Raw genomic sequence first — 144,179 nt, 5'->3', positions numbered from 1 at the left:
CAATAACAGAAGAATGCTTGTATCAAAGTACCTCAAACTTGGTATGCAGGTGAACTGAATCTGCTTCCTTTTATAGTATTTTTTTAAAACATCGCGACGTCTTGATGCTTCGCTTCAAAATAAGTCTTGTTGTTGGTACTGAATGTAGTAGAACTATTTTATAACGACTCATCCATTCCCTTCTGGCAGCGCCATCGGCGTTTTGATTGATTGTTGTAATTATCAGTGTTTGTACTAGTAACTAGTAACCACTGTCTTTTTTTAAAATAAATCGTCTATATTATGTTCTTGGCATAAAATTCATGCATAATAATACTATGAATTGATAGATGCTGAACCATACAATCATGTTCGGAGATGTTATACTGAACCATTCATGTTCGGAGATGTAATACTGAACCATTCATGTTAGGAGATGTTATACTGAACCATTCATGTTAGGAGATGCAATACTGAACCATTCATGTTCGGAGATGTAATACTGAACCATTCATGTAAGGAGATGTAATACTGAACCATTCATGTTAGGAGATGTGATACTGAACCATTCATGTAAGGAGATGTGATACTGAACCATTCATGTTAGGAGATGTGATACTGAACCATTCTTGTAAGGAGATGTAATACTGAACCATTCATGTTCGGAGATGTAATACTGAACCATTCATGTAAGGAGATGTAATACTGAACCATTCATGTAAGGAGATGCAATACTGAACCATTCATGTAAGGAGATGTAATACTGAACCATTCATGTAAGGAGATGTAATACTGAACCATTCTTGTAAGGAGATGTAATACTGAACCATTCATGTAAGGAGATGTAATACTGAACCTTCATGTAAGGAGATGTAATACTGAACCATTCTTGTAAGGAGATGTAATACTGAACCATTCATGTAAGGAGATGTAATACTGAACCATTCATGTAAGGAGATGTAATACTGAACCATTCATGTAAGGAGATGTAATACTGAACCTTCATGTAAGGAGATGTAATACTGAACCATTCATGTAAGGAGATGTAATACTGAACCATTCTTGTAAGGAGATGTAATACTGAACCATTCATGTTAGGAGATGTAATACTGAACCTTCATGTAAGGAGATGTAATACTGAACCATTCTTGTAAGGAGATGTAATACTGAACCATTCATGTTAGGAGATGTAATACTGAACCATTCATGTAAGGAGATGCAATACTGAACCATTCTTGTAAGGAGATGTAATACTGAACCATTCATGTAAGGAGATGTAATACTGAACCTTCATGTAAGGAGATGTAATACTGAACCATTCATGTTAGGAGATGTAATACTGAACCTTCATGTAAGGAGATGTAATACTGAACCATTCATGTTAGGAGATGTAATACTGAACCATTCATGTTCGGAGATGTAATACTGAACCTTCATGTAAGGAGATGTGATACTGAACCATTCATGTAAGGAGATGTAATACTGAACCATTCTTGTAAGGAGATGTAATACTGAACCATTCATGTTCGGAGATGTAATACTGAACCTTCATGTAAGGAGATGTAATACTGAACCATTCATGTAAGGAGATGTGATACTGAACCATTCATGTAAGGAGATGTAATACTGAACCATTCATGTTCGGAGATGTAATACTGAACCATTCATGTTCGGAGATGTAATACTAAACCATTCATGCTAGGAGATGTAATACTGAACCATTCATGTTAGGAGATGTAATACTGAACCATTCATGTTAGGAGATGTAATACTGAACCATTCATGCTAGGAGATGTAATACTGAACCATTCATGCTAGGAGATGTGATACTGAACCATTCATGTAAGGAGATGTGATACTGAACCATTCATGTTAGGAGATGTGATACTGAACCATTCATGTAAGGAGATGTGATACTGAACCATTCATGTTAGGAGATGTAATACTGAACCATTCATGTAAGGAGATGTGATACTGAACCATTCATGATAGGAGATGTGATACTGAACCATTCATGTAAGGAGATGTGATACTGAACCATTCATGTTAGGAGATGTAATACTGAACCATTCATGTTCGGAGATGTAATACTGAACCATTCATGTTCGGAGATGTAATACTGAACCATTCATGCTAGGAGATGTGATACTGAACCATTCATGCTAGGAGATGTGATACTGAACCATTCATGTTCGGAGATGTGATACTGAACCATTCATGTTCGGAGATGTAATACTGAACCATTCATGTAAGGAGATGTAATACTGAACCATTCATGTTAGGAGATGTGATACTGAACCATTCATGTTAGGAGATGTGATACTGAACCATTCATGTTCGGAGATGTGATACTGAACCATTCATGTTAGGAGATGTGATACTGAACCATTCATGTTAGGAGATGTGATACTGAACCATTCATGTTCGGAGATGTGATACTGAACCATTCATGTTCGGAGATGTAATACTGAACCATTCATGTAAGGAGATGTAATACTGAACCATTCATGCTAGGAGATGTGATAATGAACCATTCATGCTATTTTTCAGAGTGTATTGATTAAGCATTTTCTTTTTATTCCATCTATAGAATATTAAGAATGAACAAGATTTTTAATAGAATTTGAGAACCAGTTTTTGAAGATTTTTGCAGTATGTTCTGGAACAATCCTTTTTGGTATGTAAGGGCTCACTTCTCTAATCTTGGCTCCTTGTGTAAAATTTTAATTTCCATAAAAGTTATACCAGCTAAACATTTCTATAATCTTAAATCAAATTTAATTATTTTATTAGTATTACATTTCAAACTGTTATGCGAAATATTCTGACACTGTTATTGGGCTACTATAGTTGCGATATAGTGTGTTCAATATTTCATGTGGATATAAAGATGTGGACATCAACAAAAAGGATCGTTGAAGATATTTTGGGAACTTTTGGTTTTTAAATTTTAGAATTACTTATTTGATTTTGTTTTCTTGTAAAACTGTTAGTAAATAAATTGTGTTGAGTTTTCTGATTTCTATTTCTCTGTTCCGTTTCCTGGTTGTCACAGATAAAAAAAATACAAGTAGGATTTTACCTGTATTTGATAAGTTAAACCGAATACATACGCCAAAGAGACATGCAAAACGCAGAAATCACATACCAAGCGGGATACATATAATACCAATGGAGTGTCATGTATGTGTAAGAAAACTATACGGGAAATGACATGCCGTTCCATAAGGCTAAGCTATGACACACCTTCAACACGAATGATCTCAGTTGACACTAAGTTCCATATGACTGAACTATGACACACCTGCAACACGAATGATCTCAGTTGACACTAAGTTCCATATGGCTGAACAATGACACACCTGCAACACGAATGATCTAAGTTGACACTAAGTTCCATATGACTGAACTATGACACACCTGCAACACGAATGATCTCAGTTGACACTAAGTTCCATATGGCTGAACTATGACACAGATACAGCACGAATGATATGAGTTGACACTAAGTTCCATATAACACACGAATGATCTGAGTTGTCACAAAGTTCCATATGGCTGAACTACGACACAGATACAACACGAATGATCTGAGTTGTCACAAAGTTCCATATGGCTGAACTATGATACAGATACAGCACGAATGATCAGAGTTGTCACAAAGTTCCATATGGCTGAACTATGACACAGATACAGCACGAATGATCTGAGTTGTCACAAAGTTCCATATGACAAAACTATGACACAGATACAGCACGAATGATCAGAGTTGTCACAAAGTTCCATATGACTAAACTATGACACGGATACAGCACGAATGATCTCAGTTGTCACAAAGTTCCATATGGCTGAACTATGACACAGATATAACACGACAGATATAGCACGGCAGAACTGAGTTGACACAAAGTTCCATATGGCTGAACTATGACACAGATACAACACGAATGATCTGAGTTGACACAAAGTTCCATATGGCTGAACTATGACACAGATACAACACGAATGATCTGAGTTGACACAAAGTTCCATATACAACACGAATGATCTGAGTTGTCACAAAGTTCCATATAGCTGAACTACGACACAGATACAATACGAATGATCTGAGTTGTCACAAAGTTCCATATGGCTGAACTACGACACAGATACAACACGAATGATCTGAGATGTCACAAAGTTCCATATGGCTGAAGTACAACACAGATAAAACACGAATGATCCGAGGTGTCACAAAGTTCCATATGGCTGAACTACAACACAGATACAACTTGAATGATCTGAATTGGCACAAAGTTCCATATGGCTGAACTACGACACAGATACAACACGAATGATCTCAGTTGTCACAAAGTTCCATATGGCTGAACTACAACACAGATACAACACGAATGATCTGAGTTGTCACAAAGTTCCATATGGGTGAACTATGACACAGATACAACACGAATGATCTGAGTTGTCACAAAGTTCCATATGGCTGAACTATGACACAGATACAACACGAATGATCTGAGTTGTCACAAAGTTCCATATCGCTGAAATATGACACAGATACAACACGAATGATCTGAGTTGTCACAAAGTTCCATATGGCTGAACTATGACACAGATACAACACGAATGATCTTAGTTGTCACAAAGTTCCATATGGCTGAACTATGACACAGATACAACACGAATGATCTGAGTTGTCACAAAGTTCCATATGGCTGAACTACGACACAGATACAACACGAATGATCTCAGTTGTCACAAAGTTCCATATGGCTGAACTATGACACAGATACAGCAAGAATGATCTCAGTTGTCACAAAGTTCCATATAGCTGAACTACAACACAGATACAACACGAATGATCTGAGTTGTCACAAAGTTCCATATGGCTGAACTATGACACAGATATAACACGAATGGTCTCAGTTGTCACAAAGTTCCATATGGGTGAACTATGACACAGATACAGCACGAATGATCTGAGTTGACACTAAGTTCCATGTGGCTGAACTATGGCACAGATACTGTTTGGTTTTCTTATCTTAGAACACACTTTGAAAATCTGCTCTCATTTTTTCAAAATAGAATAACTAGATTTGTCCATGGATGTGAAAATCCTTAGCATTATTATTATTTATTATTTACCAAACTTATATAGCGCCCTTTTCATATACACGTTCAAAGGCTCTCTACAACGATATAATCTGATAGCTAACTACAAGCAATATCATTAAAATACTAGACAGCTTTTGAACAATAAATGTACAACATACTAAAAAATATGAAACACAATAAAATGAAATGTGGTATTTAACTGGTCGTCTGAATTAAAAACAATAAATATCAATATCATACGATAAAAAAATAGTCTAGCGAAACTTTGAAAAAATTTAAAAATGATATTAATATAATTTACGCCTGACATCTAAATTGCATTTTTATATTGTATCAATAATCTAAAACAGTTTACATAGGATATGTAACTGTACTAAAAGATCATGGTAGAACAGGTTGTAAAATTATGTTTAAAATCACATAATGGTCACACAGTCTTCGTGAATCACTGTCACAGATCATTTCTGGTAAAATGCTACTCATACGCCTGTTTGAAATAGTGTGTTTTAAGTGCACGTTTGAAAGAACACAATGAACTTGAGTCTCTCACACCGGATGGTAGATCTTTCCACAGTTTCGGAGCTGCATATTCAAAACATCGGTCGCCGTAGGTTACAGTTTAACTTTTTGGTATCACTCAAGTAAGTGCTTTGTTTTGAGATCGCAGATTTCTTCGTGGTTTGTAAACACATAGCATTTCTTCCAAATATTCTGGTGATTTTCCGTTTAAAGCTTTGTAGGTATGCGTTAAAATTTTAAACTGAATTCTGTATTGCACTGGAAGCCAATGTAGTTCTTTAAGAACAGGTGTGATATGATCGTACCGCAAGGTTATGGTGATGATGCGGGCAGCTGTATTTTGAACGATCTGCAGTTTGTTGAGTAATGTTTGAGAAACTCCATACAGTAGTGCATTGCAGTAATCTAGGCGCGAGATAACCAATGAAGTCACAAGTTGTTTAGATGCATCGATTGTCAGATATTTCTGAATTCTGCCTATTTGTCTAAGATGTAAATAACATGATCTGCATACTGAATTAACGTGTTCTTCCATGTTCATGTTTGAATCAAAGATGGCACCTAATTTTTTTACATTAACAGACTGTTTAACTTTCGAGTCACCGACGGTTACCGATAGATCTTTAATGTGTTTGGAGTTATGAGGAGATGAGAACATAATGACTTCTGTTTTATCAGTGTTAAGTTTGAGCATGTTTAGATTCATCCATGATATTATGTCTCGAAGGCACGATTGAATGCGTTGTAATGTTTCTTCCTTAGAAATGCCATCTAATGGTTTGAAAGATAAATACAGCTGTGAGTCATCGGCGTAGAGATGGTATTGCAGCCCATGCTCTTTGCAAATGGCACCAAGGGATTTAGTGTACATTGTATAAAATTTTGGTCCTAATACGGACCCCTGTGGAACACTTAAATTCAGTGTGACCGGGTTTGACACCACCCCATCAATGTATACTGTCTGTTTTCTATCTTGAAGGTATGATGTTATCCATTCAAGTGGTTTTTCAGCGATTCCGAACACATTTTCAAGTCTTTGTAACAATTTGATTGTGTCAAAAGCTGCCGATAGATCTAGCATTACTAGGATGGTTGCATTACCATGGTCAAGGGATTTAAGAACATCATTTTGGACTTTGATAAGTGCAGTTTCTGTCGAATGGAATTTACGATAGGCTGATTGATGTTTTTCTTGAAGCTGATTTTCTGTCAAGTGTTCATCAATGCGAGAACTCACTACTTTTTCTAGTGTCTTTGATACAAATGATAGATTTGAAACAGGTCTATATTTTTTTTAAATGTTTTGATCCAGTGTTTGTTTTTTTCAAAAGAGGTCGAACATAAGATCCTTTAAACTCTGATGGAACGTTTCCTGTGCTGAGCGAAATGTTGATAATGTTCGAAAGAAATGGTAAAAGTTCATCGAGGCATGATTTTAATAGCCATGTTGGTATCGGATCCAGTTCACATGATTTATTGGAAGATTTATTGATTATTTTCTTAACTTCTTCTGCTGATGCTGTTTCAAAGTGAGTCGGACTATTTTCAACACTCAATTGTTCTGTTTCTGATTCGACTAGGTTAAGAACTAATTTTGATTTTATCTCATCTCTGATGGTTTCTATTTTCTTAACAAAAAAGTTACTAAACTCTTGTGGCAATTTATGAGTTTTTATGTTTGTAGGTAAAGATGTCTCAGTTGGATCGTTCAGTAGATCTTTTGTGATTTGAAACAATTGTATTTGATCGCCACCACAAGCTGCTACCTTATCCAAATAATGATTCGCTTTAGCCTCTACCAGCATATTATTTACTTTTGCACATTGATTTCGGTAAATTTCGTGGTCAACAGTCAGTTTAGATGATTGCCACTTTCTTTCGCAATTACGCCGCAGATGTTTTGCGTCATGTAACTCCTGAGTATACCAGGCACAAGAAGGTCGTAACACTATTGTCTTTGTTTGAAGTGGGGCATGTTTTTCGAGTAAGGTTGATAGTACATTTGTATCTACTCTTACAAGTTGTTCGGGATCTGTGCTTTCAAGATTGTCACGTAAAATTTCTGATGTTTCAATGTCACTTTTGAAGGAGTCTATATCAATTGAGTTCAGTTTTCTATATGTCACTGTCTTTCGGATAGGTGGCGGTTTTTCAGCAACGGTATTGAATATAACAGCATAATGATTTTTTGTCTCTTTTCCCGATTTATTGTCAGACAACCAATAAATGAAAATATTACCGAGTATTATTGATTACAAGAAATGGCTATTTTTGCCTTCCAGTGGAATGGCTATATTATGGTTTTCTGCGCAATAATAACAATTATCGGATACACTGAAACGCAATTTGTTTGTATTTTATAAATTTTACGTTTGTGTGAATTAGAGAAAATGGCGCTTTTATTACTTTAATTAATCTTAAAATAAAAATATTAATTTTCAACACCTCTCCAAGGCGTATGTTCATGATTGTTCCTTCCGTCAATAAGCAGTTAAAATTGCATAAACACTCATTAGATCAGCTAATTAAACTTCAAATAATCTACAAATTCATAAAACGATCCAGTTAATCGTTTATGAGACGCAATTAGTTTCCATGCACAAATTGAAAGCAAGGAAATGTTCATTTGACTTCACTTTTTCGAAACATCTCAAGTCCCTTATAACAGAATTAAGCTATGCAGACTAGATTTGTTTTGGTAAAATGTATTTTATTCTCTCATATTAAAGAGTTTTGAGACTATTATTGAAAGCTATTTAAAGATAATACTGATAAACTACTTTTTGCTATATGTAAACTCGAGAAAAAGCAACGTTTTTGTCTAAATGAAATAAGGGGCTTTAGCCTGTTATACTTCCGAGAAATTGGGGCTTGAACTGTAACATAAGACAGTTCTTGATAAATTTACAAAGGTAAGTACGTCCACATACGCTCAGTACATCGGCATTTACGACCATACAAACACAGCGTTAAGTACATCGGCATGTACGATCATAACAACACAACGTTAAGTACAACGGCATGTACGACCATTTGAACACAGCGTTGAGTAAACAAGCATGAAGGACCATTACAACTCAACGTTTAGTACACTACCAAGAAGGACCATAAAAACACAACGTATAATACACCGGCATGTACGACCATAAAAACACAACGTATAATACACCGGCATGTACGACAATAACAACACGGCGTTGAGTACACCGGCATGTACGACCAATAAAACACAACGTTAAGTACACCGGCAGGTACGACTATAACAACATAGCGTTAAGTACACCGGCATGTACAACCATTACAACACAGCGTATAGTACATCGGAGGATAAGGCCATAACAAAACAGCGTATTGTACACCGGCATGTACCCCACTATCAACACAGCGTTTAGTGCACCAGCATGTACGACCTTTACAAGACAACGTTTAATACGCCGGCATGTATGACCATTGTAACACAGCATTTAGTACACCGGCATGTGCGACCATTACAACACAGCGTTTAAATACACCGGCATGTACGACCTTTACAACACAGCGTTGATTACACCGTCATGCACGACCATTACATCATAGCATTTAGTACACCGGTTAATAGTGATTATTCTAGAGACCAAAAAGGGGCAGGGTGGGCCAAAAAAAGGGCAGGGTGCACCAAAATCAGGGCAGGGTAGCATATGTAGCGGCAGCCGGTCGTTAGAGTGTTTAAGAAGTACAACATGTGTTTAGTGTTAAACATATTAAGTGTTATGTCCACATGCTCATTTTAAAATAATGGAAATAAATCAAAGTAGCAAAAAACAACTTGACAAGCAATTGTTGATAATTAAGAATTTTATTCATGTAGATGCATTAATCCTCAAAACATTAATCAAAAGACAATCTATTGGCTATCAAATCATCAGCCAGTACCATTCTTTCACACATATTCCAATAATATTCATGCCTGTAGTGTTTTATGTGAAAATGTGGGAAATAATTGTACTGACTGAGACATGTACTAAAAATTATGAAAAACATAGTCTACATTGTTCACATTTTTTTTCTATAGTATGTAAATTAAATTATTTAAAAAAATAAAGAATTTAATTATTTGTCTTTGAAAAAGAAGCTTAGCAAATGGAAATATTTCAGGGTGGTATGGGTTACAACTAATAAATAATTTATAAATTATGCAGCAAGTTTAAGTTTTACCAACAGCCCATTCACTGAAATCACAAATCAGCACTTTCTCACATATCACAACACTTTTTCACAAGACACAACAGTTTGAGTGACCCATCTACTTTAAACCATACTTGCAATGTAATAAATGCAGAATTGAGCAGACAGATGCGACCCATAAGGAGCACTCTGGGCAAGGTATACTTATTAAAAAATGACTTAAGACTCTTTGAAAAGTTTTCTGTTTTCACAAATATTTTGTTTAAGGCCTGCCTTAGCAACGATTAAGTAAATGGATCAACTCAAATCCTTCTATTGGGCTTCTGGCTGTGCCACCTCTTCAAAGCTCTGTTGAAGTCCAGGTACTGATCATTCCTGTGAATCATCAGGAGATGATGTACTGACTCAACTTCAAGTCTGTTGCGCAGGTCCGTCTTGGTGCGGGCCAGAAGACTCTTTCCACTTCAGCAGTGCTCACAGGAATAACTGCTGCTGTAGTACAAAGCTTCTCCACATCAGCCCCAAAGTCACCTGTAGTTGCCTTCATCTTCTGGAACACTTTCAGAAGGTTGACTGGTCCTGACACAACTTCAGAGTCCAGAGTTGAAACTGCATCCTTAAGTCTGTCCCATTCATATAGAACCTTGTCAACATCCATTTTGAAGTGTTCAGCCAGATGCATTATCTCATCATCGCCGTAAAAGGCCGATTTTTCATCCATGTTGAACACACTCATGTTGTCTATGATGTCTGATGAGGCAAGTCTGATGTTGATGTGGTGAATAAGGTTGTCGATGAATTCCTGTTCTGCAGCTTTCACTGCACCAATCTGGACCTCTGTTGGTGTGATGTCCAGGTCAGCTAACAGCTTCACAACTTTCCTGGTGCTTGGGCCCTCTATCTCCTTCAACCGAGTCAGATCTGAAATTGTTGAATCCTTCCTTGGCTTGATGGTGGACAGGTCAATTTTATTCTTCTCGAAGATCATGGTTAGTGTTGTCAGTGGCTTCAAGGCATCGCAGAGAAAGAAGATGAGGTGGATGGTCTGGTACATCTTCAGTTTTTTACGAGTCCATTGGCACTAGGGCCACTGCCGAGTCTCACTTTGTCATTTCCAGCCTCTATGGCGTTCTCCAGATCCATGTTTACTGCCTGGTAAGTGTCTCTCAAGGAAGTGACTGCATCCAGATGTGACAACCAGCGTGTGTGGGCAGCTTGCTTGATTTTCTTCTTGCCGCTGTCATCAAGCACCTTCTGGATCCGTTCTAGAGAAGCAGTTCTGTTACCCGATGAATGGTAGTACTGTGTGTCAGGAGGTCGTCAGTATCCCTCATCACCTTGATGGACTCAAAGCTGTCCTTTGCGGCGAGAGCTAGGCGGTGGTTGTGGCAGTGGATGGTAACAATTTCCGGCTTCATTTCCTTTAGTCTGGTGGACACACCTGTCTTTTTACCAATCATGGTATTGCACCCATCAGACGCAAAGGCTACAAACTTATCTACACTCAGATCCTCTATCACTGTTTTTGTCTCATTGAAGATTGTCTCTGCTTTGCCATCAAACACTCTTACATCCTTGATAAAGTCCACACATGTCTCACCGCTCACCTGGTCGACATATTTCACGCAGAAGGCGAGGTGCTTCTTGTTTGAAATATCCGTAGTCTCGTCTGTCATAACCGCATAACCGGGGCTCTCCAGCACACGCTCCTTCACAGTCTCCTCAATGTCTTCCACCATGGCTTGCAGAAACTCGTCTGTTGTTGTGGTGCTGGTGTAGGTGGCATTCTTCCCCTGCTTTAAGTGCTTAAGGTCTGGACACTTAAGTTCAGTTGTGGCAAAGTCAATGAAGTCCTTAAATACGGTTGTTTGTGGGACGTTGTGTTTGATTAGAAAATGTAAAATTTTCATTGCACATGTGACAGCTTTGAACTCCTCTGGTCCCATTGGTAATCTGTCCCGGAAGGCCGTGCCAATGTCCAACTGAACCTCAGTCTCGATGCGCATAGCTTTACGGTGCATATCCGAATTCTCATGATCTGCGACTTTGTCCTGTCTCAGGGTGGCGCATCCTTTAATGTTCCATATCGCACTGCCATTGAGACCTTTAGTGTTATGTTTTTGGCACAGTTTACAAAACATTACATCTACTTGGCCCTTGTCAGACTCTTCACTTCTTGTATACAACCATGGCCTAGTGTCTTTCCACTTAGAATCAAACCCCACCCGGTGTTTAGTTTTTACAGTCTTTCTGGTAGGTGTAGCCGGTGGGGAATCTTCCACTGAGATGTTAGATGTATGTGGTTCCACCACCGTAGGAGGCTGGGAGTTGGTTGTCTCTGCGATAGAAGACGATCCATTATCAGAATCTCCAGGGTCAACACTGAAAATGGAAAGTTTTGTCTTATTTTCGGTGTCGTGTTTAGATACTATTTTATTAACCACCCTTAATTTTTAGCAATATCTCATTTTGAGAAGTTTGTGAATGCAGGGCCAGTGTCTTATTGATCATATGTGAAATTCATAGTGGAAAAAAGTTGTGACTTCATTGGGTTTTTCATGGGAAATGTTTAATCTAGGCGTACATTATCCAGTAGATCCAGATTAAAATGGGATACCAGATCTAGATCTACACTGCTTTTTGTAAATTCCATAAAGGCTTTTCTAAATAATTGAAAACAAAGATAGATACTTATAAACAGAAAATTGAAAACAATGAGGGTTAATCTACATGAAATATTTCAGTTTTGATTATAAAGTATCAAATATCACATTATTGCAATTGTAATCATAAATATATCCGAAGTGGCATTCACTGTTTTCCAATAGGAACAATAAATCTAAATGAAATGATAAAGAATAATCTTATATGTGTCGGTCTTCCGAGTCTGAAATCAAATGTCTTGTCAGGGTCTACATGTTTTGCACAGACAATAATGTTTGTTTTTTTGTACCTAGACAACTAGTAAAATCATGAATAATCATAATCTACGTACCTTTTACATCCTCCAAAAAAGTCCGAAATCGAACGATTATTCCTAGCTATTTTAGATAGCTCACGATCTTTTTGCACAAGCTTCCGTTTAGAGGAAGGCATCACTAGAACTTAATATCGTATTACGTACAAGAAGTGTTATCTATCAGACTAAAATCGAATATATGCGACAGTAATTCACATTTTCTTACCTTTTCTCAACTCCATTTTCGTCTTTTAGCGAGTTCAAGTAATTTAAAAACATTAAAAAGTAGCCGAGGTAATTCGGTCTAATTATCGTTATTTAACCTCATTATCAATCTATTTCATCTCTCCCCAGCTCTATCATTAAATACCGCTTCGATAATTACTTTCCTAACTTCTTAATTCTGTCTACGGCATCAAACAATAAATGCCGACATGTTGTTCACACTTATACCGCTATACGCTATTAGTACAGCATTAACACCGGGAACCGCGCTTAAAGCATATAGCGTGCTGTGTGTATCGATTTTTTACACGCGCTAGTTGTAAACAAGCCAGTGACAGACACATGCTGTGCATAATTGCTGATTATCAAGTGTCAAACAAGGCAGTTGATGGGATTAAAACAGCGTGGCGCTAATTAGGTAGGAATAGGGGCAGCGTGGGGGACCGGAAAAAGGGCAGGGCGGAGCGCCCCGCTATTCCGCTCTAGAATACCGGCGGTATGCACGACCAATACAAAACAGCGTATAGTACACCGGCATGTACGACTTTAACAACACAGCGTATAGTACACCGACATGAACGACCATAACAAGGCAACGTTTAGTGCACCGGCATGTACGACAGTTACAACACAGCGTATAGAACACCGGCATGCACGAACAATACAAAACAGCGTATAGTACACCGACATGTACAACTATAACAACACAGCGTATAGTACACCGGCATGAACGACCATTACAACATAGCGTTTAGTGCACCGGCATGTACGACCATTACAACACAACGTTTCGTACACAGGCATGTACGACCATTACAACACAGCGTTTAAATACAAAGGCATGTACAAACTTTAAAACACAGCGTTAGTTACACCGGCATGCACGACCAATACCAAACAGCGTATAGAATACCGGAATATACGACCATTACAACACAGCGTATAGTACACCGGCATGTACGACAATTACAACACGGTGTTGAGTACACCGGCATGTACGTCCATATTAACACAGCGTATAGTATACCGCATGTACGACCATTACAAAACAGCGTTTAGTACGAAGGCATATACGACCATTAAAACACAGCGTTTAGTACACCGGCATGTACGGCAATTACAACACAGCGTATAGTACACCGGCAGGTACGACCTTTACAACACAGCGCATAGTACACCGGCATGTACGACAATTACAACACGGTGTTGAGTACACCGGCATGTACGGCCATATTAACACAGCGTATAGTATACCGCATGTACGACCATTACAAAACAGCGTTTAGTACGAAGGCATATACGACCATTAAAACACAGCGTTTAGTACACAGGCATGTACGGCAATTACAACACAGCGTATAGTACACCGGCAGGTACGACCTCTACAAAACAGCGCATAGTACATCGGCATGTACGACAATTACAACACGGTGTTGAGTACACCGGCATGTACGTCCATATTAACACAGCGTATAGTATACCGTCATGTACGACCATTACAAAACAGCGTTTAGTACGAAGGCATATACGACCATTAAAACACAGCGTTTAGTACACCGGCATGTACGGCAATTACAACACAGCGTATAGTACACCGGTATGTACGTCCATAACAAAACAGCGCATAGTACACCGGCATGTACGTCCATAACAAAACAGCGCATAGTACACCGGTATGTACGTCCGTAACAAAACAGCGCATAGTACACCGGCATGTGCGTCCATAACAAAACAGCGCATAGTAGACCGGCATGTACGTCCATAACAACACAGCGTTTAGGGTGCGAAGAAAAATCCTGCAAACGTAAATGTGCCATATACATTCTCGCTTTAAAATATATTGATGAACACATAAACGAATATCCTCATAGAGTGTATGGACAGAATTGTCTGCGTTTAAATTCAAATACATTTTTCAGAGAAGTTTTGTATTACCATGAAAGACATATAACCAGCTGAGCTCTAAACCACTGTCTAAGTTTTTGTGTTCATTTATTGCGGGTGTAATAATACAGTGGCACCTCCAGTGACAAGCTTAGTAGTATAAGGGGCAAACAGATACTCACCGGGAGAAACACAGCGTCACCAAACAACACAAATAGACTACACGTGCATCGCCGGGGACAGATCTGTATGATAAATGTAAGCCACACTCTGGATCATCATAGAAGGGGGGGGGGGGACTTCTTGACTACTTGTTACTCTTCTAGTAAGTACTTATGCGTTATAATAGGGATAGTTCCCCTGACACTCTTTAAACAGTCCATTAATTGTTGTGGTTATGTGGTCAGTTCTTCGTCCTCTTGCTGAACCGATGTAAATAATGAATTGAAATCAAATTCATTTTTGGCTGTAGAAGATTTGATTTCCCTTGGAATCTTGACCAAAGGCCTTAATAAACATACTACGATATACATGTAATGCGCTTTTAAAAGGTGAAAAGACATAATATGATTTTATTGACTTTTAATGCAAGTGGTAAAATCTCGTGAAATCCTTGCGCCTCGTGAAATTCGAATCTGAAAAAATCCCTTATGGGCATCATTTCAAACTATGATCAGCTTGATATTTTCTTAATGTGTATCATTTCCTGGTTCCAAAAACAAAATTTGAATTATGTTTACCGTCAAGTAACACTTATTTAAACTTGAATTACCCTACCTCCATTTTAGAATTATTGATAAAAAAACGACATCACCTGATAGACAAGAAAAATCTTTATTTTTTCATTTTATTTTCATTTTTATGATAAATCTGATATCATTGTAACAAGATATCTATTTGCTTTCAGAAATTAAACATTATAATATAATCAACAAAAATAATCAAACTGTACTGATATTAACATACTGTTTGACCACATAAAAATTGAAATATGACGTTTTAAAGCAAAATCAACAAGTTCTAAAAATATTCATGCCCTATTCTTTGTCAAAGAGTAACTAAATAATAAACAACATCCCGTTTGTAAACATTATGCGAACAAAATTAAAATGTTGAACCATCTTTTTTTTTAAAAAAAAACACATTAAAGTTCGGGTTTCTAAACCAGCAATTTTAGCTTATAAGAAGCTAATATTTAAAATATACATGCGTACAAATGCTTTTGATTACTTTTTTATGAAAATACAATATGAACCTCTATTAAAATGTTAGCTAATGAAAACAAAGACGACAAAAAAATTGTGTTTCAGGATGGATTCGAACCTGTATTTTGAATCGCTCCAAATAATTGTTGTCCTGTGCATAACAGCATAAGCTATTTAGCATTACAACTGAAGAGTTTTAAGTGGAGGTTTTCATTAGAGGTTTGCTACCTTAAAAATCGTTTGCGAAATTTCACCTCAAACATGAACGTGTAGACTCGCCGATACTTTCATAAATCACTCTCCTCGTCTTATCATACATGTCCCTCTAAACGTGTACAATGTTCACATACCTTGATGACGTAGTTCACAAAAAAGTAGCCTTTACGTACACGTACCCGTAAAAGGAGTGTTACACAACCTCTCTATTTTCCCCTTTGGCGTACCGTATAACACCGAAAAAGAAATACTATATATATATGGGTCGTCCTAAATTTATACGTTGCCACACCCGTAAACACACATGCATATCACTATATATATATATATTATATATATGCCTCGAATCGTCTTAAGGACGATAAAATGTCGCCCCTTTCTTTCAAACAAATATTAAAACTTGTATTGAATAGACATTCGAATGCTGAACTGTACAAGTAAGTGATACCACAAGCAAGTCCACATATCCTCAAATGAATCACGAAAGCTGTGGTACCAGTCCCGCTTGTTTCCTTTTCTGGATAATGTTGTTCAGCAGTTCATCAAACAGCTTATGGACACCATCTCCCGTGTTTGCGCTAGCTTCATACAAACTGAAAAGGAACCCTTATTTGTTTTACAATAATAGAGAAATAGTAAGTCCGGTACTCCAGATATTTGTACAAGTTTAAAGCGTGTACTCTGTAATCAGGACAGTTGTGATCTATGTCATACAGATATGAGTAGGTTTGTGTTCTACGTCATACAGATGCAAGAGGTTTTGTGATTTGCGCCATGCAGATAAGAGTAGGTTTGTGATCTACGTCATACGGGTACGAAAAGGTGTGTGGTCTATGTCATATGGGTACGAGTAGTTTTGTAATATACGTCATACGGGTACGAGATGGTTTGTGATCAGTATTTTTGTGATGTACGTCATACAAACGTGAGTAGATTTGTGATCAACGTCATACGGGAAGGAGTAGGTTTGTGATCAACGTCATACGGAAAGGAGTAGGTTTGTGATCAACGTCATACGGAAAGGAGTAGGTTTGTGATCAACGTCATACGGAAAGGAGTAGTTTTGTGATCAACATCATACGGGAAGGAGTAGGTTTGTGATATACGTGATACGGGAAGGAGTAATTTTGTGACCTACGTCATACGGGAAGGAGTAGGTTTGTGATTTACGTCATACGGGAAGGAGTAGGTTAGTGATCTACGTAATACGGGAAGGAGTAGGTTTGTGATATACGTCAAACGGGAAGGAGAAGGTTTGTGATCTACGTCATACCTGAAGGAGAAGGTTTGTGATGTACGTCATACGGGAAGGAGTAGGTTTGTGATATACGTGATACGGGAAGGAGTAGGTTTGTGATATACGTGATACGGGAAGGAGTAGGTTTGTGATATACGTCATACGGGAAGGAGTAGGTTTGTGATCTACGTCATACGGGAAGGAGAAGGTTTGTGATATACGTCATACGGGAAGGAGAAGGTTTGTGTTATACGTGATACGGGGAGGAGTAGGTTTGTGATATACGTGGTACGGGAAGGAGTAGGTTTGTGGTCTACGTCATACGGGAAGGAGAAGGTTTGTGATATACGTCATACGGGAAGGAGAAGGTTTGTGATATACGTCATACGGGAAGGAGTAGGTTTGTGATATACGTGATATGGGAAGGAGTAGGTTTGTGATATACGTGATACGGGAAGGAGTAGGTTTGTGATCTACGTCATACGGGAAGGAGTAGGTTTGTGATCTACGGCATGCGGGAAGGAGTAGGTTTGTGTTATACGTCATACGGGAAGGAGTAGGTTTGTGATCTACGTCATACGGGAAGGAGTAGGTTTGTGATCAACGTCATTCGGGTACGAGGGGGTTTGTGATCTACGTCATACGAATGACGTCGTACGATTAGGTTCGAGCAGGTGAACGTCAATGACAACTACAAAATCACGAAAACGAGAGCAGGAGATCCTGATATTTGAATAAATATCCTCTTTCTGCTATCGTCTAGCTTTTTAATGTAAACGTCGGCTTCGGAACCTTACATTTTATGAGTGTCGTAATAAGCGCGTGTTTAGTCTCGATAATGAGTCCCGAAAGATCAAACTATTTTCAAAAACATGCATACATGCGCTTCTAAATGGCAATTAAATAAAGATTAATATTTCAAAAATGACGTTTACGACATAGCATTATACTGATAGCAAACCAAACATTCACTTACTTCATTTTACGGCTGGTTGCCCATTTTTTTGCTTCTTGTGTTGATATCATCCTCTTTCCGGCTTTTGTATCTACCTGAAAGGAGTTAGCAATTTTGAAGTTAGTATGCAAATGCTACTATTTGCAAACCGTTCTGGTCAATTAATTTAAGCACGATCACAATACCATTTTGCACCGAGGTCAATGAGTACCACACAGACAGTGGCTTCTAACAGTTAGTTTCGGCACTTCAAACGAGTTTCGTTTGTCACCGCGTCGTTCTTGTAGGCGTAATTTAAAGATACGATGTTATTAATCGGTTGAAGTAAAGTCTGTGACGCCAATGTAAACTGTACATGTCCGGATGCTTAACGTTGCTATATGTCAATATACAGGCTATATATATATTGCACTTAATTTGAAATTAACTTGATGAACTATGGTGGATTTAAAGCCACGATCATGCAATACTGTTCATTTGCAAACAGTTGTTATAATTTTAAAACACAAGACAAGTAGGTGTCGTTTGTGTAATGCTAATTTAAAGGTACAGTGTCAGATTAAAAAAAATGTTGCAGACTACTGTTTTTTTCATTATGTCAGAATATTTAATCCATATTTATTCATGACTCCTTTTCATTGACCGTTCCATAGAGACTGAACTACCAACCTTTATCAACAACGATATTTTGATATCAATGCTACATGTATATGTTTTTGAACGTTGTATGTCTTTTGTTTGAAGTGTTTGTTCAGCCTTGTTCATTGTGTCATTAAACACGATGATGGCAATACGATACTGGACTTGTCCCTGAAGGTTCCAGTGCATCGAGGGTTTTGCAGGACCAAAACGCAAAATGTTCAGAGAGTGTAGCGCTTAAGCAAGCATAAATTCATGTGACCTTCCATATTGCAAGTTATGAAGTCAAATGATAATTTTAAATATAAGTTTCAAACACGCCGGAACTGCTGTCTACTGAAAGTCTCAAACACGCCGGGACTGCTGTCAACTGAAAGTCTTAAACACGCCGGAACTGCTGCCAACTGATAGTCTCGAACGAATCCCAACTAATGTCAGTGACCAGTCTCAAACACGCCGGAACTGCTGCCAACTGATAGTCTCGAACGAATCCCAACTAATGTCAGTGACCAGTCTCAAACACACCGGAACTGCTGCCAACTGATAGTCTCGAACGAATCCCAACTAATGTCAGTGACCAGTCTTAAACACGCCGGAACCGCTGCCAACTGATAGTCTCGAACGAATCCCAACTAATGTCAGTGACCAGTCTTAAACACGCCGGAACTGCTGCCAACTGATAGTCTCGAACGAATCCCAACTAATGTCAGTGACCAGTCTCAAACACGCCGGAACTGCTGCCAACTGATAGTCTCGAACGAATCCCAACTAATGTCAGTGACCAGTCTCAAACAAGCCGGAACTGCTGCCAACTGATAGTCTCGAACGAATCCCAACTAATGTCAGTGACCAGTTTCAAACACGCCGAACAGGTGTAACATCAACATTAGACCCCGTTGAAAAGTGACCCCATGGATCATTTTTCAATGTTGAGAATGGACCCTGCCAACAATTCAACATTAAGTTTTGATCCAAAAATCGTTGAAAAATGATCAGTCGTTAAATTTTGATCACAAATGGGGTCATTTTTAACAGGTGGAAAAAAGTATATGTACGCATAGAGGCGAAATTTTAAGAAATTAAATAAAAACTATGACAACTACATCATTATACAACGCTAAGCATGCGCGGATCAAGACTACAATGCCGGGGGGAGGGGGGGGGCATGAACATATTTAAAGAAGGGCTTGTCAAATTTCAGGGGACCTGTCCCCTCGCCACCCCATCCTTTACGGCACATGGTGACGTTTCTGAACGTTTCCGTGCATAAGAGAGGAGTAATGCAATGTTCCTCATTTAAGAGGGGCATATAAATTTGCCCTCCAGACCATGTGTCAGTGCATCCCACCATAATTATCAAATCTGTGTCCTTCAAAACTACAAAAGTATAAGATCTAGAGTCATGAAACTTTCATGTTTAATATGTCAGCATTAACTCCTCATTAAATGGGATTCGTTCACAGATTGCCAAATTGCGCTTTTTAATATTTTTGTTTCATATTCCAAAATAAACTGATGCATCGCATTAGATATGTTAAATTTTGAAAACTGTCAATTGGACTTCTTCCAACTATGTGGATATATCTTTATGGTCAAAAAGTGTCTTTGAAACAACCTGATTTTTTAAGCGTTAGTAAAGCCATGCGCGATAATACGATAGTTTAAACGCGTTGGATAATATTTTTGGACTTATAGTCGTAAGGTGGGTAGATCGTGAGTTCGAAACCCCGCCCTGCCAACATTTTTGTTTTGCTTTTTGCATTTTCATAATTTCTTTGTCAAACAGCATCAGGATAAAATATTGACCATAAAGAAAAGTTTTCCAGGAAAGGGGTGTGGCGTTTGTAAACAAAACTATAATTTACTAAATTTAATGTGACTATGGCGTAATTGGTCAGATTCCATTACGGGCTCTTTACCCGGGTCCAACGTGAAATGTGTTCGCCGAATTTTAAGTGAGGGAAATTGTGGGAAGCGGAATAAAATGGCGGCGTTGAAAGGAATTTCGGTGTTTCAAGGATGTAATTTCACCTGGTAAGTAAGTTATATCACCTTTCTCGCAATATAAATACGCCTACCCGGAGACCACACGTGTAAGCGTCTCTCGGTTTTTTAACCTATGTTTTTAGAGGCCTTTACAAAAAAGTTATTGAATGTATACGCTGAACGATTGATTGTTTACAAAGTGAAAATAAAAAATTGCGTGACTTGAAACTGTATTTTCGGCCCAAGTTTACCATTCTTGTACCTGTTTTAGCTAATTGTTATTGAATATTTGCATTATTTATCTTTTTGACCGCTACTGCACTTTCATGGGTATTATACGGCCGATTTTTTTCATGTTTAAACACCTTTTATGTTGGGCGACGAAGTTTCACGTTGGACCCCCTGTCTTTAGTCACGACTCATTGAAGAGCGACTTTGCTATTCTGGTTTTGCAGCCATATACAATCTATTAAATATTACATTGGATACAAACTTTCAAAATGCATGTGTCGTCATAGGCGCTGTGCGAAACTAGGTAGCATTGAACAATATAGGTCATCTGTTCAAATCGAAGGGAAAGCTTGTTTACACATTTGATGTGCATGCTAAAAGGCTTAGTCACGTGGTCGAAAATAAGCTTGTTATCACCCAAGGCCATGCTATGAAAAGGAGAGGATTCGATTTCGCACAAAATTGGCTTAAAACAGAAAGTCTCGAAAATGAGTCAAAACCTGTTTCTTTTGTCGAAATAAATAGTTTATCAAACTGCACACACTATTCATTCTCCACTATATTCATTATTATTAGAGGAAACTAAGTAACAGTTGTCTAGGAAGACTTGTAAATGATGTTTCAACTTATTTTATCAAATGGTTTCTGAATCAGAATTTCTGAAGTCGATTAGGGGCCAAATTCGAGCAAGAGTAACTTTATTATTTAGAAAAGGCTGATCACGCGATGGCCTATGAGACGTTTCTATCCAGTCCATCGGCTGGCTATTGAGATATGACCTTGATAATGACTAAACGAAACCCCAACCATGGTTCATTATAATTATACATCTTAATATAAACTCGTATGAAAACTAAAGGGTTTCAAATAAAGGTACATTATTTTGAAGACCCATTTATCAGGAAATTTATACGATTTGACCACTTTAACCAGATATTATTAAGGAGTTGTTTACGACCAAATTGCGATCCAATATATTGAGTTATTATGATAAATTTATGGCTAAAACTAATGATTTGTTACCAGTGATACGACTGTTATACGAGGTACGTTGTATTTACGAGTCAAGTTGTTGCTTTTGAATTACGAGTCATTATGGTCAATCTAGCCTTTACGAGTTCTGTACGTTACGATGTGTTTACGAGATGTTATGAGTAGTTGCGATTTAATCCCCAGTTACTTAGGAAGTTATATATTCAACTTTATTTGCACCATCATTCGAATACAGACACCCAAATAAAAAGCATAGCGCACGAAAGACACATTTTGCAATTACACCAACGGTATCTCCAATTGTGAAGAAGACGTCAAGTTATTGTAAAGTACCCGTGAACGATTTTGTCCTAAATTTTAGCATGCCTGGAAAACTATCCCTTATGTTCAATGTTTTATCCTGATGCTGTTTGATATATATATATATTATATATATATATATATATATATATTATATATATATATATATATATATATATATATATATATAAAAGATGCAAAAAGCAAAACAAAAATGGCAGAGCGGGGTTTTATAACCAACGACCTACCGACCTCACGACTATAAGTCCGAAAGTATTTTCAGCGTGTTAGACCACTCGGCAACGAGGTCGGTACACTACCTTCAATATAAGGAGAGGTCTGCAGAGCGTTAATAACGCTGTAGAAATCAAGCGGTTTTAAAGAGTCCAGTTGTCAGTCTTCAATTTTTAACATAACTAATGCGTTGCTTCAGTTTATTTTGGAATATAAAACAAAAAATCTTAAAAAGTGCAATTTGGCAATCTGTGAAAGAGCTCCTTTAATCACTTAAAAATATGAAACTGATGTAAAAATGTTTATCTTACAACTGTATGGTAAAGGGCGTATTGCATAAGCTTATTGGGATAACGTTTTCAGTGACCAGTCTCAAACAAATCCAGGCTGCTTTCAACAATAGTCTCAAACTAACCAATACTTTTGTCAATAAGCGGTCTCAAACATACCAAGACTGCTGTCAATGAGCTGTTTGGATTAAGCTAAAACTTCTGTGAATAAGCAGTCTTATACAAACCGAGATCGTTGTCAATGACCAGTCTTAAACAACCCTTATGAACAATGTCAAACAAACAAGAATGTGCCCCACAAGCTTTCGAAAACTAACATGAAATTTGATCACAATGGAGCTTATCCGAAACACTACACGGACTTGAACGTGTACCTCTCCGAACAAGTATAAGACGCAGATGGACTTAAAAAATCGTCTGCATTATTTTCTTTGCACGTGTAGGTAACTAACAAAAAAACAGTAAACGTACAAGAAACTTTCGCTCAACCTCTCCAGTGTCGTTTGTTTACCTTATTCGCTATTAGAACTATTTCCTGTACTCCTCCACCGCTATATTTCGTGACTTCCTTCATCCACGTGTCCAAACTCTCAAATGAGGCTTGGTCCGTGACGTCAAACACCAGGAAAATGGCGTCGGACTGACCGTAGAGCTCATTTCTGACGTCAATATATTCCGGACTTCCGGACAGGTCCCAGAGATGAACACGCACTATAACAATACAATAATGTTGTAAACACACGGTGGAGAAATTAAATAGACATGTGTACTATATTGTTTAATTTAAACCGTGGACTTGAAAGTGAATTTATACCATCTCAGTGTTAGTTTCAATGATGACCTATCTGTGTGCATTCATCAGAGCTCTACTGTCAGGAATCTCGGCAAGCCTCGTTACCGGCTTATGCACGTGCATTTGTTAGATCCCGGACATGAAGCACATGCTAGATATTATTAAGAATGTGACAGACGTTAGTACCAAAATCGTGTGACAACTTAAAACCGATAAGAGTTAACTTAAGACAGCTGCCGGCCAGTTCAGTTGCAGTCGGGTTTTCTTTCAAGTAAGAAATCCTCCCTGTGATCACTACGATTGATAGTGTAACAATGACTGCCGAGGATCACCGACTTGTCGAAACTACCCGCGATAAGTCCCTGGTAATCTTATCCTGTCAATGCTTTTGTGATTTATGAATTGGAGACACTACCGATGCCAAACTTATCAAACTTTCCAGGAAAGCTTGTCATCGCTATTGCTTAGCTGAGATAAATAAAGAATGCCCCCAAAACAGTTTAGTTTAATATTTACAAAAATGTACGCAAATTTTACGTTTAAAGCGTGTGTTGCTTTTCTCAAAACCAGGGGGAAAGTCTGTTGGATGCCGTCGGAAAGATGTATGGCGCATTCCTGACAAATTTCAGTTTCCCCTGTTTATCCCCGCTATGCCATACATACAAAGGCTTGAAATGAATACATACATTCGTATCCTTTTACGTTCTGTATTTTGAATCCATAATCAACACCAACGGTCGGCTGGTACCCTCCACTGAACTGCAAACCATATGGACATAATATAACATACATTATACAAGTTTCTAACAACACGTATATGTGACCACCGCTTGGTTCTCAAACAACAAGTATATGTGACCACTGTTTGGTTCTCAAACAACACGTATATGTGACCACTGCAATATTAAATTTTGCCAAAAAACTTTATCAACTATTTGCTCAAAACAGTCATTAATAAATAAACGAACATCTTTATACGGTGTTTAAGTATTTCAAACGGTGCTTTATGCGGGGAACCGTTACGTGACCTAAATGCAGTGATATGTCTGCCTCATACGGTATGCGGCGGCGTGGTGCCTCCAAGTCGCACTGTATACGGCAATGTTTCAGAACTCTTCATATTTCAAGAGTTAATTTAGTAATATTTTCATTCATGGCCATATTTTCGCACCTTTTATTGTGATGGCCAAAGGCGTTACTGTATATCATTGTTGTTATAATAATACACTTATTTATAGAATATTTAATAATAATATAAATAGACTGAATAAGCAATAAACGGAAGTAATAAAATAATACTAAATAGCTAAATTAAGGCAATTTACTCATTTTTGAAGAATTGTCATTCCAGTTTAAAGCTCTTAAAATATAATATTATAGCATGTAGTGTTTTTTTTCGTACCACTGTATGAATTTATACAAATAACATTTCCACGGAAATGTAATATAAATCTGCCATTTAAACCTTCAAGTTTTGTATTATAATAAAATCCCAGGGTTTCAAATCTTGGATGAATTTGTACGGGAACTAGCGGTGCTGGTTCTCGAGCCTGGCTCTCAGAGCCACCGCTCGTACGTGTGGTCGTGCATGGTACGAGATCTGTCTCCTCTCTTCTGTCTTTCCTTCTGGCTCTGTGAGCCACCATCGTACATGTGTATGTGGTCGCACATGTTTCGAGATCTATCAAATCTTGATTACTTTCTTATTTTTGCCTCCCTTCGCCACACTTTATCTTCCCATTACACTACAACCCCTCTTTTCTTCTTAAATATCAAAAACTTTCTTATGTGCGTTCAACCTACTTCCGCTTCTTATCTCCTTCCTCACTCTTCTTCCCCTGTCACTTAATACTTTAAACCGTATCTCTCCCAAACCCCGGACAATATCTTTACCACATTCCCTTCTCTTTCTCCTCTCTCTCAATTCCCTTCCAACTCATATCTCTCTCCCCTTTCTATCCTCGCTTTCTCCTTATTCCTCCCCTCCCCATTCTCTTCCCTCAATATTTCCCCCTATTTCTCTTCTCCCCATCACCTCTTTTTCTCTCCTCTCTTTATTCCCCTTCTCTTTTCCACCCTCCTCTTTTCCACCCTCTTTCCCTCCTCTCTCCTCCCTTGCTCCTCTTTTTCTCTCATTTATCCCTTATCTTCTTTCCCTCCCCTTCATCTCTAAGACTTTTTCCCTCCTCTCTCCCTCTTTTCTATCCATTCTCTTTTCTCCTCTGTTTCTTTTCCCTATATATAATAATTTATTTTTAATAACATAATTTCAATAAAATAAAGGTAGAGGCGCGGAAAAACATTTTTTTGATACGCATAACTCATGAACTCAAGACGAAGGTAAAAAAAGCTTCGAATATTGACAGAATCAAGAATGAAAGATGAAGAGTATTGACGGTCAACAATTTCTGGAGTCTAGAATTTAGTTCATCACAATTAACCTTACTATATAACCGCCAACAAGTAATGGCAATTCTTCTTTTAGCAGCGAGTTTTGAGGTCCTTATCAAAATGACTCTTCTTACAGGTATTATAGTACACTTACACAGATTAAGATAAACAATTGAGTTATTTTAATTGTTGTTTTAGTGTGTTAAAGAATTGGGATGAACATGGGTTCTAAAAATGTACAGAATGAACCAGTTAGCATTTCCTTAAAGCGCAGATTTGTCTCCAAAACATGCGATCTGCATTCGGAAAACGATGGTAATACCCTTCGCTGACAAAAACAAGTCGTTTCAAATATAATCGTTTCAAACCCCAAACAATGAACGAGGGAACCTGGACGCACCTGACATTACTGCCCTTGATTAACTACAATATTACAGGTTATTGAATGTTAAGCTGGTTCTCATATATGTAATAAGCTTTCCATGGATAAAATGCTAAGATGACTTACCTGATGCGGTGTGCATCATTTTGCAATTGATTTGCACTTATTAAGTATGTGATGTGTTGTTATGTTTGTTCGTAATGTTATTAAAGACAGAAAAAGGTTATGGAAATTTACTTACTGTTGCAAAAAGCATGACTATAGCATCACACGTACTGATTCCAGGTTTAACCATTTAAATGATCATGATGATGCTTTGTATAAAGAATATATTCTATTACTGATATTATGAACCTTCGATTGTTGTCCGATAGTAAATCGAAATGCTTGGTTCGATTCGATTCGATTATCGATAGCAAATATAGTCCGATTTTCAAACACTAATATTTGACCACTGCTATGTTCTCAAACAACACGTTTATGTGACCACTGCTATGTTCTCAAACAACACGTTAATGTGACCACTGTCGGTTCTCAAACAACACGTATATGTGACCACGGCTTGGTTCTCAAACAACACGTATATGTGACCACTGCTATGTTCTCAAACAACACATTTATGTGACCACTGTCGGTTCTCAAACAACACGTATATGTGACCACGGCTTGGTTCTCAAACAACACGTATATGTGACCACTGCTATGTTCTCAAACAACAAGTATATGTGACCATGTTCTCAAACAGCACGTATATGTGACCATGTTCTCAAACAACACGTTTATGTGACCACTGCTATGTTGTCAAACAACACGTATATGTGACCACCGCTTGGTTCTCAAACAACACGTATATGCGACCACTGTTATGTTCTTAAACAACACGTTAATGTGACCACTGGCGGTTCTCAAACAACACGTATATGTGACCATTGATTTGTTCTCAAACAACACGTATATGTGACCACTGCTATGTTCTCAAACAACATGTATATGTAACCACCGCTTGGTTCTCAAACAACACGTCTATGTGGCCATTGCTATGTTCTCAAACAACACGTATATGTGACCACTGTCGGTTCTCAAACAAAACTCATATGTGACCACCGCTTGGTTCTCAAACAACACGTATATGCGGCCACTGTTATGTTCTTAAACAACACGTTAATGTGACCACTGTCGGTTCTCAAACAACACGTATATGTGACCATTGATTTGTTCTCAAACAACACGTATATGTGACCACTGCTGTGTTCTCAAACAACACGTATATGTGACCACTGCTAGGTTCTCAAACAACACGTATATGTGACCACTGCTATGCTCTCAAACAACACCTATATGTGACCACTGTCGGTTCTCAAACAAAACTCATATGTGACCATTGCTTTGTTCTCAAATAACATGTTTATGAACACTGCTATGTTATTATACATTTTGAATATATGTTTATTTACGACGCAATTTTCTTCATGTTCAATTACTTTTAGAATCGTGCCGAGAATATGTGATGCATATTAAAATTGCTTGATGCAAACTTTACATACCTTGCTTTCACAGAAGTGTTTTATAAGACATGTTTTCCCAACTCCAGCATTCCCTATGCCAACTATCTGAAACAGACAACCACGGTCGCGACTAAAATAAAACATATATGACAATACTGCATCATCTATTTTTCGCCGACCAAACTGGTGTTCTTGCCTTGAACTGGCCGTCTGTGTTGGCCGAAGTTTTAGTCAGCAACTTATCGGCAATCATTCGCAAAAGGTTGGTTGAATATTGACAACCAAAAACAACTACTCGGCGAGCGACTTGCAATTATACGCCTTCGGTTGGCATGATATGTTATTATTCCTGATTCAACATGAATTCCAGTAACGAGAACTGTCTTAGTGGAAATTGAAAGTGTTTGCCTCCGGAAACATGTGCAACAAGATTTACTTAAAAATCAGAACGATATCAAAGTTATGGTCAATTTTTTGCACGATGACGTCCGCGATGCCAAGACTACACACTTACTATATATCAGCCATAGAACAGAAGTATGTTGTTCATGAACACAGAAGCTGTAATGGTAAAAAAAATAAAAAAATTATCCCAATGATCCCTGTCAGAGCCTTCAAAAGGCTAGACCGAAAGTGAGCTTAAATGCACATACAGAGGAAACGCTCATTCCCAATATCACTTTGAGAGTTCATTATAACAATAAATGATGAAACACGTCAACACCAGTCTACAATTTAAGGTAATTTGTGCTGTACTTTAGCAAAGATTGATAAAAAATAATATTACAAAAGATACAAATAAGATATAACGTAAACTTACGGTACATTTAAACTTGATAGTTCATGTTATAATATATAATTTCAATATGTATGCTGATAAATATGTGATAAACAAAATATACTACTGCACGTAACTGGCACGTAATGGTCAGTGGTAGTCAGTGGTCATTCCGTTTTTTTCTGTTCTCTATGGAATTATCCCAAACATTTAGTCAGAATTTCTTCTGATGCTTTGTTAACATTATAAATCGTTTGATATACATGTGTACATGTATAGACATGTAAAGGGACGCAATGCATACATGTTTAGACATGTAAAGGGACGCAATGCATACATGTATAGACATGTAAAGGGACGCAATGCATACATGTATAGACAAGTAAAGGGAGGCAATGCATACATGTATAGACATGTAAAGGGACGCAATGCATACATGTATAGACAGGTAAAGGGACGCAATGCATACATGTATAGACATGTAAAGGGAGGCAATGCATACATGTATAGACATGTAAAGGGAGGCAATGCATACAGGCTGCACTGTGACACGTATCATCGTGAATCATGTATTTAAAAATTAACCATGAAACACATGGGAAAATAAAAATGGGGAAATAATAGTCTTAGAAATTAGTATCAAACTGATACCACACAGCATATTTCACATTCATTTGCTCCAATGGTGACATGTGATCTGTACATATAAACAAAACTATATGTGTCTTTCAAGATTATCTGCTATTGTTAAACCGCAGTAATACGTCGCTATTTTATGATGAATCGTTATCGTTGGTAGCAGTGACCTCTTTGATAAATCTGAATAAAGATTAAATACTTTGGGGTCAAATGTCGCTAGAAATACGGGTCCGATGAAATGACACCACAGCAGGAGTTCATATTCCTTTCAAATGACTGTGGCATCTTGTGTCTTCAACAATTGCATGCGCATATTCTGTTGGTACATGAATCGTTGATTAACACGCCAGTAATAAATATATTAGAATATAAACATAACCACATCATAACAATTGTTTAAAAGCCAAACCGACTGTACAATGTACATACCTTTATCCATATCAAGTTATCAACCGCTTCCTGGGGATTTTTCGCTAAATGTCCGCGTTGTCTATCCATTATGGTGATCGCCACGAGTGAAAATATTAAAAAAAAAAGTATAAGTACGAGTGAAATTAAATGTACGATCTTACACTGAAATCAACAGATTGAATCGAAACTTGTTGCCATGTATAAACAAACAGTTGCATTATGGGGAACTGGGAAAACCCAATACAGACATACACCGTTTCGAAAATTATAAAATATAGTTTATTTGAAATTCAATGTTTTGAAGAATCCCAGCTGATTTTTATCATATAGAATAAGTATTTATTTTGTTTAAACAGAATAGTTTTATATCGAAAATAGGATACGATTTAACGGCGTTACACGTTGTCGTTACTTAAAATAGATTAGGAATTCTATTTCTACCAATGCGCGTGCGCAGTTGTGATGTGTAAACTTCCGGGGAAGCCGTATGTTGGAAAGGAAGCAATTATAGATAATTAATAATTGCTGTTTCCGATAGTATTCAAACCTGACAGTGATTTCAAATGGCGAATATAGTAGTAGCTTACATATTTTGGTTGTTTGGTGGTCCGTTTGGACTTCATCATTTTTATTTAGGACGTGATAGACAAGCTTTCGTATGGTGGATATCGCTTGGTGGTCTATTTTTAGGCTGGTTTCGAGACTTGTGGAGACTGCCAGAATACATATATGAGGCAAACAGGGACCCCAGGTTTGTGGCGGAGTTTGCTGACAGAAGAAGACGTCATGAGAAACCACCTTGGAGTATTGTGCGGTTCGCCGGACAAATTTTCATTGGTAAATTTAAATTACTGTTAAATACATACATGTACAAATGTTTCATTCTTTATGTACAAATGTTTCATTACTAATTTCCTCCACATACAAATTGTACACACATATTATGCCAGTCAATTGTAGCCACCCCTACCCCAGGTCAGGGGTTTACCGGGGATAGCCGGGGAAATGGACCGTGTTTTTACCTTCCAGGTGGCCACGCAGTGCCGTGTGAATGTGGTGGTTTTGTCTTCGCGCCAAAAATAGCGGGGGATGGGCCTTACCTGCATGTATGTTCCCTGGGGTGCGAGTATTTAACCCACAGTTTTCCACCACAGGGCGGGGATTTTACCCGGGCTTGGCTGGACGGAAAGTCAAAGTCCCTGCTATTCCCTGGACCTGGGGGCGGTTGTTTTCAATAATAATGTTAATCTTAATATTTTGATAGTCTGCATTGGTTTATTATTATTCATGACAGGCAACAGCTACCAGCTACGTAAACAAGACCCTGTTGCTCCCGTCCCACCCCCCAACCCAAATTCAACACCAAAAATGCTTGGAACATTATAATAAACAGAAAAAAACTTAAATATCAACCAGGTCAGTTGAGGTTGAAAACAAATTAATGTTATACTTACCTGGTAGCGATTTTGGAATATCTTATGCATGTGAGTAGGTTTTAAACTTATGTTTTATTCCCTGTGACAGTTTTTTTTGGGGGGGGAGGGGGGGCTGTCAAGTAAGAACCATAACTCTGGGTGCAAGATTTGTTTAGTTATTGTCAATTGCTTTATTGTAATCCTTTGTTGTAAGTCAAAATCAATTCATTTCTTAATTCTGTCTGGGATATGGCAGTCTGTGTCTGCTCTTGTTTGATATTAAAACTAAATTCTATAAATTTCAATATCCAGTTTAAAAAAAAAATGTTTTGCTATTTTTTCAATTCACAAAAAGGCAAGAAATAACACTGAGGTTGGTACAATGTTTTAGTGAAATGTGGTTGTCTGTAGCTGGGTAGTGCCCACAGTGTATTACCATCAGAAAAATGCTGGGAATGTAACTGAGCACACCTTGATGAAAATTGAGCATGCTAACATCAACATGACTATAATTAATTGGTCAATTTTGTGGATTCTGCAGCTGTTTCAGAAATTATGCTTAAAGCAAACATGCATGTCAGAAATGAATCATTTATACTGGTACATGTATACCATTGTTCGCAGACACTTGGCTGTTGAATGCCAGATTCAAATGGCTTTGACTTATCTGTCATTACCTGCCCAAGCTTGTGAAAGTAATTGGCTGTATGTGCTTAAACATGTTGTACATTGAAATCAACACATTTCAAAACCTTTGCTGATACTGGAAAACAATTTTCTGTCATTAAATCTTTGCTCAATGAGTCAATAAAATGAAAATTTGGATAACTGCTCAGTCACAATGATTAAACATGTAATTTAAATGTGTTACTTATAATAAGATCAGTATTTAGTTGTTTATTTGTCTGTTAAGTTATTAATATCATAGATAAAGAGCTAGGCAAATCTGTGAAGGAGTCTACCAGGCACTCCTGTTATTATCATCATCATCATCATCATCATCATCATCATCATCATCATCATCATCATCATCATCATCATCATCATCATCATCATCATCATTCTATCCCAGCTCTGAACAAGTTAATACAACATTCCAGTAAAAAAGTTGCTACAGGTTTAATCCGCTGAACTGGCTATTAACAAGTTGTTACAGCATTCATTCCAGTGAAATAATTACTACAGCATTATTCCTCTGAACTGGCTATTAACAAGTTGTTACAGCATTCATTCCAGTGAATAAGTCTTTACAGCATTATTCCAGTAAACTGGCTGTTATCAAGTTGTTACAGCATCATTTCAGTGAAATAGTTGTTACAGCATTCCTTCTTGTGAACTGGCTGTTAACAAGTTGGTACAGCATTATTCCAGTGATATAAATAGTTGTTACAGTTTTCATTTTAGTGAACTGGCTATTAACAAGTTGGTACAGCATTATTCCAGTGATAAAAATAGTTGTTACAGTTTTCATTCTAGTGAACTGGCTATTAACAAGTTGGTACAGCATTATTCCAGTGATATAAATAGTTGTTACAGTTTTCATTCTAGTGAACTGGCTATTAACAAGTTGGTACAGCATTATTCCAGTGATATAAATAGTTGTTACAGCATTCCTTCTTGTGAACTGGCTGTTAACAAGTTGGTACAGCATTATTCCAGTGATATAAATAGTTGTTACAGCATTCCTTCTTGTGAACTGGCTATTAACAAGTTGGTACAGCATTATTCCAGTGATATAAATAGTTGTTACAGCATTCCTTCTTGTGAACTGGCTGTTAACAAGTTGGTACAGCATTATTCCAGTGATATAAATAGTTGTTACAGCATTCCTTCTTGTGAACTGGCTATTAACAAGTTGGTACAGCATTATTCCAGTGATATAAATAGTTGTTACAGTTTTCATTCTAGTGAACTGGCTATTAACAAGTTGGTACAGCATTATTCCAGTGATATAAATAGTTGTTACAGCATTCCTTCTTGTGAACTGGCTATTAACAAGTTGGTACAGCATTATTCCAGTGATATAAATAGTTGTTACAGCATTCCTTCTTGTGAACTGGCTGTTAACAAGTTGGTACAGCATTATTCCAGTGATATAAATAGTTGTTACAGCATTCCTTCTTGTGAATTGGCTGTTAACAAGTTGGTACAGCATTATTCCAGTGATATAAATAGTTGTTACAGCATTCCTTCTTGTGAACTGGCTATTAACAAGTTGGTACAGCATTATTCAAGTGATATAAATAGTTGTTACAGTTTTCATTCTAGTGAACTGGCTATTAACAAGTTGGTACAGCATTATTCCAGTGATATAAATAGTTGTTACAGCATTCCTTCTTGTGAACTGGCTATTAACAAGTTGGTACAGCATTATTCAAGTGATATAAATAGTTGTTACAGTTTTCATTCTAGTGAACTGGCTATTAACAAGTTGGTACAGCATTATTCCAGTGATATAAATAGTTGTTACAGCATTCCTTCTTGTGAACTGGCTGTTAACAAGTTGGTACAGCATTATTCCAGTGATATAAATAGTTGTTACAGCATTCCTTCTTGTGAACTGGCTGTTAACAAGTTGGTACAGCATTATTCCAGTGATATAAATAGTTGTTACAGCATTCCTTCTAGTGAACTGGCTATTAACAAGTTGGTACAGCATTATTCCAGTGATATAAATAGTTGTTACAGCATTCCTTCTTGTGAACTGGCTGTTAACAAGTTGGTACAGCATTATTCCAGTGATATAAATAGTTGTTACAGCATTCCTTCTTGTGAACTGGCTGTTAACAAGTTGGTACAGCATTATTCCAGTGATATAAATAGTTGTTACAGTTTTCATTCTAGTGAACTGGCTATTAACAAGTTGGTACAGCATTATTTCAGTGATATAAATAGTTGTTACAGCATTCCTTCTTGTGAGCTGGCTATTAACAAGTTGGTACAGCATTATTCCAGTGATATAAATAGTTGTTACAGCATTCCTTCTTGTGAGCTGGCTATTAACAAGTTGGTACAGCATTATTCAAGTGATATAAATAGTTGTTACAGTTTTCATTCTAGTGAACTGGCTATTAACAAGTTGGTACAGCATTATTCCAGTGATATAAATAGTTGTTACAGCATTCCTTCTTGTGAACTGGCTGTTAACAAGTTGGTACAGCATTATTCCAGTGATATAAATAGTTGTTACAGTTTTCATTCTAGTGAACTGGCTAGCCTATTAACAAGTTGGTACAGCATTATTCCAGTGATATAAATAGTAGGGATGGAAACCGGATACCAAATCGGTATCCGGATATTCGTATCAAGTATTCGAATACTATCCGGATACTCGTATCAAATTGTTTTCATAATAAATAAATTTCCTATTATATGTCACCCTCCTTCTGTTATTTGACATAATTGTCCACTTAATTTATAATTCGTCATATGGCAATTCCACTTTTTCATTCATTCTTTCTCAGTCTTAATAATTTATAATGTTATAATCAAAGCTAAACAACTCATTTTACGTCATAAAACTCATTATGAATACCACATAAACACCTCGCGAATTTGATAGTCACTTTGGCCGAGGTGGTTGCTTGGTTACTGCCACGTGCTTACAAGTTTGTTATTTATTAGCAGGTTTCACGTTAAATGCCGCTTTGATTATTTGATAGTCGATTGTAATTTTATTTCATTACATTGTTTGATTTAATGCAATACCTACAATTTCTTCGGTGTTTTGTAATGAAGGATATAATTGTATTTATTGTTCAGATAGCAATAATTTCTTCATGCATATTCATCAAAAATACGATTGGTCATTAATAGTTTTGATTGCACGACCCTTATCTTGTGATTGGACGTACAATTCCTACGGATTATTGATCAATCCGTTTAATACCAACTAGTGCCAATTAGTGTCAATTGAGCACATCTGAGATTATAAAACAACACTTGCCATTGTAAACAAGGTCATAGAACTTCACAGGGTGCTGCACAAGGACACAATATCACGCCTTGTGCAAACACCCAATTAGCAGACAATTTGTGACACATACCCGCTTCGCGAACGACACTGTTGATCACCTGAAATATTTCATCTGAAAAGTTTTATTACAATTGCTATGTCTCTGCTAAGCTATTGAAATTTTAATTGTTAACGAATATTCGAATACCCATTTTGGTATCTGAATACTTGAATGATATCCAGATATCCGGATACTCTGATATTCGCTTCCATCCCTAATAAATAGTTGTTACAGTTTTCATTCTAGTAAACTTGCTATAAACAAGTTGTTACTTTATTATTCCACTGAAAGAGTTGTGACAGCATTATTCCAGTGAACTGGCTGTTAACAACTTGTTACAGCATTCATTCAAGTGAGCTGGCTGTAAACAAGTTGTTACAGCATTGTTCCAGTGAAATAGTTGTTTCAGCATTTTTCCAGTGAACTAGCTGTTAACAAGTTGTTACAGCCTTATTTCAGTGAATTTGCTGCTAACAAGTTGTCACCCCATTATTCCAGTGAACTGGCTGTTAACAAGTTGTTACAGCCTTATTCCAGTGAACTTGCTGCTAACAAGTTGTCACAGCATTTTTCCAGTGAACTGGCTGTTAACAAGTTGTTACAGCATTATTCCAGTGAACTTGCTGCTAACAAGTTGTTACAGCCTTATTCCAGTGAACTGGCAGTTAACAAGTTGTTACAGCCTTATTTAAGTGAACTTGCTGCTAACAAGTTGTTACAGCATTATTCCAGTGAACTGGCTGTTAACAACCGTGAACTTGCTGTTAACAAGTTGTTACGGCATTATTCCAGTGAACTGGCTGTTAACAAGTTGTTACAGCATTATTCCAGTGAACTTGCTGTTAACAAGTTGTCACAGTATTATTCCAGTGAACTGGCTGTTAACAAGTTGTTACAGCATTATTCCAGTGAACTTGCTGTTAACAAGTTGTGACAGTATTATTCCAGTGAACTGGCTGTTAACAAGTTGTTACAGCATTATTCCAGTGAACTTGCTGCTTACAAGTTGTTACAGCCTTATTCCAGTGAACTGGCCGTTAACAAGTTGTTACAGTCTTATTTCAGTGAACTTGCTGCTAACAAGTTGTTACAGCATTATTCCAGTGAACTGGCTGTTAACAAGTTGTCACAGCATTATTTCAGTGAACTGGCTGTTAACAAGTTGTTACAGCATTATTCCAGTGAACTTGCTGCTAACAAGTTGTTACAGCCTTATTCCAGTGAACTGGCTGTTAACAAGTTGTTACAGCCTTATTTCAGTGAACTTGCTGCTAACAAGTTGTTACAGCATTATTTCAGTGAAATATTTGTTACAGAATAATTCCAATGAACTGACTATTAACAAAATGTTGCAGCATTTTTTTTCCAGTGACCAATCTGTAACAGCATTTATTCCAGTGAACTGTCTCTGAACTAGTTATCATAGCATTCAATCCAGTGAACATGCTGTGAACAAGTTGTTACAACATCATTCCCGTGAACTGGCTGTTAACAAATTGTTACAGCATCCTTCAATAGTTGAAACAGCATTTTCCAATGAACTGGCTGTTAACAAGTTGTTACAGCATTATTCTAGTGAACTAGCTGTTAACAAGTTGTTACAACATTCATTTCAGTACACTGGCTGTGAACAACTTGTTACAACATTGATTCCAGTAAACAAGTTGTTACAGCATTATTCCAATTAACAGGATATTAACAAGTTGTTGCAGCATTATTCCAGTGAAATAGTTGTTACAGCATTACTCCAGTGGACTGGCTGACGTGGCTGTTAAAAAAATGATGCAACATTATTCCAGTTAACAATTTCTAACAGCATTCATTCCAGTAAACTGGCTATTAACAAGTTGTTACAGCACCATTCCAGTGAAATAGTTGTTACAGCACCATTCTAGTGAAATAGTTGTTACAGCACCATTCCAGTTAAATAGTTGTTACAGCACCATTCCGGTGAAATAGTTGTTACAGCATTATTCCAGTGATATAAATAGTAGGGATGGAAACCGGATACCAAATCGGTATCCGGATATTCGTATCAAGTATTCGAATACTATCCGGATACTCGTATCAAATTGTTTTCATAATAAATAAATTTCCTATTATATGTCACCCTCCTTCTGTTATTTGACATAATTGTCCACTTAATTTATAATTCGTCATATGGCAATTCCACTTTTTCATTCATTCTTTCTCAGTCTTAATAATTTATAATGTTATAATCAAAGCTAAACAACTCATTTTACGTCATAAAACTCATTATGAATACCACATAAACACCTCGCGAATTTGATAGTCACTTTGGCCGAGGTGGTTGCTTGGTTACTGCCACGTGCTTACAAGTTTGTTATTTATTAGCAGGTTTCACGCTAAATGCCGCTTTGATTATTTGATAGTCGATTGTAATTTTATTTCATTACATTGTTTGATTTAATGCAATACCTACAATTTCTTCGGTGTTTTGTAATGAAGGATATAATTGTATTTATTGTTCAGATAGCAATAATTTCTTCATGCATATTCATCAAAAATACGATTGGTCATTAATAGTTTTGATTGCACGACCCTTATCTTGTGATTGGACGTACAATTCCTACGGATTATTGATCAATCCGTTTAATACCAACTAGTGCCAATTAGTGTCAATTGAGCACATCTGAGATTATAAAACAACACTTGCCATTGTAAACAAGGTCATAGAACTTCACAGGGTGCTGCACAAGGACACAATATCACGCCTTGTGCAAACACCCAATTAGCAGACAATTTGTGACACATACCCGCTTCGCGAACGACACTGTTGATCACCTGAAATATTTCATCTGAAAAGTTTTATTACAATTGCTATGTCTCTGCTAAGCTATTGAAATTTTAATTGTTAACGAATATTCGAATACCCATTTTGGTATCTGAATACTTGAATGATATCCAGATATCCGGATACTCTGATATTCGCTTCCATCCCTAATAAATAGTTGTTACAGTTTTCATTCTAGTAAACTTGCTATAAACAAGTTGTTACTTTATTATTCCACTGAAAGAGTTGTGACAGCATTATTCCAGTGAACTGGCTGTTAACAACTTGTTACAGCATTCATTCAAGTGAGCTGGCTGTAAACAAGTTGTTACAGCATTGTTCCAGTGAAATAGTTGTTTCAGCATTTTTCCAGTGAACTAGCTGTTAACAAGTTGTTACAGCCTTATTTCAGTGAATTTGCTGCTAACAAGTTGTCACCCCATTATTCCAGTGAACTGGCTGTTAACAAGTTGTTACAGCCTTATTCCAGTGAACTTGCTGCTAACAAGTTGTCACAGCATTTTTCCAGTGAACTGGCTGTTAACAAGTTGTTACAGCATTATTCCAGTGAACTTGCTGCTAACAAGTTGTTACAGCCTTATTCCAGTGAACTGGCTGTTAACAAGTTGTTACAGCCTTATTTCAGTGAACTTGCTGCTAACAAGTTGTTACAGCATTATTCCAGTGAACTGGCTGTTAACAACCGTGAACTTGCTGTTAACAAGTTGTTACGGCATTATTCCAGTGAACTGGCTGTTAACAAGTTGTTACAGCATTATTCCAGTGAACTTGCTGTTAACAAGTTGTCACAGTATTATTCCAGTGAACTGGCTGTTAACAAGTTGTTACAGCATTATTCCAGTGAACTTGCTGTTAACAAGTTGTGACAGTATTATTCCAGTGAACTGGCTGTTAACAAGTTGTTACAGCATTATTCCAGTGAACTTGCTGCTTACAAGTTGTTACAGCCTTATTCCAGTGAACTGGCCGTTAACAAGTTGTTACAGTCTTATTTCAGTGAACTTGCTGCTAACAAGTTGTTACAGCATTATTCCAGTGAACTGGCTGTTAACAAGTTGTCACAGCATTATTTCAGTGAACTGGCTGTTAACAAGTTGTTACAGCATTATTCCAGTGAACTTGCTGCTTACAAGTTGTTACAGCCTTATTCCAGTGAACTGGCTGTTAACAAGTTGTTACAGCCTTATTTCAGTGAACTTGCTGCTAACAAGTTGTTACAGCATTATTTCAGTGAAATATTTGTTACAGAATAATTCCAATGAACTGACTATTAACAAAATGTTGCAGCATTTTTTTTCCAGTGACCAATCTGTAACAGCATTTATTCCAGTGAACTGTCTCTGAACTAGTTATCATAGCATTCAATCCAGTGAACATGCTGTGAACAAGTTGTTACAACATCATTCCCGTGAACTGGCTGTTAACAAATTGTTACAGCATCCTTCAATAGTTGAAACAGCATTTTCCAATGAACTGGCTGTTAACAAGTTGTTACAGCATTATTCTAGTGAACTAGCTGTTAACAAGTTGTTACAACATTCATTTCAGTACACTGGCTGTGAACAACTTGTTACAACATTGATTCCAGTAAACAAGTTGTTACAGCATTATTCCAATTAACAGGATATTAACAAGTTGTTGCAGCATTATTCCAGTGAAATAGTTGTTACAGCATTACTCCAGTGGACTGGCTGACGTGGCTGTTAAAAAAATGATGCAACATTATTCCAGTTAACAATTTCTAACAGCATTCATTCCAGTAAACTGGCTATTAACAAGTTGTTACAGCACCATTCCAGTGAAATAGTTGTTACAGCACCATTCTAGTGAAATAGTTGTTACAGCACCATTCCAGTTAAATAGTTGTTACAGCACCATTCCGGTGAAATAGTTGTTACAGCACCATTCCGGTGAAATAGTTGTTACATCACCATTCCGGTGAAATAGTTGTTACAGCACCATTCTGGTGAAATAGTTGTAACAGCACCATTCCAGTGAAATAGTTGTTACAGCACCATGCCAGTGCACCATGCCAGTGAATAGGCCTGGTACTCAGTGTCATTTATTTTAGCAAACTGTTTGAACTGTATTATATTACTTAATTTAATAACTGAACTGTTTACACCTTTAGGTATGCTGTTGGGATACCTATTCCGGCTGGCGATTGCTGAAAAAGTACTTCAGGAGTTTGACCCGATCTTCAAGATCATCCTTTCAGTAGTTCTTCCCGTGTTAGGCACATCTGTTGGTGAGATTTATTTTGTATTTTGTACCTTAAACTGAAACATTTGCTTTAGTAATAGGGTAATAAGTGTGGCTGCTCTTGACCAGTAGATGACCCTTTAGCTTGAAGGTACGTAGGTAATGGTCAGGGTCACACTCATCAGTGTAATGAAATAACATAATAACTGTTTGAATATTGACGATACAAACTTAACTACATTGTAGATGTTATGAAAATCATGTCGGCTCATAACATTAGAATGGCTTCACTTGAAGGACTATGATCCTTCTTTAGGTTTTACTAGATATATATCATGTCCACACAACAGTAGGTCAAAGGTCAAGGTCATGGTTGTAGTCAATACATTTTCTTTTGTTTCAGGTGTAAAACTGGTGGCTAACATAGGTCACAGGAAGTGCAACATGAAGTGGTGCGTTTTAGGAGCCATGATCTCAATCCCCTGGCTGCTTAATGACCAACCATCTGTGTCAGCAACTGCTTTGTTTTCTTCCTTTCTTGCCTCATATAAGACCGAATGGGATCCCGACAGGAAACGACCAAAAGGAGCATGCACATGTATAAAACGAGCAACAGTATTAACATTTTGTTGCTGTATATATGTTCTTCTCTGGACAAGCGCAATTGTGTTCAATGTTCATGTTACCACGTCCGATGGTACCGAAGTTCCAATAGAGGAAGCCTTGAAGAATTTCTTCAATTCTCCAGCATGGAAAGACTTTAAGAAGTCTTTCTGGGAAGTGTACAATGTCTGCAATACCAAGGGTTGGGACTTCTGCTATAGACAGGTTATACAACACTTGGATCCTTCAGGAGAACTTCATGCATATTCTGTAAGTTTTTTAGAGTGAGGATTATTGAAATTTTGCCTCCTGAAATCTTCTTGTTAAAATTCTTTTTATCTTGTCTGTTTTCCAACAAAATAGATGAGGTACTGTGATAACCCTGGTGCGGTTATCAGTATAGGTGTTGTAATGCAAAAGTTTAACCTTAGTTCACATGTTGCTTGTGACAATGTACACATGTGAAGCAAGAGCCATAACTGTGACCTTACAGTAATAATTGTTGATTTTCCCATTTGACTGAAAAAGCAACCCCAGACCAGCTCTTGTAGAGTCCTCAAGAAAAACGTGTTATTATTGAACCCTTTGCACTATCAATGTTCTTGCGTTACAGTGTCAAGGGAGATCAATGTGTAGAAGATTTATGATTCCAGTACATTGTTTGAATTTGGTAAAAAGCAGTAACTTTTATTTGATATTGTAGATTCTTGAGTTTGAGGGAGAAAGTCCAACTCCGGAGCAAATCAAGTCTCGATGCAGAAAACTTGGGAGCAAATGGCATCCAGATAAACACAAGACCAAGGAGGAGAAAAAAGTTGCTCAAGAAAAATTCATAGAAATCCAACAAGCCTGTGATATATTAAACACTATGCGGAAAAGACGGACAGAAAAAAATATGGAGACCCCTTCTTCCACTGAACAATCATCTGACAAGCACTCAGAGTTATGATACTAGATCTGCACTGTTTTTACACATAACTTTAGAGTTTTTCAATGTAGCTGGAAGGGTAAATTTTTGAAATTTTTGTGAAACCTTTAGCAAACAAATTTAATGCCTAGTAAAATATAATATTTTTTTTTATATTTTTTTTAGCTCACCTGAGCACAAAGTGCTCAAGGTGTGCTTTTGTGATCGGTCTATGTCCGGCGTCTGTCGTCCGGCGTCAACAATTGGTTATAATCACCTTCTCCTAAACCGCTTAAACAATTTTGATGAAACTTCATAGGAATGATCCTTGGTTGGTGCTTTTTCAAAATTGTTCAAAGAAATTAATTCCATGCAGAACTCTGGTTGCCATGGCAACCTAAAGGAAAATGTCAACAATAGGTTATAATCATCTTCTTCTCCTAGACCGCCTCGACAATTTTGATGAAACTTCATAGGAATGATCCTTGGTTGGTGCTTTTCCAAAATTGTTCAAAGAAATTAATTCCATGCAGAACTCTGGTTGCCATGGCAACCTAAAGAAAAATGTCAACAATTGGTTATAATCATCTTCTTCTCCTAAACTGCTTGGACAATTTTGATGAAACTTCATAGGAATGATCCTTGGTTGGTGCCTTTTCAAAATTGTTCAAAGAAATTAATTCCATGCAGAACTCTGGTTGCCATGGCAACCTAAAGGAAAATGTCATAAATTGGTTATAATCATCTTCTTCTCCTAAACTGCTTGAACAACTTTGATGAAACTTCATAGGAATGATCCTTGGTTGGTGCTTTTTTAAAATTGTTCAAAGAAATTAATTCCATGCAGAACTCTGGTTGCCATGGCATCCTGAAGGAAAATATAGGCTGTCGTGTTTGCACTGTGACTTTCTCTTATAGGGACAGATTTTAAAATGACCTGCCATATGTTTTCGACATACCAAGACAACGTGTCGTGTGCAAGACCCATATCCCTACCTCTAAGGTGAAAGATACACTAAGTGTTTATTCACAATGTAATGCTGAATATGAGGACATAAAGAGTGTTGGCTGTCAAGTATGGTTGGTATTTTTTCTATGCCCAGAGGCAATTTAAAATAACTTGCAATATGTATTTGACACATAAAGGCAAGATCAACTTTTTATGTACTTGTTCATAGGTCAATGTCACATTTGGGGGCATTGGTCGCATACTGTGACAGCTCTTGTTCAATATTCTTTGAGAAACAAGCTATAATTATTGATAACAAAGGTTAAACTCTTTTACTCAGGTGAGCGATTTAGGGCCATCATGGCCCTCTTGTTTTACTTTTTTTATTTTTGGTTCTTGGTGAAAACTGAACAAAAACTATTGCAGTCTGCTTTGTACATAGAACTGCTATGTACATATATACTTTTTATGATAATAGTAAGAGGCAGAGGGTATGTTTTGCAGAGAAAAACTTGAGCTTTATGTTGTTATTCCAACACCAGTCAATTCCTTTTCTATGTATGTTCAGTTTGTTATTAGGTAAAGCTATATGTGCTTGTATTCCTTTTCTTTCTTTAACGAATTAAATAAAATATTCATAATTAAGTTGAGATTGGTTAATATTATTTTATCATTGTTTGCAATGATTTAATAATGGCTCTGCCACCTTAAAACCATGTGATACATGTCCAAAACCAAATAATCATGAAAAAAGGACTTGCGATGTATAAAAACAGTCAATAGTAAATGTACTTGATCTGCCAGATATTTTTACCTCAATATTCATTCAGTGTTACTGCTCTTCCCCAGAAATGATTTTGTGATCTGATATCTCTATTCAAAATTTGTTTTGTGAAGATTCAGAAAAATATGGATTTCTACCATCTATTCTATGTCCAACTGTGAAAATACAGAAAAATACAGCATCGCAGCCATAATGTAACCATCCATATCACACTTATGATGTTACAGCATCGCAGCCATAATGTAACCATCCATATCACACTTATGATGTTACAGCATCGCAGCCATAATGTAACCATCCATATCACACTTATGATGTTACAGCATCGCAGCCATAATGTAACCATCCATATCACACTTATGATGTTACAGCATCGCAGCCATAATGTAACCATCCATATCACACTTATGATGTTACAGCATCGCAGCCATAATGTAACCATCCATATCACACTTATGATGTTTTGTAATCCTAGTGTCACTGATGTTTTAACAATATTTCCTATTAAATTATTAACTTATTTTTTTCAGGAATGTACTGTATCAACCTGTATCATATATAATATTTTTAATGGTGTTTAGCTTAGACCAGCTCAAAACCAAATAATAGGGGTTGGAAAGTCTTTGGTTTAGGAGTTAAAAAGTCTTTAATATGGTTATTAAAATAATTCAACTAGGGGTTGAAAGTCTTTGATATAGGAGTTAAAAGGTCCAAACAGGTAGGGATTGAAAAGTCTTTGAAATAGGGGTTTAAAAGTCTAAGGGTTGAAAACTGAAAAGTGTTCTTTTTTAGAAGGGTTGAAAAGCCTCTTGGGGTTGAAAGGTCCTGCTCCCCTGCAGAACAGTGTGTATGAAATAAACTATTATCTTAGGTAAAACATATCATATGGATTTCCATCAATTAATTACATCTTCATTAAAAATCAAGAAAATGGTACATTTTTTGCGTAAAGGTACTGGCAACCGAAATAACATTTTTAAGCGTAAAACTGAGTATAGCTTTGGTCCCAAAATGAATAAGTTCTTAGTCGTTTGTAACCACAACGTAATCGATTAAAAATGGCGTCTGATGAGATGAAACTAGTGTAAAGATATTTAAAAATTGGAATTTGTGTCACTGGTTGAGTAAGAATACTTCAGGTAATTTTTGATATGATTTATTGCATTCAAATTCATTAAAAGATGCTTAAATCTTATCGCTAAGATATCGGCACAAAAGTATTAGCTTGGAATTGGATGGATACAATGTCAGGACACAGGTAAACAATAAAACAAAACTTCAAATATATTCCTAAATAAATAAATAGGTATTCTTTTAAGAGATTTAGGAAAGTTGAAATATTTTCCCATTAAAATGTATTGCCAGAACCTCCAATTGGATTAAGCCCATTGCCAATGTTACCAATTGGAAGATTCCAATGGGACAATGTTCCAATTGGAGTTTTCCAATTTCCTGACTTTTCCCATATTGAATTGTGGGAAATATCCAATTGGAAAAATTGGTCGACGGGATTTTTTTTTACAAAAAATGATAAAAAGTACTATAAACGCACTTTTTCAAGATAACATTTTAACCATTAATGATAATGATTGTTATTTATCACTAATTCCTTTTTTGAAAATGTGGGAGAATTTTCCAACAAAAAATGTTGGGCTGATTTCCAATTGGAAAAAAACATTTTCCAATGGGAAGGCCTTTTTCCAATGGGAATCCCATTGGAAAAAATTACTTTAAATGCAGAAAAAACATATTTCTAAATTAAATTTCAGGAAACAAAAAATATCTCTTATTAGTATTACCTAACACATTTTAAAAATACAAAAATAAAAAACATTGGGTGAAAAACAAAGAAAATAAGGAAAAATTCCGGATTTGCAAACTTAATCCGGATTCTGTTTATCGTTGTATCAAATGTATCTGTCTTGTCCATTACACTGTCATATGTGCGTAAACACCAAACTTGACGTGATATAGGATGACACAAAAGGATCTCATCATAATATCATCTATAAAATTTACTCATCACATTTTTAAAGATTGCAACAAGTTAACAATGTGGTGATGTAAGTGTCTAGAAAAAAAATAATTCTCTTTACAATTTTTTTTCTTTCTCAATTTAACTTTAGTATGCTTTCCTAAGGGAGGAGCATATAGTTTCAACTTTGTCCAACCATCCGTCTTTTGTCCATCCATCCAAATGTTACATCCTTGTCCGGAGAGAAAGATGGATACTATTAATGGGATTGAAATAAAACTTGGTATATAGATAGATGGAAATGAGAGGAAGTGTAGTGCACAAGAACCATAACCCTATCATGCATATTTATTCATTTATCTCCCTTATGCCTTTTTTCATAATCAGTGCTTGTATCATTGAAGGCACAAAAGGAAGTTAAATGAAACTTGAATATTGATAGATGGCAATGAGATGAAGTGCAGTGCACAAGCACCTTTATCCTGCCCGCCAATTTTTCTGTTACATTTGTGAATATTTGTCACCATTTGCTCTATTTTTATATCCTCATTCATTTTGGAACTTGTTTTTAAGTATTTACAAAATCAATAATCTCAATAGCTGCTGTTTTGTGATACAATTATTAAACGAACTATGCATGTGACTGTATAGTCAACTTGATGTAAGATATTGTCGGTAAGTGCACCTGAGGTTTAAGAACATGTATATATAGTTATTTTGCTTACAGGCATGGAAGAAACGTAGGTTGTTACCTGGGTGCTGGCATAATTTTCACTTAGATTGTTTTCGATACATATTAATAAAATATTTGCCATGAATTGACCACTGTACTCAGATGTAAAATGTTTTTGAACTATATTTGAAGGTCAATGTACAAATATTTTAATTTTGTATGTCTGTGCCCCAATTTCTCAAACAATCTTCAGTTTTAAAGGAAATGATATTTAAGATCATCTTAAGTTATAATCAAGTTTAAGTACAGTATGTTATTTGTCTATACGAAATAAGATACTTATAAGTATAGTGATTCCCTTAAGATGTTTCGAGAAATTGAGGCCATGTTATCACATATTTTTAGGGAATCAAACTTGAGTTGGGCAAAAAGGAAATATGTGAAATTTGTAAGTTGGTAGTGTTCAATTATTTGTTCCTCATTACAGAGTGCAAATTATCTTGAAATATAAACATCAGTTTCATGATGTCAAATGGGAACAACTTTTCCTATCTTGCACAAATTTTGCTTGCAAAAGGTGAAGAGTAGCCTCCATTGCGTCATGTAAGTTTTATTTTTTCCAGAAAACTGTCTGGGTCCTTAAATAAATTTGAAGAACTATGTTAGTTTATATATTGGGTCAAAAATAAATAACTACATATTTGTCATCAGGCGTAAAATTATCTTTACCAAAATAACTTTTTTCATCAATATTTATCATTATGAGTGAATCTCTTTAAAGTACCGGTAACTTCTTGAATAATACAAAAGATATACTTTATGAATATGGCTCTCAATATTATGCCATTCTTACACGAGTTTTACAAAATAAGATAATTCAGTTTCATTAAGTGCTTATTAAATGAAAATTCTTATGATTGAAAAATGTATCTTTAATTATATTTAACTTTTTATTATTTCTACCAAGAAATCAAAAAGCAATTGTTCGACATTTCTGTATGGGGAGGTTTGCAAGGGATGTGGCATTCGAGTAATTGCATATGGAACAGTCTAGGACTGGGAACTGGGTGCCATTTATAAGTTATCTTTGGAGCAATGTATAACCTAGGGTTGATGTTCACCAGTACATTAGGTACAGAATCGCTCGTAGGTATGAAATCACTCCTAGGTACAAAATCGCTGGTAGGGTGCTTAATGAAACAGCTCCTGGTCTCAGAGGCAGACATATTGTTTTAGGAACACTGCTGACCAACTTGAATCCCTTTTTGGAAATATTGAAAATAAGTTTGAGTTGTGCTTTGAAACTGCAATAGCTATTAGTATTGATGTGTTTTTGTTTTGCCATATTATTTCTTTAGTTACTGTATGTAGTTGTTAGAATTGTGTTTATGATTTTTAAAACCTTTAATGTTTGTGTCTTCCATGGTTTCTTGTTTTGATTTATGAATTACATAACTGTGAAAATCAGTGATTATTATAACTTCATATAATTATGTCATTATAAAACCAGCTCATAAAATAAACCTATTTGCACATGCAAAGTGCAAGTTAGAACATAACAAAAGATATCAATGCAAAGATAAATGTATTGTCTTTTTTTGCCAATTCTCTGTCAATCATCACACAATCATGTATTCTTCAGGAAAATAAATCATGTTGTTTAGGCCTGGCAGAAAACATTATTCCTGTAACTATTTAGACAAGTATAGCAGTTGTGTACAACATATACATGTTTTTTATGCCCCCGAAGGTGGGCATATTAAAATCGCACCGTCCGTCCGTCCGTCCGTCCGTCCGGCTCTGTAACTTTCCCTTGTATGGACAGATTTTAAAATAACTTGCCACATGTGTTCCACATACCAAGACGACGTGTGGCGTGCAAGACTCGTGTCCCTACCTCAAAGGTCAAGGTCACACTTAGTGTTTATTCACAATGGAGTGCTGCATATAAGGACATAAGAGTATAGGTTGTCGTGTCTGGGCTGTAACTTTCTCTTGTATGGACAGATTTTAAAATAACTTGCCACATGTGTACCACATACCAAGAGGACGTGTCGCGTGCAAGACCCGTGTCCCTACCTCAAAGGTCAAGGTCACACTTAGTGTTTATTCTCCATAGAGTGCTGCATATAAGGACATAGAGTATAGATTGTCGTGTCTGGGCTGTAACTTTCCCTTGTATGGACAGATTTTAAAATAACTTGCCACATGTGTACCACATACCAAGACGACGTGTCTCGTGCAAGACCTGTGTCCCTACATCGAAGGTCAAGGTCACACTTAGTGTTTATTCACCATAGAGTGCTGCATATAAGCATAGAGTATAGGTTGTCGTGTCCGGGCTGTAACTTTCCCTTGTATGGACAGATTTTAAAATAATTTGCCACATGTGTTCCACATACCAAGACGACGTGTCGCGTGCAAGAACCGTGTCCCTACCTCAAAGGTCAAGGTCACACTTAGTGTTTATTCACCATAGAGTGCTGCATATAAGCATATAGTATAGGTTGTCGTGTCCGGGCTGTAACTTTCCCTTGTATGGACAGATTTTAAAATAATTTGCCACATGTGTTCCACATACCAAGACGACGTGTCGCGTGCAAGAACCGTGTCCCTACCTTAAAGGTCAAGGTCACACATAGTGTTTATTCGCAATGGAATGCTGCATATAAGGACATAGAGCATAGGTTGTCGTGTCCGGGCTGTAGCTTTCTCTTGAATGGTCAGATTTTAAAATAACTTGCCACATGTGTTCCACATACCAAGACGACGTGTCGCGTGTAAGACCCGTGTCCCTACCTCAAAGGTCAAGGTCACACTTAGTGTTTATTCATAATGGAGTGCTGCATATAAGGACATAGAGTAAAGGTTGTCGTGTCCGGGCTGTAACTTTCCCTTGTATGGACAGATTTTAAAATAACTTGCCAAATGTGTTCCACATAACAAGACGACGTGTCGCGTGCAAGACCCGTGTCCCTACCTCAAAGGTCAAGGTCACACATAGTGTTTATTCACAATGGAGTGCTGCATATAAGGACATAGAGTATAGGTTGTCGTGTCCGGGCTGTAACTTTCCCTTGTATGGACAGATTTTAAAATAACTTGCCACATGTGTTCCACATACCAAGACGACGTGTCGCGTGCAAGACCCCTGTCCCTACCTCAAAGGTCAAGGTCACACTTAGTGTTTATTCACAATGGAGTGCTGCATACAAGGACATAGGGTATAGGTTGTCGTGTCTGGGCTGTAACTTTCCCTTGTAAGGACAGATTTTAAAATAACTTGCTACATGTGTTCCACATATGAAGACGACGTGTCCTGTGCAAGACCCATGTCCCTACCCCTAAGGTGAAAGATATACTAAGTGTTTATTCACAAGGGAATTCTGAATATAAGGACATAACAGTGTAGGTTGTCAAGTATGGGTGGTATTTTTTTATGTTCAGAGGAAATTTAACATAACTTGCCATATGTATTAGACACATAAAGGCAAGATCAACTTTTCATGTACTGACCTTGTTCGTAGGTCAATGTCACATTCGGGGGCATTCGTCACATATCGTGACAGCTCTTGTTTTTACATAATTTCTGCAAGGTTTGTTTAAAGTTTATTTAGATAGAAAATTGCTGTTCTAAAATCAAAAAGTGTTATCAAAACATGAATAGTTATTAGTTATAACTTGATATGACCGTAAAAAGGCCAACTACCAAAGATAGACTCTTCTGAGATTTGATTTGTAAGAGTGTATGTGTTTTTCTAAGGAGTTCTTTTGCTTTCTTTCATGAAGTTCTTTTAAGAATACTATGTGCTCATGTATTAGCTTTATGTTGTTTTTCAGTATTATAAATATGAATTGCTTACACTTGATTCAAAGTTATATTTAATATGCCTGGTTGGATGGAATACAGCATGGTAGTATTACCACAGTTTAAAGTTTGCTAATGGTATGAGGAATACTTGGTCTGATAGAATGCTAGTGTACGCCCTTACTCTCAACTTACAGACATTACTAACTGTGTTTTAAAAGGGAACTAGGGACAGTCCCATGGACCTGGCTGTATTTTACCCATCACTGATACAACTGGTTTAGCCCCTCACAGTTGATTTATCCAGATCTATTTCTATATATCAATTGTCACAGCTTATTGTCCATGACTTTCAAGCTACAGTAGTCTAAAAACAGATTCAGGGCCTCACAAACTTTCATGAAACTGAACGTCACAAACATGTTTTCATAAGATATAAAAGAAAAATGTTGATATTCTCAGTAAATATTGTCTTAATAGCTCCAAATTCGGAAGAAAAGATATATTAGGCAGATTAATTATTAAGTTCACAGTTCAAGTTTTGTTTTACAATGGTGGAATACCATACAATATGAGAAAAAAGGTAAACGCATTCACATGTAGTTCTCAAATCAACTTAGTAGTTGTTCATTTGTCTCTTTGACCAAATATGTCATTTTGAAAGTCCAACTTGCATTTACTTTGGGTGATATTGTGATCACTCATACCTCATTTTGTGGAGAAAAGGGGATAACCAGTAGTTAATGCTGCATTGTTCCGTACGGTCAACTATCTGGGGGTAAAGAAAAACTGTGACTTCTCTGAGATATCCCAACATTCTATGCATTTATATACCTGCTCAGATAAAATAGCTATAAGCAATATTTGCTCTTTAATTTTTGGTTTTAAATGTTTATGTTTTGGTCATAAGTTATATGTACACTACTTTATATGTTTTACATTTTGAGTGAATTGCCATGATATATCGCCGAGTTTATCTCATTGAAACTATTTTTACTAGATTCACTTATTTTACATTAATGACTGCTGTTTATATAAGAAATGTTTGTTGTTGATGTTTATGAATGTATGTTATTTATATTGATAAGGTAATCGGTGTTTCTATAAAATCGTAAACAAAAGTATCAATTATAGTTGTTATTATTTTCATCTATATGAACATCTATGTATTATCTTTATTATTGAAAAGTTTACTCGTCTGATTACGTTGCTTATTTCTTATAACTTAATATTTATGCCCCCCTTCTTTGCACATGTCGGTATTGGTCGGTCGGTAGGTTGGTCGGTCAGTCCATCGGTAGACCAAAGCTTGTCCGAGTGATAACTCAACAATGCCTGCACCTATAGTCATCAAACTTGACATGAAGGTTGGGCCTGACCAGCAGATGACCCCTATTGAGTTTGGGGGTCATCGGGCCAAAGGTCAAGGTCACAGTGACCTTGAATGATAAAAGGTTGTCTGAGTGATAAATCGACAATGCCTGCACCCATGGTCATCAAAATTGACTTGGAGGTTGGGTTGACCAGTAAATGACCCCTTTTGATTTTGAGGGTCATTGGGTCAAAGGTCAAGGTCACAGTGACCTTTATTGGTAAAAATATTTTAAAGCTTTTCTTAGTGATAACTCAACAGTGCCTAGACCTATGGTCATCAAACTTTACATGGAGGTTGGGCCTGACCAGTAGATGACCCCTATTGATTTTATGGGTCAAAGGTCAAGGTCACAGTGACCTTGAATGATATAAGGTTGTTTGAGTGATAACTCAACAATGCCTGCACCCATGGCCCTCAAACTTGACTTGAAGGTTGGGCCTGACCATTAGATGACCCCACTGGGGTCAAAGGTCATGGTCACAGTGACCTTGAATGTAAACTCGACAATTCATGGACCTATAGTCATCAAACTGACATGAAGGTTGGGCCTGACCAGTATATGACCCTTATTGATTTTAGGAGTCATTTGGTCAACGGTCAAGGTCACAGTGACTTTGAATGTGAAAATGTTGTGTGTCTGATTACTTGACAATGCCTGCACCCATGGCCCTCAAACTTGACTTGGAGATTGGGCCTGACATGTAGATTATCCCTTTTGATTTTAGGGGTCAGCAGGTCAAAGGTCAAGGTCCCAGTAACCTTTAATGCAAAAAGCTTGACATTTAGGTTTTGGCTTTTTATGCCCCCTTTTGAAAAAAGTGGGGTATATTGTTTTGCACATGTCGGTCGGTCGGTCGGTCTGTCTGTCTGTCGGTCGGTCGGTCGGAATACCAAATGGTTTCCGATCAATAACTTGAGAACGCTTTGACCGAGGGACCTCATACTTGGTATGTGTATTGGTCATCACCAGCAGATGAACCCTATTGATTTTGAGGTCAGTGGGTCAAAGGTCAAGGTCAGTGTGACCTTTACATGAAAAACGGTTTCCGATCAATAACTTGAGAACGCTTTGACCCAGGAACCTCATACTTGGTAGGTGTATTGGTCATGACCAGCAGATGAACCCTATTGATTTTGAGGTCAGTGGGTCAAAGGTCAAGGTCAGTGTGACCTTAACATGAAAAACGGTTTCCGATCAATAACTTGAGAACGCTTTGACCCAGGGACCTCATACTAGGTAGGCTTATTGGTCATGACCAGCAGATGAACCCTATTGATTTTGAGGTCAGTGGGTCAAAGGTCAAGGTCAGTGTGACCTTTACATGAAAAACGGTTTCCGATCAATAACTTGAGAACGCTTTGACCCAGGAACCTCATACTTGGTAGGTGTATTGGTCATGACCAGCAGATGAACCCTATTGATTTTGAGGTCAGTGGGTCAAAGGTCAAGGTCAGTGTGACCTTAACATGAAAAACTGTCTGTCTGTCGGTCGGTCGGAATACCAAATGGTTTCCGATCAATAACTTGAGAACGCTTTGACCGAGGGACCTCATACTTGGTAGGTGTATTGGTCATCACCAGCAGATGAACCCTATTGATTTTGAGGTCAGTGGGTCAAAGGTCAAGGTCAGTGTGACCTTTACATGAAAAACGGTTTCCGATCAATAACTTGAGAACGCTTTGACCCAGGGACCTCATACTTGGTAGGTGTATTGGTCATGACCAGCAGATGAACCCTATTGATTTTGAGGTCAGTGGGTCAAAGGTCAAGGTCAGTGTGACCTTAACATGAAAAACGGTTTCCGATCAATAACTTGAGAACGCTTTGACCCAGGGACCTCATACTAGGTAGGCTTATTGGTCATGACCAGCAGATGAACCCTATTGATTTTGAGGTCAGTGGGTCAAAGGTCAAGGTCAGTGTGACCTTTACATGAAAAACGGTTTCCGATCAATAACTTGAGAACGCTTTGACCCAGGAACCTCATACTTGGTAGGTGTATTGGTCATGACCAGCAGATGAACCCTATTGATTTTGAGGTCAGTGGGTCAAAGGTCAAGGTCAGTGTGACCTTAACATGAAAAACGGTTTCCGATCAATAACTTGAGAACGCTTTGACCCAGGGACCTCATACTAGGTAGGCTTATTGGTCATGACCAGCAGATGAACCCTATTGATTTTGAGGTCAGTGGGTCAAAGGTCAAGGTCAGTGTGACTGTAAGCTGAAAAAAGGTTTTCTGATTGTCCATATTTTATTTTCTTATATAGTAGACAGTAGAAATTTATATGTCACTAAATGCATGAGTTGAAGTATCAGTTTTCAGTGAACATCTAGTTTAATTATGCCCCCCTTCGAAGCAGAGGGGTTATATAATTGCTTTGCACATGTCGGTCGGTCTGTTGGAAGACCAAAGCTTGTCCGAGTGATAACTCAACAATTCCCGGACCTATGGTCATCAAACTTGACATGAAGATTAGGTATGACCAGTAGATGACCTGCCTCATATGCATCCAATGACAAATCAGCTGTCATTTCAGTCCATGCATATTTCATTCAATTGTCCAAATATTTCTGGCAACTTGGCGCTCAGGGGGCATAATGTTTGACAAACATCTCTTGTTTTGGTTTAGGTTTAAGTTGATGACTCCAATGGATTTTGTGGTCATAGAGTCAAAGGTCATGGTCATAACTCATATTCATCATTAAAGTTTGTCATATTTATTTATTCCCAGCTGCAGAGAGGATACATTTTTATCTGCAAATATCATTCATAATCTGAACATGATTAAAAGCTATACCTAGATGTACTATCCTCACACTTTGAATGGTCATAATTATAAAACTGCCTCAATCCAATGTCAAGGACAAACCAGCTATCATTTCGGTCCATGGATATTTCATCCAATTGTCCAAATAACCCTGACAACATGGCGCTCAGAGGGCGGGGCATAATGTTTGACAAACATCTCTTGTTAATTCTAGCATTGACCCTATGTTATAAAATTGCTTTTTATATGCAGTTTGTAAAACGTCATGTATTATGGAATCATGAGGGCGGACAACAGAAAGGCAGACAGTGTTCATCGGTTTTCCACCGCAGTTTATGCCCATTTTTTGTCCAGTCTTTAGTCACCTTGGTCGTAATGTCTCAGCAGTAAGTCCCGAGTTCAACCCTTTATGTGTCAAAAATGACGAAATAGGCCTTCACTTCTTCAACTCGGCATAATGAATTACCACGCGTGTGTGTGTGTGTGTGTGTGTGTGTGCGTGTGCGTGTGCGAGTGCGTGCGTGCGTGCGTGCGAGCGCGCGCGCGTGCGTGCGCGTGAGTGCATGCGTGTGTGTGTGTGTTTCATCTAAGCTATAGGATTTTAAGTTCCCATTTCTTTATATTGTTCATGTTTTTATCCAAACAAATCTGATTTCGCATACTACTACTACCATTCCAGATTTTCTGCGTGTTAAGAGACACTTATGTCTTCTTTTTCATTTATTAACTTAAATAAACAAACACAACGTTGGTGTGCTACCAAGCAGCATATTTCATTATTTGATATGTAATTGCAATTTAAATGCATTCACACTGGCACTGATTCCTCTGAATGGATAGCCAAAACTGATGGATGGCTCAATGTTCCTATACACAGTTGATTCATGCTTCTGTATTTTGGTAATGACTGGAATCATTGTCACTTACAGCCCCAATAAGAACGAACTTACTGGTACATTGCTAACAGAAACAGTGTCAAACTGAAATATATGCTTCATGTGTTAATGATACAAAATAAACAACTTTCTCCTATTTTGCGATAAAAAGCATGATAGTGTTAAATGCTATTATTTTATAAGTTGGATGCGTACTAAACCCTTCTAGCTAGTCAAATGATTTACCAAGTCAGCATATTACTAAATAGTAGTTATTTCCACGAGGAAAATTTTAAATTTAAATAACCAATAGTACCATATAAAATGTAAACCCACTATTGTATTTAATGCACCAGTCAATTGTAACCAGGGCCCCCAAAGGTCCAGGGGTATAACGGGGATAGCCGGGGAAATGGGCCGTGTTTTTACCTTCCAGGTGGCCACGCAGTGCCGTGTGAATGCGGCGGTTTTGTCTTCGCGCCAAGAATAGCGGGGAATGGTCCTTACCTATGGTCCCTGGGGTCTTGAGGCATTTTGGCGGGGATTTACCCAGCAGTTCGTCCTCACAGGGCGGGGATTTTACCTGGGTTTGACTGGACCGAAAGTCAAAGTCCCCGCTATTCCCCGGACTTGGGGAGGGCGTGGTTACAATTGACTGGTGCATAACATGATCAATTTGCATAATAAATACATATAATATAACATGAATCCGTTAAAAAATCGTACATTTTATTTCCCCAGATTTGCACTTTTCCTCTAATATAATGGACTTCAAGTGTTCGTGAACTGGAGCCTGATCACAGTTTAAGCCAATGACTTTAGCAGAACAAGGTGAAACTGGCAGAGAACTTGGCGGAACAGGCGGTGCTCTGCCTAGGTCATATACCCCTTGTAATTGATGCCAATTTTACCATAGAACTATAAGTATCTATCATGTGTGTCCGGTTATGAGAGAGGTATTCTTGCATACCGGACGTGTGTTTCCGGTCATTTGAACAGTGCTGGAAAAACGCATCTTACACCACCATGTAAGATGGGTTATGCGCCACAGCGCGCTACTTCTTATTTCTTTTATTTTATGGTTTATGAAAAGTACATTATTCCATTTCACTAAAGCGCAATCAATTATATAAGTAGGCAATTAATTAAAATAGATGATAGATACTTATAGTTCTATGGTAAAATTAACAGCATCTAGCCATTTGTTTTCGGAATAGTTTTCAGTAAGGTTAAGGTAGTTTTTTGTTTCCGCAAGTAGTATGCATAACCAGCATAATGTTCAATGAATGATAAACATAGCAACTGTTGTATTCATTCCAAAAGCGTTAACTTTTTATATTACTTCAAGCGCAAAACATACTCGATAGCGCCACCACTAGGGCAACAGCGCCACCACTTTTATAAATATGTGCATTTTTCCTTTTTAAGAAGAGCTTATCAGTTTTGTTGTGTTCCGGCATAGGTACTAGACATAACAGTTATGTTTGCATGCGTGAGAATGTTCTTACGGGGTGTGTAAGCCTCGAAATGTAGTTGCTATGCAATCAGATCTCAAAATATGCACAAGTCCGATTCGGGAGAAAAGCTCCTGGCACCACAGTTTGCACAATATTGAAACGAAATAGTAACCAGCCTACAGTAGAAGTGTTCTTACACGGTACCACATTCTCCGATTTTCGAAATATGTCCTTTAAATGAAATTATCAAATAAAATAAAAATCATACTCACGTTTGTTCATGTAAACATAGGGCACAGCTCCACCACGGAAGTGTCGACAGCTCTTTTTCTTTGCACCACCGTAAAGTGGTGGAGCTGACGTTTAGAGGCCGTGGTTGAGCTATATTAAAACACGACCGATGATGTCCGTCTGGATCCGCGTTGCATCCATGAATTTAACAACCTTTAATTTTATCATATAAAACAAGCTCTTGCATGTTTAATACATTTGTAAAAGAATACAGTTTTAAAGAATAAATCTCCTTATTTAAAAAAAACATTTCATTTTGTACATAGGCTTATAAAATAGAACACAAATCTACATGGATTATATCATGTAAGTGTCTTTTTGAATCAAGCATAAAAGAAAGTATCAGTTAACCCTAGTCCCACAGTCGACCTCCCGGACTGCCCCGGACTGAAAATAGGCCAATCCGGAGTCAGATCATCGTTGAATCCGTGTTCGGTCCGAGCTTATCCGCCGTGATGGTCTTGGATGGTCTGTCATGGTCCGGGACACCACCCCGACAATTTTAATCTGTTTATAAATGCCGTGGTCATCCGGTATCGTCCAAAGCGATTGTTCGATCCGGGTAGTCTGGTACGGTCGTGTTGGCTCCGGGCCTGATCCGAAGTGGCACCGTGTTGATCCTCGGCGATCTTGTTGACAAAGTCTGGTTTGGCTTTTGATAATATATCTTTAACACAAGCAGTGAAAATTAGCGGTCATACGTACTGAAGCGAGCTATTATGGTCGCGCAGCTCGATGCATGTACATGTAATGTGAACGCGATAAATATCAACAGATAGTCTCGTAATAACGAAACTGAGCTGCATTCTGTACTTGCTTTTGAATCTGTTCACGTGAAATACAATGATTATTCAGACCGTGCTTTGTTAAAGTTAAACAAGTGATCTTGTTAAGATTCTCGAACCTAAACATGTATACCGTACTTCCTTGTTATACCTCAATCTGACTAACATTTAGTCTAATAGAGGGTACAGACGACTTCCACTTGCTAGGGTATTCTCTTCCTTGTGTGTCATTTTTTCAATGTATATATAGTTACATACGTTATCTTAAAACAGGTGTGGACATTAGTTTTAGAAATAGAAGTACCTATAGCTGACGTGAAAATACATGTATAATAATTAAACAATAATGTCCATGACAATGCTGTGTTTGGATTTAATCTACATAGTTTGAAGCCTATTACAACAGTTTTTACTTTAAAAAGGTAAAAAAAAAGTTGTAATAACGTCTACAGAATGTACAGGAATACAGTGCTCGTAAAGGTTTATGTTGTTAATGAGTGAGCTGTTATTTGTTCAACAGACGTGTTTGCACACATCAGTTTACCCGAATCTCAAAGATACTTTGTGTAGAGGAAATGATTTGTGATACACCTACATATATATCAATCATTGCGAATGGTAGTTCGAACTTACATATCAACGATGTTACGGAGACTACAAAGAACCTTAACTAAAAGCGGGAAGCGAGCAGGGGCGGAGGTAAAGGTTCACCATCTGACTGAGGAGCCTACCAGGGCTTGGGAAACCATCAACAATTCACAAACTGTCATACAGGTACGGTCTTGAGACACAGATTTAGCTGTCACATTCTATCTTACTTGAAATAGATAAACTCTGCGATTTTAAACATCTAACCTAACATGGCCAACAATATCATATATACACTTTTGAAACATTTTGAGAATTCAGGCTCGTGTCTACGTACCTACGCCACAATAATTAGTCCCAGAAGAACTACGTGTATTGTTTTTCTTTTAGACGTAACGCCTCGTTTTTTTAATTCACACCTAGATAAATGAACTGAAGTATTGTAAAGGACGTTCACATACAACTACTCGTGTTATATAAATAATATACATAATATACATACTTCATACCCTCCCTCTTTCCTTTAATAACACCCAATAAAACACAAAACCCTCATACTGTTTTCAAGATATATTCCGATACGCGACTTTTGTCTGCATTATCAATTTATATGCTTGATATACATGTATATTTGAGAAAAATAATAACAACATTCAATTATACAATGAAGCAAGCGACATTAAGGGACTTCCTTCCACATTGCAAAAGTCGTTCAAATGAGCAAAACATAAAATGTTTGAAAAAATCTCTTTTTTTTATTCTGTTTTTAGGTTCAATATCTAGCAAGCATAAAACATAAATCCGTTGCACCATGTTTAGGTGTAATTAGGAGATCAGAAAAAAATAATATTTTATCAGATGTTCATAAACAGCATTTGCATTTTTTCGGAAATGTCTTAATGCAAAATTAACTTGTTTTTGAGTAAAAATAGTCAACTCTTCCCAATCAACAATGTCTAAAATTGTGACTTTGTTGTGATTGCAGCTATCTTTCTTATAGATAATGCACCAGTCAATTGTAACCACGCCCCCCCCCCCCAGGTCCGGGGGGATAGCTGGGGAAAAGGGCCGTTTTTTTTACTTTCCAGGTGCCCCCGCAGGGCCGGATGACCTCGGTGGTTTTGTCATAGCGCCAAATTAAGCTGAGATTTGGCCTTATATAGAGTCTATGGGGTGCGGGGATTTTACCCGGGGTTGGCTGGACTGAAAGTCAAAGTCCCGGCTATTCCCCGGATCTGGGGGGGGGGCGTGGTTACAAATGACTGGTGCATAACCAGTAAATGAATTTAATCCACTATTTTCATTATTTTAATAAATATCGTTCTTTATTTTAAAATATATCATAAAGAAACCATGAGACATTGTTGATTGCATAATTTGTGACATTTTGACACAAAAACGTATTACCTTGTCACTGACTCATACTTAAAAAAAACCTACGTATAGTGTGTATATCAAAGATTTAAGGTGACACAAATTCGCCATGTAACACATATCCTTAAAAAACTTCGTTAAGTGGGTACATCCAAAATTTTAGGAGACACAAATATACCATGACACACACACATAACATCCTTCAAGGAACTGCGTATAGTGAGTATATCCAATGTTTCAGGTGACGCAAATGTCCCATGACACACATATATCCTCCAATAAACTACGTATAGTGTGAATATCCAATAGTTCAGGTGACACAAATGTCCCTAGACACACATACATCCTCAAAGGAACTAAGTATAGTGTGTATTTCCAATATTTCAGGTGACACAAATGGCCCATGACACACATATATCCTCCAAGGAACTAAGTATAGTGTGTATTTCCAATATTTCATGTGACACAAATGTCCCATGACACACATATATCCTCCAAGGAACTAAGTATAGTGTGTATTTCCAATATTTCATGTGACACAAATGTCTCAAAACACACAAATATCCTCCAAGGAACTACGTATAGTGTGTATATATCCAATATTTCAGGTGACACAAATGCCCCATGACACACAAATATCCTCCAAGGAACTACGTATAGTGTGTATATCCAATATTTCAGGTGACACAAATGTCCCATGACACACATATACCCTCCAAGGAACTAAGAATAGTGTGTATTTCCAATATTTCAGGTGACACAAATCTCTCAAAACACACAAATATCCTCCAAGGAACTACGTATAGTGTGTATATATCCAATATTTCAGGTGACACAAATGCCCCATGACACACAAATATCCTCCAAGGAACTACGTATAGTGTGTATATCCAATATTTCAGGTGACACAAATGCCCCATGACACACATATATCATCCGATGAACTACGTATAGTGTGTATTTCCGATATTTCAGGTGACACAAATGTCCCATGACACACAAATATCCTCCAAGGAACTACGTATAGTGTGTATATATCCAATATTTCAGGTGACACAAATGCCCCATGACACACATATATCATCCGATGAACTACGTATAGTGTGTATATCCAATATTTCAGGTGACACAAATGCCCCATGACACACATATATCCTCCAAGGAACTACGTAAAGTATGTATATCCAATATTTCAGGTGACACAAATGCCCCATGACACACAAATATCCCCCAAGGAACTACGTATAGTGTGTATATCCAATATTTCAGGTGACACAAATGCCCCATGACACACAAATATCCTCCAAGGAACTACGTATAGTGTGTATATCCAATATTTCAGGTGACACAAATGCCCCATGACACACAAATATCCCCCAAGGAACTACGTATAGTGTATATATCCAATATTTCAGGTGACACAAATGCCCCATGACACACAAATATCCCCCAAGGAACTACGTATAGTGTGTATATCCAATATTTCAGGTGACACAAATGCCCCATGACACACAAATATCTTCCAATGAACTACGTATAGTGTAGTGATGAAACGATTATCGAGTACAATCGATTAATCGTCGTCGACAATGCTATTTCGGCGACAATCGATAGTACTTGTCCAAAATCGATGTCGCTAATGTTACTTCGGGAAACTACGTATATTTTTTTGTGGCAAATGTCGAGTAAAAAATTTTCCGGTAAATTCTCGTTTAGTTCATTTTAACAAGGGGTGTCACTCTCTTATATACAAATGCCGTGAATGTAAACACTTTCGCTTAAAACCTTATAAACTTTCCCAAATTTCAAATCGTCTTTTATTGTTTATATATTTCATAAAATCTTCTTCGATAACCTGTCTCTATGGGGTAGTGGATCCGTTCTTACCTGCAGATACCGGGGATCCCTGCTCGATGCATTCTGTTTTCGAAACCTTTTATTGGTATCGTTTGTAATTAAATAATGTACTTTTTGTGAAAGTTTTATGAAATTAAGATATTCTAATAAAAAAAGTTCAATATAGCAGGTTATTGAATGTTAAGCTGGTTCACAAATATATAATATGCTTTTACGTGGATAAAATGCTAAGATAACTTACTTGATGCGGAATGCATCATTTTGCAATTGATGTGCAGATATTAAGTATGTGTTGTGTTGTTATGTTTTTTTTCGTTCAGTTATTAAAAACAGAAAAAAAAAATGGAAATTTACTTATTGTTGCTAAAAGCATGACTTAACGCACACACGTACTGATTCCAGGTTTAACCATTTAAATGATCATGATGATACTATGTATAAAGAATGTATTTGTTTATGATATTATGAGTTTCGATTATTGTCCGATAGTAAATCGAAATACTTGGTCCGATTCGATTCGATTATCGATAGCAAATAGAGTCCGATTTTCAAACACAAGTATAGTGTGTATATCCAATATTTCAGGTGACAAAAATGCCCCATGACACACATATATCCTCGAAGTAACTACGTATAGTGTGTATATCAAATAGTTCAGGTGACACAATTGCCACATGACACACAAATATCCTCCAAGGAACTACGTATAGTGTGTATATCCAATATTTTAGGTGACACAAATGTCTCTTGACACACATATATCCTCCAAGGAACTTCGTATAGTGTGTATATCCAATATTTCAGGTGACACAAATGCCCCATGACACACAAATATCCTCCAAGGAACTACGTATAGTGTGTATATCCAATATTTCAGGTGACACAAATGCCCATGGCACACATATATCCTCCAAGGAACTACGTATAGTGTGTATATCCAATATTTCAGGTGACACAAATGCCCCATGACACACAAATATCCTCCAAGGAACTACGTATAGTGTGTATATCCAATATTTCATGTGACACAAATGCCCCATGACACACATATATCCTCCAAGGAACTACGTATAGTGTGTATTTCCAATATGTCAGGTGACACAAATGCCCCATGAGACACAAATATCATCCAAGGAACTACGTATAGTGTGTATATCCAATATTTCAGGTGACACAAATGCCCCATGACACACAAATATCCTGAGATGAACTACGTATAGTGTGTATATCCAATATTTCAGGTGACACAAATGCCCCATGACACACAAATATCCTCCAAGGAACTACGTATAGTGTGTATATCCAATATTTCAGGTGACACAAATGCCCATGACACACATATATCCTCCAAGGAACTACGTATAGTGTGTATATCCAATATTTCAGGTGACACAAATGCCCCATGGCACACAAATATCCTCCAAGGAACTACGTATAGTGTGTATATCCAATATTTCATGTGACACAAATGCCCCATGACACACATATATCCTCCAAGGAACTACGTAAAGTGTGTATTTCCAATATGTCAGGTGACACAAATGCCCCATGACACACAAATATCCTCCAAGGAACTACGTATAGTGTATATATCCAATATTTCAGGTGACACAAATGCCCCATGACACACAAATATCCTCCAAGGAACTACGTATAGTGTGTATATCCAATATTTCAGGTGACACAAATGCCCCATGACACACAAATATCCTCCAAGGAACTACGTATAGTGTGTGTATCTGACACGCATGTATTGGTAGAGGATGTGCCCAATTTTATACCTCCTGGGGATATCCTTATTCACGCGGGGGACTTTGGTCACGGCGGTGCACCTGTACAAGTAAAGAGGTTCAATGATTTCTTAGGTATTTTTAACATTTCTTAGTTTTGTTTTATTCAAACTTTAATATACTTTCTGCTATGACTTATTGCAGAGCTTGCTAAAACGTGATCACTTAGTAAAAGATCTACATATAAACTTTATTCTGTGCTTCGTTTTAGAGACGGCCAACACATGGTTCCTTGGTAAAACAACTGCATGTAATATTTCGCTGGAAAAGACAACTACATAATGATGTGCATTTTGTAAAATAACTGCATACAAATGTATATATGTTTTTTTGGTAAAACAGCTACATGGGATGAACATTTGATTAATAAATACGTGTGATATTTATTTGGTAAAACAACTACATGTGATATTGATATGTAAAAAAGGTTTAATTTGCTTTGGGGGGGGGGGGGGGGGGGATATATAACTTTTTGACACTACGAGTGTTTGTTCGTTATGTTTAGGTACACTACCGCATTCTGTGAAGATTGTTATAGCTGGTAACCACGACCAAATGTTTGATGAAAGAATTGTTAGACATAAGGGCTTCGTTTGCCAACTGATCTTCCTAACAGAAACAGGTTTGTCGTTTATTTAACAGACACCTTGTTTCATAAATGTATTAAAACTTAAAATATAATGCCGTGATACTCACGGCCATTGCCTGTACCGTCTTTGCGATTATCAAAGTATTTTTTTTATTTTTTATTTCTCTCATAATTTAGGCAATATACTAGTTTAGGTTTACATTGAGTAAGTTCAAAACTCCATGTACAAGGCAATATAATATATTATCATTTTAGAGCTAGGTTGTAAAACTGTAAAACTACGGTGTACAAGGTTATATAAGGCTATATACTGATTATACTGTCCCCTGCAAGATGACGGCGTACAAGGCTATATACTGTATCCCTGCAAGATGACGGCGTACAAGGCTATATAATGTGTCCCTGCAAGATGACGGCGTACAAGGCTATATACTGTATCCCTGCAAGATGACGGCGTACAAGGCTATATACTGTGTCCCTGCAAGACGACGGCGTACAAGGCTATATACTGTATCCCTGCAAGACGACGGCGTACAAGACTATATACTGTGTCCCTGCAAGACGACGGCGAACAAGGCTATATACTTTATCCCTGCAAGACTACGGCGTACAAGGCTATATACTGTGTCCCTGCAAGACTACGGCGTACAAGGCTATATACTGTGTCCCTGCAAGACGACGGCGTACAAGGCTATATACTATGTCCCTGCAAGACGACGGCGTACAAGGCTATACGTATACTGTGTCCCTGCAAGACTACGGCGTACACGCTAGGCTATATACTGTGTCCCTGCAAGACGACGGCGTACAAGGCTATATACTGTGTCCCTGCAAGATGACGGCGTACAAGGCTATATACTGTGTCCCTGCAAGACAACGGCGTACAAGGCTATATACTGTGTCCCTGTAAGACTACGTCGTACAAGGCTATATACTGTGTCCCTGCAAGACAACGGCGTACAAGGCTATATACTGTGTCCCTGCAAGACTAGAGCATACAAGGCTATATATTGTGTCCCTGCAAGACTACGGCGTACAAGGCTATATACTGTATCCCTGCAAGACTACGGCGTACCAGGCTATATACTGTGTCCCTGCAAGACTACGGCGTACAAGGCTATATACTGTGTCCCTGCAAGACTAGAGCGTACAAGGCTATATACTGTGTCCCTGCAAGACTAGAGCGTACAAGGCTATATACTGTGTCCCTGCAAGACTACGGCGTACAAGGCTATATACTGTGTCCCTGCAAGACGACGGCGTACAAGGCTATATACAAATTACTGTGTCCCTGCAAGACGACGGCGTACAAGGCTATACGTATACTGTGTCCCTGCAAGACGACGGCGTACAAGGCTATATACTGTGTCCCTGCAAGACTACGGCGTACAAGGCTATATACTGTGTCACTGCAAGATGACGGCGTACAAGGCTATATATATACTGTGTCCCTGCAAGACGAGGGCGTACAAGGCTATATACTGTGTCCCTGCAAGACGACGGCGTACAAGGCTATATACTGTGTCCCTGCAAGACTACGACGTACAAGCTATGCTATATACTTGTCACTGCAAGACGACGGCGTTCAAGGCTATTATTATACTGTATAATTATTATAGCGCTAGACTTGCTACTATGTAATCATTTTAGAGCTAGAACTGCAAGACTATGGTGTACAAGGCTATATAATGTGTCCTTGCAAGACTACGGCGTACAAGCTAGGCTATATATTGTATCCCTGAAAGACTACGGCGTACAAGCTAGGCTATACACTGTATCCCTGCAAGACTACGGCATACAAGGCTATATACTGTATCCCTGAAAGACTACGGCGTACACGCTAGACTATATACTGTATCCCTGAAAGACTACGGCGTACACGCTAGGCTATATACTGTATCCCTGAAAGACTACGGCGTACAAGCTAGGCTATATATTGTATCCCTGAAAGACTACGGCGTTCACGCTAGGCTATATACTGTATCCCTGAAAGACTACGGCGTACAAGCTAGGCTATATATTGTATCCCTGAAAGACTACGGCGTACAAGCTAGGCTATTCACTGTATCCCTGCAAGACTACGGCGTACAAGCTAGGCTATTCACTGTATCCCTGCAAGACTACGGCGTACAAGGCTATATACTGTATCCCTGAAAGACTACGGCGTACACGCTAGGCTATATACTGTATCCCCGAAAGACTACGGCGTACATGCTAGGCTATATACTGTATCCCTGAAAGACTACGGCGTACACGCTAGGCTATATACTGTATCCCTGAAAGACTACGGCCCACAAGCTAGGCTATATACTGTATCCCTTTGTACTGCTAGGGACAGGTAATCCAGATAAGGTGTTGTTTTGTTTACCTTGTAGAGCTGGACACGCAGCTGCAAAACTACGGCGTACAAAGTTGCAGGGATATACTGACTGAATGTGTATATCTAGAGGACTCGTCCATCAAAATCTGTGGCGTGAACTTCTACGGTTCACCATGGTACGACTTTTCAAATGAAAAATGAATAACCATTTGTCCTTACGATAAGAGGATTTCATGATATAATATGTGATATAATGGATACATGAGATTTGATTTTCAAATTGTAAATTTATTTCTGCAATGATTCACGGCCAAATGTTCAAGTACAAAAATGTATATCCACTTCATTTCTAAGTCGAACAATAAAAACCTCAATTTTCAAATTATTTACAAACTTAAAAATCACGTTCGAGTGGTTGCAAATTCTTAAAATCAAATGTACAGTTTTCCATCAGAATGACAGTTATGAAGGTTCATCAGAATATCAGTGATGTAGGTTCATCAGAACGTCAGTGATGTACGTCCATCAGAATGTCAGTGATGTACGTCCACTAGAATGTCAGTGATGTAAGCCCACTAGAATGTCAGTGATGTACGTCCATCAGAATATCAGTGATGTAGGTTCATCAGAACGTCAGTGATGTACGTCCATCAGAATGTCAGTGATGTAGGTTCATCAGAACGTCAGTGATGTACGTCCATCAGAATGTCAGTGATGTAGGTTCATCAGAACGTCAGTGATGTACGTCCATCAGAATGTCAGTGATGTACGTCCACTAGAATGTCAGTGATGCACGCCCATCAGAATGTCAGTGATGTACGCCCACTAAAATGTCAGTGATGTACGTTCATCAGAATGTCAGTGATGTACGCCCATCAGAATGTCAGTGAAATACGTTCATCAGAATGTCAGTGATGTACGCCCATCAGAATGTCGGTGATGTTCATTCACCAGAATATCAGTGAAGTACGTTCATCAGAATGTCAGTGATGTACGTTCATCAGAATGTCAGTGATGTACGCCCATCAGAATGTCAGTGAAATACGTTCATCACAATGTCGGTGATGAACTTCCATCAGCATGTCAGTGATATTCGTTCACCAGACTGTTAGTGAAGTACGTTCATCAGAATGTCAGTGTTGTACGCCCATCAGAATGTCAGTGATGTTCATCAGAATGTCAGTAATTTAGGTTCATCAGAATGTCAATGATGTAGGTTCATCAGAATGTCAGTGATGTACGCCAATGAGAATGTCGGTGATGTTCATCAGAATGTCAGTGATGTACGTCCATCAGAATGTCAGTGATGTAGGTTCATCAGAATATCAGTGATGTACGTCCATCAGAATGTCGGTTAGGTACGTTCATCAGAATGTCAGTGATGTACGTTCATCAGAAAGTCGGTGAAGAACGTCCATCAGAATGTCGGTGAAGAACGTTCATCAGAATGTCAGTAATGTCCGTTCATCAGAATGTCAGTGATAAACGTCCTTCAAAATGACAGTGAAGTGCGTTCATCAGATTGTCAGTGAAGTACGTTCATCAGAATGTCAGTAATGTCCGTTCATCAGAATGTCAGTGATGAACGTTCTTCAAAATGTCAGTGAAGTGCGTTCATCAGAATATCAGTGAAGTACGTTCATCAGAATGTCAGTAATGTCCGTTCATCAGAATGTCAGTGATGAACGTTCTTCAAAATGTCAGTGAAGTGCGTTCATCAGAATATCAGTGAAGTACGTTCATCAGAATATCAGTGATGTACGCCAATAAGAATGTCAGTGATGTTCATCAGAATGTCAGTGATGTACGTCCATCAGAATGTCAGTGATGTAGGTTCATCAAAATATCAGTGAAGTGCGTTCATCAGAATATCAGTGAAGTACGTTCATCAGAATATCAGTGATGTACGCCAATGAGAATGTCAGTGATGTTCATCAGAATGTCAGTTATGTACGTCCATCAGAATATCAGTGATGTACGCCCATCAGAATGTCAATGAAGAACGTTCATCAGAATGTCAGTGATGTACGTTCATCGGAATGTCAGTGAAGTACGCGCATTAGAATGTCAGTGATGTACGTTCATCAGAATATCAGTGAGGTACGTCCATCAGAATGTCGGTTAGGTACGTTCATCAGAATGTCAGTGATGTACGTTTATCAGAATGTCGGTGAAGAACGTCCATTGGAATGTCGGTGAAAAACGTCCATCAGAATGTCGGTGAAGAACGTTCATTAGAATATCAGTGATGTACGTTCATCAGAATGTCAGTGATGTACGTCCATCAGAATGTCAGTGATGTAGGTTCATCAGAATATCAGTGATGTACGCGCATCAGAATGTCAGTGAAGAAAATTCATCAGAATGTCAGTGATGTACGTTCATCAGAATGTCAGTGATGTTCGTTCACCAGAATGTCAGTGAAGTACGTTCATCAGAATGTCAGTGATGTACGTTTATCAGAATGTCGGTGAAGAACGTCCATCAGAATGTCGGTGAAGAACGTCCATCAGAATGTCGGTGAAGAACGTTCATTAGAATATCAGTGATGTACGTTCATCAGAATGTCAGTGATGTACGTCCATCAGAATGTCAGTGATGTAGGTTCATCAGAATATCAGTAATGTACGCGCATCAGAATGTCAGTAAAGAAAATTCATCAGAATGTCAGTGATGTACGTTCATCAGAATGTCAGTGATGTTCGTTCACCAGAATGTCAGTGAAGTACGTTCATCAGAATATCAGTGATGTACGCCCATCAGAATGTCAGTGACGTATGTTCATCAGAATAACAGTGATGTACGCCAATGAGAATGTCGGTGATGTTCATCAGAATGTCAGTGATGTATGTCCATCAGAATGTCAGTGATGTAGGATCATCAAAATGTCAGTGATGTACGTCCACTAGAATGTCAGTGAAGTACGTTCATCAGAATGTCAGTAATGTCCGTTCATCAGAATGTCAGTGATGAACGTCCTTCAAAATGTCAGTGAAGTGCGTTCATCAAAATATCAGTGAAGTACGTTCATCAGAATATCAGTGATGTACGCCAATGAGAATGTCAGTGATGTTCATCAGAATGTCAGTGATGTACGTCCATCAGAATGTCAGTGATGTACGTTCATCAAAATATCAGTGATGTACGCCCATCAGAATGTCAGTGATGTACGTCCAGCAGAATGTCAGTGAAGTGCGTTCATCAGAATATCAGTGAAGTACGTTCATCAGAATGTCAGTGATGTAGGTTCATCAAAATATCAGTGATGTACGCCCATCAGAATGTCAGTGATGTACGTCCAGCAGAATGTCAGTGAAGTGCGTTCATCAGAATATCAGTGAAGTACGTTCATCAGAATATCAGTGATGTACGCCAATGAGAATGTCAGTGATGTTCATCAGAATGTCAGTTATGTACGTCTATCAGAATGTCAGTGATGTAGGTTCATCAAAATATCAGTGATGAACGCCCATCAGAATGTCAGTGATGTACGTCCAGCAGAATGTCAGCGATGTACGACCATCAGAATGTCAGTGATGTACGCCCATCAGAATGTCAGTGATGTACGCCCACTAAAATGTCAGTGATGTACGTTCATCAGAATGTCAGTGATGTACGCCCATCAGAATGTCAGTGATGTACGTTCATCAGAATATCAGTAATGTACGTTCATCAGAATGTCGGTGAAGAACGTCAATCAGAATGTCGGTGAAAAACGTTCATCAGAATATCAGTGATGTACGTTCAGCAGAATGTCAGTGATGTACGCCCATCAGAATGTCAGTGAAGAACGTTCATTAGAATGTCAGTGAAGTGTGTTAATCAGAATAGCAGTGAAGTACGTTCATCACACTGTCAGTGATGTTCGTCCATCAGAATGTCAGTAATGTCTGTTCACCGGAGTCAGTGATGTCCGTTCACCAGAATGTCAATGGTTCATATCAAAATAATTAATTACCTTCAGATTATGGACCTTTAATAATGTCCTTGCCGTTTCAGGCAGCCGAAGCACGGACGTGTTCCGGGGGCTTTTAGGTATGAAAGGGGACAACAGGGACTTGACATATGGAACAAAATACCCAATGAAACAGATATTCTGATAACGCATGGGCCACCATTGGGTAAGTGTTGTGCTTGACTTACTATCTTTTAAAAGCCTAAACTCAAAGTGCATCTGCTGGATGCGCCCAGTGATTCTGAGGGACTTCTTTTTCAGAATGTATACTTGTAAAGCGACAGAGTCATGGTCAAAATATAGTACGAGCTAAATAACGATCAATACGTAGTTGTCTCCTTGAATATGGCGTATGAGACGGACTAAAAAGTCTTGTTTTGTGAAACTGCATTACTTTTTCATGCTTTTGTTTCAAGTATTATACGTATTTGTACAAAGCCATTACAAAATCATAGAGGTATTAATTTTGAAGGAAGTCTCGGACGCTGAAATGTTCAAATGATCTATTTTACTATATGATTTCATGATTAAAAATGCCTAGATCAGTAGCCCGTGGCTAGAAGTCAGTGATTGACAAGATATATTAACATATCACAGTCTAAAGCTATTTACTCATCCTGGCCAGTTTGTTATTGAAGGCGATACACGTGTATAGGTTCATATAGTGCTCACTATACCTGGCTTCCACCTTTTTTTATAAAAATAGAACATAAACATACAGAAATCGAAATGATATATTATTTACCATCGTTATAATGTGTTTTTAATGCGTTTTGTACGTATTTTATTTTCCGAGCCATCATACATCTGTTATAGACCTATATTATGTTGACACTCCTACGCGCAGGATACAGAAGCTAGATAATAGATAAATCAGCTCTCTATTACTTATCAAATATTGCTCGCCCTGCATTAAGACTTGCCGCCTAATAATAAAACTTATTTTTAAGTTCATCTTCCAATACTGAGATTGTGTCAAGCAAAAGTTAGATGGTACTGGATGATTTCGTGCTCATAGGCATTGTTTGAATTTCATTGTCAATGAATTTGACATGTTCACGTTCAGGGCACGGCGATTTAGTGGACTATTCCAGGGATAACCATTGCGGATGTGTGGAACTTCTGTCCACTGTCCAGCAGCGGGTTAAACCGGAATATCATGTCTTCGGCCATATACACGAAGGTACGTTAACCGATGTATCAAGTCTCCGGCTATATGTACGAAGGTACGTTAAGCGAGGTATCATGTCTTCGGCCATATACACAAAGGTACGTTAACCGGGGTATCTAGTCTTCGGCTATATACACGAAGGTACGTTAACCGGGGTATCATGTCTTCTGCTATATACACGAAGGTACTTAAACCGGAGTATCAAGTCTTCGGCTATAAACACAAAGTTACGTTAACCTGAGTATCAAGTCTACGGCTATAAACAGGAAGGTACGTTACACATTTAAGTTATTTGATGTGGTAGTATATAAATATCTTTAGTTATTTGATGTGGTAGTATATAAATATCTTAAGCTATTTGATGTGGTAGTATATAAATATCTTAGTTATTTGATGTGGTAGTATATAAATATCTTAGTTATTTGATGTGGTAGTATATAAATATCTTAGTTATTTGATGTGGTAGTATATAAATATCTTAGTTATTTGATGTGGTAGTATATAAATATCTTAGTTATTTGATGTGGTAGTATATAAATATCTTAGTTATTTAATGTGGTAGTATATAAATATCTTAGTTATTTGATGTGGTAGTATATAAATATCTTAGTTATTTGATGTGGTAGTATATAAATATCTTAGTTATTTGATGTGGTAGTATATAAATATCTTAGTTATTTGATGTGGTAGTATATTAATATCTTAGTTATTTGATGTGGTAGTATATTAATATCTTAGTTATTTGATGTGGTAGTATATAAATATCTTAGTTATTTGATGTGGTAGTATATAAATATCTTAAGTTATTTGATGTGGTAGTATATAGTTATTTGATGTGGTGGTATATAAATATCTTAAGCTATTTGATGTGGTAGTATATAAATATCTTAGTTATTTGATGTGGTAGTATATAAATATCTTAGTTATTTGATGTGGTAGTATATAAATATCTTAAGCTATTTGATGTGGTAGTATATAAATATCTTAGTTATTTGATGTGGTAGTATATAAATATCTTAGTTATTTGATGTGGTAGTATATAAATATCTTAGTTATTTGATGTGGTAGTATATAAATATCTTAGTTATTTGATGTGGTAGTATATAAATATCTTAGTTATTTGATGTGGTAGTATATAAATATCTTAGTTATTTGATGTGGTAGTATATAAATATCTTAGTTATTTGATGTGGTAGTATATAAATATCTTAGTTATTTGATGTGGTAGTATATAAATATCTTAGTTATTTGATGTGGTAGTATATAAATATCTTAGTTATTTGATGTGGTAGTATATAAATATCTTAGTTATTTGATGCGGTAGTATATAAATATCTTAGTTATTTGATGTGTTAAAATATAAATATCTTTTAAGTTATTTGATGTGATAGTATATCAATATCTTAGTTATTTAATGTGGTAGTATATAAATATCTTAGTTATTTGATGTGGTAGAATATAAATATATTAAGTTATTTGATGGGGTAGTAAATATGTATCTTAAGTTATTTTACATGAAATATGTAAATATCTTAGTTATTTGATGTGGTATTACTTTATATCTTAAGTTATTTGATGCGGTAGAATATAAATGTCTGAAGTTATTTGATGTGGTAGTATATAAATATCTTAAGTTATTTGATGTGGTAGTAATTAAATATATTAAGTTATTTGATGTTGTAGTATATAATAATATCAAGTTATTTGATATGGTAGAATATAAATATATGAAGTCATTTGATGTGGTAGTATATATAAACTCTTAAGTTATTTGATGTGTTAAAATATAAATATCTAAAGTTATTTGATGCGGTAGAATATGTAAACTCTTAAGTTATTTGATGTGGTAGAATATAAATATCGAAAGTTATTTGATGCGGTAGAATATAAATATCTAAAGTTATTTGATGTGGTAGAATATATAAACTCTTAAGTTATTTGATGTGGTAGAATATAAATATCTAAAGTTATTTGATGCGGTAGAATATATAAACTCTTAAGTTATTTGATGCGGTAGAATATAAATATATGAAGTCATTTGATGTGGTAGAATATATAAACTCTTAAGTTATTTGATGCGGTAGAATATAAATATCTAAAGTTATTTGATGCGGTAGAATATATAAACTCTTAAGTTATTTGATGTGGTAGAATATAAATATCGAAAGTTATTTGATGCGGTAGAATATAAATATATGAAGTCATTTGATGTGGTAGTATATATAAACTCTTAAGTTATTTGATGTGGTAGAATATAAATATCTAAAGTTATTTGATGCGGTAGAATATATAAACTCTTAAGTTATTTGATGTGGTAGAATATAAATATCGAAAGTTATTTGATGCGGTACAATATAAATATATTAAGTTATTTGATGTGGTAGTATATAAATATCTTATTTATTTGATGTGAAATGTGTAAATATCATAGTTATTTGATGTGGTAGTATATAAAAATCTTAAGTTATTTGATGTGGTAGTATATACATATCTTAAGTTATTTGATGTGGTAGAATATACATATCTTAAGTTATTTGATGTGGTAGTATATAAATATCTTAAAATGCAGAAGTTATCATTCAACATTGCTTGAATATATAACTGTATAAAAGTGGAGTACATGGTACCTCTGTAAAGTCAGGTTCAACTTGATGTAGGATGATCCAAATATGTATAGCAGGACAATTATATTATGTTCGGGTCAGAGTGGCTGCTGACATTAATATGTAGCTTTTATAGAGCTCAAGACTTACTATGAAACACCCGATACTTTTTGTGAGGGAGCTTATTTAGTACGTTTCTCTATTTCAGGTTATGGTGTAACTACGGACCGCAAGACCACGTACATCAACGCATCGTCAGTAGATCGGTGGTACTCAGACCTTAACAAACCAATCGTGTTTGACTTCCCAATACCTAAAGGACATTCTAAAGAGGAACTTGCTCACGTCAAGCCATGCCATTTAATCAGGAACAAAGTCCGAAGATTTCCGGCAGATTGATGAGATATATATACAAATCAGTGTCAATTAAAAAAAAGCTGTTTTTTGGTTTTCTCTTTCTTTGTGCCATGTAAATGATATATGTGACAGTAAAGATGGCAACTATTTATCTTTTATTGAAAATTAAATACAGTGTATACAAGTATTACGGATTGCTTAAAGATCTGGGATTGTATTGCCTTCTAACTCTTGAATAAAGCTGCTGTGTTTTAGCAAAACATGGTGTTAACAGTATTAACATCAAAATAAACATTACTAAAATAATTTTTTAAATGTGCTTGCATAAAACATAAACATCGAATAGTCCAATAAATAGTAAAATAACCCTACTTATGTTGTGTAAAACACACCAGTAAAACAATTTAAAGATTACATGCTACGGGACATTAAAATACTCCAAAGGGACACAAATGACAACTGTACTGTCAATCATCTACACTGATGGAACTGTTAACACTTATTTATGTGTATTTAAGTAGTTGCTTACTGCTGAATACGTTTCAAAGTTTAAAACAAGATTTGTCACCAGAACATGACAAACATTCCAAAATAGCTCTAGTTTGACAGCCATGTGTATAATGAACTGTGATTAAAATAAAATAATATTATCGATGAGTAAACAGGATTGTTACTTAAACTGACCTAAATAATAACAATTTCTAGAGCTTAGAGGGTCAAAACCGTCTTAATGAAAAGGCAAACAAAATGGTAAAATAGTATTGTGAAGGCAGTTTTTCCAAAAAAAAATATGACTGGTATCATTAAAAATATTCAATAATTACAATCTCTACGTCTAGTATTTCAACTTAAAAAAAAAATTCAATATTTTTTTTTCTCCGAAACCATTTAGAACTGTATTAAATCTATGAGTCAGTCTCTCAATAAGCAATATACATGTACCTACATAATAGCATTCGCATATAATATGATAGCACCAATCAAAACATTTAAGAATCGATCAATGAGAGACATTTAGCAGGTTAAACCACATTACAATATATTCAAAAGCAGCTTCAAATTGACATTCCCCAGTAAGCAAGACATTGCACATCTTTATGCTTGCCACTTAACTCTGTGGGATCTATTCACATTTTTGGATTTTGTTTTTGTCTTTTTTATAAAGTTCTTCAATTGTATTTAACATTTGTTTGATTGGGCTTAACACTTATTCTAATGGATAGTTTTTATTTTAAAAAGAATGCCGCTGAGCGAGCACCAATGCTTGTCTAGGTTTTCAGTCTGATTAGGACATAATTTAATAAGTATTTAAGCCAGAGTTAAGGGCCTTGCTGTACATGTGGGTATTGTCTCTAGTAACATGTCTACCACATTTCATTTAAATACCTCAAACTGTTTCTTAGTTATAGCCAAGGTTAATGTTTTGCACTACAGCGAGGCAACAACAACAAGAGTATGACAATAACTCAACTTTTATATCTTCGAAAATCAAATAAAACTAAAAAGTACTGTTTCAACCAAATAAATATATAGCTTTATTGCACAAGTGTTACATGATTGTAAAGGTAAATCCAGGGTAAAAGTGGCTCAAAAACAGGTTTCACACTTCTTTACTGTATTTGCTATCTCCATATGTAGAACATCTTTTGTATATGTTTGGCATCGTTCTGTAATTAAAGATTAACAAAAGATTTCAATAAACCCTTTACAAGGAAGATTGTTTAATACTGTGGGATTTAGATATTGTATGGAAGCCTTGTAGTGCCACAGTCTATGATATATGTGAATGAGTTATCTGGTAAGTTGGAAAAACTGTCTCCTAGTTAGCAAATCGTAACTCCTAATTATGAAATAAATTTAGAATATTTTAAATCTGAATTAGGTGATACTATAATGTAGTAAGGAGATTCTAAGTTCTTATAAGGAGATGCCAAGTCCAAATTAGGAGATACTAAGTCCTAATTATGATATATTTATTCTAATTATATAGAATATGGCACTAGGCAGGTTCCATAGAATACAGTCATGATATAGGGTAAAAACTAAAGATATACACAATGGAAAGTCTGATTTCCCAATGTTTTATATAGCTTTCATGAGTCATAGAAAGTGGAATATACAACAAAAAAGACAAGTCAAAACTCATTTCCCATTGCTGCTTCAATATCGATGTCTGAGTACAATTGACACGACACTCAGCAACCCTGATTTCAATATTATATATGATGTTAAATAAATCTAAGCATGTGGCAACCAAAACATCCAAATGCATAGAAATTGAAAACTCAAGACTTCGTTGTACAAACTGCTTTCTAGTGATAAGTGCAGAGAAAGAATGATTTAAGTGTAGTGTCATTTGTTTAAGCAAATTTGCAAGTTTTCACATTTTTCTTCCAGAAAGCTGGAACTTGCCTTGCCTTATTTACCTGTGTTTCATTATCTGGCGATGTCAACGAGAAATCATATGATGCCCGAAGGTGTCGACGGAATTTCGGGTTTCGAGAGATGGTCACATGCCCAGATATGACATCACCACAGTTTACCAGTATTGGCTCATCAAGTAGAAATAGGTCTTGTTTCCAATGCGTTAACCTTCAATAGGAATTTACATAGTATCAATGCATGATAGTACAATACACATTCAAATGAAGCTCATTTCATATAAACTGTGACATTAGTTGCAAAAATGGGTCATATGAGGAATACATTCATTATCTATGAGCAACATCGCCTGATTTTGGCTCCTTGGGTAATGATTACAAATGAAATAATCCTGAATATAAAATGCTAAAAACAATGAATTTTTCGATGTGATTTATTTCTTCCAAAACTTCTTTCTTTAAAAAGGATTACCATCTGTGCATTATTTTCTTAATAGTTTATGACAACTTCTTTGTGTTAAGTCAAATCTTATATTGTAAACACTTATCTTACACATTTTAGAGATATATTTAGAGAATATGAATTTTTGGTCAAAATTCCAGCCATGATGTCCACAATTGTATGTCAAGGGACATATTATGGCCAATAATTGTTATAGTACTTACGCATGATCCGGTCCAGTGTTGAGTGAAACCATGTCAGCGTCCTTACTCAGGGGATGGAACTCTACTTCAAACCAAGCACAAAATCCATGCATAGTCTCATCCTTCTGAACAGTAAATTCAAATTTACAAGTCTGTTCTTCTAGGTCTTCGATAGCAACGGTTCTTATGTTCAGCTTTAAAATTTCTTGTTCTGAAAAATAATAAACAGTATCATTCAAATGGTACATTTCAGCATTGATACTATCACAGAACACTTAGGAGCCTCATATGATGGCACTGGCATAATTTGATAGGTAAGTTAAAAAGTCAATGATGTATCTATGAGTATGTTAATATGGGTCGAGCATTAACAGAGGGTTATTGTTTGATTTTGTGTATGATCATAATATATTTCAACTAGTGAGCTACATCAATGGTGAAACATAATTTTTTATCTTCACAATAAACCCCTATAAACCACCAGAAAGCATATAATGAAAGCAGACATTGCTTTCATTCACAATTACAAAAAAAAGAGAGAAAGAATAGTGCTTGTAATCTATGTAATGATCAAATATGAGCTTTTTATAATGCAAATGAATACAAAAAAGTGTGGTTGTTTTTATCAAACAATTAAATATTGCAAAACCTAGTAAAACATAGAAGTTGATAAATGTAGACTTTTGCCATTTTTATGAATTGATAGAAAATATGAATGTGGCCACATCTAACCCTAAAAAATATTAAAACCACATTACATTGCATGAAGAACACCAAACATGCAAAGTATGAAAAAAGCAAAAACAGCTTTATTTTTCAGTACCACAATTGCTTATTTTTTTGGATTATATCATCAGAATGCTAGAACAATAAATATGATAGACTGCAGCATTGGTCTTTTATCAATTCATTTAAGGAGTTAATTGTGAGACTGATTTGTTTCTTTTGGATTGATGCAGATGCTGTCATACAGAAAGGTCTGACACTTCTCCCAAACGTTCACAGTGTGCACCAAACTTTCACAATGCCTGGCTACTATGTGTGCACCAAACTTTCACAGTGCCTGGCTACTATAAGTGCACCAAACTTTCACAATGCTTGGTTACTATGTGTGCACCAAACTTTCACAATGCCTGGCTACTATGTGTGCACCAAACTTTCACAATGCCTGGCCACTATGTGTGCACCAAACTTTCACAATGCCTGGCTAAAATGTGTGCAACAAACTTTCACAATGCCTGGCTACTATGTGTGCAACAAACTTTGACAATGCCTGGCTACTATGTGTGCACCAAACTTTCACAATGCCTGGCCACTATATGTGCACCAAACTTTCACAATGCCTGGCCACTATGTGTGCACTAAACTTTCACAATGCCTGGCTACTATGTGTGAACCAAACTTTCACAATGCCTGGCCACTATGTTTGCACCAAACGTTCACAATGCCTGGCTACTATGAGTGCATATTTTCAGCAGTGAAATTCTGTTATAACTACCTATAATGAGTAGTGAATAAGCATTGAAATCAGACAAAAAATTAAATTGGTTATTTGATTTACTGGAAGGAAATATTTCGATTGATCATCAATTTCATAATCAAAAATAGTTTGTTTGTGTTGTGTTGTCATTCCAGATGAACCAGCACACCAAGACTCAAATCACAGCCTTATAAAAAGTTCTGTGAATAGATTACAAAACAACAATAGAGAGCTTTATATTACTTTGCTTTGGTTTAAAAAGATTTCCATTTAAAATGCAACTATATAGATTTTTAAGAAAGACAATAATTGTAAATATTAGCAATAATTTATTTTTTTGGAAAATCAGAATTGATTGTCGCCAGTCTTGGAGATTGATCAATTTTCGGGAGTTATCAATCATCGTTTAAACATGACTAATGAAAGAAACCATGCTTTCTGCAATTTGTATTCCAAAACTTGTGTGAGAAACGGTACTAACTTCTTATGTATACAAATGTATTTGATAGGTTTTCAATCCAGCATTCCATTTGTTTTGTCAAAACGTCTATAACCTGATAATGTTGCACATTTCAAAGCGTCTACAACCTAAGATAGTGTTGCGTTTTCTGAAGAGAAAAAGGTAAATATGGCATAGTGCTACATCAAAGTATTACCATTATTTGCAGACAGACTAACAGTATGTACACTGAGCAATTTTACAGATAACAATTGAACAAGTGGATTAATATATCTTAAATTGAGGAGTTGGAGTGATATAGATTTCACACATTCCATACAAAATGTCTTGCATCAAGGCCAAAAATATGGCAACTCACGCCACACCAACAGCTATAGCACATAGTGTTAGAGCTTGCAACATAATGTGAGAAAACAAATATGTAATAACAAGAGGCAAACCTAGTGCGAGACAGTCATCTCTGGGTAAGACATAGTCATGCTTTGGTTTCTGGATGAGATCATCTTTAGCCAGCCCTCTGTAACATTGTTAAATGCATTTACTTTGTGAAAATATTTAGTGGAAATGCTAACAATTGTAAAACTGAACCAAGCTTTTGAATATGTGAATGATGAAGACATTGTTTAGAAATCATGTTTGAGCAAACTTAAAGCCCACACATGTCTCCACATGAATCTATTATCAGCTGATGTTAAATCTATGATCAGCTGATGTTAAAAAAGAGTTTCTTCAGAGTTAAGCATTCTTCCCAAGTGACACAACAAGAGCCAATCAAAATCGCCAATTCTAATCTGCATAACTAAGCAATTAAAGAAGTCAGAATTGTAAGCCTACACATATACATAGTCACTGTCTACATATGTATTAAGTCACATGTGGATATACAGAATGGTTCTTGAGAAATTGTCATGGTTAAAAGCTTTTTTAAAGGAAACACCGCTGAACACAAGATTAAGGCTATTGCAATACATCAAATGTTTTTTCTTTGAAAAACAGAAATCCTGAAAATGTAAATAGTGTCAATGAAAGCGTACCTGAGGTATGAAAAATCTAAGCCATATTGGCTATCCCAGAACTCCATATTCATCTTATACTGGTCGTTAGCACAGCAAGGCACAAGGATCAAGTTTGCAGTGGAGGGCCATATTGTACCACCCGGCTTTAGATATCTGTCCCTCATTGTGATCACTGCCTCTATCATCATTTCAAACTGAAAACAGATGATGTATCATTATTATAAGGTGTAACAAGACCTGTCATAGGAAAGTGTGCTGGACTATACGCCGCTTTGCCTGAGAAATCAATACAATAATGTTAAAATATGTGCCTGTTAAAAGCAAACAAAATGTAAACAAAAAACCCTACAATGCGACCAAACCAGGTTATCAATGATTGACAGAAGAACTTCAGATTTTGTTGTAAGATTCAGTTTCAACTGTTTTTTTTCTTCTATTTTTAGTAACAGTGAAGTTTACCTTGACCCTACGGACCCCAATATCACAGAGATCCTCCATACACTCTTCCTACCTACCAAGTTTGGTCAAAATATGTCAACCCTATCTAAAGTTATTCAGTTCCGAACAGTTATCTATTTTTAGTAACAATGACCTTGACCCTAGGGGCCACAAACAAAATCTCATGAAAGGTCTTCATTTACTCTTCCTACAAACAAAGTTTCCTCGCAATATGTCAACACTAACTAAAGTTACTCAGTACCAACCATTTTGTTCTTTTTTTAGTCATAGTGATTTTGACCCTAGTGCCAAGAATGCAATCCTATAAAATGTATCCATTAACTCTTCCAATGCACCAAGTATGGTCACAATATATCAATCCTAACTTAAAGCTGCACTCTCACAGATATACGGTTTTTAAAACTTTTTTATTTTTTGTCTTGGAAAGAGCAAATTTTTGCATTTTCATATTTCCGTTCCAAAATTAATGTTTTATGGCTTAAACCGTTACTAAAGGTTTAAGTAAAATGCATAAAACACCACTATTTGAACTTAAATATAAAAATCTGCGATCTGATTCTTTGTCAGCAGTTTTATATAACTGGTTTCCATGGATTTTTTCAAAAATTGGTTGTTCCAAGACAAAAAAATAAAAGTTGTCAAAACGTTCAATCTGTGAGAGTGCAGCTTTAAATTATTCGATATCATACATGTAGGTGAGTTTGACTTCGCCCTTCTTTACTAGTAATGTAAAATTCCTATCTTGCCCTCAAACTTTAACCTGAAACAATGTGCCTTAAATCTTAAACCAAGTCAATCAGGGGCCATAATTTGTATTTAGGAAACTAGTAATATGGAGTTATGTAACCTCATTGTGTGATGGTCCTGAACATCTATGTCAAGTATAAAGTGAATTGAATGAAGGGTATAGATGTTATAAGTGAAAATGCAAACTTGCCCTCAAATTTTACCAGATGCCGTTGCAGATATCGACATCAGGGTGGGTAGTATAGCCTCCTTATTTTTCGAATAATCGAGCTAATAAAAGGATGAGTACAATAAACTTTAAAGAATTGTCTATGTTCAGATGTCTATGTCCAGAGCCAGTGACCTTGACTAGACCTTAAAGCAATATGAGTAAAGCAGTTGTTCATCACACAGTCATGAAATAATGATCATTTGAGGTAAATTACATGAACATCCTGCAAGTAACAGACAGTAACTTGTGCATGCAGCCTGTAACTTATGCATACAGACAGTGAGACCTACATGCATACACAAACTAGCAGCCAGGGGTGAGCCATTTCCATTGACAAGGCATACTAAAAGCACCATTGAATCAAGTTCTTCAAGCATTGGTTACTTATATCACTCACAAGGAGAAATGTCCCCATCCACTCTGAAACAATAAGATCCACTGGTTCGTCAAGTTCTGCATCCTCAGCAAATGCATGCAGGACTTTTACCGTCATGGTTAAGTTGTTTTTCTCCACAAGTTGCTGGGTATGCAATGCCATGTCACTTGCTTCCACTGCGTACACCTGCAAATAAGAGGGAATTAAGAAGTTTAAAGCCCCACTCTCTGTTTTGGCCATTGATTGTGTTTCTTTTTTCATAAAATAATCAATAACAAGTTGAGTTAAGCCTCTTGAATGCTTTATCAACAGGGTTTATACATCATATTACACCCTCCAAAAAGTATCTATCTACCATGGCCTAAGTGCATACCCTCAGTACCAGGTCTGAATTCTGCTCATCATTCAATTTTTATGTTTTAACCAAAACTGACATCATATGTTAGAATTAGTACAAAAGTGAACGATAACAATAACATGAGAATCATTGAGTTTATTCCTGATCGAAAAATAATGTTACAGTAGACCAGTTTATTCTATAATGACCAGTATTTCAATTTTTTATTTGCATGCAGATATGAATAATAATGCAAACAATATCAGCATTATTCCTAAAGAAAAACAGCTTTTAGCAATACAACTATCATTTTTCTATAAAACAAATTATATTCAAGTTAAGAGTACTTTAATTTAATTGTTTTTAAAATCTAACAACCAACAACTTACCTTCTTGGGTTGAGCATGTTTAGCACACAGCATACTGAGTATTCCTGTACCACATCCCACATCCAAAATCACCTGTCAAGGGAATCAACCAATCAGTAGGAAACAGTCAATGTCATACAGTTATCTTTAACAAACATGTACCTGAAAAATTAATGAACAAAAAAAAGTAAAACAGCTTCCTTATATAAACAGAAACTTCAGAAAAGCAGTGACTGTGTTTAAAAATGTACTCTAACAAGAGCTGCCGTAAGACAAGCGCGCTCGACTACGCCGCTTTGACTTACAATATTGATGCCTGTCAAAAGCGATAAAAATCAAATTAAAAAGTAAACAGTGACCATACTCTCGGGGGCCCAAACACAATCTCATAAATGGTCTCTATAGACTATTAATATATCCCGGAACAACCTATTTTCAACCACAACCTATTTTCGACCGCCTCCTGAAAATGGGTAAAACACTTCTATTTTGAGTCACTTCCGGTAAAAATAAGCTCAAATTGTTAACCATAACAGTAGAACAGTCAGAAAACTTCATTTGAAAAAGAATGGGAATGGTAGTGTGAAAAAAACTTAAGTTATAATTGAAACAACACCAATTTGTCATTTTTAATTAATGCCAAATTAGACCCTTCGTTTAAAATGATTTCACATGTAAAATACTTCTTTAAAATCGTGTTGTTTTTGTTTGCCAGATCTTAAATATCTACCAAAGCCTAAAACCTATGCCCTATTGTTTTCTAAGCATAGTGCACAACATTAAAAGCGCACCAAAATATGGTATGTTGCTTATTCTAAAATTAATGCAATTTATCTACAGGTAACTATATTGAATTGCATTTGTGCGCTCAGTAACCATAAAATTATACATATTGCAGCCTAGGCAGGTCATTTGAGGCCCATTCAGAGTTGGACCAGTGATAACAGGGTTCATGATGGGTGAATTTATCATTTTGTACCCATGTGAAAGCCATTAGAAGGGATGATGCATTCCTTTGCCTCTCTTGTGGTGATAAGTAACTAAAAAGTGACTGTATGGCAAATATGTAAATATTTAATTACTTTTTATAAAAATAAAATAAATTAAACAGTTTTAACAAGTTATACAAATTAAAATAAAACAATATTGTGCACAAACTTTTGTTGCGAAGTATAGTTAAAGGTCATGGTCGAAAGCATGTTGTATCTAGGTCAAATACAACATGTGACAGCCGCCATTTTGGATTCAAAATGTAAACAACAGACGATTGAAACAGATTTTATTTTTTTGTTTTTTGAAAGATGAATGATTGCTTTAAATGGTACACACAAACATTTATTTTTTATTAGCACTTATTTATGATTAAAATGTAAATAATCCTTAGGCGGTCGAAAACCCGATATCCCAAGTTTGCTCACAATATGTCAACCTTACTTAAGTTATTCAATAACAACCATTTTTCTATTAATAATAACTTTGACCTTGACCTTGATCCTATGGGCTTCAAACGCAATCTCATGAAAGGTCTCTATAACCTCTTCCTATATACCAAGTTTGGTCACTAGATGTCAAACCTAGCTAAATTTATTTGATACATAAGGTGACTTTGATGCTGCCTTCCCACCAGCTCGCCCAAACAATGACACAAGTCATTCTTATAACTTGTTTTCCCTTCGTGAAAGTCGGGTTAAGAATATAAAAAGGCGCTTGTCAAAAGAGATCAAAAGAAAATTTAAAAAAAAAACATAGTTATGTAACCTTATTGTAAGATGGTCATCTTTAATTGCGAGAAGTATTAAGTCAATTCAATGAAGGGTATATAAATTTTTTTATTTAAATCCAAACTTGCCATAAAACTTTAACGTAAGTTCCTAAGTCAATCAGGGGCCATAACTTGTATTAAGGATAATATGGAGTTATGTAACCTCATTGTGTGATGGTCCTGAACAACTGTGTGAAGTATAAAGTTAATTGAATGAAGGGTATAGAAGTTATTCATAAATATTCCAACCTGCCCTAAAACTTTAACCTTAGTTCCAAAGTCAATCAGGGGACATAATTTGTATAAAGGATAATATGGAGTTATCTAACCTCATTATGTGATGACCCTGAAGAACTGTGTGAAGTAATAAGTCAATTGAATGTAGGGTATTGGACTTATAAGAGTAAATCCCAACTTGCCCTAAAACTTTAACCAGCCCTAAAACCTTAACCTAAGTTCCAAAGTCAATCAGGGGCCATAATTTGTATAAAGGATAATATGGAGTTATCTAACCTCATTATGTGATGGTCCTGAACAACTGTGTGAAGTATTAAGTCGATTGAATGAAGGGTATAGAAGTTATTAATAAATATCCCAACCTGCCCTAAAACTTTAACCCAAGTTCCAAAGTCAATCAGAGGCCATAATTTGTATAAAGGTTAATATGGAGATATCTAACCTCATTATGTGATGACCCTGAACAACTGTGTGAAGAAATAAGTCAATTGAATGAAGGGTATTGGACTTATAAGAGAAAATTCCAACTTGCCCTAAAACTTTAACCGGACGCTTACGCTTGGCGAGTAGTAAAGCCCCCCTTATTCTTCAAATAGTCGAGCTGATAAATTTCAAAAATTCAAGATATCATCAAACAGGGAAAATATAGATGCTACAGAAACCTTGTTACAAAACTTAAAACAAAATCTGTGACCTGATAACCCCAAAATCAATAGGGGTCATCTACTGGTAAAGCCCAACCTAAAGGTCAAGTTTGAGGACTATAGGTCTCAGTAATGTCAAGTTATCACTCAGACAAGCTTTTCACATTAAAACTCACAACCTCAAAATCAAAAGGGTCTTTTATTGTTCACACCCACAAAATTTGTGCCAAGTTTCAGAGCCATGGGTGCAGGCATTGTCATGTTATCACTAATAAAAACTTTTCACATTCAAGGTCACTGTGACCTTGGCCTTTGACCTTTAATTCAATAGGTGTTATCTGCTGGTTACCCCCAGCCTCCATGTCATGTTTGAGGACCATATGTCCAGGCATTGTTATCACCCGGACAAGCTTATCATTCTCAAGGTCACCATGACCTTTACCTCAAACTCAATTGGGTCATCTACTTGTCAGGCCCAACCTCAAAGTCAAGTTTGAGAACCAGGAATTGTAAAGTAATCACTCTGACCTTTAGGTCGACTGACATGTGCAAAGCAATATACCTCTTCTTCTTCAAAGGGAGGCATAAAAAACAAGAGCTGTCACAGTATGTGACGAATGCCCCCGAATGTGACGTTGACCTACAAACAAGGTCAGTACATGAAAAGTTGATCTTGCCTTTACGTGTCAAATACATATGGCAAGTTATTTTAAATTGCCTCTGAACATAAAAAAATACCACCCATACTTGACAACCTACACTGTTATGTCCTTATATTCAGAATTCCCTTGTGAATAAACACTTAGTGTATCTTTCACCTTAGAGGTAGGGACATGGGTCTTGCACAAGACACGTCGTCTTCGTATGTGGAACACATGTGGCAAGTTATTTTAAAATCTGTCCATACAAGGGAAAGTAACAGCCTTGACACGACAACCTATACTCTATGTCATTAGATGCAGCACTCCATTGTGAATAAACACTAAGTGTGACCTTCAACTTTGAGGTAGGGACACGGGTCTTGCACGCAACACGTCGTTTTGGTATGTGGAACACATGTGGCAAGTTATTTTAAAATCTGTCCATACAAGGGAAAGTTACAGCCCGGACACGACAACCTATACTCTATGTCCTTATATGCAGCACTCCATTGTGAATAAACACTATGTGTGACCTTGACCTTTGGGGCAGGGACACGGGTCTTGCACGCGACAGGTCGTCTTGGTATGTGGAACACATGTGGCAAGTTATTTTAAAATCTGTCTATACAAGAGAAAGTTAAAGCCCGGACACGACAACCTATACTCTATGTCCTTGTATGCAGCACTCCATTGTGAATAAACACTAAGTGTGACCTTGACCTTTGAGGTAGGGACACGGGTCTTGCAGGCGACACGTCGTCTTGGTATGTGGAACACATGTGGCAAGTTATTTTAAAATCTGTCCATACAAGGGAAAGTTACAGCCCGGACATGACAACCTATACTCTATGTCCTTATATGCAGCACTCCATTGTGAATAAACACTAAGTGTGACCTTGACCTTTGAGGTAGGGACACGGGTCTTGCACGCGACACGTCGTCTTGGTATGTGGAACACATGTGTCAAGTTATTTTAAAATCTGTCCATACAAGGGATAGTTACAGCCCGGACACGACAACCTATACTCTATGTCATTATATGAAGCACTCCATTGTGAATAAACACTAAGTGTGACCTTGACCTTAGAGGTAGGGACACGGGTCTTGCACGCGACACATCGTCTTGGTATGTGGTACACATGTGGCAAGTTATTTTAAAATCTGTCCTTACAAGAGAAAGTTACAGCCCGGACACGACAACCTATACTCTGTGTCCTTATAATCAGCACTCCATTGTGAATAAACACTAAGTGTGACCTTGACCTTTGAGGTAGGGACACGAGTCCTGCACGCCACACGTCATCTTGGTATGTGGAACACATGTGGCAAGTTATTTTAAAATCTGTCCATACAAGGGAAAGTTACAGAGCCGGACGGACGGACGGAAGGTGCGATTTTAATATGCCCACCTTCGGGGGCATAAAAAGCTCTGTAAGCTTATATCAAAATCTAATGGTATCTTATATTTAATACCTGAGTAATAATTATTTTCATGTTGTTTTTTATTTACAAAAATGTTAGACTGCCCCTTTGACTGCTGAACATGTGCCATACTGACCAAACGAAGGATCCCAATTATAATTTCTTTCTTTAAATGTTTCTTTTTAACTGAAGAATTACTTTTTGAAAATATGTAGTTTATTGTTGAAGTTAGGTGATTTTCCCAAAACACCAGTAACACCAGTTTATTTGGGAATGAGGATGGGGTGAGAACATGCAGTTAAAAAATCCTATGCATTATCAACAGATGCAAGGGTAAGTTTGTATAAAATCATATATCATATGTTCCAGGGTGCCCCATTCGGGAAAAACACCTCACGAGAGAGACCAACATCATTGTTCGCATTGAGGTAGGCTTCTGTTAAAGTCTTATAATATTTGTAAAACAATAAACCATGAGTATATCTACTACTTGTAAAACATATACCTTGTGTTGGAGACACTCAGCATTGTTAACAATGGCATTTAGGTAGGCCTCTGTTCTTTGCTTATCAGCTAACATCTCCTGGTGAAGCTTCTGCAAGCCAAAATTAAACATACAGTAACTTGTGAAAAAGGTTTATTCCTGCTTAATGGTTCCTTCCTGTGACCTCTACCGATGGACACGGATTCTGGTTTCTAACCATGAACGGACCAGAGCTTAACACAATCAAGCTTACCGGTATAAGTTTAAATAACTCCATTTATACATGTAACAAACTAAATGAAATGCTCATCTCACCAGATTTCCATAATTCCCAAAGTATTCCTCATCTTGCCACTGTACTTGTTTCCCCTTGTTGAGATAGCTGACAGGAACATAGCCCTCACGCCCATCAACATTAGCCCACCACCAGTTCTCATTGGACTTCTTTAGAACTCTCACTGCTTGGCCTTTGTTTAGGGCAAGCTGTTGAAAGATTAAAATATCAGTATCTGTATTTGGTTTTAGAAATCATCCAGGATCAAACATAACAGATTCTACTTAACATGTCGCTTCTCATAATCTCCTAACCTTTGAATTGCATTGTTTTATTTTTTTAATCTAACATCATTTATTCACCAATCAGGAAACCAATCTCTAATGTTCCAGTGTATTGTTGTAGAAATTAGAATTTGGGATGATCAAGTTCCAATTATGGCACCAGGACTTGGCACAAAAGGTTATTTCATATCAGTTCCTTGCACAAAAAGTGAATATCCAACAAAACAATTATGAGTTAAAGTGTTTTTTTTCATTCCTTTACTGTCAAAATATAATAGTACAGACAACAGCTAATTGTAGGCAGTTCACATATATGGAAAACTGTTGTCTATTTCACTTAAAGCTTTGTTAACCATTTTAATTAAAGCGATAAAACCTGTTTTTAGTATATTTGATGCTTATTTTGTACAAAATACTTCCTCAATTGGATGATATTAATATGAATACAGTCAAGTTACCCTTAGCGGATCAGAACCATTAGCGGATCACTGTCTTGTTGAATACACACTATCAAATTTATTTAATTATATTTTTTTATGAAATTTGGCAGTTATGCACTTTAAAGTATAAGTGAAAATCACAATAAATATTTTTTATCGGACTTCAAAATAATTTGTATCACACGAACGATTGATGCAACTATTTACATGACCCAGTTGTTCTAGTTCTGGCTTCCATAACTTTAATGTTGATATTTATTTTTTTGATGTTTACAACACATTAACATGTCCAAAAAGGTAATATATAACGTGTTCGCTGAAGTTCTTTAGCTACAGTTGTTCCAGCCTTGTTTTGGTTGCAACATGTGCTTTTTCTGAGAACTTTTCGTCCAACTACAATATGTAAGTGAACAATTTATATTTTATGAAAGGCCAATATATAACCTTTTATAATGCCTAACATTATTTTCTTTCATAAATGCGTTGTAAGAATATGGCAATAATAGTGAAGTGTGGGTAATTAACCAGTAGCGGATCGCCATTTTGTTTATGAAGTGAGTCTGAGGGGTTCTTTCAAAACAGTGAATTTGTAACATTTTGTCATTTCCAAATTTTACACAAACATTGCTGAATACTACTATTACTTTAATTATGATTTAAATATGAATTATTAAACATATCTCTAATTTAGTTTAATTTATTTTTACTTTTTTTCTACATCAAAATGATGTATGAACAGTACTGTATGGGACAAGACAAATTTCAAAAGCGGAAAAGAAATTCCACATGAAATGAAAAATAACAAATACCTTATACAATATTATATTAAAATCATTTTAAGTCTCTAAATCCAGTTTGCAGGATTTACAGTTGAAGACATCCTCGGCACCCCAGCATATCATAACCTATATGATATCATACAGGTTATGATAAGCTCCAGGGGTGCCGAGGATGAGTTGAAGACTGAATCACAGGCGTCTTGCTCATTGATATTAATCAACATTTAAGACGCCTGTGTTTTAATGTACATGAAATTGCAACTTCTATGAGTGTATACCATGCAGTTTGTGATTGTTTTTAAAAATATCACTTGTGTTTTACAGATGAAAAGAATGAAGATTGAATTGGGTCCAAGTTGACAACATTATTTTTTGAGAAGAGTTGCTGGAGGTTAGATATCATCTTAGTCTGGAACAGAAAAGCAGATTTACATTATCATATTTTAACAGGGTGAAATTATAATATATTATTTAAAATTAATCTTAATGGTGCCTGCTTTATACTCAAAGATTTTTTTCTGTTATAAAACACGGCAATGTTTTCTCAAACATAAAATTCATATTGTACTGCAGAATATGGGTCCCAAACGATCGTCATGTAGGAGCCCAGCACAAAAGTCAGCCAAAGCCATATCAAAGAAGTATCGGGGGAAGTCCAAAGAAAATTACTCCAGAGAAAGCGTCTAATGTTCGTTGAGCATTTCACCTGTATATTGCATAAAAGAGGGACTAAATATAGTTAACAGAAAAGATGAACAATCTGATTGTCAATTTTTGAAAGCTAAAACCTCGTTTGAGACAACCCCCAATATCTGAATGTCACGTGATCCGTTATTGGTACAATTGATTCGCTAATGCCTAATTTACTCGAACATGTAAACAACGGTCAGTTAATATGCTTCTGCACTGAAATTTAATTATTTTATGTCAATCAAGAGAAAATATTTTTCTTTTCTACTGTAAACACTTTCATCCCAGAATGCTGAACGTTTGTTCAATGCGCTGCATTGTTTCCATACTGATCCGCTAAGGGTAACTAGTCTAAAATAATAGACGTGTTATACGGGATTCTTCCAATCCCTAACTTCTAAACGGGAATGTGCAAAAAACGGGGGTGTTTTAAAAATATTGAAATTGTTTTAAGTGAAGTATTTTATGGTTGAAATTGATCATAAAGAGTTATATTCATATTTCGCCATGTAAGTGAAATGTTATTTAGCACTAAACAAGCATTTAATGCATTAAAACAAGTTGTTTACCTTTCCAATAAAACGAAAGTTGACTGACACAGACAACAATTATGCGAAGGGGAACAACTCGATACAATCGTAATAACTCGGCCTCCTCTGACAAAGCTTCGAGATTGACCTCGTTGTACAATCGTAACAACTCGGCCATGGCAGAAATGTTCAGAGCGATTTAAAACTGTGCCCTAGAGCCTTGCAGGTGCCCTTCATGTATATATCGTTATGTTTTGACAGAATGAAATGAAGAAAAGCCGTCAAACTCATAATTATAAGTAGGATATTTATTTTTTGTGTACGGAACTAATATAAAATAACATTATCTGGTAATATTTCTTGTTTTTATGATATTTTATAGACGCTATATGCTTTAACCCGGAATCCTGATCGGAACAACTACCCACTTTTGATACTAAACAATTTATACGTGAAGGATTTGTCATATCAAAAATCTAAAAAAAATGCGTCAACGTATAATTGTTTGGACTAAAGGGTAACAAGAATGTATAGCATTTTATAATCTATTTCAAAAACTTATCTAAATACAATTTTTATATTTTTCGTCCCCACCCCCTGTTATATGACAAAACTGTTTAGACGTGCAGGGTTAGAAGAATCCGTTTTGAACGTCTATTATACATGTATGTATGAGACAGCGTTATTTTGACCTGATGCTGATTATCTGAATGAGGGTGAAATTCAGATATGGCAATAAGCAGCTCTTCATCTTCAGACTCTTCTTCATTTCCGATTGCATATCTGGTTTCACTTTCCATAGATCAGTCATACAGTAACTAATTAATTGTCAAATCTGTTAATTACATGTATTGTTATCACATAAAAACAATTACTTCCTGCATTAACGATCAGTGTAGCAAAGCGCTAACGCCGAGCGCCTGTACTTATCGTGATCAAAATTAACCAATCAGAATGCTTTCTTTTTTATTCGGATATCTTGCATAATATCCGAAAGTGTAAGTGAAACATCGACGTTATATTCTATACACGCTCACAGTCTGACCATTGGAATCTGTACACCCTTAAATTTTTCCGTAAAGTAAACCATGAAACTGTTGACTGCGACCATTTCAACTAGTTTCATTTCCGGATAGCCCTTTAAGCTCCCGTTTTTGTATAATAGCTATTTTAAGGATTATAACTTGGACTTCCAATATGTCGACATGAATATACAGCCTCAAGTCAACTTTGTAATTTCTCCGTCACCATGATGAGTCGCTGTGGTACGAAAGGATTGGGATCAAGTATGCTAACAGTAAAAGATATATGATTTTATTTTGACGTTTGAAATATCAAAGACGAATATTTTAATGTTATTTTATGTATGTTTGGTTCATAATGGTACTTTGTCAAGTGTTTGTGGTTATAATTGACTGATGCATAACATTCTTAATGCAATATCAGATTCTAGTTGAGAGAATTGCTCCCATTTGTCCAAAATTTATTTTCATCAATTGTGGCAATGAAAGCAGATCAGATATCATGCACAGTAAAGATTTTCCTTTTCTTTTTGTAATATATTTTGAAGAATATCAAAGACTGTGGGAACTGAAGGTTTTATACCAAGACTTACAGTCATAGTTGATAATGACAAAGTTATCAAGTATTGCATTATTCAAATATAATTTCAGGTTATGCAGATTGTTGAGAGCAATATGATGAGGGAAGGCAGGAAAGAGTCTTATTGTCAGGTAATGTTAACAAGAAATGTTTAAAACACCTTCTTTTTTAATCATGATTTCCAATATGATATCATGTGTATTGTGATCCTAGAATTGGACTTTTTTCTTTATTGGATTTTTAGATATATTTAACTGCTTCAGACTTTGAAATAATATCATGACAGGAAAGCAAACCACAAAGTATGTTTTAATATATTTTGCCTAATACTACCGTACAGGCAATCCATATAGCATACTTTTGTTGTAAAAAAACTTCTTAATATTTGCACAATAGGTTTTAAGACTTTGATTTTTGAAGGTGATCAACAAAAGAAAGATTTTTCATAGAATTTTCTTTTATATTATGATTTAATTGCAGTATGTACTCATGGAAAAATGGTGTTCGAGAGGTGGCGAATAAGAATTTGCATGCAGCATTGAAGAACGGTAATATGTATGTTGTATTTGTTTTCTTCTAAATATGTGAATACTGTGTTGAACTTTAAATCTTGCCATGAAATAAGTATCATGTATTCCAATTTCAATTTGCCAGTATTACTATATCATAATCCTAAAAGATCCTCTACAACTAAACTTTATGTAAAAATGTTTTTTATACATTTGAAATTCTTGTAATTTCCTGCTAACAGCATTTATTCCTGTATTGCATATGGACTGATAAATATGCCCAAGATTGCCAAAAAAATTGCTAACTGCTGATCTTTGATAAATGGGGATGCTTTTAATCTATATCTTTATTATTTATTTTTTCAGGCAAAGAACAGAAAGAAAGGTTCTCTTAACATAGAAAGTAAAGAAATAATGAAGTTCACACTACAGTTGACAATCTGGATGTGTTTCCTTTGTTATTTGAACATGATTTATTTTAACTTACATAACAAGTATGCACTACAATAATGAATATCTATATTAATAGTAATGATATTCCATTAAACATGGATATGGAAAAAATATTCTTTGACAGTGCAAGATAAGATAAATCCAGACATAGTCAGAGTCTTCAGTTAACTTGGATGTGTTCCATTTGTTTCATCCACATACTTGAAATTTGTCTTGTAACTTGTATTTTTATGAGGTTAAGTGGTGAGTAATCAACCTTTATCATAACATTTTCTTATTTGGGATAGTATGTATTTATGTTGACACTATGTGTACCTTCATTATGTCTCCCCCTCTCTGGGGGAGACATATTGTTTTTGCCCTGTCCGGTAGTCCGTCAGTCCGTCCGTACGTCACACTTCGTTTCCGATCGATAACTGGAAAACCGCATGACCTAGGATCACCAAACTTGGTAGGGAGGTTGGTCGTGAGGTGTAGAGGATCCCTATTGTTTTTGGGGTCACTAGGTCAAAGGTCAAGGTCGCGGCGACCCCCAATATAAAAAACATTTCTGCTCAAAATCTTGAGAACGGTTTGACCTAGGTTCACCAAACTTGGTAGGGAGGTTGGTCATGAGGTGTAGAAGATCCCTATTGTTTTTGGGGTCACTAGGTCAAAGGTCAAGGTCACGGCGACCCCCAATGTAAAAAACATTTCCGCTCAATATCTTGAGAATGGTTTGACCTAGGTTCACCAAAGTTGGTAGGGAGGTTGATCATGAGGTTTAGAAAACTCCTATATTTTGGGGGGTTACAAGGTCAAAGGTCAACGTCGCTGTGACCTCTTATGTAAAAAAATATTTCCGTGCAATATCAGGAGAATGCTTTGATCTAGGTTCACCAAACTTTGAAGTGAGGTTGGTCATGATGTCTAGATGATCCCAATTGTTTTGGGGGTAACAAGGTCAATAGTCAAGGTCGTGGTGACCTTCCATGTAAAAATCATTTGCGTGTAATATCTTTCACATATGTTTACCAAAAATTGTAGAGATGTTACTCGGGTGTACAAGACCCGCATTGTTTTTGAGGTCACTATGTCAGAGGTGAAGGTCACAGACACCTGAACATAAGAAAAGGTTTCCGATCAATAAGTGGAGTTCCTATTGCCTTTGAGTCCTGAACTTTTGCATGCTGGTAGGTCTTCTTGGGCAGATGATCCGTATTGATTTTGGGGTCACTGGGTCCAAAAAGAGAGTGATGATGAAAAACGGTTTCCAATCAATAACTTAAGTTCTGCTTTACCTGGAGTCTCCAAACTTTGCATGCTTGTAAGGGTCATGCAGTAGTTGGGGTCACTGGGTCAAAGGTCAAGTCCACAAGGGCTTGAAGATGAAAACCGTTTCCGATCAATAACTGGCGTCTCATTTCAACTTTCGTGCATTTTGTTTATTTTGTTTTTTGTCCATAAAAGACCTGCCGTTTTTTCCCTGAGAAACAGCAGCACTTGAAGGCCTTTGCATTTTTATGGTAAGTGTCTGTTTACTAAGCCTTCGGGGGAGACATGCGCTTTTCTCAAAAGCCCATTCTAGTTCTCTTCATTTTTCTGTACGAAACAAGACCGAATGTGTCATTTTAGTTTTACCATTTTAAACTGTATTTATTATACTCTTCATTGAATACCCATTCGTATATTATCAAACATTTTAACAAAATTAAATGTGTTGTTAATTTGATTATATTGTATTGGTAACATAGGGTACATGTATATGTCCATTCCTAGCCTTCAAGATAAAACAGATATATTTTTTGTTGTAAAATGTGTTCTTTATGCATATACATATAGAGTGGCTACAGAGAACTCAACATTTTTCTTACAAAATATCTAAGGGTTTCCCTGCATGTGATTGCTACATTTAGTGTACCTCATGTTATATAATACATTGTATATGATCAATAAAACAGATTAAGAACCAAAGCTGTTGCTAAATACTTTTTAAAAGCTGTATATGTACAAGACAATACTGAGACTGTATAGACACCAATGTTTGTCCTAGCTTGAAGATGTATAGATTCCAATGATTGCCTTAAGTTGAGGCTGTATAGATTCCAATGTTTGTCTTAAGCTGAGGCTGTATAGATTCTAATGTTTGTCTTCAGTTGAGGCTGTATAGATTCTAATGTTTGTCTAAAGTTGAGGCTGTATAGATTCCAATGTTTATCTTAAGGTGAGGCTGTATAGATTCCAATGTTTGTCTTAAGATGAGGCTGTATAGATTCTAATGTTTGTCTTCAGTTGAGGCTGTATAGATTCCAATGTTTGCTTTCAGTTAAGGCTGTATAGATTCCAATGCTTATCTTAAGTTGAGGCTGTATAGATTCTAATGTTTGCTTTCATTTAAGGTTGTATAGATTCTAATGTTTGCTTTCAGTTAAGGCTGTATAGATTCTAATGTTTATCTTAAGTTGAGGCTGTATAGATTCCAATGTTTATCTTAAGGTGAGGCTGTATAGATTCCAATGTTTGTCTTAAGCTGAGGCTGTATAGATTCTAATGTTTGTCTTCAGTTGAGGCTGTATAGATTCCAATGTATGTCTTCAGTTGAGGCTGTATAGATTCTAATGTTTGTCTTCAGTTGAGGCTGTATAGATTCTAATGTTTGTCTTCAGTTGAGGCTGTATAGATTCTAATGTTTGTCTAAAGTTGAGGCTGTATAGATTCCAATGTTTATCTTCAGTTGAGGCTGTATAGATTCGAATGTTTGTCTTCAGTTGAGGCTGTATAGATTCCAATGTATGTCTTCAGTTGAGGCTGTATAGATTCGAATGTTTGTCTTCAGTTGAGGCTGTATAGATTCCAATGTTTATCTTAAGGTGTGGCTGTATAGATTCCAATATTTGTCTTCAGTTGAGGCTGTATAGATTCCAATGTTTGTCTTCAGTTGAGGCTGTATAGATTCCAATGTATGTCTTCAGTTGAGGCTGTATAGATTCCAATGTTTGTCTTAAGCTGAGGCTGTATAGATTCTAATGTTTGTCTTCAGTTGAGGCTGTATAGATTCTAATGTTTGTCTTCAGTTGAGGCTGTATAGATTCTAATGTTTGTCTAAAGTTGAGGCTGTATAGATTCCAATGTTTATCTTAAGGTGAGGCTGTATAGATTCCAATGTTTGTCTTCAGTTGAGGCTGTATGAATTCCAATGTATGTCTTCAGTTGAGGCTGTATAGATTCCAATGTATGTCTTCAGTTGAGGCTGTATAGATTCCAATGTTTGTCTTAAGCTGAGGCTGTATAGATTCTAATGTTTGTCTTCAGTTGAGGCTGTATAGATTCCAATGTTTGCTTTCAGTTAAGGCTGTATAGATTCCAATGCTTATCTTAAGTTGAGGCTGTATAGATTCTAATGTTTGCTTTCATTTAAGGCTGTATAGATTCTAATGTTTGCTTTCAGTTAAGGCTGTATAGATTCTAATGTTTATCTTAAGTTGAGGCTGTATAGATTCTTATGTTTGTCTTAAGCTGAGGCTGTATAGATCCTAATGTTTGTCTTCGGTGAGGCTGTTAAGCTGAGGCTGTATAGATTCTAATGTTTGTCTTCAGTTGAGGCTGTATAACGTTCAATGTTTGTCCAAATTTTAGGCTGTATTGAATCCAGGATCTCTCAAATTTGAAGCTGTTTAGATTCCAATATCTGTCTTAATATAAAGCTGTATACAGTCCAATGTTAGTGCTACGTTGGAGTTGAGAAGACTCCATTGTCTGTCCTACGGTGTAGCTGTATAGATTCCAATGTCGATCGAACTTGGGAACAGTGAGCTATAATTGTTTATTTCCTTGCAAAGTATTTATTTTATTTAAAATTGTCATCTTTTGTCTTAATTATTATCTGAAATCTCAAAAAATGTGGATAAAGAAATTTTCATATATTTTACGACATTTCAATGGGGGTGTATAGACTCCAGTGGTCAGTCCGTGAGCGTGTATAGAATATAACGTCGACCAAACATATATCTGCAAATGTCGCTATGAAGAAGTCTTGGAAGAAACCCGTCGGAAGTGATGCATTTTTTGCTGCCAAGCTTAAAAAGGCATTGAACGACCAAGACACAGTTACCTTCAACCGAATTGTGAAAGGAGGAATAAATTTAAATGGAAGATATTGGGTAACACAGTACATAGCTACAATACTGTAATGAGCGATCAGGGATACTTGTTTATTATTTTGACATTTCTTATGTATCTCTGAAACGCTACAACTCACTACCGCTTAACAACGGGCGAAATGATATACTGTAATAATATGCATTGATGTTAAATAATAATGACAAAGTTGTTCAATTTTTATCCGACAGTGATCGGAACTGGATTTAATTTGTCATCAGTTGTTATTTTCACATTCATAGGCTTAAGTTTCGCTGGATTTTTCAATCTTGAAGTAATGTAATTTTACAAATTTAACACAATATTTGCAATAAATTATAATTTTTTCCAACTAAGTATATAAAACTCATACAAATAAATACAAATAAATAACAATAAAACAGACTTTGCTTGACTTTGCTAGGTTTCCATAGGCTTTGGTAGGTTTCGCTGGATTTTTCAATCTTGAAGTAATGTAATTTTACAAATTTAACACATTATTGGCAATAAATTATAATTTTTTCAAACTAAATATATATAACTCATACAAATAAATACAAATAAATAACAATACAACAGACTTTGCTTGACTTTGCTAGGTTTTCATAGGCTTTGCTAGGTTTCGCTGGATTTTTCAATCTTAAAGTAATGTAATTTTACAAATTTAACACAATATTTGCAATAAATTATATTTTTTTCCAACTAAATATATAAAACTCATTCAAATAAATACAAATAAATAACAATAAAACAGACTTTGCTTGACTTTGCTAGGTTTTCATAGGCTTTGCTAGGTTTCGCTGGATTTTTCATTCTTGAAGTAATGTAATTTTACAAATTTGACACAATATTTGCAATAAATTATAATTTTTTCCAACTAAATATATAAAACTCATAAAAATAAATACAAATAAATAAAAATACAACTGACTTTGCTTGACTTTGCTAGGCTATGCTTGACTTTGCTAGGCTTTGCAGTGTTTAGTAGGACCGATATTTTCGTAGTAATTTGAATTTATAACGGAGATAATTTCAAAATTGTGGCCGTGAGGATTCTCTGCGCAAGGACCGCTTGCTACTTTTTGCTGGGATGGTGGACGTCACGAGTCTGCCATAGTAAAAAATCGTCAAAAGACTCGTTGACGGCCATTTAGGTGGACTAACACAGTACAATACAAGTAAACACTTTTGCTACTTTTAGTGTATTGTAGACACAATAATGCGCGTTTAGAGAACTTTTTTAACATTTGGATATTCATTTTGTTCCCTAAACGCTCGACTTTTTCATATCAATGTAAAATATATTCTTCAACTGTTACTCCACAATACTAAACACTTCGCTGTTAAGTAAAAACACAAAAGTTACATTTTAATTATTTAGTGCCCCCGCACCCCAGGGACCCTAGGTAAGGCCCATTCCCCGCTATATTTAAAGCGAAGACAAAACCACCACATTCACCCGGCACTGCAGGGCCACCTGAAAGGTAAAAACACGGCCCATTTCCCCGGCTATCCCCGGTATACCCCCGGACCTGGGGGGGGGGGGGGGCTGTGGTTACAATTGACTGGTGCATAACACAGAAGTTTTTAATGATACACAAATAATAAGTTTAATTTAGATCGACTTTTGTCAATAAAGCATCGCCATTTTGAAACCATCTAGCAGGTGCCCGTTATCTTTCCGCTTAATATACTTAACGATGGGATCTGTCATTGACTTGACTAGGAAAACAACAAGTAGGATATGGACGTGTAGTGTCGCCAAACCAAAAATCGTCAAAGACTCTGAAGCGGCTGTTTATATGGACTACACTCTCACAGATTGAACGTTTTGACAACTTTTTTTATTTTTTGTTGTGGAACGACCCAATTTGTTCAAAAATGCATGTAAACCTGTCATTTAAGACTGCTGACAAAAATTAAATCACAGCTTTTTATATTGAACCTCAAAAAATGATGTTTTATGTATTTTCCTTAAACCTTTTGTAACGGGTCAAGCCATAAAACATTAATTTTGGAACGCAAATATGAAAATCTATTTTACTCTGTGTGGCATTTAAAGGGAAACATAACGAATATCAAATGTAAAAAATGGACCCTTACGTGCATTATATTGGCTATGTTTTTGCAGTATTGTAACATGATGGTATTATAAAGTCCTAGTCAAAATAATTGTATGTGGACGTGACCAGATTCCGTAATGATATTTTATATGACGAATCCTTCATGTACAAATTGTTTTGACGCCATTCTCTTGCCAGTTGTTCAGATTCATGAATTAAAAAAAAAATGGTATGAATTTGGCATGAAATGTATTTAAGGGTTCCCGAGTACACATACATGTAGGTAATTGAAGAACAGACTTTTGGGTCTGAAATTCTTACAGTCCATGCCCTACAGACTGTGTAGGTTTCCATGAGAAACTTGTTCCTTATGGCTATAATAGCGACCAATCAGCAAATGAAAATTTATATGTACATATATTAATTTCGTGATAATCATTACTAAATTGTCAGCTGTGCATAAATGAATATTTAAGCCTTCTATTTTTATCCCCATCGCAATACATCACTGTTCTAAGTAAATTATGATCAAAAAGACATGATTTGACAGTTTTCTGCATTATTCCTGCATGCATGGTGTCAGAAACTTTTAGTCACTTACAGTGTATTATAGTTTGATTACTTTTGCTTCTCACAGTGTACTGTTGGCCAGAATTATACTTTCATACAATAGTGAGAGAGTTGTATACCCATTGTCAGTAAGTATTTTCTTCTTGTTACAGTTTGACAGTACCCTATTACATGAAGCCGTACAGACAGGACAGGTGCATATGGTGCAGACATTGCTTCAAAATGGAGCAGAGGCGAACTGTCAAAATAAGGTTACATTTTTGTAGTTTTTGTTGTCATACCGGTACTTTTTATGGTTCAAAATTGAACTGAAAAGTGAGCGTGTCCATGTTTTAGCAATACAGGTTAATAAATAAAGGTTTGTAGTCAGCATAATAAACCAGTGTTTTAATCATCATTATCTTATAATTTTTATCACAATACTTATATTCATGTTTATGTTTTAATAATCAGGTGTAGTTTATCTGGTCTTTTGCTGTATTAATCCACAAACACAATCAAGATTTGGTACTTTGAAGATAAGGCACATACAAAACAAATTTAATTTGGTACAAATCTTTTATTCTTGGAGGATTTAGTCATTTAAGGCACCTGCAATACTGATTTGGCACATGCACTTAAAGAATTAAGGCACCTGCAATACTGATTAGGCACATGTACTTAAAGGATAAATGCACCTGCAATACTGATTTGGCACATGTAATTAAAGGATTAAGGCACCTGCAATACTGATTTGGTGATTTAATGCATAAATAGGCTCATACAATACAGACCATATTTGAACAGTAAACCCTTCAAATAAATTTGTTAGAAAATGTATATTTTTGTTTGATTTGGTTTATATAACTTGTTTTACATTTAAAATAATTACAAGTGAGTTGAGCAAAAATTTAGTGCTCTCACCATTATGAATAGTTTGGCTCAGCAATCAGTCCATGATGACCATGTACAATGCTAAATGACTTGTTTATTTTATGCCACTTTTAAAAGTAATGTCATAGTGATAGGTAATTAAAAGTGAAATAATGATGATAGAAACACGAACACTACATTAATTGCCATGTTTTGTTTACTTTTATCTTCATACACTATATACATGTATTGTGATATGTTTTTGCCATTAATACCCATCCCTTGTACATTCAACAGCTTTATGACTTCAGGACCTGCGTACACCCTTACACCTTGCAAGTCGTGGGGGAAATAAGAAAATGGTGGAACTTCTACTGAATCATGCAGCAAACCCAAATGCGCAGTCCATGGTAGGAGATATGAACACATATTGTACATAGTTTAATCCATGGTAGGAGATATGAACACATATTGCACACAGTTTAATCCATAGTTGGAGATATGGACACATATTGCACACAGTTTAATCCATGGCAGGAGATTTGAACACATATTGCACACAGTTTAATCCATAGTTGGAGATATGAACACATATTATACACAGTTAAATCCATGGTAGGAGATATGAACACATATTGCACACAGTTTAATCCATAGTTGGAGATATGAACACATATTTCACACAGTTTAATCCATGGTTGGAGATATGAACACATATTGTACAAAGTTTACTCCATAGTTGGCGATATGAACACATATTGTACACAGTTTTATCCATAGTTGGAGATATGAACACATATTGCACACAGTTTAATCCATAGTTGGAGATATGAACACAATTATTGCACACAGTTTAATCCATGGTAGAAAATATGAACACATATTGCATGCAGTTTAATCCATAGTTTGAGATATTAACACATATTGCACACAGTTTAATCCATGGTTGGAGATATGAACACATATTGTACACAGTTAAATCCATGGTAGGAGATACGAACACATATTGCACACAGTTTAATCCATGGTAGGAGATATGAACACATGTTGCACACAGTTTAATCCATGGTAGGAGATATGAACACATGTTGCACACAGTTTAATCCATGGTAGGAGATATGAACACATATTGTACACAGTTTAATCCATGGTAGGAGATATGAACACATGTTGCACACAGTTTAATCCATGGTAGGAGATATGAACACATGTTGCACACAGTTTAATCCATGGTAGGAGATATGAACACATGTTGCACACAGTTTAATCCATGGTAGGAGATATGAACACATGTTGCACACAGTTTAATCCATGGCAGGAGATACGAACACATATTGCACACAGTTTAAAAGTTTCACAGACTCTGGTTAATTAAACATGATTGTAGGATACCCTACCACATATGAATTTGCAAATACAAATGTAAATATAGGTCTTGTAGAAAATTTTGAATGATCAGTTTGGGGCATTATATCAACTAAATCATATACTATTCCTCAAAAGAAAGGTTAACTTCTTTAAAAGTACAATGAACCAAATGACATAAGATTGTCACCATCGTTCTATTTTTGGTCACAGTAAAGTTATGACACTCCAGTTGACCTCATATTTTATCGTTGATGGCATATCTCTGCTGAGATCTTATTTCCTGCTGATATCACATTTTGCCGCAGGTTCATATTCTGATGACTGTTTATTGGCCAGCCCTTTTGTGGTGGGCAAGACCATGCATTATAGGATTTTTCAGAAAACTTGCCTTGAAGGTTCACCATAATGAGATGGTATATCAGGCACAAGACCCAGGTCTGTACCTCTACGGTCAAGGTCACACTTTGAGGTTAAATGCCAAAATGAGAAGGACTGCTTTGGACTGAACCTGGTTAGGGCTTTATCTTTACTATGTATTATTAGATTTTCAAAATCTTGCCATGGACGTTCTGGTAGCATCTTAATCAAGCATTACGAGATTTACAAAAAAACTTACATTTAAGAACATTATTTCTGTATCAAAGGCTCTTTACCTGATTAAACTTGTCACCATTTGTCATCTAGTTTTACTTTGATAGTTTTACTTTTAAAAGCAAGAAAATAAGAATAGATGCACCCAAATCCAGTTCATCCGTGCTAGGGTATGCATTGAATATATTATTGCTGCACACTTTAGGCAGCAGAGATTCCTGATTTTGAACTTAACAGACCAGGTGAAACCGCCACCCAAGAATTTGGCAGATTGTTTTCTCTGGAACACCTCTTACCCCTGGTAATTTGCAGTTTGTCTAAATCCTCTTAAATCCTGTGGGTGTACCCTTCCATTTCCTGGAGGGTGGTGTACAATATAATTTGAACTTGAAATTTGATTCTCTTCCCACCAGGATCGACAAACTCCACTTCATTGCGCGACTTGGAAGAAGAAACATGATGTTGTTGTGATGCTCATTGAACATGGAGCTGATGTCAACCTCTTTGACAAGGTTTGGGTTCTGCTCTAACTGAGGGGATACTTTAAATAAAGCTACAAAAATAATCATAAGTGTAATATTAGTTATAAATGTCAATGATTTCAACAGAGTTTCTGTCTGAAAAGTTTCTCTTTTAATGGACTATTTAATCAACATTTCTAATTTATACCGGTAATTGAAATAGTAAGCGACAATATAACAATGGTTTTAATTCGCACATACGGAAATGCATGAAGTATTGTTTGCTGGGCTTACTTAAAATTAAAATATAAATTAATTTCATATTTGATATTTGCCCTAAATGCTTGATAAAACTACTGGATTTGAGGGGTTTAGTTGTGTGATGTCTTTTAATTTTGTTCATCAAAAATTAAAACTTGAGATGAAAATATATTAATGTACCATTTATTTTTTGAAGGATGGATGGTTGCCCATTCACTGGGCTAGCAAATTACAAACTATAGAGATACTACTGTCAAATGGATCAATTGTTGATGCACCCTATGGAAAGGTTGGTATCCTACTCCCAGTTGGTACATACTGGGCTACATGTTTAATCAATGAATTTTCAATGAGAAACATTTTCAAGCTTGTTCATTTTTTCATTTTATTAACCAGGTTTTCACATAGTGAAACCTGGTTATTAGAATGGGGAACGTCGTTGTTTCCGGCAGGCGGGCGGGTGGGTAGGCGGCCAGGCGGCGTCAAACTCACCTATGAAACTGAATAACTTTAGTAAGGGTTGACATATCTTGACCAAACTTGGTCTATAGAAAGAGTTTATGGGTACCTTTCATGGGATTGCGTTTGAAGTCCCTAAGGTCAAGGTCACTGTTACTAAAAATAGAAAAACGGTTGAAACTGAACAACTTTAGTTAGGGATGACATATCTTGACTAAACTTGGTCTATAGGAAGAATTTATGGAGACCTTTCATGGGATTGCGTTTGGGGTCCCTGGGGTCAAGGTCAAGGTCACTGTTACTAAAAATAGAAAAACAATTGAAACTGAAAAACTTAAGGGTTGACATATCTTGACTAAACTTGGTCTATAGGAAGAGTTTATGGTGACCTTTCATGGGATTGCGTTTGGGGTCCCTAGATTCAAGGTCAAGGTGACTGTTACTAAAAATAGAAAAACAGTTGAAACTGAAAAACTTTAGGGTTGACATATCTTGACCAAACTTGGTCTATAGAAAGAGTTTATTGGTACCTTTCATGGGATTGCGATTGGGGTCCCTAGGGTCAAGGTCACTGTTACTAAAAAATGAAAAACAGTTGAAACTAAATAACTTCAGTTAGGGATGACATATCTTGACTAAACTTGGTGTACAGGAAGAGTTTATAAATACCTTTCATGGGATTGAGTTTGGGGTTCCTAGGGTCAAGGTCACTGTTACTAAAAATAGAAAAACAGTTGAAACTGAATAACTTTAGTTAGGGTTGACATATCTTGACCAAACTTGGTCTGTAGGAAGAGTTTATGGATACCTTTCATGGGATTGCATTTGGGGTCCCTAGGGTTTGTTACTAAAAATAGAAAAATGGTTCAAACTGAATATCTTTAGTTAGGGTTGACATATCTTGACCAAACTTGGTCTATAGGAAGAGTTTATGGATACCTTTCAAGGGATTGCGTCGGGGTCCCTAGATTCAAGGTCACTGTTACTAGAAATAGAAAAATGGTTGAAACTGAATAACTTAAGGTTGACTTATCCTGACACAACTTGGTATAAAGGGAGAGTTTATGGATTCCTTTCAATGGATTGCATTTGGGGTCCCTAGGGTCAAGGTCACTGTTACTAAAAATAGAAAAACAGACACAGGCTGAAGTTCTTCTGTCAATCATTAAAAACCTGGTTTCGTCGCATTGCGCCGTTTCTTGTTTAAGTTGAAGTTGCTTCCAAGGTGAGGTTGAAATCAGCAAGCCAAAATATTATCTATGGCTGTTTTTAAAAAAACTTGGGATATTCATATAAAATTTAGTAACTCTGCTACGAGTAAAAAAAGTTAGCAAGGCTTTGATAATGTTTTGCCTAAAACAACATGTGAAAAAACTCCATCATTGCCATTCATTGGTCATATTCCAGATCTTCACATGATAGTGCTAGTTTGGGGTTGTACAGGGTTTTTTGTCTGAATGTTATTATACCCTCACAAACGAAGTTTGAGGGGGTATATAGGAGTGAGCTTGTTGGTCGGTCTGTCGGTCGGTCTGTTGGTTTTCATGGTTTCCGGACGATAACTCATGAAAGGCTAGACAGATTTGAACAATTTTTGGTACACAGGTGTAACATCAGAAGATACAGGTCAAGTTCGATATTGGGGCTGGTGGGGCCAAGGTCATGGTCACTGTTACTGAAAATAGAAAAACGGTTTCCGGACGATAACTCATGAAAGGCTAGACAGATTTGAACAATTTTTGGTACACAGGTGTAACATCAGAAGATACAGGTCAAGTTCGATATTGGGGCTGGTGGGGCCAAGGTCAAGGTCACTGTTACTAAAAATAGAAAAACGGTTTCCGGACGATAACTCATGAAAGGCTAGTTTTTATTGTCAGCAGTGTAACTTCTAAATTACTCAACAGATTTAAATAAAACAATACATGCATGATAAAAGAAGATGCAGTGTGCAGTAACCTTGGAGTTATGGCCTCTTTTCAAAGGAATGGTTTGCCATTCCTGTGTCCAGGCGGCATTTGGGGGTATTCGTCACTCCTGTGACAGCTCTAGTTCATTATAATACGATATTCCTTTAGAGTTACATTTCTACAACACTTCCTTCAAATTTATGCCTTTATGAAAATAATGATTATATATATATATATGATTTATATGGCCCTTATGACTTTGTTTAAAATGCCAAAATCAAAGAAAAATGCAATTACTTAAAACTTTTCTCTTTAAATCGAAAAGCATTTTAGCATCATCTTACAGAGTTATAAAACTTACATAATCTGTGTATTCAAAGTAAACAAGTTCATCATCAGGACTTATTTGGACAAAATCATAATTGTCCCTTTAGAAGGCCATTTCAATATTGATATGATACATGTTGTTTAAATGAAGTTCTTCTGTGGTGACGTCAAGTGTGACATCAAATATAGCAGACAAGATGTGCCTTATATCTTCATGATTGAAAGCAGCATTCTCACAATTGATCAGATATAATTTTGAAGCTTTCAGCATTGCTTCATAAAATGAAAAATCAAATAGTCAGAAAAGCAAATGTATGTCTGAATGCCTAAATTGTGTTTCACAGCTATCAAATACGGTTTTTGTCTGATTTTCAAACCAGTGACATTGTGACAATACACATGTATATGTTGTGTTTTGGACTATGGCAACTATGTAATACATTAAAATGAAACTTGGTGCATATATTCTCACAATGAAAATACACATGGGTAGCAAGTCCCATCAGCCTGGCTAATAATTGAGTTATGCCTCATATTGTTCCAAGAAAAACAGACATGCATAGGCAACCACTTGCAGTAATCTTGTTTAAACTTTGCATTTGAATATACTTCTCCTTCAGAACCCTCGCACTCCATTCCTCTCTGCCTTGCTGGCTAGAAAGAAGAAAGAGGCCATTCTTTTTTTGGAACATGGAGCAAGTAATGAGGTATATGGGATAGTAAGTGATTCCACAATTTATTATTCCATTCTGCACATTTGTAAGCACAGATTTGAGCTCACCTTAGTTGTAGGCTGAGGGTGATGTATAAGGATCGATGAATGTCCGTCATCTGTCGTCCGTCGTCCATCCACACTTAGTTTGTTATCACTCTAGTGGTCACATTTTTGCCTCAATTGTCACGAAACTTGGTCAGGATGTTTGTTCCAGTAATTACTCGGACGAATTCGAATGTGGGTCATCTGGGATGAAAAACTAGGTCACATCACCCAAAATAGAAAAAAATTGTTAACACTACTGCTACTTTTTCAGTCCAAATATCCTGGAAATTTACTAGAAAGGTTGTTTCAATGATTTCTAGCTCAAGTTTGAATATGGGTCATCTGAGGTCAAAAACTAGGTCACAGGGCCCAAATATGGAAAAACCTTGTTAACACTTTAGAGGTCACATTTTCAGCCTAATATCCTGGAAATTTGTCAGAAAGGACGTTTCGTTGATTTCTAGCTCAAGTTTGAATGTGAGTCATCTGGGGTCAAAAACTAGGTCACAGAGCCTAAATATAGAAAAACCATATATATAGAGTCAGTGCTTTGTATCTTTTTAAACAAATACATATTTTTCTATACATGTTTTTACACACCTGTTTAAAAAAACTGGACATATAATTGATCCACCTATGGTGTGTGGAAGGGCAGACAGGCACCATCCAGTATGTAGTCCCATCAATTACTTTTCAACCCTTCGTCCAATCATGACCAAATTTTGGTCAGAATGTGTATGAACGTGTTTGATAATAAGCAAAATTGCTGTAGTTCCCTGAGAGTTATTGCACTTTAATTTTAGAAATTACCTAAAATTGCTCTTATCAATAACTTTTTAAGCATTTGTCCAATCATCAAAAAAATTTGGTGAGAATGTAAACGGGCATAATACATCAGAAAAGCCAAATCCCTGTTATTGCCCTTTAACTATCAACAAGTCTATAGTACAAAGTTTTACTTAGGTGAGCAATATAGGGCCATCTTGGCCGTCTTGTTTAAGAGTGCGTGCTCTTGTGTGAAAGTTAAGTCTTGCAGGGAGAACTCTAGAGTAAACCTGTCAGCTTAGTAACTACTAGTGATGAAACGATAATCGAGAACAATCGATTAATCGTTGCTGACCTTGCTATGTCGGCGACGATCGATAGTGGTTGTCCAAAATCGATGTCGCTAATGTTACTTCCGGTATCTACGTATTTTTTTGTTATTGGTTAAAGTCGAATAAATGTCAATTTTGCCTTCTGGTAAATTTCCGTTAAGTTCATTTTAACACGGATGATCACTCTCTTACACAACTGCGGTGAATGTAAACACTTTTGCTCAAAATTTTACAAACTCTCCCAAAATTACAAATGGTTTTTAATTGTTGTTAATGGTCCACAAATATTTAATACGCATTTATTAGCAGAAAATGCTAATGCAACTTGCTTGATGTGGTGTGCATCATTTTGCAATTGATGTGCACTTATAAAGTATGTGTTGTTAATGCAACTTGCTTGATGCGGTGTGCATCATTTTGCAATTGATGTGCACTTATAAAGTATGTGTTGTGTTGTTGTTATGTGTTTTAGTTAAGTTATTTAAGAAAGAAAAGTGTTATGGAAGTTTAGTTACTGTTGCAAAAAGCATGACTATAGCATCGCATGTACTCATTCCAGGTTTAACCATTTAAATGACCATGATTACACTTTGTATAACAAATATGTATTCCTTACTGATATTAATTATGAACTTTCGATTATTGTCCGATAGTAAATCGAAATGCTTGGTTCGATTCGATTATCGATAGCAAATGGAGTCCGATTTTCAAACACTAGTAACTACAAACAAAACTCTATGTGTGCCTTTTTGAGAAGAGGGTGTAGTGATAATGCACCAGTCAATTGTAACCATGGCCCCTCCAGGTCCCAGGAATGGCAGGGACTTTGACTTTCGGTCCAGCAAAGCTCGGGTAAAACCCCCGTTCTGCAGGGACAAACTGATGGTAAAATCCCCCCCAAATGCCCCCGCACCCCAGGGTAAGGCACATTCCCCGCTATATTTGGTGCGAAGACAAAACCACCGCATTCACCCGGCACTGCAGGGCCACCGGGAAGGTAAAAACACGGCCCATTTCCCCTGCTATCCCCGGTATACCCCGGACCTTGGGGTCCATGGTTACAATTGACTGGTGCATAAACCTATTTAAACATGTTTAATTGTCTCTAACCCAGGAGATCACGGTTTTAACCCCAGCCTTGGGCACTTTGTCTTGTCAAAATGAACACCAGCACTAGTCTATATTTAAGAAACTGACCCACCTTAAAAGTGCATTTGTTTTATTGAACATGAAATGAATATAGAAAGTTTCTGTAAATTTGATATTTTCATTGCAGGGAAAAGTGTGTTTACCAAAAGTGATAATGGAGGACAAACACTTTCGATCAGTAGATCAACTGGCTGCTGTCAAATCCTTATTTCACTGTGGTTTACAGTGCAGTGATTATGAACTTAATCTAATAGCTGCCAACATGGCCAATGAGGACATAAAACGCCAGTTACTGCAGAACTGTGCAAATATTGACCTATCACTGAAAGGAAAGTGTAGATCTATAATTAGAAGCCACTTGAAATTTTGCAATCAGGGAAGGTCAATACTGAAAAGTGTTCATAGCTTACCATTACCTGCTTTGCTAAAAAGCTATGTTTCATTTGTTCCGAAAGATGTTTTTGTCAAATCTAATTTGTGCTCCAAAACTTGAAAAATAATGAAAATATTTCTATCACAGAATGAAAAAGTAAGTGAAGAAAAGTTATTTTCCCATAGCAGTTATGCCAGAATATATTCAGCCAAACGGTCCAAAGATTGGCATCTTGTCAAGAAACTGGCTAGGTTTTGCTGCTGTATGCTCTAACATTTTTCTGCATTTGCAAAAAAGTTTCAACATGTATGTCTGTCACACATTCCTGACAACTCTGTATCTCCTAAACCACTTGAATAATTTTTAGGATTTTATGTCAGTTCTATGTCTCCTAAACTCTTAATGAATGAATAACATAACTTTTACATACCCGAAGATACGCCATGTGGACAATCTGAATGCGTCCTTTAACCAGATTCGATCATCAGGGTTGATAATAAACATGAAACTGGGGTCAAATATTCACCATATCATGAGGACACACATACCAGGCGCACTGGCCTAAGGTCAAGGTCAACAGTTTGATTTATGGATTTGGTGTCCGCTCCGTATTTTCTTAATCCCTTGAAGGATTCTCATGAAACTAAAGCCCACATTGCAGGCATGCCAGCCGCAGATCACATTTGATTCAATAGTTGCAGCCATAGATTGTATGACTGCTCTGTATCTTCTAAACCTCTTGAAGGATATCCAGTAAACTCTTGTCAAATGTTCACCACATTTATACGACGTGCAGAACCCATATTCCTAGCACACTGGCTCAAGATCACAGTTGAAGGTCAAAGGCTTTAGTTAAAAAATTTGTGTCCCCTCCCTATCAACTCAACCCCTTGAAGAACTTCATGAAACTTGTGTCAGATATTCGTCACATCAAGACAATATGCAGAATCCACACAAGAGGTGTATCACCGTAAGGTCAAGGTCATCATTTAATGTAAAAGGTTCAACTAACTGGTATTGATATCATGTCCTCTCCATATCTGTTTAACCTTTTAGGATTTTAACCACATTTACACGACATGCAAAACCTTCACTCCAGGCAAGTCGCCTCAAGGTCAAGACCACATTTGAAGTTCAAAAGTCAGAGTCATAGATTACATGTCGGCTCCATATCCCTGAAATTTCTTGGAAGGATTTTCATCAAACTGAGGTATAATGCTCAATGTCCTGGAAAAAATAAGACAAGCATAAAGGGAGACATTTGTATTTTTGTTTGTTTAAAAAAACAATTGTCTGGTTGAATTAATCAAGATGTACACCTCAACTTTCATTGCTTTAATAAACTGCCTTTCGGCAATAGCTGCTTTGCAAATATTTTCCGATGAATGCAACATCTTCAGATATGTTCGGATCACAAATCATTGTATAACAATATACATGTAAATTTGTTTATCTTGTAATTGTTTGTATTGTGTCAGCAGGCCCAAACAAAGAATTAAAGAACATGTAAGAAAGTATTAATTTATGATATGTATTGTTGTCATTAGTGTTTCATATTTATGTTTAAAGTGATTTTGAGTGATTGTATTTTTACCGCGTTATTGGGACGTATTTTTTTATAAAGTGTTTCCAGTAACCGTCGGGTCATTCTATTTACAGAATGGGTGAGATAGTATGACTGTAAGGTTTTCTTTAAGAAAAGAAGTGTTTCTTGAACAATTCTTAATGAAATAATGAACTATTGGTGTAAATATAAGTAATGAATGGCCTGAGTGATGTCATCATTGGGGATATGAATGCAGCTGGGCTGGTTAAAGTATGCATGAAGTGACTCCTCACACTCTAACCAGCCCTACTGATTCATACCCTGATAATGACATATATCCCACAATTCATTCCTTAATTGGGGAAATGATAGGACACCTACTTGTTGTCTCAGGTTTAATTAGATTAAAGAAGTTGTAAGATATATTAAAGTTATCACAAAATATAATATTGTTGTTTTCCATGGATAAAAGTCAAGCTCACTGCTTAAGAGCTACATGACTACAAACTTTGGATTAGATACAAGGTATGGTGAGACTAAATACGAGGTATGGTAAAAGAATAGATATTAGATATTGTGCAAAAACAGATACAAAGATATGGTGAAAAAATAAATACAAAGATTTGGTGAAAGAAACGATATGAAATATGGTGTAAGAATAGATACGAGGTATGGTGTAAGAATAGATACAAGGTATGGTGAAAGAATACATACGAGGTATGGTGAAAGAATAGATACGAGGTATGGTGAAAGAATAGATACGAGGTATGGTGTAAGAATAGATACAAGGTATGGTGAAAGAATAGATACGAGGTATGGTGAAAGAATACATACGAGGTATGGTGAAAGAATAGATAAGAGGTATGGTGAAAGAAAAGATACAAGGTATGGTGAAAGAATAGATACCAGGTATGGTGAAAGAATAGATACGCATTATGGTGAAAGAATAGACACAAGGTATTGTGAAAGAAAAGATACGAGGTATGGTGAAAGAATAGATACAAGGTATGGTGAAGGAAAAGGCTTTGAGGTATGGTAAAAGAATAGATACTAGGTATGGTGAAAGAAAAGATACGAGGTATTGTGAAAGAATAGAAACAAGATAGAGTGAAAGAATAGATACAAGGTATGGTGAAAGAATAGATACGAGGTATGATGAAAGAATAGATACAAGGTATGATGAAAGAATAGATATGAGGTATGGTGAAAGAAAAGATACAAAGTATGGTGAAAGAAAATATATGAGGTATGGTGAAAGAAAAAGATACATGGTATGATGAAAGAATAGATACAAGGTATGGTGAAAGAAAAGATACGAGGTATGGTGAAAAAATAGATATGAGGTATGGTGAAAGAAAAGATACAAGGTATGGTGAAATAAAAGATATGAGGTATGGTGAAAGATCAGATACAAGGTATGGTGAAAGGAAAGATACGAGGTATGGTGAAAAAATAGATATGAGGTATGGTGAAAGAAAAGATACAAGGTATGGTGAAAGAAAAGATACGAGGTATGGTGAAAAAAATAGATATGAGGTATGGTGAAAGAAAAGATACAAGGTATGGTGAAATAATAGATATGAGGTATGGTGAAAGATTAGATACGAGGTATGGTAAAGGAATAGATACAAGGTATGGTGAAAGAAAAGATAACGAGGTATGGTGAAAGAATAGATACAAGATATGGTGAAAGAATAGATACATGGTATGGTGAAAGAATAGATACCAGGTATGGTGAAAGAATAGATACAAGGTATGGTGAAAAGATACGAGGTTTGGTGAAAGAATAGACAAACCTATGGTGAAAGAAAAGATACAAGGTATGATGAAAGAATAGATACAAGGTATGGTAAAAGAAATGATACGAGGTATGGTGAAAGAAAAGATACGAGGTATGGTGAAAGAATAGATATGAGGTATGGTGAAAGAATAGATATGAGGTATGGTGAAAGAATAGATATGAGGTATGGTGAAAGATTAGATACAAGGTATGGTGAAAAAATAGATATGAGGTATGGTGAAAGAAAAGATACAAGGTATGGTGAAATAATAGATATGAGGTATGGTGAAAGATTAGATATAAGGTATGGTGAAAAGAAAGATACGAGGTATGGTGAAAAAATAGATATGAGGTATGGTGAAAGAAAAGATACAAGGTATGGTGAAAGAAAAGATACGAGGTATGGTGAAAAAATAGATATGAGGTATGGTGAAAGAAAAGATACAGGTATGGTGAAATAATAGATATGAGGTATGGTGAAAGATTAGATACGAGGTATGGTAAAGGAATAGATACAAGGTATGGTGAAAGAAAAGATAACGAGGTATGGTGAAAGAATAGATACAAGATATGGTGAAACAATAGATACATGGTATGGTGAAAGAATAGATACCAGGTATGGTGAAAGAATAGATACAAGGTATGGTGAAAAGATACGAGGTTTGGTGAAAGAATAGACAAACCTATGGTGAAAGAAAAGATACAAGGTATGATGAAAGAGTAGATACAAGGTATGGTAAAAGAAATGATATGAGGTATGGTGAAAGAAAAGATACGAGGTATGGTGAAAGAATAGATATGAGGTATGGTGAAAGAATAGATATGAGGTATGGTGAAAGAATAGATATGAGGTATGGTGAAAGAATATATATGAGGTATGGTGAAAGAATATATATGAGTTATGGTGAAAGAATAGATACCAGGTATGGTAAAAGAATAGATAGAAGTTCAGTGAAAGAAAAGATACAAGGTATAGCAAAAGAATAGATAACAAGGTAAATAGAGCACTTTGGTACCTGTAAAAAACATACCATCATGGATACAAAAATTAAAACAGTATGTATGTGTTCACCTTTATGGACATTCAAGAGTGAGATCTTACATACAAGTATCCCCACAAAATCAGGAAATCGAGATGTTTTTGCTTGATTTTTTTGCTTGAAAGTTGTTAATTATTAGGTTTGATGCCATGACAACATATTCCGAGCACAGATGTGGTGATATATTTATTATCACCCTAAGCAATAACTGTAAAACATTTTACCACATTACCATAGCTAAGATATTCACATTTCAGGGAATCACTGAGTTTCATGTCCAAGTTTTATTTGCATTTAAGGGACAATTTTCCTGATTCTTTGAAACAGAACACACACCTGGCTGGTATTTTCTGCTATCATAGAACCAGTTAGAAATGGAACACACACCTGGCTGGTATTTTCCACTATCATGGAACCAGTTTGAAACAGAACAGACCAATATCTTGAAATTAATGTCTGTAAAATATAACTGAATTTGTGTAAAGTCTGATGTTTTCACAAATTTATATAAGAAAATGAGTAATGCAAATGTATAACAAGACAAGACAAAAATAACTACATATGAAGGCAACAATTGTAAAATAACATACATCTTTCTTTCTTAAAAAAACATATGGGAAAATTAAGCTCTTTTTAACTTTGGAATTTTATAGCCAAATAGTTATTAATAAAAATGCATTTATAAAGGTTAAAAATTCTATATCTGTACACAAATCATATGCCTTTTTATGTTCTCATTATTTATTTCAAATGAGTTGAGCATGATAATGCCTCAACCTAAATTGTGTGCATTTAAGTTTTAATATTTTCTGAGCAAACTAAATCAATCAATTAAATTGGCACAATGTTGCGCTGGAGTGTGGTCTTGTGTTCTGGGGGATACCATGTGAACCCGGACAAGTGTGTTTTCTCAGGGTTCTCCGGTTTCCCCGACAATACTAGACCATACTCTCATGCAACATCATTGACCTGGGGGAGGGTCAACTGCAGTGCCACGTAAAAACAGTAAACTGGGGAAGCGTCAACTGCGGTCCCACAGACAAGCAGTGAGCTGGGGGAGGGTCAACTCCGGACCCACAAACAAGCAGTGAGCTGGGGGAGGGTCAGCTCCGGACCCACAAACAAGCAGTGAGCTGGGGGAGGCTCAACTCCGGACCCACAAACAAGTAGTGAGCTGAGGAAAGGTCAACTCCGGTCCCATAGACAAGCAGTGAGCTGGGGGAGAGTCAACTCCGGTCCCACAGACAAGCATTGAGCTGGGGGAGAGTCAACTCCGGTCCCACAGACAAGCAAGGGTCAACTCCGGTCCCACAGACAAGCAATGAGCTGTGGAAGGGTCAACTCTGGTCCCACAGACAGGCAATGAGCTGTGGAAGGGTCAACTCCGGTCCCACAGACAGGCAATGAGCTGTGGAAGGGTCAACTCCGGTCCCACAGACAGGCAATGAGCTGTGGAAGGGTCAACTCCGGTCCCACAGACAAGCAGTGAGCTGGGGGAGAGTCAACTCCGGTCCCACAGACAAGTAATGAGCTGTGGAAGGGTCAACTTCGGTCCCACAGACAAGCAATGAGCTGGGGGAGAGTCAACTCTGGTCCCACAGACAAGCAATGAGCTGTGGAAGGGTCAACTCCGGTCCCACAGACAAGCAGTGAGCTGGGGGAGAGTCAACTCCGGTCCCACAGACAAGCATTGAGCTGGGGGAGAGTCAACTCCGGTCCCACAGACAGGCAATGAGCTGTGGAAGGGTCAACTCCGGACCCACAGACAAGCAGTGAGCTGGGGGAGAGTCAACTCCGGTCCCACAGACAAGCATTGAGCTGGGGGAGAGTCAACTCCGGTCCCACAGACAAGCAGTGAGCTGTGGAAGAGTCAACTCTGGTCCCACAGACAGGCAATGAGCTGTGGAAGGGTCAACTCCGGACCCACAGACAAGCATTGAGCTGGGGGAGAGTCAACTCCGGTCCCACAGACAAGCATTGAGCTGGGGGAGAGTCAACTCCGGTCCCACAGACAAGCAGTGAGCTGTGGAAGAGTCAACTCTGGTCCCACAGACAGGCAATGAGCTGTGGAAGGGTCAACTCCGGACCCACAGACAAGCAGTGAGCTGGGGGAGAGTCAACTCCGGTCCCACAGACAAGCATTGAGCTGGGGGAGAGTCAACTCCGGTCCCACAGACAAGCAGTGAGCTGTGGAAGAGTCAACTCCGGTCCCACAGACAGGCAGTGAGCTGGGGGAGGGTCAACTCCGGTCCCACAGACAAGCATTGAGCTGGGGAAGGGTCGACTCCGGTCCCACAGACAAGCATTGAGCTGGGGAAGGGTCGACTCCGGTCCCACAGACAGGCAATGAGCTGGGGGAGAGTCAACTCCGGTCCCACAGACAAGCAGTGAGCTGGGGGAGGGTCAACTCCGGTCCCACAGACAAGCAATGAGCTGTGGAAGGGTCAACTCCGGTCCCACAAACAAGTAATGAGCTGTGGAAGGGTCAACTCCGGTCCCACAGACAGGCAATGAGCTGTGGAAGGGTCAACTCCGGTCCAATGGGCAGGCAGTGAGCTGGGGGAGGGTCAACTCCGGTCCGACAAAAAACAAGTTATGAGCTGTGGAAGGGTCGACTCCGGTCCCACAGACAGGCAATGAGCTATGGAAGGGTCAACTCCGGTCCAATGGGCAGGCAGTGAGCTGGGGGAGGGTCAACTCCGGTCCCACAAAAAACAAGTTATGAGCTGTGGAAGGGTCGACTCCGGTCCCACAGACAGGCAATGAGCTGGGGGAGAGTCAACTCCGGTCCCACAGACAAGCAATGAGCTGTGGAAGGGTCAACTCCGGTCCGACAGATAAGCAGTGAGCTGGGGGAGAGTCAACTCCGGTCCCACAAAAAACAAGTTATGAGCTATGGAAGGGTCAACTCCGGTCCAATGGGCAGGCAGTGAGCTGGGGGAGGGTCAACTCCGGTCCCACAAAAAACAAGTTATGAGCTATGGAAGGGTCAACTCCGGTCCAATGGGCAGGCAGTGAGCTGGGGGAGGGTCAACTCCGGTCCCACAGACAGGCAGTGAGCTGGGGGAGGGTCGACTCCGGTCCAACAGACAAGCATTGAGCTGGGGATTGGTCGACTTCGGTCCCACAGACAAGCATTGAGCTGGGGAAGGGTCGACTCCGGTCCCACAGACAAGCATTGAGCTGGGGGAGGGTCAACTCCGGTCCCACAGACAGGCAGTGAGCTGGGGGAGGGTCAACTCCGGTCCCGGAGACAGGCAGTGAGCTGGGGGAGGGTCAACTCCGGTCCCACAGACAAGTATTGAGCTGGGGGAGGGTCAACTCCGGTCCCACAGACAAGCATTGAGCTGGGGGAGGGTCGACTCCGGTCCCACAGACAAGCAGTGAGCTGGGGAAGGGTCAACTCCGGTCCCACAGACAAGCATTGAGCTGGGGGAGGGTCAACTCCGGTCCCACAGACAAGCATTGAGCTGGGGGAGGGTCGACTCCGGTCCCACAGACAAGCAGTGAGCTGGGGAAGGGTCGACTCCGGTCCCACAGACAAGCAGTGAGCTGGGGAAGGGTCGACTCCGGTCCCGGAGACAGGCAGTGAGCTGGGGGAGGGTCAACTCCGGTCCCACAGACAAGTATTGAGCTGGGGGAGGGTCAACTCCGGTCCCACAGACAAGCATTGAGCTGGGGGAGGGTCGACTCCGGTCCCACAGACAAGCAGTGAGCTGGGGAAGGGTCAACTCCGGTCCCACAGACAAGCATTGAGCTGGGGGAGGGTCAACTCCGGTCCCACAGACAAGCATTGAGCTGGGGGAGGGTCGACTCCGGTCCCACAGACAAGCAGTGAGCTGGGGAAGGGTCGACTCCGGTCCCACAGACAAGCAGTGAGCTGGGGAAGGGTCGACTCCGGTCCCACAGACAAGCATTGAGCTGGGGGAGGGTCAACTCCGGTCCCACAGACAGGCAGTGAGCTGGGGGAGGGTCAACTCCGGTCCCGGAGACAGGCAGTGAGCTGGGGGAGGGTCGACTCCGGTCCCACACACAAGCATTGAGCTGGGGAAGGGTCGACTCCGGTCCCACAGACAAGCATTGAGCTGGGGGGGGGGTCAACTCCGGTCTCACAGACAGGCAGTGAGCTGGGGGAGGGTCAACTCCGGTCCCACAGACAAGCATTGAGCTGGGGGAGGGTCGACTCCGGTCCCACAGACAGGCAGTGAGCTGGGGAAGGGTCAACTCCGGTCCTACAGACAAGCATTGAGCTGGGGAAGGGTCGACTCCGGTCCCACAGACAAGCATTGAGCTGGGGAAGGGTCGACTCCGGTCCCACAGACAGGCAATGAGCTGGGGGAGGGTCAACTCCGGTCCCACAGACAAGCATTAAGCTGGGGAAGGGTCGACTCCGGTCCCACAGACAGGCAGTGAGCTGGGGGAGGGTCAACTCCGGTCCCACAGACAAGCATTGAGCTGGGGGAGGGTCAACTCCGGTCCCGGAGACAGGCAGTGAGCTGGGGGAAGGTCGACTCCGGTCCCACAGACAAGCATTGAGCTGGGGAAGGGTCGACTCCGGTCCCACAGACAAGCATTGAGCTGGGGGAGGGTCAACTCCGGTCCCACAGACAGGCAGTGAGCTGGGGGAGGGTCAACTCTGGTCCCACAGACAAGCATTGAGCTGGGGAGGGTCAACTCCGGTCCCACAGACAGGCAGTGAGCTGGGGGAGGGTCGACTCCGGTCCCACAGACAAGCATTGAGCTGGGGGAGGGTCGACTCCGGTCCCACAGACAAGCATTGAGCTGGGGGAGGGTCAACTCCGGTCCCACAGACAGGCAGTGAGCTGGGGGAGGGTCAACTCCAGTCCCACAGACAAGCATTGAGCTGGGGAAGGGTCGACTCCGGTCCCACAGACAAGCATTGAGCTGGGGGAGGGTCAACTCCGGTCCCACGGACAGGCAGTGAGCTGAGGGAGGGTCAACTCCGGTCCCACAGACAAGCATTGAGCTGGGGAAGGGTCGACTCCGGTCCCACAGACAAGCAGTAAGCTGGGGGAGGGTCAACTCCGGTCCCATAAACGAGCAGTGAGCTGTGGGAGGGTTAACTCCGGTCCCATAAACAAGCAATGAGCTGGGGGAGGGTCAACTGTGGTCTCACAGACAAGCAGTGAGCTGGGGGAGACTCCGGTCCCACAGACAAGCCGTGAGCTGGGGAAGGGTCAACTCCGGTCCCACAGACAAGCATTGAGCTGGGGGAAGGTCGACTCCGGTCCCACAGACAAGCCGTGAGCTGGGGAAGGGTCAACTCCGGTCCCACAGACAAGCATTGAGCTGGGGGAAGGTCGACTCCGGTCCCACAGACAAGCCGTGAGCTGGGGAAGGGTCAACTCCGGTCCAACAGACAAGCAGTGAGCTGGGGAGGGTCAACTCCGGTCCCACAGACAGGCAGTGAGCTTGGGTAAGGTCGACTCCAGTCCCACAGACAAGCCGTGAGCTGGGGAAGGGTCAACTCCGGTCCCACAGACAGGCAGTGAGCTGGGGGAAGGTCGACTCCGGTCCCACAGACAAGCCGTGAGCTGGGGAAGGGTCAACTCCGGTCCCACAGACAAGCAGCGAGCTGGGGGAGGGTCAACTCCGGTCCCATAAACGACCAGTGAGCTTGGGGAGGGTCGACTCCGGTCCCACGGACAAGCATTGAGCTGGGGGAGGGTCAACTCCGGTCCCACAGACAAGCAGTCAGCTGGGGGAGGGTCAACTCCGGTCCCACAGACAAGTATTGAGCTGGGGGAGGGTCAACTCCGGTCCCACAGACAAGCATTGAGCTGGGGGAGGGTCGACTCCGGTCCCACAGACAAGCAGTGAGCTGGGGAAGGGTCAACTCCGGTCCCACAGACAAGCATTGAGCTGGGGGAGGGTCAACTCCGGTCCCACAGACAAGCATTGAGCTGGGGGAGGGTCGACTCCGGTCCCACAGACAAGCAGTGAGCTGGGGAAGGGTCAACTCCGGTCCCACAGACAAGCATTGAGCTGGGGGAGGGTCGACTCCGGTCCCACAGACAAGCAGTGAGCTGGGGAAGGGTCAACTCCGGTCCCACAGACAAGCATTGAGCTGGGGGAGGGTCAACTCCGGTCCCGGAGACAGGCAGTGAGCTGGGGGAAGGTCGACTCCGGTCCCACAGACAAGCATTGAGCTGGGGAAGGGTCGACTCCGGTCCCACAGACAAGCATTGAGCTGGGGGAGGGTCAACTCCGGTCCCACAGACAGGCAGTGAGCTGGGGGAGGGTCAACTCCGGTCCCACAGACAAGCATTGAGCTGGGGGAGGGTCAACTCCGGTCCCACAGACAAGCATGGAGCTGGGGGAGGGTCAACTCCGGTCCCACAGACAAGCATGGAGCTGGGGGAGGGTCAACTCCGGTCCCACGGACAGGCAGTGAGCTGAGGGAGGGTCAACTCCGGTCCCACAGACAAGCATTGAGCTGGGGAAGGGTCGACTTCGGTCCCAGCTGGGGGAGGGTCGACTCCGGTCCCACAGACAAGCAGTGAGCTGGGGGAGGGTCAACTCCGGTCCCATAAACGAGCAGTGAGCTGGGGGAGGGTTAACTCCTGTCCCACAGACAAGCATTGAGCTGGGGGAGGGTCAACTCCGGTCCCACAGACAAGCATGGAGCTGGGGGAGGGTCAACTCCGGTCCCACAGACAGGCAGTGAGCTGAGGGAGGGTCAACTCCGGTCCCACAGACAAGCATTGAGCTGGGGAAGGGTCGACTTCGGTCCCAGCTGGGGGAGGGTCGACTCCGGTCCCACAGACAAGCAGTGAGCTGGGGGAGGGTCAACTCCGGTCCCATAAACGAGCAGTGAGCTGGGGGAGGGTTAACTCCGGTCCCATAAACAAGCAATGAGCTGGGGAAGGGTCAACTGTGGTCCCACAGACAAGCATTGAGCTGGGGGAGACTCCGGTCCCACAGACAAGCCGTGAGCATGGGAAGGGTCAACTCCGGTCCCACAGACAAGTACTCCGGTCCCACAGACAAGCAGCGAGCTGGGGAAGGGTCGACTCCGGTCCCACAGACAAGCAGTGAGCTGGGGGAGGGTCGACTCCGGTCCCACAGACAAGCAGTGAGCTGCGTGAGGGAGATCGCTTCGTTTAAACTCAAGCCTCCAAACCCTTCCTGTTCTCTCCTCTCAGACTAAAACCTTTCACACACATTCCAGATCGCTTCGTTCAGACTAAAACCTTTCACACACATTCCAGATCGCTCCGTTCAAACTCAAGCCTCCACACCCTTCCTGTTCTCTCCTCTCAGACTAAAACCTTTCACACTCATTCCAGATCGCTTCGTTCAGACTCAAGCCTCCACACCCTTCCTGTTCTCTCCGTTCAGAGTTAAACCTTTCACACACATTCCAGATTGCTTCGTTCAAACTCAAGCCTCCACACCCTTCCTGTTCTCTCCATTCAGACTAAAACCTTTCACACACATTCCAGATCGCTTCGTTCAAACTCAAGCCTCCACACCCTTCCTGTTCTCTCCATTCAGACTAAAACTTTTCACATACCTTCCAGATTGCTTCGTTCAAACTCAAGCCTCCACACCCTTCCTGTTCTCTCCATTCAGACTAAAACCTTTCACACTCATTCCAGATCGCTTCGTTCAAACTCAAGCCTTTCACACTTCATAACCTTTCCGTTTAAACTCAAACCGTTCACATCCCTTTCTGACATTGAGGTTCAAACTCAAACTTTCACTTTCAGACCACTCGGTTCAAATTGAAGAGTTGTAGATCCCTTCCAAACTCAAACCATCCCGATACCGCCATACCTCCCCGTTTAAATTAAAACAAATCATAACCCTTCCAGACCTGAACTTGGTGACTGTCTCGACTCGACATGATTATTATGTGGGATCAACTGCTCTAAGGCTACTTTTTACAGTTGCTGAGCTGATAATGAGCTAGGTTTCCATAATGCTATTGGGTACAGTGACAGGAAAACCATTAAACTCGATCTTCACATACTTACAATCTTTCATTGATTCTTCACAACGTATGGAATTAGAATGTCCAATTCTTAATTTGTGAACCCTTTTTTCTACATAAACGATGTTTATAGTTCTACTTATACATGTAAAGTATTGTTTATTTTAACCCGTGTTATTACTTCGGCTACGCGGTAACGTTAAAAGCATGGGGACGTCGGTCACTGAAATATGTATGTGAACATGGGTCAACTATAGCCCTTGTTTTTTATTTAACCACAATACTTTTGGAATAACTTATGAGTGCAAACAACACTCTCAAAAGGATTGATATTCGACAACATACCGGCCAATGAACTCTTCTCATGTATGCTGTTAGGGTTAATTTGCAGTGTTGCCTTATCAACCGTTATTCGTAGTTTTCACCTGCTGATTGAAAAAAATCAGAATGCGCAAAATACAAAATAGTTGGCCCGATCGATAGGCAGTATTGCATTAGTATCTCTCTACTCACCAGCACGGTCTTCAGTGTCCTTCTCTCGTCACCGGCTTTACCGAGACGGTATCAACTAATGAGTGTGTGACAAAACTACTAGTTCTATCAGTCTGTTACTGTATGTTTAATGACCTCTATGTGCTAGGAAATACAAGGACTTTCTCCATTGACTGGGTAAGTGGACTGTCGTCGTAAAATACTGTATCAATGCTTCTAAGAGATTTTGTATTTGAAATGGACATTGCTGAAAAGGCACTTATATCAGTCACAGGGTACCAAATAATAGAAACAATCCCTGGTTCAGCTAGGAAAAATTGTTTGGACGTCATATAAAGTACGAACGTCAATTAAACTTCATACATCAAGCCCAGTACCTTTAATTAAACTAAGATCTCAAGCATTTCACATGCTACGCACGACACATCACAACATACACTTCACGGTATTATTACAACGTCACATCACAACACACACTACACGGGAGTCATACAACGTCACAATACAACACACACTTCACGGTATTATTACAACGTCACATCACAACACACACTACACGGGAGACATACAACGTCACAACACAACACACACTTCACGGGAGTCATACAACGTCCCAACACAACACACACTACACGGGAGACATACAACGTCCCAACACAACACACACTTCACGGGAGACATACAACGTCACAACACAACACACACTTCACGGGAGACATACAACGTCCCAACACAACACACACTTCACGGGAGACATACAACGTCCCAACACAACACGCACTACACGGGAGACATACAACGTCACAACACAACACACACTTCACGGGAGACATACAACGTCACAACACAACACACACTACACGGGAGTCATACAACGTCACAACACACACTTCACGGGAGACATACAACGTCACAACACAACACACACTTCACGGGAGTCATACAACGTCACAACACACACTACACGGGAGACATACAACGTCACAACACAACACACACTACACGGGAGTCATACAACGTCACATCACAACACACACTACACGGGAGACATACAACGTCACAACACAACACACACTTCACGGGAGTCATACAACGTCACAACACACTTCACGGGAGTCATACAACGTCACAACACACACTACACGGGAGACATACAACGTCACAACACACACTACACGGGAGTCATACAACGTCACATCACAACACACACTACACAGGAGACATACAACGTCACAACACAACACACACTACACGGGAGACATACAACGTCACATCACAACACACACTTCACGGGAGTCATACAACGTCACAACACACACTACACGGGAGTCATACAACGTCACATCACAACACACACTACACGGGAGACATACAACGTCACAACACAACACACACTACACGGGAGACATACAACGTCACATCACAACACACACTTCACGGGAGTCATACAACGTCACAACACACACTTCACGGGAGACATACAACGTCACAACACAACACACACTACACGGGAGTCATACAACGTCACAACACACACTACACGGGAGACATACAACGTCACAACACAACACACACTTCACGGGAGACATACAACGTCACAACACACACTACACGGGAGACATACAACGTCACAACACAACACACACTTCACGGGAGACATACAACGTCACAACACACACTTCACGGGAGTCATACAACGTCACAACACACACTTCACGGGAGACATACAACGTCACAACACAACACACACTACACGGGAGACATACAACGTCACATCACAACACTCGCTACACGGGAAACATACAACGTCACAACACAACACACACTACACGGGAGACATACAACGTCCCAACACAACACACACTTCACGGTAGTCATACCACGTCACAACACAAGACACAACACGGGAGACATACAACGTCACAACACAACACACACTTCACGGGAGTCATACAACGTCACAACACAAGACACAACACGGGAGACATACAACGTCACAACACAACACACACTACACGGGAGACATACAACGTCACAACACAACACACACTTCACGGGAGACATACAACGTCACAATACAACACACACTACACAGGAGACATACAACGTCACAACACAACACACACTACACGGGAGACATACAACGTCACATCACAACACACACTTCACGGGAGTCATACAACGTCACAACACACACTACACGGGAGTCATACAACGTCACATCACAACACACACTACACGGGAGACATACAACGTCACAACACAACACACACTACACGGGAGACATACAACGTCACATCACAACACACACTTCACGGGAGTCATACAACGTCACAACACACACTTCACGGGAGACATACAACGTCACAACACAACACACACTACACGGGAGTCATACAACGTCACAACACACACTACACGGGAGACATACAACGTCACAACACAACACACACTTCACGGGAGACATACAACGTCACAACACACACTACACGGGAGACATACAACGTCACAACACAACACACACTTCACGGGAGACATACAACGTCACAACACACACTTCACGGGAGTCATACAACGTCACAACACACACTTCACGGGAGACATACAACGTCACAACACAACACACACTACACGGGAGACATACAACGTCACATCACAACACTCGCTACACGGGAAACATACAACGTCACAACACAACACACACTACACGGGAGACATACAACGTCCCAACACAACACACACTTCACGGGAGTCATACCACGTCACAACACAAGACACAACACGCGAGACATACAACGTCACAACACAACACACACTTCACGGGAGTCATACAACGTCACAACACAAGACACAACACGGGAGACATACAACGTCACAACACAACACACACTACACGGGAGACATACAACGTCACAACACAACACACACTTCACGGGAGACATACAACGTCACAATACGACACACACTACACGGGAGACATACAACGTCACAACACAACACTCGCTACACGGGAAACATACAACGTCACAACACAACACACACTACACGGGAGACATACAACGTCACAACACAACACACACTTCACGGGAGACATACAACGTCACAACACAACACACACTTCACGGGAGACATACAACGTCACATCACAACACTCGCTACACGGGAGTCATACAACGTCACAACACAACACACACTTCACGGGAGACATACAACGTCACATCACAACACACACTACACGGGAGACATACAACGTCACATCACAACACTCGCTACACGGGAAACATACAACGTCACAACACAACACACACTTCACGGGAGACATACAACGTCACATCACAACACACACTTCACGGGATTCATACAACGTCCCAACACAACACACACTTCACGGTATTATTACAACGTCACAACACAACACACACTACACGGGAGACATACAACGTCACAACACAACACACACTACACGGGAGACATACAACGTCACAACACAACACACACTACACGGGAGTCATACAACGTCACAACACATGCTACACGGGAGACATACAACGTCACAACACAACACACACTAGACGGGAGACATACAACGTCACAACTCAACACACACTTCACGGGAGACATACAACGTCACAACACAACACACACTACACGGGAGTTATACAACGTCACAATACAACACACACTACACGGGAGACTTACAACGTCACAACACAACACACACTACACGGGAGACATACAACGTCACAACACAACACACACTACACGGGAGACATACAACGTCACAACTCAACACACACTTCACGGGAGTCATACGTCACAACTCAACACACACTTCACGGGAGACATACAACGTCACAACACAACACACACTTCACGGGAGACATACAACGTCCCAACACAACACACACTACACGGGAGACATACAACGTCACATCACAACACACACTTCACGGGAGTCATACAACGTCACAATACAACACACACTACACGGGAGACATACAACGTCCCAACACAACACACACTTCACGGGAGTTATACAACGTCACAATACAACACACACTACACGGGAGACATACAACGTCACAACACAACACACACTTCACGGGAGTCATACAACGTCACAATACAACACACACTACACGGGAGACTTACAACGTCACAACACAACACACACTACACGGGAGACATACAACGTCACAACACAACACACACTACACGGGAGACATACAACGTCACAACACAACACACACTACACGGGAGACATACAACGTCACAACACAACACACACTTCACGGGAGTCATACAACGTCACATCACAACACACACTTCACGGGAGTCATACAACGTCACAACACAACACACACTACACGGGAGACATACAACGTCACAACACAACACACACTACACGGGAGTTATACAACGTCACAACTCAACACACACTTCATGGGAGACATACAACGTCACAACACAACACACACTTCACGGGAGTCATACAACGTCACATCACAACACACGCTTCACGGGAGATATACAACGTCACAATACAACACACACTTCACGGGAGTAATACAACGTCACAACTCAACACACACTTCACGGGAGACATACAACGTCACAACACATGCTACACGGGAGACATACAACGTCACAACACAACACACACTTCACGGGAGTCATACAACGTCACAACACAACACACACTTCACGGGAGTCATACAACGTCACAACACAACACACACTACACGGGAGACATACAACGTCACATCACAACACACACTACACGGGAGACATACAACGTCCCAACACAACACACACTACACGGGAGACATACAACGTCACATCACAACACACGCTACACGGGAGTCATACAACGTCACAACACAACACACACTTCACGGGAGTCATACAACGTCACATCACAACACACACTACACGGGAGACATACAACGTCACATCACAACACACACTACACGGGAGACATACAACGTCACAACACAACACACACTTCACGGGAGTCATACAACGTCACATCACAACACACACTACACGGGAGACATACAACGTCACATCACAACACACACTTCACGGGAGTCATACAACGTCACATCACAACACACACTACACGGGAGACATACAACGTCACATCACAACACACGCTTCACGGGAGTCATACAACGTCACAACACAACACACACTACACGGGAGACATACAACGTCACATCACAACACACGCTACACGGGAGACATACAACGTCACAAAACGCAACACACTGGAGTTATAGAGCGTCACAACACAAACTCGACGGCAGACTTACAGCACACAACACATACATAGTCTTTTTTTTCGTTGGCCTGTTCGTGTTTTAGACGCCCAGTAAGCTAGTAGCGATAAATATGTGACGAAAATGTCAAACTCGTATTCAGTATATTGTAGAATTTCATACCTGTCCTTATTACTCAACTTTGGTTTGTTATTCACATCTCCTGTTCAAGTTCGAACTTATACTTTTCATGGGTAGCCACGCTGTTTTCAGGAGCAATATAATTTTCTGCCGTCATAAAATAGTTTATGGAACTGTGCGTTGAACTGAATCATCCCGTGCGGGTTAAACAGGTCAATGGTCACCCAGCGTTGCCCAGCCTAAAGCTAGCAAAATCTTTCTTTCAATTTTAAGCAGACTATTTTTCATCTTCGCATTTAACCTCCACAGACCGTGTTTAAACATCCTTTTTAAAACCTTGAAAGCGGGAAATGAAAATATTAATCGTTATAACAAAAAGGAAAAGCCAAATTAGGGATGGGTGAACCCGTTTTTCGTGTTTTGGTTTTGTTAAGTATCAAACGATAAAAAAGGGTGGCGGTTTCCTCTTATTAATGAACACCTAGTAAACTCTTGTTACGTGGCACAAAGAGCAAATTACAAAACAACGGTGTTGTTCCGTTAAGGGCCATCATGTTGTGAAGCGAAGACATGGAGGTGAAGACCCGAATGGGCAAAGATACGATGATCCTACTGGAGCACCGTAGATTACTATTAAAATACTTGCAAATTTTGCCTGACGTTATATTTGCTACATATATAGTATTTGGTAGGTAATAAAACCCCTACCGCTCTGCCTTCATTTACATTTGGCATGGTAGCTATCTAACCATTTCCTGTTATGCTTTCGATCCGAGGTATGACCAAGAACCAGCATGAACCATTAAATTAGTTTGTTTTTGTATCGTGTATCAACGCACGACAAACACTCCTTATTTGACCTGCAAGCTCCCAATGGTACAATGCTGTAATACAGTTTCAATCCTTAAGTCTGGAAATTAATTTGCAAACAATCTGAAGCATCAAGCATTGTTTGATGTACGGGCCTTTGTTTACCTTAATTGCCAATATGGAGGAAGTCACATTTCAAACAGTAATGGAGTTAGTAATTATAAAGAGAATGATATTTTGCTGTAGCCTATAAAAGCTAACAGTACTTAACAAGTATGCCTCTATTTGAAATGCCACAATATTATGTTACTAGGGACAACCAAACAGCCGATACATGGGATTTTAATACAAATACTACGTATCAATTATCAAACATGTTGGCATTACTTCATATCCCTTTTTGGGGAGTACGAACATCTCTTAAAATAATTGCCGGAACCCCAGAAAAGGCCGTTTTACCCAAGAATATAAGTTACGTTAACATATATTGTTGAGAATCAAAATACAATGTCAGCTTTTTGTCTTATGTTTAAAACAAGAGGTGTCTTTAAAAAATGGACGATAAGTTAGTTCCTTATTCCTTTTTCGAATAAGGAATAGGGAACTTGTGGTACGTGGTAACAATTGACTGGTGCATAAAAGTCACGGCTATTGTTAGCAGTGTCCCTGTATTTTTATATCGTCAGCTATTAGCTTGTCAGCTTACCCTGAAAAGATGATCTGTCTTACTTTTATGGAAAATTGTGATACACAATTACTCAACTTTTAAACAATCAGAGATCTTAAAAGCTCGATTACTTCTTTATTTTATTCGACTTATATTACAATGACCAATGGGATTTCGAGTTTAAGTTTATGATGACAAATGAAAATCCTATTTGTATTCAGTTCATTTCTGGGAATTTCCAGATAGTAGGGATGAGATCAGACGACCCAAAATACTGGACCAGTCTGGGTAAATAAACGTTTTACTGTCCAATAGGACTTGATAAGTAAGATCTAGACTATGGGCTCAGATTAGAACCCTCTTGTTGTTCAGGGGCGTCCATTTTGTAGCACTTACTATATTGAACATCATATTTGAAATAATACTGGAAGATACCTCTGAGGCTGGGTCTCGCAACTTCAAGAACTACGAACCAAGGAAGTTTTACTTTCAAAACATGAAACATAATGAATAACATGATATATGAAAGAAACAAATACTTATCTATGTATAAGACATCCATTACATTACATAACAAATCATTCGGTTTATTTTAATGTAAGGACTCCGGCCCAAAATACAGTTGTTCAGACATGACGGTAAAGGTGGGAGGTAGTTGGTATACAGTTGTTCAGACATGACGGTGAAGGTGGGAGGTAGTTGGTATACAGTTGTTCAGACATGACGGTGAAGGTGGGAGGTAGTTGGTATACAGTTGTTCAGACATGACGGTGAAGGTGGGAGGTAGTTGGTATACAGTTGTTCAGACATGACGGTGAAGGTGGGAGGTAGTTGGTATATAGTTGTTCAGACATGACGGTGAAGGTGGGAGGTAGTTGGTATACAGTTGTTCAGACATGACGGTGAAGGTGGGAGGTAGTTGGTATATAGTTGTTCAGACATGACGGTGAAGGTGGGAGGTAGTTAGTATACAGTTGTTCAGACATGACGGTGAAGGTGGGAGGTAGTTGGTATACAGTTGTTCAGACATGACGGTGAAGGTGGGAGGTAGTTGGTATATAGTTGTTCAGACATGACGGTGAAGGTGGGAGGTAGTTGGTATACAGTTGTTCAGACATGACGGTGAAGGTGGGAGGTAGTTGGTATACAGTTGTTCAGACATGACGGTGAAGGTGGGAGGTAGTTGGTATACAGTTGTTCAGACATGACGGTGATGGTGGGAGGTAGTTGGTATACAGTTGTTCAGACATGACGGTGAAGGTGGGAGGTAGTTGGTATACAGTTGTTCAGACATGACGGTGAAGGTGGGAGGTAGTTGGTATACAGTTGTTCAGACATGACGGTGAAGGTGGGAGGTAGTTGGTATACAGTTGTTCAGACATGACGGTGAAGGTGGGAGGTAGTTGGTATACAGTTGTTCAGACATGACGGTGAAGGTGGGAGGTAGTTGGTATACAGTTGTTCAGACATGACGGTGAAGGTGGGAGGTAGTTGGTATATAGTTGTTCAGACATGACGGTGAAGGTGGGAGGTAGTTGGTATATAGTTGTTCAGACATGACGGTGAAGGTGGGAGGTAGTTGGTATACAGTTGTTCAGACATGACGGTAAAGGTGGGAGGTAGTTGGTATATAGACTAAATTAGTTGGGGATTCGAATATCCAACTACATATAAGGCTTCGTGAGAAACACTGTTTTATATGAGTTTTTTTCTACATTTTCGAAAAATGCCAGTGTGTCATCTAGCTACCTTCCAGTCAGTGGTAGTTGGGGTTTCAGATAAAAACGTGAGTTCTAGTCAAGATGTGTAAATGTAATTCAACAATACGCGTTTTTGTCTTCTTATCCACGTTCACATATATTTTAAGTGCATTCGTCAGAAGATTACTCGAACATTGCCAGTTGGTTATTCGCGAATATCGAACTACCAACCAGTCGATAGTTGGGGATTCCGTTTTGGTCCTGTTCGATGGTGAAATGGTTCACACGTGTCACTCGCTGAATGTATTTGTCTATATGCGCACATATGGATGTCATTTACAAATTATTTTTTTAACTAGGGAAACATGTTTGTCGAAGTGTTTGATGAAACTAATGACTTTATCAAAGTTCGGTAATAAAACAAATGCGTGGCCCTTTAAGCGGCATAGACTGCCCTTTATTTGATTTGATTTAAAATGGTGTTGTAAAAGAAAAGTTATCTTTGATTTAAGTCTTCATTTTATTTTAAGCAAAATGTTGCCTTCAGACGTAGCATATATATGACGTAATTTATCACGTGGTATACACACACTACCTCTCGACATGACCGTATTCAGACATACATGTTCAAATAAGTTATACAAACAATGCATCAAATAACTTCAATAGGTCTGTTTTTAGTACTGTTTACACGGGGAAAATTGACGATTTGAATTTGCTGTACTCTTTCCGACTAAAGAAAAACACGAGAATTGGACATTGAATTATGCTTGTTTGTCTAAAGACAATATAGTTATACCAACATATCGCACACCATTTTAAAGGTAATTGACTCTTCTTTCCATGTCATTTATTTAAAAATGGATTGTTTTTATGTTGGTTGAGAAATTTGCATAAAACTGGACTCTACCGTGAAATCGGGTAAGTTTGAGTTACATACCTTGTTTCTTTTTTGTATATCAAAGACACTAAATATCTTCAGATGTGTTGTTTATCTGATTGTATGTACCCAAAATGGTTTTAAACAACATTTTAGTGACAAACAATGATTCAGATGCCTGTGGTTATGATATATATATATATATATATATATATATATATATATATATATATATATATATATATATATATATATATGTGTGTGTGTGTGTGTGTGTGTGTTTTATGATGATTTGTATATATTGTATATACACGATGTACTATGAAGCAGTCGAAATAAACATTTCATTGCGTATACATGCGTGCAGCCACTCGGAACACCTCGGCCATTTTTTATCGAGAACAATCGGATGTATATGAACAATATCAGAAATCTTTGCCCACAAGTAGATCGCAAAGTAATTTTAATTTAGCAGGTAAACTTAAGGACTTATCGTTAGAGGAATCTTTATTATTTATGCAATAAACACTTCACTGGCAATCAGTTTAAATTAAGTCGAAAACACAGTATACGTTAAAACACTAAAACATTTAATACTTTTATCTGAAAATTTACTACTTCTACTGATGTACCGGCATACACCCGGGGTTGTTTTCAATTGAAAATGGCAGTTTTGCTCTGAATGGCGTGCATCAAAAGCCGAAATGTAGATGTAATGTGGAAAAACACGTTGAGTTTGAGTTTGAGAAAGGACTTCAGTATTTTCGTGATATTGGGGCCTGAGCCGGACCGGCACCTTCGTGCAAAAAATCAGTTTTTATTTCAAATTAAGTAACTCATGTACCAACATATACGTCACTAATGTCTCGTTGCATGACAAACAGTGCTTATAAAACACTGATTTCCAGCCACCTCCTGACTTTATCGGCCAATAATTAAACCACTGCACAGGTAATTCCCACTTGGACGGACAGCTTTGTCGCCTTTGTGCCGGTATTTCTCCTAAACAACAGAGATAACCTTTTCAATTCATTTGTGATTATATCGATTATGTGTGCCAATGGGAAACGTATTTCTCCAGGTATTAAAAGTTCTGCTAAAAAAACAGAATCAATGTTTTCATTTATTCAGTTAATAATTGTATGTGTATGTATTGCATTGTCAAAGAATTTGTTCTCACCTGATATTTCCTTTTATTAAAATGATAGCAGGTATCATAGCAAAGCTATCGTATGGAAACGGATGGCCCATCTTCCGAGATATCATAAATCACGCAACGAAAATGATCGCACGGAAATTTGTTATGATAATTTCCAAATTTGTATGTATGAAATTGTACAATTAGATTTTAAAAAAGAATTTATAAAAAAATTAAATCATTGCTTTTTAAATTATAAAGTAGTTTGACCTGTATTATGTCAGAAAATGGCATTAATTCTAAGATTTGAAGATAAAAATTGTTTCAATTAGATTCCCAATGTCAGTTGTTAAAATACGAACAATAGTATAGGTTCAGAGTACTTAGACAAAGTTTTACCTTTTTCAGTCTCTATTTAGTATCATCTCTTTCACCTGTTTAATGCAGAGAGACTATTCAAATGTAAATCAGACATGGTTACTATGTGTTATGGATCATGTTTTTGCCCCTTAAGATGAACATTTAATGTCCATGTTAAAAATGAAATGTAAATTTATTGCTAAATGATTGGAAAAGTAGGTTTTAATGACATGATTAATATTTTATTCCGAAATATAACCCTTAGATATTGTTGTGGGAGTGAAATGTTTTGACATTGATGGATTCATGTGTGCCTGTTAGAATATACGAGCAATGTACGTCTGAAAATATGTCCCAGTCGTTTTCTATTGTTATAATGCTGATTTGTCTATGCAAGACTGTAATCTGGTATAATGAAATTAAATAGCTTGTTGAGTAAAAATTTAGATATTTTTTTTTAGACTAAGGCCACGATGTCCTATTGATACATCCTGGCATGGATCCTCAGACCGATAGTACATCCGATATATCCTGGTATGGATCCTCAGACCGATAGTACATCCGATATATCCTGGTATGGATCCTCTGACCGACAGAACATGCCAATATATCCTGGCGTGGATCCTCTGACTGACAGTACATGCCGATATATCCTGGCGTGGATCCTCTGACTGACAGTACATGTCGATATATCCTGGCATGGATCCTCAGACCGATAGTACATCCGATATATCCTGGTATGGATCCTCTGACCGACAGAACATGCCGATATATCCTGGCGTGGATCCTCTGACTGACAGTACATGCCGATATATCCTGGCGTGGATCCTCTGACCGACAGTACATGCCGATATATCCTGGTATGGATCCTCTGACCGACAGTACATGCCGATATATCCTGGCGTGGATCCTCAGACCGATAGTACATCCGATATGTCCTGGTATGGATCCTCTGAACGACAGTACATGCCGATATATCCTGGCATGGATCCTCAGACCGATAGTACATCCGATATATCCTGGTATGTACTGTCGGACCGATATAACATGCCGATTTATCCTGGCATGGATACTCAGACCGACAGTACATGCCGATATAACCTGGTATGGATACTCAGACCGACAGTACATGTCGATATATCCTGGCATGGATCCTCAGACCGACAGTACATGACGATATATCCTGGCATGGATCCTCAGACCGACAGAACATGCCGATATATCCTGGCATGGATCCTCAGACCGACAGTTTATGCCGATATATCCTGGCATGGATCCTCAGACCGACAGTACATGCCGATATATCCTGGCATGGATCCGCAGACCGACAAAACTTGCATCAATGCTTACACGGATAAAACATTAAAGCCTAAGGCAAACGTCGCCCATGTGTTGCATGATAAGCCTTGTTAATAAACTCAGCTGTAATTATACTGATAATCTGGTAATTTGCAAAACGAAGAATAACTTCGCTGCTTGTGTCCTGATTTTTCCCGTTGTGATAATATCGATTCTATTTTGCTTACAGGAATGCATTCCTCCAGGTATTTCATTTTCTGATTAAATGTCAGAATATTGTTGTTTTCATCAACCTTCTTAGCAGCGCTATTGCACTGTCTCGCTTGATATGTTTTAATCAGATGAATCCGTCATAATAAACCAAAGAATGTCATCGTATAGAATCATGGACCGCACAAATGATCACAATTTTGAAAATGTGATCAAAATATTTTGTGAATTAAGCGCATTTTCAACATGTTTTGAGGCACATTCACAATAAAAAATACTCTTTTTTTTTCGTAGCGAGAATATTTTTCACAATTGCATTCGTCTTTGTGTCAACGAACACATTTTTCACAATTGTGTCAGTCTTTTTTTAGCGACCCGTACTTTTTCACAATTGCTTCGGTATTTTATGTCACAATGTGCAAAGTTTTCATAAGTTTCAAATAATCTGTTACATGGACTTTTAGAGTTTTTGCTTAGGTTGCTGATGAGATATAAATCAAGCAAGACAAGGCAAAACAAGTACTTTGACCCGTTAGTGTAATTATTGTGACACACTACGTGCACGAGCGGTTCGAGAGGTGGTGCACCCACACCCACATATTTCCAATCCCATTATAGTAGAAAAATATGCAGTATATAATAAAAAACTTGTACACCAAAATGCACATTTTGTACTAGAACCCCAAAAATAACCTTTTTTTTTCATTTTCCTATCTGACAATTTTTTTAGTCCGTTATCTTTTCTTTTGGGTTCATTTTTGGTGGCAAGACGCATTTAGCACAGTTTTGTTTATACATCCCTATTAGTTTAAGGAATGTTTGACATGTTAATTCCCAGCTGTGAATCTATTGTTTATTGCACTTGTGTCCTAGCAGGGGTTGATTTCCTGTATATTTGTTTATCGACTCGAAGGCCATTTAGAGTTAACACTTTGAGAGTAAATAACCCCCCTCTCATTGCCTTACTAAAACCAATTATTGTTTAAACTCATTTTGATGCAAAGCATCAAAGACGCCACTTATGTTTTTGAAACATGACTGCAAGGAAGCAGATGCATTTCACCAGCATACAAACTTTAAGGTACCTGGATACAAGCAGTCTTCAGTTATTGAACGAAACGGATTATCCGCTCAAGGTCACCACGACCTAGACATTTGACCAAATGATGTCAAAATAATTAGGCTTGTACAAATGTAGTCATTTCTGAGGGACCTTAACCAAATTCGAGGTCTCTAGGCCTAAGCGTTTTTCAGTTATTGTTAGGAAACTGCGTATTTTCAGCTTACGGTCACAACGACTTTGACATTCGACAGTGACCTCAAAATCTAAAGGGTCATGACCAACCTGTTTACAATGTTCGAGGTCCTCTAGCCATAGCGATTTTCAGATATTTATCTGAGATCGATTTTCAGCTTACGCTCACCACAAACTTGACCTTTAATTCACTGACCTCAAAGTTAATATTGTTCATTTGCTGGTCATGACCAATCATACTACCACGATTGAGCCAAAGCTTTTCTCAGATATTGCATTTAAACCATTTTTCAACTGAAGGTCGCCGCGACCTTGAAATTTGACCCACTGACCTCAAAATCAATAAAGTTCATATCATGGTCATGACCTTTGTACCTAGATAGTTTTAAACCTCTTGAGAGTTTTAAAGTCTGTTTCATATATTGATCGGAAACCGATTTTCAGCTGAAGATAATCTTAAGGCCACCACAACATTGACCTTTGACCAACTAACCTAAAATCAAAAGGTGTTATCTGCTGGTCGTAAGCACTGCTTCAAACACCTCTGAGAATAAATAGAATATAGTGCACAGTATATACTGGTATAGAAATAACACCAGGATATGTACTGTCACGGTATATCGTGCATTTTCATATAGTGTATAGAGTCGATGCAGTGCGTGGACACCTCGGATCTAAGTCTCAACTTGGACCAAGCATTCCAGATTTAATGAATAATTCTAATTTACTGTTTATAGATTATATTCGAGTTTTGTTTTTACATTAACTCTTAAAAATGTTTAAAAAAATGTCTTATCCAGAAAAAAAGAAAAGAATTGTACTAAATGGTGTCATGTATTTACTGTTCTGCGTTTTAAGGAGTTCACCATGAATACAGGGTGGAAAGACATTTTGGCACAATTGAGAAAATTATCTAATATCAACACACAAAACATTTATGTTATTATTATTATTAAAACATTAACAGAACAACCATCCAAACTAAATACAGTGTATAAACTTACATTGTTTTTATGAAGGAATTTTTTATGAAGGAATATTTAATAAGAGTTCTTAAAGATCCGTTTGGATCTTGATGGGAAAGTTTCTCTCCGTGACTACATGAATGTTGCCATTTAGATCAAACCAAACAGTGTAACACGGTCGTGAGTGGTGAGATTCTTCAAAACCTCTCAGCACTCATCCAGTGTTAAGAACCAAATCCAAGCGATACCATTTTGTCATAGACGGTGCATTTGATTATCATTGATCCGATAAATTATCAAGAAGTTGAAATGAATTACCCAATAATGAGAGAATAGGTGCCTTAAATGTCGCTTTATTGATGTAAAACGCTTTGTATACGTTCAGCTTTGGTAAGGTTTACTCTGCAATTCACATATTTACAATAAGAATTCCATATGTCCTTCCGGTGTTTAATGCGTGACACGAATGTATAGATTTTTTTTCCAAACGCCAGAGGAACTGATGTTTTAAACTTGTCGGCAAATACAACATGATCATCCTGTGATGTTTTCTCTTCAGTTCTCTACAACTGTTTGAGTCAACCCTACTTCTATCTTTCGACTTAAGTACGCCTGGTAATTCCTGAGATACCCCATGACACACGGAGCACCAACATTTCTTGAATGGTGACCGTGACTTTTGATCATTGCTTCATCAACAGATATGTATTGAGCATGTTGTATAAAGTCATGCTCCTTTCCCATACATCTCTCATAACAGGAGTCACTGTGGTTCCAATGTAACCTTGATGCGACCTTGTGATATTTGTCCGGTTGGTTAATTGTCTATTGCAGTGGTATTCATGGCAACTGTGACAGCTATTTTGTAATGGATGTTCTGTTGATACATTTGCAGTCACTATGGTTTCCATGATAACTTTATAGAGATCACGTAATAGATGTCCGGTTGGATTTATAAGAAAGTTATAGCATATATTTCAACAGTTTTAAAAGGAAGCGTAACTAGCGTTTAATGACCTTCAAAGGCAACGTCGCCTTTGAAATGGGTTGTGTTATGTTGATTACGTATTATGTTTATACAGGAAATACCGCTGCGTAGTTTTGCATACTTCTAGATTCAAGAACGCTACCAAAGTGCACTGCAGTGACTGATTTAGTTTAATTCACACATGAAATGTCAACCTTATCTAAGTTAACACACAGTCCGTAAAACAAATATCACAGTAATACCACTGCGTAGTTTTGCTCATTTCTTAAATTTAACAGTGATACCACAGCGTAATTCTGATACAAGAGGAAAAGCATAAGCATGCTATTTTATAAAAGCAAATTTACAAATGCCAGAGGCGAATAATGTTGAATGACTATTTTTAAAGAAATACCGTTGCTTATTTTTGCATGATTATTATATTTGAAAGAAATTCCGTAGTGTAGTAACTGTTTCTAAGACAAAGTACCATAGCGTATTAATGCTGTTTTTAAAATTCACAATCCTTCTTATTTTAATGAAAAACTTACCACAAATTTGTGGAAAATGTGCATTTTGCGGCTGTGGAACTGGACGTACCTACTTTTTCGGTACGTTTCAGTCGTCTAGAGTATTCCTACAGTAAAACAGTAGCGGTAACCAGCACCCTTGAAAAATTGGTCTGCATTAGGCGGCTACGGTAGCGCGTCGATAAACAGTAGCGGTATTCGAAAGGATATTTGACCGTAAATGGTTATAATCCCCCAAACTCGACATTTTACTGAAACACCTTTGGGTCAGAGTTCAGACGTAAGGCTTCTTGAACTATCATACGCAAAATATGATGAGCATGCCTCACACATGAGTTGCTCCTCTGATACATATCAAGAATAACATTTAATACATTTTCTTGAAATAACAAATTTATATCATTTGAACCACAATGCATTTCTTTAGATAGAATACATTTGTTTCATCATATCGACAAACTATTTAAGGAATGAATTGCGGGGTTGATGTCATTATCGGGGTATGAACGCAATTGGGCTGGTCTAAGTGTGTGGAGTCCGAATGAGATGAACGCAATTGCCGAAAGGCAGTTCATTTAAGAAATGGAAGTTGAGGTGTAAATATTAGCGTATAATCTATGTGAATGTAATTCCTAACATGAACTTTCTTATTCCTCTCTTTGCATTTATATATATATAAATATACTATTATTCTACCTTAAAAATAGGCTTATTTTCGCCCTGGCATGTTCATGGTGACCCCATATCATTCATGCGTGGTGACCCAATATCATCCATGCGTGGTGACCTCTTATCATTCATGCGTGGTGACCCATATCATTCATGCGTGGTGACCCATATCATTCATGCGTGATGACCCCTTATCATTCATGCGTGGTGACCCCATATCATTCATGTGTGGTGACCCATATCATTCATGCGTGGTGACCCCTTATCATTCATGCCTGGTGACCCCATATCATTCATGCGTGGTGAATCCATATCATTCATGCGTGGTGACCCCATATCATTCATGCGTGGTGACCCCATATCATTGTTGTTATCATTTAAAAGAGCATTGCTTTCTGGTATGAGCACGTGTGAATTAAATGACCAAACGAACCCTTAGATAGGCCAATCATGAATTTATAAAAAGTGTTGACTATCTAAATACAAGCATCCGTAATAAACTTTACCTTGTTTGAACCAACCTAAATTACAATTACTATTTTTACTAAAAACAAAAATGACCTTGATAAAACATAACACTGCAGTCACATATACACATAAGACGGCTATATATCAAACTATCTGATAATCATCATAACTCATTCCTAATTTAGGTTGTTTAGCGGAAAACGTTCTTCTATTTAAGTTATTGTGAACTTGACCCCATCACTACTTGATCTCAATATCAAGTATCATCACTAAACATCATTTTTTTGTCTATTTTAGGCTACAGCGACTTTGAACTTAGTTTTAACAATATTTATTCAGTATCATAACATGGTACATACAATGCACAAAATAAATCAGTGTTAACTAAATGTATTGAGCGGATAAAAAAAAAATATTATTAGTAACAGCGACATTGACCTACTAACATTCAAAGGTACCATTTCACATAATCAAACTATACACCACAGCTCATCACTTAACGTACGTCAATCTTTCTTAAATATAGGGCCCGGAAACGTTTTATCAACGCCCCTCCGCACACGAGGATGATACCGCCGACGTCATCATAATTGTACCCCCTTTTTTCTTTAAATACAAATATCATGAAAACTTTAGTCCCGTCACACGTGGCATCCTTCGCCGTTACTAGCGTCAACATTAGATAATTGCCTCAATAGATTTAAACATTGATAATTGTAGATAAAAGAGAACAATTAATTGTAATAAAAACAATTGAATTTCCTGTACGAGCGGAACAGTCTATATAATTTAAACCTTTCCCTAGAAGCAAAACTGCTCTAAATGAATGCATGTCAAGATGAGGAAAATTCATTACAATTATATGTTTGGTCTGAATGTTATTGATTGCCTGCGCTTTAATTCATATACGTTCCAATTAGTATTAGATGTGAATGACGCGATAAGATACGTGTCGAACTAAAGCTTGATTATACTGTAGTTTTGGAATGAAAGCGCTTCATGGTTTAAAAGCTGCTCTCTCACAGATATACCATTTTTACAACTTTTTTTTTATTTTTTGTCTTGAAAAGAGCAATTTTTGCATAAATATCTGCAAACCAATGTATAAGTTTGCTGACAAAAAATCGGATCGTAGCTTTTCATATTTCCGTTTGAAAATTAATGTTTTATGGCTTAAACCGTTACTTACGGTTTAAGAAAAATGCATAAAACATCCTTTTTTTAATTTAAATATGAAAATCTGCAATGTAATTTTTGTCAGCAATTTTATATAACTGGTTTCCATGGATTTTCGCGAAAATTGACTCGTTCCAAAACAAAAAATAAAAAAGTTGTTAAAACGTTCAATCTGTGAGAGTGCAGCTTTAAAGGCTGTGAGCGCGATACAGGTGATTCTATTTTTTTGACATTTCTGTTCACATGAGCAATAAGAATCGAATCCAAAAACTATTTTGAGTTGCCCAAAACTGTAATTGATAAGTGCCTGTCATTCCCCAAGAATAGGTAAGGCTACCATTTTTATAGTCAGTTTGAAAAAAAAAGAAAAACTAAAAAAAAAAATTAAAATTGCTTTTCGCTTTGTAGTTGAAAACCTTTAATGCATATACAGAAGATAACTTTAACACCATTATCCAATGATGAAAATGACATTCTTATATAAAGCCTAATAAAAAAAAAAAAAAAAAAAAAAAAAAAAAAAAAACTACCATACCTATATCATGGCCTCTAAACGCCAGCTCCACCACTTTACGGTGGTGCAAAGAAAAAGAGCTGTCGACACTTCCGTGGTGGAGCTGTGCCCTATGTTTACATGAACAAACGTGAGTATGGTTTATGTATCATTTGATAATTTCATTTAACGGACATATTTCAAAAATCGAAGAATGTGGTACCATGTAAGAACACTTCTCCTGCAGGCTGGTTACTATTTCGTTTCAATAGTGTGCAAACTGTGGTGCCAGGAGCTTTTCTCTTGAATCGGACATGTGCATATTTTGATATGTGATTGCAAAGCAAGTACATTTCGGTGCTTACAAACCCCGTAAGAACATTCTCACGCAAGCAAACACGAGCTGGCGTTTAGAGGCCGTGTATATAGGCCTAATGTAAATGGATGATTTTTATAAGGCCTAAAAAAAATTTTGGTTAGGGTTACATCCTTTTAAAAAATAGGTAGGGTAAATAGGCTTTTTTTCTTTATTAGGCTTTATATAAGAATGACATTTTCATCATTGGATAATGGTGTTAAAGTTATCTTCTGTATATGCATTTAAGGTTTTCAACTACAAAGTGAAAAGCAATTTAAAAAAACAAAAAACTGTTGTTGTTTTTTTCATTTTTTTTTTCAAACTGACTATAAAAATGGTAGGGTCGGCGCCTATTCCGTAGGTAGGGTCGGGTTACCCGAACCAAATGTATTTTTTTTTAAGCCTAATGCAATTAGCTAGTTTCATAGCAGTCACTTGTAAACCTATATCTACTAGGATATATAAACATTGCTTTTATCTCGCAGGTTTATTTCTAGTGAAAAGGTATTTAAATGAAGCCTGATCTTAGCTGGGGATGTTTTCACTGTTAAAAGTAGATAAAGTAAGTCTGAGAATTTTAGTCAACACATTTTTCTGCGTTATTATCAATTATTATAAATTCCACTCGGTTTCCTCACCAATATCAATTTAAGTTTCATCGACTTGCTTTCAAGTTCACATATTGTTGCAATCATATCAACGTATTTAAACAAAGTGGCCTTTTAATTCGCATTATTTTATACCATATAACACAATGTCCCATATTGTAACTCAGGCGCATTAATTATTTTAACAAGTCATGTCAAAAAATAGATCACAAAGTAAAACACGATACCTGTACTTAAGTCTGAAGGCCTGCGTCCTACAGCCTAAAAATAATAACTGCGACAGGAATGGGACAAATGCCACAGAAAAGTCTCGTTCAACAGATAGCTAGCCATTAGAAAATGGGCCTATATGGATCTTTAGCGTTTTAGAATAGAAAGGTAGATGATGACAAGTCACTAACAGACGGAGTGGATGTCAACTCTTGTCTGCTGTGAACCCTAAAATGAGATTGTTGGGCATTATTGAACATTAATGTGTGTTAACAAATATTAAAATTCAATAGTCTTGGAGAGCATCGAAATAGCTTAGAACTCCTGAGAAAATCTACTGACAAACACATTTTCTATGAGTTCTAACCTATTTAAATGTTGTATTAATTGAGACCACAGGGACATGCCCAGTAGCTACACAAATAACAAATATGCTATACTATAGATATGTATATAACATTAACGCTTTTTTCTTGCTACTTTCAGTGCTCCACGTGAGGGGAAAGGACGTCATAAACATCTTTACAATGGCAAAAGGCATAACATCATCAATATTCTAACCTTAATTAATGTTACATGATTAGACGGAGACAATATGAGAAACCCGATAAAGACAAACGTTTGTTAGAGAAAGTTGGTATGGGATCGTGTGTCAGAAAACAAGATGTTATATCACAGGCCAGTGATGTCACCATAGAAACCAACGTCGTCGTACGACCGGGAAGAAGCAGGGTCCTGACTGATTCTAGAAAACCTACGCTTCCTACAAAAGGGTTCATTGAAAAACAAGCAAGTTATGAAGACTTAGTGCATCCTATTAATTTTAACATTGGCAAAGATATAAACGGTGAAATGGACACTGAAACCGATATGGTTATACTAAACAGGAATGAGAAAATTGTTTCACTTCAAAAAAGAGTAGGCAATAAAATATACCCTGCAGAGACTGACAATGTACATGATGCACAGTTTAGTCAACTTGAAGAAGACTTGAGAAATCTAACTAGAGGCATAAGTGATGATAATCTGAAGGAAGTTATAAATTCGACACTTTTGGAAGAGGGTGATAACGCATATCTTGAAGTTATTCATGAGGATGAAGAACTGACTCTAGAAGACGGTGATAATATATCATTGGTTGAAAGTGAGGTGGTGGATGACTTTATTCATGATGATATTCAAGCAAAGCTTTTAAATGCGTCTAGACAATTAGAAGAAGATGTGTGTAAACACCCTAAAGATAAAAATTATTCAGGTCTCAAACGGCAGAGCTCAAAAG

The 144,179-nt window shown here is 37.8% G+C and overlaps 6 protein-coding genes and 1 long non-coding RNA gene across 11 annotated transcripts; 4 read left to right on the top strand and 3 right to left on the bottom strand.

Moving 5' to 3' along the window:
• Nucleotides 1-15,977: 15,977 nt before the first annotated feature.
• LOC128240182 (dnaJ homolog subfamily C member 27-like) lies at nucleotides 15,978-30,231 on the bottom strand. 2 transcript variants are annotated; one of them, XM_052956701.1, is made up of 6 exons: nucleotides 30,046-30,231; nucleotides 28,239-28,304; nucleotides 24,608-24,680; nucleotides 23,640-23,839; nucleotides 18,477-18,550; nucleotides 15,978-16,856 (listed from the first exon to the last, which is right to left on the bottom strand). In XM_052956701.1, exons 1-6 carry the CDS (start codon nucleotides 30,112-30,114, stop codon nucleotides 16,742-16,744), a joined length of 597 nt encoding a protein of 198 aa, XP_052812661.1. In that variant the 5' UTR covers nucleotides 30,115-30,231; the 3' UTR covers nucleotides 15,978-16,741. The 2 variants fall into 2 exon arrangements, with proteins under 2 accessions (XP_052812661.1, XP_052812662.1); XM_052956702.1 differs by having other exon boundaries at nucleotides 28,239-28,300; nucleotides 30,046-30,185.
• A 267-nt stretch (nucleotides 30,232-30,498) lies between these two features.
• LOC128240684 (dnaJ homolog subfamily C member 22-like) lies at nucleotides 30,499-51,296 on the top strand. Its single transcript, XM_052957400.1, has 4 exons — nucleotides 30,499-30,864; nucleotides 40,405-40,521; nucleotides 40,879-41,348; nucleotides 41,782-51,296. The coding sequence occupies exons 1-4, from the start codon at nucleotides 30,591-30,593 to the stop codon at nucleotides 42,025-42,027; spliced, it is 1,107 nt and encodes a 368-aa protein (XP_052813360.1). The 5' UTR covers nucleotides 30,499-30,590; the 3' UTR covers nucleotides 42,028-51,296.
• Nucleotides 51,297-57,868: 6,572 nt separating this feature from the next.
• On the top strand, nucleotides 57,869-74,699 carry LOC128240111 (UPF0046 protein C25E10.12-like). Of its 2 annotated transcripts, XM_052956615.1 has the most exons (7): nucleotides 57,875-58,502; nucleotides 63,226-63,412; nucleotides 63,843-63,959; nucleotides 66,302-66,422; nucleotides 70,246-70,367; nucleotides 71,268-71,384; nucleotides 74,184-74,699. In XM_052956615.1, exons 1-7 carry the CDS (start codon nucleotides 58,344-58,346, stop codon nucleotides 74,372-74,374), a joined length of 1,014 nt encoding a protein of 337 aa, XP_052812575.1. In that variant the 5' UTR covers nucleotides 57,875-58,343; the 3' UTR covers nucleotides 74,375-74,699. The 2 variants fall into 2 exon arrangements, with proteins under 2 accessions (XP_052812576.1, XP_052812575.1); XM_052956616.1 differs by lacking the exon at nucleotides 71,268-71,384 and having other exon boundaries at nucleotides 57,869-58,502.
• Nucleotides 74,475-91,903, bottom strand: LOC128240110 (protein arginine N-methyltransferase 2-like). Its single transcript, XM_052956614.1, has 10 exons — nucleotides 91,692-91,903; nucleotides 88,318-88,485; nucleotides 88,024-88,113; nucleotides 82,834-82,905; nucleotides 82,129-82,293; nucleotides 80,333-80,508; nucleotides 79,739-79,815; nucleotides 77,380-77,569; nucleotides 76,759-76,924; nucleotides 74,475-75,999 (listed from the first exon to the last, which is right to left on the bottom strand). Exons 1-10 carry the CDS (start codon nucleotides 91,797-91,799, stop codon nucleotides 75,955-75,957), a joined length of 1,257 nt encoding a protein of 418 aa, XP_052812574.1. The 5' UTR covers nucleotides 91,800-91,903; the 3' UTR covers nucleotides 74,475-75,954.
• Nucleotides 84,027-111,913, top strand: LOC128240112 (serine/threonine-protein phosphatase 6 regulatory ankyrin repeat subunit B-like). Of its 3 annotated transcripts, XM_052956619.1 has the most exons (8): nucleotides 84,027-84,133; nucleotides 87,888-87,946; nucleotides 100,465-100,563; nucleotides 101,476-101,574; nucleotides 103,537-103,635; nucleotides 104,042-104,134; nucleotides 107,162-107,260; nucleotides 109,675-111,913. In XM_052956619.1, the coding sequence occupies exons 1-8, from the start codon at nucleotides 84,118-84,120 to the stop codon at nucleotides 110,038-110,040; spliced, it is 930 nt and encodes a 309-aa protein (XP_052812579.1). In that variant the 5' UTR covers nucleotides 84,027-84,117; the 3' UTR covers nucleotides 110,041-111,913. The 3 variants fall into 3 exon arrangements, with proteins under 3 accessions (XP_052812579.1, XP_052812578.1, XP_052812577.1); XM_052956618.1 differs by lacking the exons at nucleotides 84,027-84,133; nucleotides 87,888-87,946 and adding an exon at nucleotides 96,926-97,702 and having other exon boundaries at nucleotides 107,162-107,248; XM_052956617.1 differs by lacking the exons at nucleotides 84,027-84,133; nucleotides 87,888-87,946 and adding an exon at nucleotides 96,929-97,702.
• On the top strand, nucleotides 92,063-95,800 carry LOC128240113 (uncharacterized). Its single transcript, XR_008262045.1, has 4 exons — nucleotides 92,063-92,285; nucleotides 92,673-92,732; nucleotides 93,082-93,156; nucleotides 93,477-95,800. It is a non-coding gene; the product is annotated as an uncharacterized LOC128240113 (long non-coding RNA).
• Nucleotides 111,914-118,711: 6,798 nt separating the features above from the next.
• On the bottom strand, nucleotides 118,712-121,111 carry LOC128240994 (uncharacterized). Its single transcript, XM_052957980.1, has 4 exons — nucleotides 120,921-121,111; nucleotides 120,197-120,538; nucleotides 119,705-120,046; nucleotides 118,712-119,396 (listed from the first exon to the last, which is right to left on the bottom strand). The coding sequence occupies exons 1-4, from the start codon at nucleotides 121,109-121,111 to the stop codon at nucleotides 118,712-118,714; spliced, it is 1,560 nt and encodes a 519-aa protein (XP_052813940.1).
• Between the last annotated feature and the right edge of the window lie 23,068 nt (nucleotides 121,112-144,179).

Source organism: Mya arenaria, chromosome 7 (genome assembly GCF_026914265.1).
Source record: "Mya arenaria isolate MELC-2E11 chromosome 7, ASM2691426v1".
In the NCBI taxonomy this organism is placed as follows: domain Eukaryota; kingdom Metazoa; phylum Mollusca; class Bivalvia; order Myida; family Myidae; genus Mya; species Mya arenaria.
This window is presented reverse-complemented; position numbering and strand designations above follow the sequence as displayed.

Coding starts and splice junctions, on each gene's coding strand:
- LOC128240182 (XM_052956701.1), bottom strand. CDS start 30,114: ATGGATAGACAACGCGGACATTTAGCGAAAAATCCCCAGGAAGCGGTT. Junction 28,305..30,045: donor ATAACTTGATATGGATAAAG/GTATGTACATTG, acceptor TGTCTGTTTCAG/ATAGTTGGCATAGGGAATGC. Junction 24,681..28,238: donor AACACTTCTGTGAAAGCAAG/GTATGTAAAGTT, acceptor TATGGTTTGCAG/TTCAGTGGAGGGTACCAGCC.
- LOC128240684 (XM_052957400.1), top strand. CDS start 30,591: ATGGCGAATATAGTAGTAGCTTACATATTTTGGTTGTTTGGTGGTCCG. Junction 40,522..40,878: donor CGTGTTAGGCACATCTGTTG/GTGAGATTTATT, acceptor CTTTTGTTTCAG/GTGTAAAACTGGTGGCTAAC. Junction 41,349..41,781: donor GAGAACTTCATGCATATTCT/GTAAGTTTTTTA, acceptor TTGATATTGTAG/ATTCTTGAGTTTGAGGGAGA.
- LOC128240111 (XM_052956615.1), top strand. CDS start 58,344: ATGGTAGTTCGAACTTACATATCAACGATGTTACGGAGACTACAAAGA. Junction 63,960..66,301: donor GATCTTCCTAACAGAAACAG/GTTTGTCGTTTA, acceptor TTTACCTTGTAG/AGCTGGACACGCAGCTGCAA. Junction 66,423..70,245: donor AACTTCTACGGTTCACCATG/GTACGACTTTTC, acceptor TTGCCGTTTCAG/GCAGCCGAAGCACGGACGTG.
- LOC128240110 (XM_052956614.1), bottom strand. CDS start 91,799: ATGGAAAGTGAAACCAGATATGCAATCGGAAATGAAGAAGAGTCTGAA. Junction 80,509..82,128: donor GGATGGGGACATTTCTCCTT/GTGAGTGATATA, acceptor ATCTGTTTTCAG/TTTGAAATGATGATAGAGGC. Junction 79,816..80,332: donor TTAGATTTTTCATACCTCAG/GTACGCTTTCAT, acceptor ACAATGTTACAG/AGGGCTGGCTAAAGATGATC.
- LOC128240112 (XM_052956617.1), top strand. CDS start 97,565: ATGAAGAAGTCTTGGAAGAAACCCGTCGGAAGTGATGCATTTTTTGCT. Junction 101,575..103,536: donor ACCCAAATGCGCAGTCCATG/GTAGGAGATATG, acceptor TCTTCCCACCAG/GATCGACAAACTCCACTTCA. Junction 107,261..109,674: donor GTAATGAGGTATATGGGATA/GTAAGTGATTCC, acceptor TTTTCATTGCAG/GGAAAAGTGTGTTTACCAAA.
- LOC128240994 (XM_052957980.1), bottom strand. CDS start 121,111: ATGGGACCGGAGTTGACCCTCCCCCAGCTCACTGCTTGTCTGTGGGAC. Junction 120,539..120,920: donor CCCCAGCTCCATGCTTGTCT/GTGGGACCGGAG, acceptor ACCCTCCCCCAG/CTCACTGCCTGTCTGTGGGA. Junction 120,047..120,196: donor CCCCAGCTCAATGCTTGTCT/GTGGGACCGGAG, acceptor ACCCTCCCCCAG/CTCAATACTTGTCTGTGGGA.